This window comes from Schistocerca gregaria, chromosome 2 (assembly GCF_023897955.1).
Source record: "Schistocerca gregaria isolate iqSchGreg1 chromosome 2, iqSchGreg1.2, whole genome shotgun sequence".
Classification (NCBI taxonomy): Eukaryota; Metazoa; Arthropoda; class Insecta; order Orthoptera; family Acrididae; genus Schistocerca; species Schistocerca gregaria.
In genome coordinates this window covers 254,291,475-254,435,653 of record NC_064921.1, presented here as the reverse complement: position 1 = coordinate 254,435,653, position 144,179 = coordinate 254,291,475, and the positions used below count along the sequence as shown (strand labels likewise).

The 144,179-nt window shown below is 43.3% G+C and overlaps 1 protein-coding gene across 1 annotated transcript; it reads left to right on the top strand.

Moving 5' to 3' along the window:
- The first annotated feature begins 54,055 nt into the window (after window positions 1-54,055).
- Window positions 54,056-108,803, top strand: LOC126335734 (glutamate receptor 1-like). Its single transcript, XM_049999190.1, has 5 exons — window positions 54,056-54,234; window positions 65,941-66,164; window positions 78,674-78,900; window positions 99,880-100,133; window positions 108,572-108,803. The coding sequence occupies exons 1-5, from the start codon at window positions 54,056-54,058 to the stop codon at window positions 108,801-108,803; spliced, it is 1,116 nt and encodes a 371-aa protein (XP_049855147.1).
- Window positions 108,804-144,179: the final 35,376 nt, after the last annotated feature.

Here is a 144,179-nt window from a genome sequence, read left to right as displayed (position 1 = left end):
CGCTTGGTGTAAGGAGCGTAAACACTGGATGATTGAACAGTGGAAAAACTTTGTGTGGAGTGACGAATCACGGTACATGAAGTGGCGATCCGATGGCAGGGTATGGGTATGGCGAATGTCCTGTGAACGTCATCTGCCAGCTTGTGTAGTGCCAACAGTAAAATTCAGAGGCGGTGGTGTTATGGTGTGGTCGTGGTTTTAATGGGGTGGGCCTGCACCACTTGCTTTTTTTTTTTGCGTGGCACAGGCCTACACTGATGTTTGAAGCACCTTCTTCCCACTGTTGAAGAGCAATTCAGGGATCGCGATTGCATCTTTCAACACGATCGAGCACCTGTTCATAACGCACGGCCTGTGGCGGAGTGGTTACACGACAATAACATCCTTGTGGTGCACTGGCCTGCACAGAGTCCCGACATAGAACTACTTTGGGATGTTTTGGAACGCCGACTTCGTGCCAGGCCTCACCAACCGACCGACATCGATACCTCTTTTCAGTGCAGCACTCCGTGAAGAATGAGCTGTCATTCCCTAAAAAACCTTCCTGCACCTGATTGAATGTATGCCTGCGAGAGTGGAAGCTGTTATCAAGGCTAAGGGTGGACTAACACCGTATTGAATTCCAGCGTTACCGATGGAGGGCGCCACGAACTTGTGAGTCATTTACATCCAGCTGTCCGGATACTTTTGATCACATAATGTAGGTCGTGAGGAGTTTGTCACTTGTGACGTGTCGGGCTGGGGTTCGCCAACAACCTCAACAGTCTTAACGCTATGAGTGGATCCCAGGGCATTCCTTGGCCCGTTGTTCGCATGGTTCCCTTTGCTGATCTACAGAGCGTTTTATGTCGTCGTGTTGTTCTTTTATGGCGCACACATTGGTCTACACTTCCCGATAATAAATTACGGGACTTAAAAACTCTTGCCTCTGCTTGGACCTCTTTCGCCCGACCTCGTCGTCGAGAGGAGGTAATTTTAACTAGGCTCCGGATAGGGCACTGTCTTTTTAGCTATTGACATCTTTTAAGTGGTGATCCTCCCCCGCGTTGTCCCCACTGCTCTCAACCGTGGACGGTGAGACACATTTTACTTCAGTGCCCCTATTTTAATCCGCTACACGCCCATTTGCAGTTGTCGCCTGATATATCTTTTCTTTTAGCAGATGACACGAGCTCAACCGGTCGCGTCCTTGAGCCTAACAGTGACAGTGAGATAACTTCGGTCATTTGAAGCTCCTTTTTGGGGTACAACCCCCCCCCCCCCCCCCCCCACTTCTACACTCCTGGAAATGGAAAAAAGAACACATTGACACCGGTGTGTCAGACCCGCCATACTTGCTCCGGACACTGCGAGAGGGCTGATCACACGCACGGCACAGCAGACACACCAGGAACCGCGGTGTTGGCCGTCGAATGGCGCTAGCTGCGCAGCATTTGTGCACCGCCGCCGTCAGTGTCAGCCAGTTTGCCGTGGCATACGGAGCTCCATCGCAGTCTTTAACACTAGTAGCATGCCGCGACAGCGTGGACGTGAACCGTATGTGCAGTTGACGGACTTTGAGCGAGGGCGTATATTGGGCATGCGGGAGGCCGGGTGGACGTACCGCCGAATTGCTCAACACGTGGGGTGTGAGGTCTCCACAGTACATCGATGTTGTCGCCAGTGGTCGGCGGAAGGTGCACGTGCCCGTCGACCTGGGACCGGACCGCAGCGACGCACGGATGCACGCCAAGACCGTAGGATCCTACACAGTGCCGTAGGGGACCGCACCGCCACTTCCCAGCAAATTAGGGACACTGTTGCTCCTGGAGTATCGGCTAGGACCATTCGCAACCGTCTCCATGAAGCTGGGCTACGGTCCCGCACACCGTTAGGCCGTCTGCCGCTCACGCCCCAACATCGTGCAGCCCGACTCCAGTGGTGTCGCGACAGGCGTGAATGGAGGGACGAATGGAGACGTGTCGTCTTCAGCGATGAGAGTCGCTTCTGCCTTGGTGCCAATGATGGTCGTATGCGTGTTTGGCGCCGTGCAGGTGAGCGCCACAATCAGGACTGCATACGACCGAGGCACACCCGGCATCATGGTATGGGGAGCGATCTCCTACACTGGCCGTACACCTCTGATGATCGTCGAGGGGACACTGAATAGTGCACGGTACATCCAAACCGTCATCGAACCCATCGTTCTACCATTCCTAGACCGGCAAGGGAACTTGCTGTTCCAACAGGATAATGCACGTCCGCATGTATCCCGTGCCACCCAACGTGCTCTAGAAGGTGTAAGTCAACTACCCTGGCCAGCAAGATCTCCGGATCTGTCCCCCATTGAGCAAGTTTGGGACTGGATGAAGCGTCGTCTCACGCGGTCTGCACGTCCAGCACGAACGCTGGTCCAACTGAGGCGCCAGGTGGAAATGGCATGGCTAGCCGTTCCACAGGACTACATCCAGCATCTCTACGATCGTCTCCATGGGAGAATAGCAGCCTGCATTGCTGCGAAAGGTGGATATACACTGTACTAGTGCCGACATTGTGCATGCTCTGTTGCCTGTGTCTATGTGCCTGTGGTTCTGTCAGTGTGATCATGTGATGCATCTGACCCCAGGAATCTACATCTACATCTACATCCGTACTCCGCAAGCCACCTGACGGTGTGTGGCGGAGGGTACCCTGAGTACCTCTATCGGTTCTCCCTTCTATTCCAGTCTCGTATTGTACGTGGAAAGAAGGATTGTCGGTATGCTTCTGTGTGGGCTCTAATCTCTCTGATTTTATCCTCATGGTCTCTTCGCGAGATATACGTAGGAGGGAGCAATATACTGCTTGACTCTTCGGTGAAGGTATGTTCTCGAAACTTTAACAAAAGCCCGTACCGAGCTACTGAGCGTCTCTCCTGCAGAGTCTTCCACTGGAGTTTATCTATCATCTCCGTAACGCTTTCGCAATTGCTAAATGATCCTGTAACGAAGCGCGCTGCTCTCCGTTGGACCTTCTCTATCTCTTCTATCAACCCTACCTGGTGCGGATCCCACACTGCTGAGCAGTATTCAAGCATTGGGCGAACAAGCGTACTGTAACCTACTTCCTTTGTTGTCGGATTGCATTTCCTTAGGATTCTTCCAATGAATCTCAGTCTGGCATCTGCTTTACCGACGATCAACTTCATATGATCATTCCATTTTAAATCACTCCTAATGCGTACTCCCAGATAATTTATGGAATTAACTGCTTCCAGTTCTTGACCTGCTATTTTGTAGCTAAATGATAAGGGACCTATCTTTCTATGTATTCGCATCACATTACACTTCGCTACATTGAGATTCAATTGCCATTCCGTGCACCATGCGTCAATTCGCTGCAGATCCTCCTGCATTTCAGTACAATTTTCCATTGTTGCAACCTTTCGATACACCACAGCATCATCTGCAAAAAGCCTCAGTGAACTTCCGATGTCATCCACCAGGTCATTTATGTATATTGTGAATAGCAACGGTCCTATGACACTCCCCTGCGGCACACCTGCAATCACTCTTACTTCGGAAGACTTCTCTCCATTGAGAATGACGTGCTGCGTTCTGTTATCTAGGAACTCCTCAATCCAATCACACAATTGATCTGATAGTCCGTATGCTCTTACTTTGTTCATTAAACGACTGTGGGGAACTGTGTCAAACGCCTTGCGGAAGTCAAGAAACACGGCATCTACCTGTGAACCCGTGTCTAAGGCCCTCTGAGTCTCGTGGACGAATAGCGCGAGCTGGGTTTCACACGATCGTCTTTTTCGAAGTGTCAATAAAGTTTCCCCTTCCTGGGACAATGAATTCACGGTGTTCTTATTTCAATTTCCAGGAGTATATAATAGTTTTCTAAGATTTCCTTCCGTTTTTTAGTTTCCCTCCTTCTTGAGTTTCAGTCCCCTTGCTGCTGATTTAACATTCGTTTTTTTTTACCTTTCCCTAAGCCACAGTATGGGCGCTTATGACCGTATGACAAAGAAAAATAATAAATTGGTGCTGCATGTGCGGCGGCATCTCGTTTTGTGGCGGTATCCACTGTTGCTATTGGTTAGGAGGTGGCATTGGTATTATATCGACTTTATTTACAAGATGATTTCTATACCGTAGTGGATTCGACTGCCAGTTTACTGGACCTGTTCTTTGTCGGGGTCATTGATTTCACGCAGTTTTTTAGGTTGGAATTGGGCAGTATAACCATCTTCATTCGGTCTTCTTCTGTTAATGTTGCCATTTCCACTGCGAAACTTATTACTGTTCGATCGGTAGGTGCGATTGTTGTTATAGTTAGGGTGGTTTACATGTCCGTTTGGTTGATTTCTGTTATTCTACATATAGTAATCACTACTTCTCTTTTGACCGTTCTTATGTGGATTGTTGTCATTCTGGTTTTTGTTTTCGGTGTAGTTGTTTTGACCATAGTTGACTGCTTCGCTCTGTTTCGCATCCTCTTGGATAAGAACGAGCGAGTCATCTGTGTCAGTAAACAATTCCAGGTTCGTTTCAGGTCCACGATAGCGATCGATAATCTACCTTTTAAAATTCTTAAGACGTCGCGCGAAAACATGGGTTCATCCCAGTATTAACCCTCTAACGGTAAGGTGAAGTTTCCTGACATAAACGGTAAGGTGGGGTTGGATCAGACACCACCCTCCAAATATCGATTTTTCGGGGTAAAATAAAACATGAGTAATGGGAAAGTTTTATTATCAATTAAAAACATAATATTTGTTATAACAACAAGTTTTTTTATTTTTGTCGTCAATAAGTAAGAATATAAAGTACTTTGGAAAAAATAGGAACTTGACTACAAAAAAAGCCCTTAATGGAAATATTCTCTATAAAATTATTGAAAACATAGTAAAAATCAATAGATTCAGTCATCAACTAGGAGCTTGAGAGCTTTAGAAATTCTAAAGATAGGAACTAAATGAGAAACATCTCTTACTAATTGTAGAAAATAATTATAGTGCCAGCAGTTTCGAAATATAAAGTTCTCAATAATAAATGTCTTTGTACACATAATATAATAGGAACAAATAATAAATGTATAATGTTATCCTGGAAACGATCACTTACAGCCCTGAAAATACATATTTGCCACAATTTATCACATCTTAGTTTCTTTACAGGCAGGGTATATAATAACTATATGCTCCCCACATATAGAACGATTACATTCCCCTTCCTATCTTTTGATCTGTCACAAAAATCACATCTTTCTTTAGTGGCTGTGCTTGGGTAGGCTTATCTAATTCGATTGGTTCTTTTTCTAAAGGTTTTCCAATAGACGAACGGAGCTCACGGGGGAGATGTGTGCTACTCAACCTCTTTTCCATAAGAGGTTTTGTCAAAGAGAGCGTAAGATTTTTCAACAATGATATTCTCGCGTCATTTGAAAAGCTGCCCACTTTGCTATTGCTTTTGTAAATGATATAACTATTTAAAGCAGCGATGTCTAAAATAGCATAAAAGTACCGCATGGGCCATCTTCTCGATTTTCTTTTTGTGGTCCTGCTGTGGCAAAGCTTTAGATTGTAGAACTCCACAATTTCAGCCTTATTTGATATTTTATTTAACTCTCCAGAGAAGTGCATAGACGATATCAGTAAAACTTAATTTTCTTTGGGGTAAATGACACCAAAGTTTTGTCGTCCTGATACATAAATGTTGAAGAGACTACTGGAGCGGAAAGCAGCATTGATGGTGGTATTTGCGGTTTGTTCCTTCTCAATGTACCTACAAATGTGAGTTTCTTTTGGAGGAGGGCGTCAGTCACCTCCAGTGAGGAGAACCAATTGTCCGCTGCAATGTTTCTATTAGAATCCCTGATAGATTCCGTCAGGCGCAAAACATACTGGTCAGGTAAAGGCAAATATCCAGGTCGTCTCTTTATTCTGTTGTCCTTGCCAGTGTGTGGAATGCCACACAAAAAATAGAATGTCCTTGCGTCGCATAGTGACATTTTAAACCCATATTTGTCGGGTTTCGATGGGACATACGTTTTGAATGGGCAGACACCCCGAAAACTCAGTAGAGTCTCATCTACTGTGACACATTCAGATGGACTATTATTTTTTTCACTGTTAGATTCAAACATGTCCCACACTTCTGTGAAAGCCGCAAATGTTTCGTTGATTTTTTCTGGCCTCTCTGGTGGCTTTATCATCGAAGCGGTGATTTTCTAGAAGAAATGTAAACCTTTACTTGCACATAGTGCAACGGAATACCGGAGGTCCATAGGTTGCTGAGAACATACCATCTACACTGAGCATAGAATTTTTTAGGACACCACTCATGAAGAGAAGGCCCATCAACCCTTTTATTTCAACGCTCTCTGTTAGTGAATCAAACTACTGGACCGTATTTACTTTTGCCTAGGTTTCTCGATTTCAAGATTTGTGTACAAAACAATTTTTTCTATAATTTTCGAATCTATAAAGAATAAAAATATTCCCAATCCACTAGTGACCCCACCTTGCTTCCCCACGTGGACCAGGGAGATGAGTAATAATATTCTGAACAGTTTTCTGCATCGATATTGTCGCCATCCTCTGACTCAGCCTCCTGCCGGAGAAACTCTTTGTATATTCCCACGCCCGGGTTCCAGGGTTCGATTCCCGGCGGGGTCAGGGATTTTCTCTGCCTCGTGATGGCTGGGTGTTGTGTGATGTCCTTAGGTTAGTTAGGTTTAAGTAGTTCTAAGTTCTAGGGGACTGATGACCATAGATGTTAAGTCCCATAGTGCTCAGAGCCATTTGTATATCTCTTCAGGAGCTCTAAGGAGTTGATGCGCCATTTTAGTAAGATACTAGAAGAGAAAATAAAACTTAGATGTAATATAAACATAAATATGGGGTTGAATCCTCCCCACAAAAGAAACTAATAAGTGCGACGTAAATAGTAAGGTGGGGTCGGATTCAACCCGAGCGCGGGTAATGTAGGTTTCGGATAGACAGGATAGCTGCAGACTGACGTAGCCTCCTCGGCGCTTCCGGGACGACTGGCTGGTAGGGTAGCTGAAACCACAGTGCTCTCAGAAAAGGGAGTGGGGAGTTAGAAAAAAACAGACTAGCTGGGGTCGGATCCAACCCCAACCTTGCCGTTAGAGGGTTAAGTTTTGCTCGAGTACGTTTCAAGGTACTTGCACAGGTTTCTTGCGTTGGGTTGTACGGATCATTTTCTTAAGCGTTATTATGCACACTTTGAACAGAGGTGGCCCAAGAATGCCTTCTCAAATTCGAGAAATGTTTGTCAGCTATCAGCGATGTCCATCGCCCACTGGGCTGCATTGTCAGTTATAAATTAGATCACGAACAGGATCTGTTGTCTTTCAGTCCATGACATAGGTAGTGCATTCCGGAAACTCTTAATACATATCACGGAACGCACAGTTTTCTTCTCCTGCGATAAGGTTTGGAACTGGCGGTGTTTTATTAATGATTCCTCATGTTTTATGTGCGCCAATGTTGGCACTGCAGCTCCAGTCCTCGTCACGCCAACAAAACGTTTTCGCTAAATGAGCTAACAGCACCATTGTGATTGAAATTCTCGCAACGAGTAGCCTTTGTTGGACTATTTCGATACAGATAACTCGTATGTGGGGTCTCAGTACTTTGTCAGTACCTATTGTCATTGTTCTCACGCTCTGCCCAGGCATAGGTTGCGGTACTTCGTGCCCATCCTATGGCAGTAGTGTACTAAACTACTGGCCATTAAAATTGCTACACCAAGAAGAAATGCAGATGATAATGGTTCAAATGGCTCTGAGCACTATGGGACTTAACTGCTGACGTCATCAGTTCCGTAGAACTTAGAACTACTTAAACCTAACTAACCTAAGGACATCAGACACATCCGTGCCCGAGGAAGGATTCGAACCTGCGAACGCAGCGGTCGCGCGGTTCCAGACAGTAGCGCCTAGAACCACTCGGCCACTCCGGCCGGATTGCAGATGATAAACGGGTATTCATTGGACAAATATCTTATACTAGAACTGACATGTGATTACATTTTCACGCAATTTGGGTGCATAGATCCTGAGAAGTCAATATCCAGAGCAACCACCTCTGGCAGTAATAACGGTCTTTATACGCCTGGACATTGAATCAAACAGAGCTTGGATGGCGTGTTGAGGTACAGCGGCCCATGCAGCTTCAACACGACACCACAGTTAATCAAGGTTAGTGACTGGCGTATTGTGACGAGCCAATTGCTCGGCCACCATTAACCAGACGTTTGGTGAGAGATTTGAAGAATGTGCGGGCCAGGGCAGCAATCGAACATTTTTTGTATCCAGAAAGACCAGTACAGGACCTACAATATGAAGTCGTGCATTTTCCTGCTGAAATGTAGGATTTCGCAGGGATCGAATAGACGGTAGAGCCACGGGTTGTAACACTTCTGAAATGTAACGTCCACTGTTCAAAGTGCCGTCAACGCGAACAAGAGGTGACCGAGACGTGTAACCAATGGCACCCCATACCATCACGCCGGGTGATACGCCAGTATGGCGATGACCAATACACGCTTCCAATGTGCGTTCACCGCCATGTCGCCAAACACGGATGCGACCATCATGATGTTGGAAACAGAGCCTGGATTCATCCGAAAAAATGACGTTCGTGGTTGAGTACAGCATCGTAGGTGCTCCTGTCTGTGATGCAGCGTCAAGGGTAACCGCAGCGATGCTCTCCGAGCTGATAGTCCATGCTGCTGCAAACGCCGTCGAACTGTTCGTTCAGATGGTTGTTGTCTTGCAAACGTCCCTATCGGTTGACTCAGAGATCGAGACGTGGCTTCACGATCCGTTACAGCCGTGCGGATAAGAATCCTGTCATCTCGATTGCTAGTGATACGAGGCCGTTGGGATCCAGCACGGCGTTCCGTGTTACCCCCCTGAACCCACGGAGTCGATATTCTGCTAACAGCCATTGGATCTCGACCAACGCGAACAGCAATGTCGCGATACGATAAACCGCAATAGCGACAGGCTACAATCCGACCTTTATCAATGTCGGAAACGTGATGATACGCATTTCTCCTCCTTACACGAGGCATCACAACAACGTTTCACCTGGCAACGCCGGTCAACTGCTGTTTGTGTATGAGAAAGCGGTTGGAAACTTTCAGTGTGAATGCTCTGAAAAGCTAATGATTTGCATATCGCAGCACCTTCTTCCTGTAGGTTAAATTTCGCATCTGTAGCACGTCTTCTTCGTGGTGTAGCAATTTTAATGGCCAGTAGTGTATATTCATTTTCCTCTCAACTCGCTGCAATATTCATACGCTGCAGAGTCGCGGCTACTTCGGTTTCAGTTTTTTTTTTTTTAATATAAGTTGATAGACAAAGCGCCAACAGCCGTTGTAATCTTTTTAACCTGTTCAAGGGCTTGATGCGCTTTCACTTTGCTAGGCAAATGTTAGTTTTGCGTAACAACTTCTTCGATCTGGGCGCACGTTTTATTTATTCATTTTTAATATGGTCAACGATCCACTTATCTCAGGCATCGAGTTAATTTCTGTGAATTTACGTAGTTAAGATAAAAGATAACCGTTATTCGACAAACACAAGAATTTCATAAAAACTGCTGTTAATCTCTGGTAATAAATTAAAATGATATTGAAGTTAAGTAATATAATTAAAATGCAACTTCAAGTTATTTCCACGTCTCTGTGCCGTTTAATATTGGCAATATTCAAATAAAACGTAGTGGCCGTGAAAACGGCCGACAACGATCATAGCTCGCGCTGACATGGGTGTTATGATACTTTGAAAAAATAAGTTATTAGTTTCCTAATATGTAGGGATGCTAATGATATATAAATAAAGGTTTCAAGAGCAAATAAACACATATATTTAACGAAAACGCAGCATAAGTACACTTCGAATGTCTCTCACGTCTATTCTCATCCAAGATCAAGACGAGAGTAAGTAATTACTTAAAATCATTCGACTGTTTCACAGTTATTAATATATTTAACATAGAACAAAGAATAATCGGCAATGTTTTTAAATGCAGTTACCTTGAATGATAAAAGTTTTTCTGTACATTTTTGCGTGAGCCTTTCAAGAATCATAAAAGTTTTAATTCATTTTACCTTACTCGATTCCATATGAATAAATATTGTTCTCCCCAGCGCAACCTATTCATTTTCGCTTGTAGGTCAAAACTTGCTTAAAGAAGTCTCAACTTGCTTCCTCGAAGTCATGATTAGGCCTTCTGATGTGTTTGCATCTATACTGATGGAATTTCCGAACATATGATATTTCTCGAGTGAAGACGAAAGCACAAGTGAAGTAATGGCAATCACCATATTAACTGACCATCGTCCCACCCCCGCTACAGGGTGTTACAAAAAGGTACGGCCAAACTTTCAGGAAACATTCCTCACACACAAATAAGAAAAGATGTTATGTGGACATGTGTCCGGAAACGCTTGATTTCCATGTTAGAGCTCATTTTAGTTTCGTCAGTATGTACTGTACTTCCTCGATTCACCGCCAGTTGGCCCAATTGAAGGAAGATAATGTTGACTTCGGTACTTGTGTTGACATGCGACTCACTGCTCTACAGTACTAGCATCAAGCACATCAGTACCCAGCATCAACAGGTTAGTGTTCATCACGAACTTGGTTTTGCAGTCAGTGCAATGTTTACAAATGCGGAGTTGTCAGATGCCCATTTGGTGTATGGATTAGCACGGGGCAACAGCCGTGGCGCGGCACGTTTGTATCGAGACAGATTTCCAGAACGAAGGTGTCCCGACAGGAAGACGTTCGAAGCAATTGATTGGCGTCTTGGGGAGTACGGAATATTCCAGCCTATGACTGGGGAAGACCTAGAACGACGAGGACACCTGCAATGGACGAGGCAATGCTTCGTGCAGTTGACGATAACCCTAATGTCAGCGTCAGAGAAGTTGCTGCTGTACAAGGTAACGTTGACCACGTCGCTGTATGGAGAGTATCAGTTGTTTCCGTACCATGTACGCGTGTGCAGGCACTATCAGCAGCTGATTGGCCTCCACGGGCACACTTCTGCGAAGGGTTCATCCAACAATGTGTCAGTCCTCATTTCAGTGCAAATGTTCTCTTTACGGATGAGGCCTCATTCCAACGTGATCAAATTGTAAATTTTCACAATCAGCATGTGTGGGCTGACGAGAATCCGCACGCAATTGTGCAATCACGTCATCAACACAGATTTTCTGTGATCGTTTGGGCAGGCATTGTTGGTGATGTCTCGATTGGGCCTCATGTTCTTCCACCTACGCTCAATGGAGCACGTTATCATGATTTCATACGGGATACTCTACCTGTACTGATAGAACATGTGCCTTTACAAGTACGACACATGTGGTTCATGCACGATGGAGCTCCTGCACATTTCAGTCGAAGGGTTCGTGCGCTTCTCAACAACAGATTCGGTGACCGATGGATTGGTAGGGGCGGACCAATTCCAAGGCCTCCACGCTCTCCTGTCCTCAACCCTCTTGACTTTCATTTATGGGGGCATTTTAAAGCTCTTGTCTACGAAACCCCGGTACCAAATGAGAGACTCTTCGTGCTCGTATTGTGGACGGCTGTGATACAATACGCCATTCTCCATCAGCGCATCAGGGATTCCATGCGACAGAGGGTGGATGCATGTATCCTCGCTAACGGAGACATTTTGAACATTTCCTGTAACAACGTGTTTGAAGTCACGCTGGTACGTTCTGTTGTTGTGTGTTTTCATTCCATGATTAATGTGATTTGAAGAGAAGTAATAAAATGAGCTCTAACATGGAAAGTAAGCGTTTCCGGACACATGTCCACATAACATATTTTCTTTCTTTATGTGTGAGGAATGTTTCCTGAAAGTTTGGCCGCACCTTTTTAACATCCTGTATATGCAGGGAATGGTGTTCAGTTATTCTTTAAAGAATCTGTGTGAATGAAATTCCAATCTATTCTGTTCCTCTCTGTCATTTCCCCACTTTATTGTCTCACTCGATAGGATCAACCATGCATTCGGTGTAATGGTAGTCACCCAATGCACGTATAAATGGTCAGTCAGTGGTGCTACAATACAGTTTTAAGAGCAGCTGCTGAAATTCCCAGACTGTGATACCCTGAGTGGGTGAAACTCCTGTTGGCCGACACACATATACTTTTCACCTCCAGTAGCTGTCACCCTAGCGGATTGCACTTACTACACATACGCACTGTCAGCTTCTAGTGTTAAAATACTGTTTTTTGTTCCAGTAATGGTCATCCACTGTCACGTTATGACACAAAAACTGTCAGGTTATGGCACATACTCTGTCAAGTTACGTCACATACATTGTCAGCTCCTGGTTTTACAATACTGTTTCACTTCTGAACGCCTATTTGATTGATTCAACTATCGCTGCCGGCTTAGCATTATATTTTCCACTATGTGACACCATAGATTAGAATTATCAGCAGAATACGACAAACGTTTTGTATTACAAGAGACAGTTAATACCACAGCATGAGGTTTATCGTAATGTTGAGCATTATCAGCAGAAGCTGACAAACATTTTGTACTGAAAAGTAAAGTCAATGCCCCTGCTATAATGTTTGACTGACTTTGTAAGTGGGTAATTAACAGCTTATGGTTCAAATGGCTCTTAGCACTATGCGACTTAACTTCTGAGGTCATCAGTCGCCTAGAACTTAGAACTAATTAAACCTCACCTAAGGACATCACACACATCCATGCCCGAGGCAGGATTCGAACCTGCGACCGTAGCGGTCGCTCGGTTCCAGCCTGTAGCGCCTAGAACCGCACGGCCACTCCGGCCGGCAATTAACAGCTTACCAACCATTATTTCTTACCTGTATGAATGTGTATTACTACTCTTCAGTTTGATATTCAGGAAAAATGTTTCAAACGCTCTTGTTACTAGTTTGACGTGTCAACAAAAGCACTTGCTGATGGTAGACATTCAGATCATACTGTTATGCTAAATGCATTCCAAGAAAGGGAAGACGTTTATCCAAATAGTGAACTAGTTGAACTGCTTTATGTTAGCATAAGGTCTTATCAGTAGTAGCATAGTGGGAACTACATTTTTTATGTTGGTGATTCTTATCAAGAAGACCACTTTAAGCTCGAAGTTGGATCAGCAGTAACGGCCGAGTATGTTTTGCAATGTTACAGAACCAATGTTTATGTGTTTTGATTAATGAAACATACAAACAGCAAACTATAATTTATGCCCATGGTCACAATCAGTGAGCCACATATATTTTGATAATACAGTAAATTCGCACATGGAAATATTTAATTTTAGGATCGATTGTGCGTGAAAAATATCGTATGAAAAGTTAACTTCGGCCGTCAGTAAGTGCTGCTTAGCCCATAAATTTTATCAGCAATGCCAGTACATAAAACATGTTTACTTTTTAAAAACTCTTATGGAATAATTAAATAATGCAGTAGAGGCATGTGTGTTTTATGTTTGGAGACTTATCCATTTTGAGAAACAGTTTTACTTTCGTGAAAAGTTCGACTTTTCATTTACAATGAGAGGTCTGTGATTATACTTGCATATTATGATAAACAACTTGAGTGCGTGTGTTTATGTCTTTGTACTTGAATTTGTTGCTTATTTTGATAAATAATTTAGTTATGGTGCAGAGACTGTGTTTTTGAGATATCGACCTATTATCCATGCCTTCTCCTATCATTTTATTTGGCTATGTTTCATGTGTTTGGTCAGTTTGTTTGTCTTCATCTATCTGTGTGTTTTCACACGCATTTTCGAGCATTCCAATCAGGTTTTTTTTTTAAAGTATTATTCAGTAACTGATTGCGTGTCTTACATCTCTGATATTAGCTTATGACTGTATGATGTTTTACTGTCCTTTTGCGTATAATGGATTTTGACGAGATAATTCTGTTACTATTCTTTTCTCCATTACGGCCGGCATCTGCAAAAGCAATGGTATTCAGTTTTTCCATAAATAAGCACACACAAGATGTTGCTCGTTTGCGTGATTGCTTATTAGTTTTTACGCTTAAACCGTGGTGATGCGCAGGGTTTACGGAGAGCCTTCATTTCCTATTATGCCCATTTAGATAATTACTGATAATTTACGTAATTTTAGTAATGGATTTGCAGTGAAATTCTCTGGGAAAATACCAGGTCTGTCAGTTCTACTTCCAACTCATGAACTTGAATAGCGAGAGCCTTAACTTACAAATCAGCGGCGGGAATGGCTGCGTCTGTCGCCGTGGTGCGACTGCTGGCGACACTGGCGCTTTTGGAGGGCAGTGGCTGCCTTTCGCTTCGCAGTGACACAGTGGCTGAGACTGTGCTTTCGCTCCACGAGCGGCTCCACTTCAGCTGTGTCTATATTGTACGCTCTCAGCAGGAAACAGGTGACACAATGTCATAATAGAAAAGTAACTGATATGTTTGTAGAAACGTCTGTCCTTTAATTACTATGTCATTGTCTATGCCTGTGTCTCAAAGTACAATTCCAGTTTCAAAACACCGTAGAGAGAGAACCGCTGCTCAGAATGATGTCAAAATTGAACAGCTCATTACTGATGAGGGGGATACGTCACTGGACAAATAAATTTAGCGAAAATTTGACGAAAAGATGGCGCTGTAAGTGTCAGAATATGCACACAAACAGACGAGCGGCGCAGGTCTGTTGCTGAGGTTGCCTCCGAGACGCCCAACACGAAGGGTCGCGCGCTGCTGGTAAAGTTGTTTCACAAGAACGGTGACTGTGCGCCAGTAGCCCTGCAGAAGTTCCGGACAGTCACGGGTATGAAAAAAATCATTGGTCCGATGTCTGCTAAGGGACTGAAGAGAATGAATACAAAATTCGAAAAGATAGGTTCTTTTCAACTGCATCGGGAGGAAAGCAGTTGACCCGACGTCTGTCGAAGATGTGGCCACAGCATTGCAGTGCACGGGGAATTTCCTAGTGTTGGACATGCGTGCGAGCACCCTGAATAAAACCCTACGAAACATCGTGCATTGCTGCCAACACAAAATCACCCATATTCAGGAGTTGTTTCCTGCTGACTTGCCAGCAATACAAACATTCGTTCAAGAATTTCTTTCTCATGTGGAAGTTGACAATGAAAGGCCATGGAACATTCTGTGGACAGGCGAAGCCCATTTCCAACTCCAAGGACGTGTCAGTACACAGACTTGCAGAATATGGGCAATGGAAAATTAGCACGCGCATCAACTGGTACCTCTTAATTCTGTAAAGCTAACTTTGTGGTCCTGTTTGGAGACATAGTTTATCGTACTGTCGTAGTTTTTCAAGGAGCTGAGTCGTGTGCCTCCTGTTACCTGTACCGTCGCTGGTAAACGGTATGAGTCTTTTGCGCACCAACGTCATTCCAATTCTTCAATAGCGTGGACGTATAGGTAAGATTATTTTTATCCAAGATGGCGCTCTTCCGCACATTGCACAGCCAGTGAAGCGCGTGGTGCAGAAGCGTTTCGGAAATGTTAGGGTTATCAGTCGTCATATCCTTACAGCCTGGCCGTCCAGATCACCTGATCCTAATCCGCATGGCTCCTGGCAATGGGATTATCTGCAGATGTGTTAAGTGTTCCAATTACGGATGTAGCTGAATGTAAAGTACGCATTGCGCAACACATTCTGAAAGTTGCCCCGGGACACTCCGATCCTTTGTGGAACATGGTCTATTTCTATTTCACCTTGTGGCGGAAAACCCTGGATAGAATATTGAACACGTCTTGCACCAGTCTCACGGCTGTTAGAGACCGTTGTAGTTTTGCTTTTCAAACGGTTTTTGGCCTCAGGACAACTAAAAACCGATTTTTCATATCCGATGTGGTACGACCTTCCGTGGTGAACAGATTCACCTAACGAACAGTGCCACAACTTTTCACTAGAAAATTTGTGCAGTCGTGCCCACTGAATAGTGCAGATGGTGTAATGTGCAATTCTAACCACAGCCATCGTATTGCAACTCATTTGTAATTTGTAGCCGACGCCATTTACGTTAAGACGCAAAAGGGACCATCCATTGGTAAAATTTTCGTTAAATTGTTTTCTTCCATAACGTCCCCCCCCCCCCCCCCCCCCCCCCCGAGTCAATAATATACTGTTGAAATTTGACGTCATCCTGAATAGCGGTTTTTTCCTAGAGCGTTTTGAAACTGAAACTTTCATTATGGAAGCCCTGTATTTCATCTTTCATTGAAATGTCCGGTTGAAATAGTTTTGTCATCGGAGACGGACTGCTCATTCCTTTCTTGACATTGTTGGCCAGAAGAGACGGAGTCGTGTTATGTCAGAAAGAGAAACTCAAAACGTTTGTCTCTGAGCGAAAGGATATACAGGAAACGTAGTTCGAATTTGGATAAATATTTGACTATGCTATGGATAGATACACTGAAGTACCAAAGAAAATAGTATGGACATGCATATTCCAAAACAGAGATATGTAAATAGGCAGATACGGTGCTGCGGTCGGCAAGCCTGTATAAGACAACAAGTGTCTGGCGCAGTTCTTAGATCGGTTACTACTGCTACAATGGTAGGTTATCAAGCTTTAAGTGAGACTGAACGTGGTGTTATAGTCGGCGCACGAGCGATGGGACACAGCATCTCCGGGTTGGCGACGAAGTGGGTATTCTCCCGTACGACTATTTCACGCGTGTAACGTGAATATCAGGAATCGGGTAAAACATCAAATCTCCAAAATCGCTGCAGCCGGAAAAAGATTCCACAGGAACGAGATCAACGACAACTGAAGAGAATGGTTCAACGTGACAGAAGTACAACGCTTCCGCAAATTGCTGCAGATTTCAGTGCTGGGCCATCAACAAGTGTCAGCGCGCGAATCATTCAGCGAAACATCATCGATATGGGCTTTCGGAGCCGAAGGCCCACTCGTGTGCCCTTGGTGACCGCACGACACAAAGCTTTATGCCTCGTCTGGGTCCGTCTACACCGACACTGTACTGTTGATAACTGGTAACATGTTGCCTGGTTGGACGAGTCTCGTTTCAAATTGTATCGAGCGGATGGACGCGTAGGGGGTATGGAGACAACCTTTTGAATCCATGGACCCTGCATGCCAGCAAGGGACTGTTCAAGCTGGTGGTGCCTCTGTAATGGTGTGGGGCTCGTGATCTTGTAGTGATATGGGACCCTCGACATGTGAAGACACGACTCTGACATATGACACTTATATAAGCATCGTGTCTGGTCACCTGCATTCATTCATGTCCATTGTGCATTCCGACGGACTTGGGCAACTCCAGCAGGACATTGCGACACCCCACTGGTCCAGAATTGGCTCCGGGAACACTATTATGAGTTTAAACACCTCCGCTGCCCACCAAACTCCCCAGGCATGAACATTATTGATCATATCTGAGATGCCTCGCAACGTGGTGTTCAGAAGAGATCTCCAACCTCTGGTACTCTTACGGATTTATGGACAGCCCTGCAGGATTCATCGTGTCAGTTCTCTTCAGCACTACTTCAGACACTGATCGAGTCCATGTTACGTAATGTGTCATGGCTCGCGGGGGCCCTACACGATATTAGGCAGGTGTACCAGTTTGTTTTGCTTTTCAGTGCCTGTACCTAGTAGAACAGTTCTGCATCTACATAACGTACCCTGCCTCCTCTGTGAAGTGCAAGGTAGAGGGTTCTTAGGAAGGTCCCACTTATCAGGGTTTGTTCCTGTTCCAAGCATGTACGGAGAGTGGGAAGAACGATTGCTGAAGTTGCTCTGCAAGTGCTGTAATCATTTTATTCTCTAGAATTTTCACTTACTATTGCCCTCGAAACATTGTAAGTAGGTTTTTGCAGAACGATGTGCCCCTACCTTCAAAAGTCTGGCAGCCTTTGTTTTCAACTTTTCCGCGACGCTATTCCGTGCGTCAGATAAAACTATGACCCTTTGTGTCGCCCTTCTTTGCATAATTTCAGTATCCCCTGTTAGTCATATCCGGTCTGGGTCCCAAATACTTGAGCAAAATGCTAAACTTGGTCGCATAAATGGTTTATAAGACTGATTGGATTTTTGCAGTATCATGCTAGTAGACCGAAGTCTGCTACCTGGCTTAACTGCTGTTGAGCCTATCTCAGCATTCCATTTCATAGCCCTACAAATCGTCATACCCAAATATTTCAATACTAATAATAATTGTGAATTTTTAGCAGTTTTGTCACATGGGTACAACTTTACTTTTCTGTACATTTAGAACAAATTTCTAAACATTGCACCACTTTGATATCTTGTTAAGACCTGACTCGATATTGTGCGTACTTTTTACGCACTATTTTATTTGACATAAACGCCTCATCTGCAAAAAGTCTGAGGTTACTATTAATATTGTTTGCTAGGTCATTGACTGATACTGTCATAAAAAAAGCTAATACCCTGAAGAACTGTGTTCAGTGGCATCAGGTATAATACTCTACTGGCCATTAAAATTGCTACACCAAGAAGAAATACAGATGATAAACGGGTATTCATTGGACAAATATACTGGAACTGACATGTGATTACATTTTCACTCATTTTGGGTGCATAGATCCTGAGAAATCAGCACTCAGAACAACCACCTCTGGCCGCAATAACGGCCTTGATACGCCTGGGCATTGAGTCAAACAGAGCTTGGATGACGTGTACAGGTACAGCTGCCTAGGCAGCTTCAACATGATACCACAGTTCATCAAGAGTAGTGACTGGCGTATTGTGACGAGCCAGTTGCTCGGCCACCGTTGACCAGACGTTTTCAATTGGTGAGAGATCTGGAGAATGTGCTGGCCAGGGCAGCAGTCGAACATTTTCTGTACCCAGAAAGGCCAGTACAGGAAATACAACACGCGCTCGTGCATTATCCTGCTGAAATGTAGGGCATTGCACTATCTTCCACCCTTACACCACTTGACGAGTGAGAACAGCTTGATAAGATTGATTACCTTGATCTGCAGACGATCATTTTTACAATAAACACTTTTACAATTTTAAATCTTTTATCGGAAATGCAATATAAAAATATGCCATTGATGGATAATTTTACTAAGTTCGTGCGTCAACTCTCACTGTACGTCTACTTTAAATAGGTAACGTAGTGTTTAGGAGATATATATAGAGCAAAAACTTTTTCATTCATGTCTCTCGCTGTGAATACTACAGAATATATTAATAATTTGTGGTTATGGATTTTTACATAATTTATACAACAAATTATTACGACGCTCATTGTCGGTTGACGTTGATGTTCGATGCCACTGGAATGATGGGCAGACGATTGGGTACATTGAGTTCGCTTCCGTGAGTTCCGAGATGGTACCCGAAGGCATCATGACAGGAGTGAACTATGTGAAGATTATTGCTGACCACCGGCATCTCTTCACGCTTCAAGCCTCCCCCTGCGGCGATGACATTTTCCAGCAGGATAACTGTTTCTGTTGGAAGGCCAGAGTTGTGCTACAGTGGTTTTAGAGACATTATGGTGAACTCATATTGATGTTTAGGCCAAGAAGTGTGCCTGATCAGTACCGACGGGAACAGGTATCGACCGCCAGATGCATGCCCGTAAACCGTCATCCCTCAATTTTCGGCAGCTACTTGACACCTGTGTGTAGACACCCGGTGTCACATACTTCTGGAATCCTGTCAAGTACTTACAGAAGCCATTTCAACAGAATCTCTGTTGTACTGTGTTTGAAAAGTGGAAAAACACACTACTAAACAGGTGGGCATAATGTTTTGGCCCATCGGCTTATACCGATATAGAAGATTAATTGCGGTGTTAATTGCGGAGTTAATTCAGAAGTAATTATTTCTACGCTCCACACGCCATACAAGGGAGGAATCTCTTATATTCACTTTACAATGGTTTACAGAATGTAGGCGTAGATGTAGATGGTGTCGAGGTACTAAATGTGTCCAATTTCGTATAAAATCAAGAAACACAGGGAAATTTCTTAAGAGTGGTAAAAAGTACCCGAAGATGTGTAATGGTAACATTGGAGAGAATTCGTGAGGAACCAAGAAGGAAGTGTATTTAAGTTTTATAATGAAGCTTGGAAATAGAACGGAATGTCTAAGTTCCCGATTAGAGTAAAAGAAAGTACTCGCGAATACTGGATGGCATTCTTATTCAGCCATTATCATTTCATTCTAATTACTTCTTACACAGTAGACATCATCAAGTAATATTTAGTTGATCGAATGACACAACTCCATCCTAAAATTCACACTTTCAGGGACGATCGGCACTATTAAACATATTAAAACATTCTAGGATACTGTGTGGTTGTCCGACAGATTCTGGAGCCTTCCTGTCTCGATGCGGTAATGAAACTCTCGACCACCTCTACCCATCTCCAGTTATCAAAATATGGCTGCAAACGACTCTCAGCATGATGTAACAAGTACTAAGTAGAAGTCGAAGAAGATATCTATCCGATTTTGCTTTTCGTAAGGAAGCAAGTTTTTGGGGACCGCATAAACTGAAAATCTGTCATATGCGCGGAACATGATGGCGGCATGTACCCCTCATGCTTCGACTCGCAAGTGTTGCAAGAGAGGAGATGATTAATTCGTATTACGCTTATCGATCATAACAGAAGCTATAACGATGGCCATTACAATAGTGGGCGCTATTCAGAGGTTAACTGGCTGTAAACCCCTATGCACATCAAAGTTACTTTAAATATATGTAATCACGTCTCCTTTAGCAAAGCCACAGTCCATTGCTCGCCTAGCATTGAGCCCACCTTGTTCATAGGCACCACACTGCAAATGACGGGCTGCTGCACTCAACCTCAGTAAAAGAAGCTACTAATCAAAATATACGTAGTCAACATGGCGATGATTAATTCTAATGCAGAGAGTGTCGCATGGTGGAAAGCCCTGCGTATCACTAAATTAAGTTTTCTCATGTTTCAAAATAATTTATGATATTCAGATTACTAGCCCAGTGTAGTTATCCGATTTGTTTTCTGAAAATCGCTTTGTGTGAAAGTACTTGAATAGACAATTAAGATTTTTAATGCTCTCCAGAAATGCTACGGAAATCAAGAACTCTATCGAAATTCCTCAGTCGAATGGCAACATATCACCAGACGGGAATCATGCAGAACACATTCCAAGAAGAATTTATCCACAACTGTCCAGGAATGCCGCTACTCATTGTGCCAAACAAAGATTTGCTCTCCAAGGCCTCCAACCTGACGGTAAGTGAAAAATCTCAAAAAAACTCTTGACCGATTTACTTCAAATTTTTAGATACTCTAATCAACATTCTGACGGGTACAGACGATGTACCAAGTGGTTGTAATTGAGCTTTTCCTATTTAGCACGTGATAACACGGAAACAAATTACCGTACGAGGACCAAACTTGGCAGCATTAATGTCAAGGACATGGGGAAGAGAAATAATGTAGAATCAATTCAACTGAAATACTTTTAATTTGCTGCTACGGTACACCTTACCATTACATACCGGTACCATTACTGCTATAAAAGGAGCTCAATATGGCGCCCATCCGTGTCCAGAAGAGCCAGAAAGCGCAGGATTTCGTTCTACACAGCAGAACGAAGTATGTCCGTAGATATACTGACTGCCCCTCTTGATACGCTGCACTTCAGATCAGCACATGTGTGAATGCGCTCCTAGTAAACTCTGTCCTTCAGGTAGCCCCACAATCAGAAACCACAGGTAGTAAGACCAGGTGATCCTGCCTGTCAAGCAATTGGATCGTTTCCAAAAGTGCTTCGGAGAAGCAGGTGAACTTCACGAGCGATGTGTGGTGGGGCCCCACATACCATGAAAACTGTTCAGTTCGAAGCGTCTCTATTCTGTAGGGCGGGTATGACATGACATATCGCAATAATGCTGGCCAGTCACACTGCTCGTCTTTCGTCCTTGAGCGCCAACCAGTTCAAACAAATGGGCCAATGACGAACGTAGCCGTGAAGCCACACAATACAGTGACCCATTCACCATACAGAGGAACCTCATCCCCAGTGACAAGAGGCAATTCTGTGTGTTCACCTCACCTATCAGAGAAAAGTCAGCTTCGTCTGTCCATAGAACGGTCCCGGGTCAGCCCTCGTCAACTTCAATCCTTGCGAGAAATTGGAGAGCGAAGTCAGCATGTCGTTGTACGTCCTGTGGTGCAAGCTGTTGTACGATATGGATCTTGTAAGGATAACATTTAAGAATGATTCGAAACACCTTCCGTTCAGTGGACCACAGGATGGTCAACTATCATGACGCAGCGCGCACACTGCAACCTGTCGTCAGCTTCTTCTCTGAGCGATACCCAGTTGTTCAGCTGATTCGAACTTATTTATTATGCTCCTCACAACAGGCGGAGAAAGAGGACGTTCCGTAATCCTTTCGGCCGGCGATATTCTCGAAGTTCAATTGCAGCGTTACCCGTTGTTTTGATAATAGAGCTTCACCAATAATGCCCTGCTCCAATGTCCAAGCTCATGTTGACTCGTCAAATACTGTGCTACGACTAGTCAAGTGTGTGAGACTATAAATCACGATCACTGATCACGGCACAATGTGGCCATAGTTGGAAGAGGATGGTGGCGGTTTGACGCATGGAAATCATGCACCCCGTACTCTTGATACTAATGTTGCCAAGTTTGGTGCTCGTTGGGTAATTAGTTACCGTGTTAAATACGGAAAGTTTAATTATAACCACCCGGTATCTCCTTGAACAGATTTTATGTTGAAATGGACTGCGAGGAAGGAAATGTTGTGCTGTGTTGTACTGTGAAAATGTGTGATTTCGTTTTCTTTCTCTGCAATAGCAGGGCACTGAAACGACTGGGCAAATTGTTGCTCCCACATGCATTCTTCTTACAATTTTAAATGAAAATTGTTTACACAGCAATGTGTCATTTTTTTCTTCCTCGCTTTCGGTTTCTGCAGAGAGTAAGATAGTTGTATTTATGGCTTACCGGTTTGTGACTACAATGATACTAAGGAATGTGTACTGTCCGAATCTTCGTAAGCCTCTTAATTTTTATATTACATCTGTATGAAATGTTGTCATTGAAGTAACTATCTTAACAGATCCAACAGCTTGAGAGATCCCTGTGTACCAATTTACCCACTCAAGATTTCAATTGGATAAATAAAGAAGGCTCAGGGAAAGAGAAAGGGGGGATGGACAGAGAGAAGATCGAGGAGGAGATGGAGAGAGAGGTGTGTTAGATGGAGGGAGGTAGGGACGAGGAGGTGGCCAGAGTGGGGGGAGGAGTGAGGAGGAGGAGATGGGTAAAGAGAGGGGTGGAAGAGAAGGTGTAAGAGACTAGAGAAGAAGGAGATTAGAGCGTATGTCCAGTTCTGAAATAAAATTAGCAGTTATTGGATTTGCTAGTGTTTTTATATTCACACATCGTTCTCTTGTACAGTTTTGATGAAAAAATGACGAGCAGAATAATATATCCTCAAACTATTAGTGTGAAACATCGTAACAATATCTGTTTCTATAAATATTTACACTGTGATAATGATTTTCCTTCCCTTTCTGTCAGTTATCCTAACTGCGTAAGTTCTATGTAGCTTTACCATCTAATTAGCTTAACTGATATTGCGTATGAGGAGAAATTTAATCTCTGTGCTGTGTAAACATAATCATTGTACAGATAGAACCTGCTTTTGTTGGTCCGTGTCTACATAAAATAATATGGGATTGTAGGTCCGCCGTGATGGAAATGCTTCTCGATTTTTTCACAACCTACTTTCGGCGAAGTACCGCTAACAACAGTGGGTTTACTTATCCCAAATCATGAAAATAATAAAAAACAAAATAGATATTAAATGTAATTATTTGCCACTCACACAAGGACACCACTGAATGGGCAGATAATACGTACAACAGAGCACATTACATCTGGAATAAGCAGCGATTGGTACACACAAACACGTACTAACGAAGTAATATATAGAACTGGAAACACAATGAAGCAACGGATAACAACAGCATACAGTACAAACAAGAACATCTAAAAGAATAATTACAGACAACAGATTTCCAGACAAACTCATTAGATCAGTAGCGTACCAACTTCCATGCACCTTCTGTCAATTCCAATAATAGGATAAATATGCAAGAATATCCGAAAAATGTACGCAGTACTCCTGTTAGCTCTAAAGAGAAGCAGCACGCCCTCCCCTCTGGCAGAACACTTAATAATTGAAAATCATCACGCCACAAATATCGAAACTGACCTTCACATTGTAACCGACCCACTCTTTTCGGGTAATGATATGAGTATCTGAAAATATATCTTCAAAATAATGCTCTTAATATGTACCCCTCTCTGCATAAATTTTTGACCCAAGAGATAATTTATATACAAGTAGCAATCTGACTACAATTCATAAACATATTCAAGAGTAGGATATGCTTATTTTGCGAAACGGGAAGAAATTATGGCATAAAGGAATACCTGAACACAATTCAAGGTTACGTCTAGCATTTTCATGATCTGACTTGGAGAAGGTATAATTACTCTTCCTTGGTGGAAGGTCATGTCCAGCAACCATTGATGGCTCCATCTGATAATCTAACGCCTTTCCACACAAAACATGAAATGTTAAGATATACAAAGCACATCGAACATAATTGTTTCAGACTCTCCACACCACTACTTACATTCTAAGTGTAAGGCATACGAAGAATAGAAAAACGTGTCTGCCGACTATAGCTTAGAAGAGGCTTATATTGACTGCAGTTTTGCTTGACACTGACAAACGTTCCTGCTGAAGACTGAGTTCAGATTGTAAAATGAATGCAAAGGCAGGTCTATAAGCGCAAGCTGAGTTTACTCTCGGAAACTCGACAGATGGTTGCAATTGTAAATGGGAAATGCCTATACCACCTCTCCCACTGTGTCGAGTATCAGATTAGTTTGTGTGTATAGCACTTGCCTTTGGGCATTTAATTTCATAAGTGACACAGGAACAGAAATAAACCCGATAAGCTCCAGTTAAATTTATGGTTATTGCGAGGCAGCCCATTACACGAGGAAACACTGAACAAAGAAAAATTCAATAGATACATCGTAAAATCCTGAGCACATTTAAATATACTACAATGGAAAATCCAAGATGGAATGTAACAATAATGTGAAAAGGAAAGTTGCTACACACCATATAGTGGAGATGCTCAGTCGCAGATAGGCACATCAAAAAGACTGTCACAAACATAGCTTTCTTCAAAATTGGATGACAAATACACACATGCACACTTGCACAAACGCAACTCACACACACATGACTGCAGTCTCAGGCAAGTGAGGCCACACTGTGAGCAGCAGCACCAGTGCATGATGGGAGTGGCGAATGGTTGGGGATAAAGAGGAGGCTGTGGCAGGGAGGGGGAGGGATAGTAGGGTAGGGGTGGCAGACAGTGACGTGCTGTTGGGGAGCATGCAGGGACGAGGTGGAAAGAGGGGAGGGCAGATATGTGCAGTCGGGAGGTTAGATGCTGGGCAGGAGAGAGATGGGGAGGGGGGGATAGCGGAAAAGGGGAGAAGTAAGAAGACTGGGTGTGATGGAGGAATGAGGGCTGTGTAGCACTGGAATGGGAACAGGGAAGAAGGAGATGGATGAGTGAGGACAATGAGTAACGAAGATTGACGCCAGGAGGTTTGCAGGAATGTAGAATATATTACAGGGTAGTTCACAGCTCCGCAATTCAGAAAAGCTGGTGGGAAGGATCCTTATGGCACAGGCTGTGAAGCAGTCATTGAAATACAGAATGTCATGTCTGGCAGCGTGCTTAGCAACAGGGCGGTCGACTTGTTTCCTGGTCACAGTTTGTGAGTGGTCATTCATGTGGACAGAGAGCCTATTGATTGTCATGCCAATATACAATGCAGCATAGTGGTTGCAACTTACCTTGTAGATAACGTGACTGGTTTCACAGGTAGCGCTGTCTCTGATGGGATAGGTGATGTTTGTGACTGGACTAGAGTAGATGATGGTGGGAAGATGAATAGGACAGGTCTTGCATCCATGTCTATTACAGGGGTATGAGCCATAAGGTATGGCGTTGAGAGCAGGGTTTGTGTAGGGATCGACGAGTATATTGCATAGGTCCAGTGGATAGCGGAATACCACTGTGAGAGGGGTGGGAAGGATAGTGGTCATGATATTTCTCATTTCAGGACATGACGAGAGGAAGTCGAAACCCTGGCAGAGAATGTAATTCAGTTGCTCCAGCACTGAGTGGTACTGAGTTATGAGGGGAATGCTCCTCTGTGGCCAGACGGTGAGATTCGTGAGGTGGTGGGAGACCGGAAAGATAAGGCACGGGAGAGTTCTTTTTGTAAAAGGTTCAAATGTCTCTGAGAACTATGGGACTGAACATCTATGGTCATCAGTACCCTAGAACTTAGAACTACTTAAACCTAACTAACCTAAGGACGTCACACAACACCCACTCATCACGAGGCAGAGAAAATCCCTGACCCCGCCGGGAATCGAACCCGGGCATGGGATTTTGTACAAGGTTGGCGGGACAGTTATGCTTTGCAGAGGCAAAAAGTAAGCTTTTGGGGAGCACGCAGGGACGAGGTGGAAAGAGGGGAGGGCAGCGGAGAGGTGCACTCATGCCGCTGCTCACAGTGTGGGCTCACTTGCCTGGTACACATGATGCCGACATCGTAAACATAATACTACTGTCTACACAGTAAGAAAAAAGTTCTGGTGCAGATGTTCCACCGAATATATGTATTTGAGAAAGCATTGAAATTAATATCATTTTTCATAGCGAGTGTTGTTCTGCTAGAAATATAACTAATTTTAAAAATATGACTATTTCCGAACGTAATTTCCTTTGAGTGGCAATTTTATACATTTTTTGTCCCCTCAGGATCTGTTCGAGAAGCGGCAGTCAGAGTTCGTGTGGCTCTTGCTGCTGAATGATAGGAAACCAGATTTGGTGTTGCACGATCTGCACATTGAGTTCAATGCGAATTTCTACGTCGCAGTGCCATCGATTCGGGGCAGACTCAACATACTGGAAGCTTACAGGGTAGGCAAGGGATATCCGCTGGTTATGAAGAAGTACTGCACATGGCGTGCCAGCAAGCAGCTTATCTGTGGAAACGAAACCATCATCATGCGCCGAAAAGACCTGATGGGATACAACATGACGGTGGGGATAATTGCGGTACGTCATCATTCATGTTACTCAAAAGTATATATGTCCGACCTTCAAGAATGAAAAACCGTTGAAGTATGTCACATTTTATTGGTACAGTGTATCAGCTCGAAGGAGGCACTTTTAATAGGGGCTGTTAAAAGCTAAAGGAACCAGCAGTGCAGAATGAACAGCCTTCTTCGAAATCAAAAGTGGCCACTGGAGTTAAGGGACACTTAAATGTTTTACGGTGACATTTACAGCAAATGATACCTACTGTTAGAAATTACACATGTATGAAACGAAATGTAGGATGTAACAACAACTACACACAGTGTTGCGAAAATTAAGTTTTCATATCGTAACACTGGGTGGTGGTGTGTGCGAGTACGTTTCCATTTTAATTTATTCGATTTTTTCCTAATATTGTCCAGACATGAACAAGGCCTTGTGCAGCTAATCTAACATAGGACATAGAGCCAGTGACTTCCACTGGCAGGTCCATGTGGCTTCCTCATCCGTCACAGCCCCGTCGTCCTGGTGGGGCAGCGAGATTCACACCAGTTCCATCTCAAAAATGACCAGTACTTACTGTCGGCAACAGTGCGCTCTTTGTGCACATGCACAATTACCAGTCACGTGTCCTAAAACGCTACCGCCACTGTGAATGTGGAAGAATGCCTTCTTCCTTGCCACGCTAGTCCGCGAATTACTGTTGGTTCACTGTTTTAGAAGAATAACCTGCCTTGCACTATTGCACTGGCCTTGTTGAATGATCACAGTGACAACATCCCACGTCCACCTGCTATCAGTGCTGCTGCAATACACCGCTCAGGCTTTCGCTAATATGCCCATATATGGTGGTTACAAAAATGGTTCAAATGGCTCTGAGCACTATGGGACTTAACTTCTGAGGTCATCAGTCCTCTAGAACTTAGAACTACTTAAACCAAACTAACCTAAGGACATCACACACATCCATGCCCGAGACAGGATTCGAACCTGCGACCATGGCAGTCGCGCGGTTCGGGACTGAGCGCCTAGAACCGCTAGACCACCGCGGCCGGCCAGAAGGTGGGTCTCACCGGAGGCGTGCCAGAGGTACGTCCCTGCAGTCGCACTATCCTCTGTGTCCTCGGTGGCTCAGATGGATTCCGGCACGGTAGCTTAGCGTATTCGGTCAGAGGGCTGCTCTCCATCTGTAATAAAAGAACTAGTAACGGAAGCAACGATCAAATTGAACGTATGTCTTGTGACGTCCGCCCAGACCAAACGCAACTAACAATACCGAAAAAAAGATTGATAGAGCGTCTGCCATGTAAGAAGGTGATCCCGGGTTCGAGTCCTGGTAGGGGCAAACATATTCAACTGTCCCCGTTGACTTATATCAACGTCTGTATGCAGCTATGGGTATTCATTTAATTGTAATTTCAAAAGGCATGTATTTTACAGTTTTAACCCTGTTCTTTCAAGTTTCAGCGGATGTGAAATTTTGGTAAACCATCGATAACACCATCCAACATGAGTTTTGATGTTTGTGTAATTTTCTCTCTTCCTTAAGAACACTTTTGCGCTCCCGCTGAATAAGTTGGAAGGCAGCGTTCTCACTGTGTCCGCGTGAAGATGAAGACACGCTCTTAAGAGCTCATCTGTTATAAGTTCCTTTCCGATTAGGATCCGTCAATTAATTTGTAGTTCTGTGTAGGTGATCATTGCGTTATTTAAATTAGAACATGAAGAGAATAAATGACCATTGTTAAAGTGTGAAGTTATAATTTTTCTAAAATATTTTGCTTTTTTTGGAAGTATGAGTGTAATCTCACTTATAAAATTCTCATCCTAATAATTAATCAGGGCGTTCCTAGTTGAGCAGAACAAATAGCTGGCTGGATACCAAACTTTTCATGTTCTAATTTTTAACATTTTTCTGTGTTTTTGGGAGATTGAACTTAAAATGACACTACTCATAATAGTACCATACCGTTATATGCTACGTAACTTCATCATTATGAGTACCTGCAAGTCAGAGGAAATGTTGGTAGCTGACATTTGTCTGGATTATCAGAATCTTTACCAGCACGGTGTGCTTACTGCCTGGCTCTTCTCTGATACAGTAGTAATGGAAACTGCTTGTGGGTGGGTGTACTAATCATATATATCATATGTAGCCACCCCCAGTCGGTGTTAATGAATGTATGCTACAAATGTTAGAGCTTATTTCATTCCAAAGTGTTTCAACGAATTATCTCCTCTGGGTGAAGGTTCGTTGCTGAAAATGATATTTACTGAGATGCCACCTCACCTTAAGGAATCACATCAGTATGTTTTTTTTCTGATTTTGGTACTTTATGAGCAAGTTAAGGAATCAGGGCTTACAAGCTAATAAATGTTTATTTCATGGACATAATTCGATTTTCATTTTCTCCCCTTGTGTACTCCTCCGTGATAACTGACCGCCTGTATAAAGAAATGATTGATGACTGTTTGATATAATTCATTGCCTGTTCCGTCGTGTTCAAATCTTTTAAGGATTTTACATGAAATTTTTCTCAGTGGAATCAGGGGGTATCGAGACTTTCTACTCTTAACAACTCAGAAATAAGAGCAGGACACCTTTTAACTAGAAGACCACAATTGAGGGTTTAGAGCTGTTCCTCAGTTTTCAAATTCTGTGTAGTTTAAACCAACTGAAGGCCTGTGCAGTGCACTCGATGGTCTTCTTCACTGTGTGAAGTATACACGTTCAGTGCAGGAATCACATTCCTTCTGGACTGTTTTGCCTCTAGTGGCGTCTGCCAATAATAATACACCATACCGTTGGCGTCCATAAGGTAGGAATTCTACCCTAGTTATTCCTAGTAGATGAAACAAGCAGTATATGACGTTTCAGATTGACTAGCTGTTCTGCATATGCGCACATATGTGATCTTTTTTATGCAGTTACAAGTTTTCTGTGACTGATGTGTGACTTCTTACTTTACATGTGGGTGTTCGCGTGATAATACATGTGGGTATTTGAAATTGTATTTGTGTGATTTGTTATTTTACATGTTGGTATTTGAAAATGAGCAGTTGAAGACGCTGTCCAACTGTTATACTTAGGAACCACATACCATACACACATTTAACATCGTGGTCAGAAATAATCTGAGAAAATTGTAATAGAATTTCGATACGTTGCGCGATTTCCGATTTAATTAGGACTGAAGTTAGCCAATCAGGCAGCTGCGTGTGCAAATTCTGGCGGCCCACCAGAGACGGTGTGGCGATATGTGTTCTTCGATTGGTTTCCTAAAACCGGACAACAGAGCGATGCAAAAATTGGACGTGGGGCATTAGTAAGGATCGAAACAGAGCCAACAGCTGAGTAGTCCCGTGCGCTATCACCTACGCTGCGAGAATAGCTAACACTAAATGTATGTGATGGGCACCTTGGATTTGCGCATGCAGGACTTGATTGGCTAACTTGAGTGTCAAGTAACTCGGAAACGGCGGAACGTAACGAATTTTTTTTCTTAAGAAGTATTTCTCAGCACAACCTACCCTGCAACACCCTTATGAGCTTTTCAGACGGTTTCTTACTACCTTGTATATGGAAGATTTGTACGGTGAATGTGGCAGGTCTCGTAATTTGTAATACAGCCTTTGATACACATGACAAGAATCCGATCTATAGCTATTTATAATACTTGTATTATTTCGTGGCGTTTAATATAGTTCTCGGTGGTTTCAGGATTGGCCAGATGTGACTTTCTTCAACAAGACACACTGTGGAGGACATATATGTGACATCTGGCAAGTTATGTCGCATAGACTTAACATCACGTGAGTAGATTTTTGCTCAGATAGCATACAGTGTCGAAGGAAGAGAGAACAATATTTCACAAGGTCATAACGGTGACAGATAATTCCTTACGAAGCAAAAGAAAATGCGATAGCCATATCTCTACACTAAGCACTTCCTAAGATGCATCTGAAATGGCTGGTAGCATGCAGGTGTGAAAGGCAAGGTGCAAAACTCAACAAAACCAGCCAGAAACGATTATTTACAACATTCATACACCTCAGCAATATTCAAACAATATTGACGAATAAGAACAGCTGAATTCCGAAGAAAGGTGATATTTCAAAGTATACAGTTTTATTTTGCCTTCTTCGAATCCCAGGGTTTATAAAAGGCACTAAAAATATGTTAAAGAGTCTTTTAAACATTTAAAGACAATTTCAAAATTTTGGGCATATGAATTTTAAATCCCATAAAAGTGAAAGAATCAATATTTGTAGACTTTACAAGTTTCACAACAATATTCCATGATTAAATACATGAGTTAATAAAATGCCCGATTCATGCATAAACAATGAAAGGATTAACAGTATTAAATCATTATTGAAGGAACTGAAAACAAACATTTCGTCAGTAACCAGGCGTTGACATTAAGTGAGCACTTTAATCTTAGATCAGACGTTGCTTGGTTCCTTCATTCAACTCAGATTAGGTAGCCTAAAACTCACACACACACACACACACACACACACACACACACACACACACACACGTTAAAAATAAAAACCACGTAGTCACAAGGTGATGACAACAGCAATGAGTTACAAGTCGCACACCGAAAGATCTCATAACGCTCTTTCAGACCTGAACTGTGATTACTATTAGTTTTTTCATTTCGTTTCAGTAATCTTGAATTAAAAAAAAACAACAGATGGGCAATTTAACTCATGGGTGTTTGAAAGGGAACAAACATTTAAAAAAGATTAATCTCTGTTGACAGCTGTAACACATGGCCTTTTAAAAAGGAAACACACAACTTAAAAAAAAATCTTTCTTTCTTATACATAGCTATGATTGCACCAAACAGTGAAAGAGTTTCCGTTTGGAGAGCACTCATTTTTCAAGTGGGGTAAGAATAACTCATGACTGTTATGGTAAATCGGAACACTGACCCACGTTGGGGACTAAGACAAATATGAGAGACACTAATGAAAGCTAGACAGCATTAGACGTGGGAACCGAAATTAAATTTCTTAACAAGGCCTCCCTCAGAGAACTGGGATGTTCGCGAATCACAAACAGTACCTTGTTCTCAGGTAACGCTGATGCTGATCACTTTCTTTCTGCGTCGGTCCTTAGCTGAGCGCTAAATACTTACAGCTCGGGATTCATAGACCAAAGCAGCAGAAATGAGAGTGCTCTGACTCTGAAGACGCAAACCCACAACCACAAAGGCACTGAGAAGCACAGAGTCGTCAGATGTCACAGGCAAGCTTTTCAAAACTAAGGATCGCCATCTATAACTTTCCGAACCGGACCTCAGTTTTCACTGAGAAATCATAGTTACCACGTGGAACACCCAGCAACATTCCCCCTCGAGAGAGTATACATGCAGTTAAATCCCTTCGGCGTGATACCGATGAATGCACCACTATGATATGAAGCATAGAGAAATTTAGTGAATGGGTGCTGTTAGTATTAACGCACGTACAGCTCAATTCTCCCTGCCTCTAAAGGAAACTTGGGGGAGGGGGCACATTTAATTAAGGCATAGTACGTGCTTCAGTATCCAAGTTGACAAGCCAAACCTTAAGCTGACTTGCACGTTTCCTATCTTTTTTCTTGGCGCCTCTATCCAGGACAAGAAAGTTGGATGAATGTATAACCTAGAAGACTTCATACGAACCGGCAAAGTAGGGGAGTCTCTTAGCTGAAATCTTCTGACTACCATTAGAGTGTTTCCAAAAACTTCAAGAAGACTGTGTCATTGGCATTTAACGACATAGGGTGTCTACCCGTGTTATGCCTTGCAGCATCCTTCTGGGGCGCGACCGAGCGAGATGGTGCAGTGGTTAGCATCTTAGACTCGCATTCGGGAGGATGGCGGTTCAAATCGGCGACTCGCCATCCAGATTTCGGTTTTCGGGGTGGATTCTTTGATGGGGCACGGTCCATGTCCTTCCCCATCCTTGTAACATTCTGAGCATGTGATATCTTTAATTGTCAAGTGTTCTGCTAGATATCACCGTCATACTTGCACGATATTTCGGTAACGTAGCTCGTTACCTTCATCAGGTCGTCCTTAACATTTACCACCGGTCCCCAAATCTTGCTGGATGGACAGAAAACACACTTGATATCGTGTTTACGGAGGATCCTACTAATTCTGGCAGAAATAGAATCAGCATAGGGCAAATACGCCACCTTCTTTGCTTTATCTTGCTCTGCTGTTGAAACCTGTGGTGTAGTGACTGATCGGAGTTCCATCTCAATTTGTTTCGGTGTATAGCCATTTTTGCAGTACACTGTTTCGAGATGCTCTATTTATGTTGGTAGACTTTCTTGGTCTGACAGGGCATGTGCTCTGTGGACCAATATCTTAAGAACATCGTTCTTCTGTGCAGGGTGGTGACAGCCGCTTCCCTGCAGATATAAATCATTGTGTTTGGGTTTTAAGGACGACCTGGGTTTATGGAAAACAGGGATTTATAGTATACCTTGCCAACGTGCCATGTCCTACATTGGCCAGACGACAAGAAAAGTAGATATCAGGTGCAAGGAACATCAGACGCACACCCAATTAAGAGAGGCAAGAAAATCAGCCATTGCTGAACACTGTCTAGAGCTAGGTCATGTCATGAATTATGAAGAAACCAAGTTTCTAGCACAGACGCCCAGATTTTGGGACAGTGTTATAAGGGAGTCAATAGAGATAAATATGACCGATAATCTCATGAACCGTGCCATGGGGTACCAACTAAGTAGAGCCTGGGATCCTGCTGTAGAATTGTTGAAGAAGCAATGGGGACAGGTGCAGCACTCCACAAATAGAAGAAATGAAGGTGTGGACATGGAGAACGGTCACCATACAGAGTTCTAGGCGCACCAGACCGGAGATGGAACGCCCAGGGTCAGGTCTGACGGGCGCGCGGCCTCTTTCTTCTGGACTGGGTGTGGAATAGCCCAGTCTATCTTGAACATAGGGTTTACCAAATGGGCATTTCCTACCACTGCTGTGGGCTGAAGGTGGCGGTGGACATCGTGTGTGATAGCGTAAGTCTCTGAGAGGAGTCGTTAGTGGTGAATCTTCGATGTTGACCTGACTATTCAATCAGGGCAACTGGCCGCCTATAGTGGTCATGATTTTCATTAGGTCGTCCTAGCTGCTGGACGAATGGGTTGTCTGAAGTGTGGGTGGTATTATAGAACCGGTACGCTGCTTCTTGAAATCGCTCCCTTACTAGGGGTTCTTCTGCTGCCTGGTGTAGGAGACGATGAGGAAAATCGTTCGGTACATGGTAAATGTTTCGCAGTATCTTGTTTTGAAGTTGTTGTAGCTTCTGAATGTAAGAGGGGGCAGCGTTGCCCCAAACTTCACATGCGTAGTCAATGACTAGATGAATGCAGGTGCGGTAGAGACGCAGTCCATTGTCGACTGGGAGTGGGGAGGTTGTGTTGAGTATGGGGTATAATGCCCCGGCCCTCTGAGGCATCTTCTGGTGGACAGCGGTGATGTGAGCCTTCCAGGTTAGTTGGCGATCGAGGACTCCGAGGTATTTGGCAGTCGTTGTCCAGGTGATGGCCTGGTTACAAAGTATCGGTGATTGCATGTCAGGTGGGCGACGGCGGATAAAGATCATCCCCTGCGATTTGGTGGGGTTGAAGCTGATCCTCCAGTCGGCAGCCCAACGCTCGAGGTCTTGCAGTGCAGTTTGTAGACGTCGGAGGACGGCGTCGATATTTCGATGTCGCGAGAAGAGGGCCGTTTCATCTGCGTAGATGGAGCGACCGACTCTCGGGGAAACTGGCAGGTTGGAGGTGTATACGTTGTACAAGATCGGGCCAAGAATGCTCCCTTGTGGCACTCCAGCAACGACTTGGCGAACAGATGAAGTCGTGGTGCCAACCCAGACGACAAAAGTACGCCCCTCGAGGTAGCTGGCAAGTAGGCAGACGAAGCACGAAGGGATGCTGAGGTGGAACAGCTTGAAGAGTAGGCCTTGGTGCCTTACGGTGTCAAAAGCCTTTGATACATGAAGCAGGACAAGGCCGCAAAACTCCCGGTTGTTGAAGGCCAGTGTTGCCTCTTCGACAATGCGGAGCAACTGTTGAGTGGTTGAGTGATGCTGATGGAATCCGAACTGCTCCCGTGGGATGATGTTGTCTTGGTGAAGCAGCTGGCCGAATCTGTAGAGTAGGTTTCTCTCGAAGACTTTGCTCAACGTTGGGAGGAGACATATGGGGTAAAGTCCTGTTTTTGCCTGGCTTCGGGCCCACCACAACGACAGCCTTCTTCCAAGCTTCTGGGTGCTGCAGTTGTTCAAAGATGGCGTTGAAGAGAGCTACTACATACAAGATGGCTAGCCTGGGCAGCATGCGGAGGACGCTCCCATCAATGTTGTCATGCCCTGGGGCCTTCTTCTGGGGCAGTCGTCTAATGTGTTCAGTGACCTCCCGTTCCGTCGCCGGTACAATGGTGACGTCACCGGGGCCTCCATTGAGGAAGGCAGCAAGTCTTGTCTCAACAGTCTGAACGTTCTCCAGGTTGACAGGTTCCACTAGTGGCCGGAAGTTTGCTCAAAAGTCGTCGCCAGGGCCTCTGCTTTGGCGGCAGGCGTGTAGGCAAGTAGGTCTGTGGTCGTGAGTGGCGGCAGTTGTGGGCGATGCCAAGTGAGGGAGCGGACAATCTCCCACGTGTCAGGGCAGGATCAACTGAGGCTAGTTTCTCCTCCCACTGGCGTATGTGGTGGGCAGCAAGTGCAGCCTGAATGGTGCGGCGTAGATGATTGATGCGATTCTTCAGCTGAGGCTGGCGTGTTTTGTGCCAAACTCTGTTGAGACAGTTGCGTTCCTGGATAAGATCCTGCAAGTCTGCAGAGAGAGCTGGAGCTGCCACAGTGGAAGTCCTTGGAGGCGGAGTGGAGTCAACGACAGCTGTGGTGAGAGCTGCAGTCAGGGTGTCGAGAGCAGCATTGACATCAGTGTCCAATGGTGGTGGCTTTTCTGGGAGGTGATCCAGAACAAGCTGCTGGAAACGCAGCCAGTTGGACTTCTGGGTGTCGAGCTTAGCTGCTTTTGGAAGTGGATTGACGTGCAGTCGAAAGAGAACCGGCAGGTGGTCGGAGTTCATGGTGTAGAGAACTTCAGGTGTGACAAACCAGTTTACGCCTTTGACAAGACAAATATCCAAGATGTCTGTAGCGTTGCCGTTTGGAGGATAGTGTGTCGGCTCATCAGGTCCATAGAGAAAAGCTTGTGCCCTCTCAGCAGCATGATAAAGTCGCCTCCCACTGATGTTCTGTGTCTATGAATTCCCGATCTGGTGCTTGGCATTCATATCTCCAGCGAGGAAGAGCTTGTCTCCAGCGAGGAGAAGAGTGTCAGCGTCATGAACGGTGAGGTGGCCTCTTGGCAGTCTGTACACAGAGAGAAAGATTATTGTCCCGATGGACGTCTCCACTGAAATGGCCGTGGCTTTACAGGAGTCCAGCTGCGGCAGGGGCACACGATAGTGCTGAAGTGTCCGCTTAACATACACGGCTGTTCCACTGCCAGCCGTCAGCCTGTCGTTGCGATAACAGACATAATTCGGGGTGTTTGCTCGAAGGCCAGGTTTGAGATGAGTCTCTGTGAGGAGACACACATCCACATTGTTGTCCTGGAGAAACTGCCGAAATTCGAGAAGCGCAGGGAATAATCCATTCGCGTTCCACGTGACAGCCATTAAGTTCTGGAGGCGTCTACAGTTGTGGGCCATGTCCAGTGGTAGTGATCGCCGTGGGGGTGGGACAGCTTCTGAGGGCTGCATGGATTGCAGCAGTGATTGCGTTCGGCAGCTGGGCCAGAGTGGCGGAGACAGCCACAAGGGTGGCCTGTACTTCTTTTAAGACCGTGATGAAGTCATCCGCTGCACCAGGAGGAGAAAATCTGTCTTCAGTGGGTCTCGTAGGCTGGGCAGCAGGGGCAGGAGGAGGGGTTGTCCGGCCCTAGAGGACGTCTGCATAGCCGAAGTCTGCCCTAGCAGCAAGCAGTCGCCGTTGGGCAGGTTATCGCTGAGTAGAAGCAGGGGGAGCAGGTGGTGGCGCAGCTCGGCGCCGTATCTGCTGGCCGTCGGAGCGTGACGTCTGGCGTAAGGGACGTAAACCTCGCTGGCGGCAGTTGGCTGCTTTGTGAACAGCATGACCGCAGTAGCTTGCAAGATGAGCCCGCTTGCACACGGCGCAGGTGGCCGGTTCTTCCTGTTTCCGGGTGCACTGCTAGCTGAGGTGACTTTCACCGCATTTTACACATCGTGGCTTCATGCAACACAGGCGAGAGGTGTGGCCTGGCTCTTGACAATTAAAGCATTGTATGAGGCCCTTTCGTGCACGTAATTTCTCGACTGGGTGACTTGGTAAATTTGCCTGTTGTCAGGTGTATCAGGCAACACTATCTCCATCAAGGGAATGGGTCGCTGCGTACCAGGCATCTTCATCCGTGTGGTAGCAGTAGGTGCAAAACCCATGTTGATGAGTCTGTCCTTAAAGACTTCAGCTGTCATCTTCAGTGGTATGCCTCTCAGGGTAACCTTGAGAACTTTTGGGCTCACTGTAGGGAAGGTGTAGTTGGGTATACCACGTGCACCAACAATGTCAATGACAGCCACGTAATCCTCAGTGGTGGTGACTGTTAACTTCAAACGATCTTCTCCACAGTGTCTGGCTGTAAAGGAATTCTTTAGGTTGTTTTTGAGCCATTCTCGAAGCGACATATAATCTTCTGAATATTCGGTGACAATCGGTGGCAGTTTAGGGCCAGAACGTTGTGTATTGTCGTCTGTGGCAGCTGGTGTAGGCTCATCTGCATCTTCGGAGTCGGCGCCATCTTGTAGTGCGTCGTACTGGTTAGCAGTAGGTACAGGTGCAGCGGTTACGCGCTGTCGTGGAGTCGCCCTCTTCTTTGGCGGCGGTTTCTTAAATCCAGCATCACTCGCAGCAGAAGTTTGGTGTTCGTCACTGGCTGATGTGACAGCCGATCTCTTGCGTTGAAGCACCCTCTGTAGTGCACCGTCAGTGTATTCTTCACTAGGTGGGTCCGTAGTGTATTCCATTTCATCGTCCTGTTCATGCGTGGTCGTCATATGCTCGTTGTCCGCCTGGGATTGCCGGGTCGCCATAGGTGGAGCGTCTAATGGGGGCCGCGGACGGCGCATGGGCCGCCTTATACGACTGCTTGCTTGCTCGTCATCTCTAACTCGAATGCGTGCGTGCGTGCGTCGCGTGCGTGGTCTGACGGGTGAGGACCGCAGGGGGAACATCTAGAACCGCAGGGGGCCGAAAATGGAACGGCAACGCTCCAGCGGGAGAGGACCACGGGGGGAATGCCTGATACCACAGAAGGGATTCCAAACGCACCAGACCGAAGATGGAACACTCATGAGCGTGTCTGGCGGGCGCGGACCACAAAGAGAACACCCAGGATGGAAAAGGGAACGGCCTGCCGTGACTTCTATTAGGCTTCTTGCCTGGTTGATAAGTAGGTTAGGATCCTACACTGCTGTTCCTACAGCTTCCTATGTGCTCTTCTTCCATCTCTTTCTTGATTTGTCGTCTCGTTGTCACTAGCGATGTCTTCTTCTTCTTTTGCTGCTGGTGCGTGGTTACTACACGCGCAGCAGGTCCGGCCAGCGTGTGGTCGGTCGCCAGTGGACTTGATTTCCAAGTCTCCTGTCGAGTTGGTTGTCGGCTTCACTCGTTGCCGCTTAAAAACTTGTCGCTGCTTGCCGAAAGCGCTATTTGAGCGGCGGTATTCCGGTAAGTTCGTGCAATTCCCTCGTTGGGAAATCGCGTGGATGGTGCAGTGCGAGCCTGAAGGCTTTGTTCTGCACGGCCTGGAGCATCTTCACGGAAGTGTCGGCTGTGTTTCCCCAGACAACGGCAACGTACTCCAACACTGGCCTGATTAATGCTAGATAGTGTGTTCTGCCGCAGTCTGGGGGTAGTGTCGACTCTGAGTTCAGCAGCGGGTACAGCAGGAGCATTCTGGACAGCGCCTTTGCCCACACCTCCAGAATATCCGCCTTCCACGTCAGGCGCCAGTCGAGGGTAACGCTGAGGTATCGACTAGTACGTGACCGTGGTATGGGGCCACCCATGATCTGCACCGGCCTGACGTCCGCTGGCACCTTCTTCCACGTGAAAATCACTGCTTGGCTCTTGCCTGCGTTGAATTTGAGCCGCCATTTGGTGGCCCATGCTCCTAGCTCGTCGCAGGCGAGCTGCAGCTAACTTGTACAGGGGCGGCCGAAGTGGCCGAGCGGTTCTAGACGCTACAGTCTGGAGAGAGGTAGGAAGATCGGCCGTTTACAAAAAGTAGAGGGTCGGGCCGAGGACCGAGCCCTGCGCGACGCCGACGGCAAGAGGTCGGACCGTCGAAGTCGTGTCATCAATGTCGATCACAAAGGTGCGCCCTCGCAGATAGCTACCCATCAGGCGAATGAGGGACCGCGGAAGTCCACGCATGTGTAGCTTCCACAGCAGCCCGAAATGTCACACGCTGTCGAAAGCCTTGGTGACATCAAGGAAAATGACGCCACAATACTCCTGATTGTTGAAGGCCTTGGTAATCGGTTCAACAACGCGGACGAGCTGCTGCTTAGCTGAGTGGCCACCACGGAATCCAAACTGGTCTGGAGGCAACAGGCAACGACGGTCCCTAATGATCTTCAGCCGGTGAAGGAGGAGCCGCTCGAAAATCTTGCTCAGCTGCGGAAGCAAGCTGATGGGCCGATAGTTGTTGGGATTCTTCCTGTCCTTACCCAGCTTGGGTATGGCGACGACAACAGCGTGCTTCCAGGCAGTCGGATAGGTGTCAGTCACCAGAATGACAGTGAAGAGGCGGGCCAGATATGCATAAGCTGCAGGAGGCAGTTCCTTGAGCGCCTTCCCATGGACGTCGTCGGCACCAGGAACCTTGTTAGCGTCCATCGACCGGATGCAGGAGGTCACCTCATCGGTGGTGAAGACCGGAAGATGATCGTCGTCATGGCGGTCGTCAGAGAGGTAGGCCTCGAGGCCAGGGTCCACATCACGAACGAACTGGGTGTCCACAGGGTCGTCGAGAGGGACGCGAGTCCAGAGGGGGCAGAGCGTGCTTCCGCTTGGTAAAGAAGCGCACCGCGTCCCACGCGGTGGGATCCGGAGTAAACGACGCCAGCTTCTGAGCCCACTGCTCGTTCTTGTGAGCGCTGATGTCGGCCTTAATGTCACGGCGTAGGAGACTGACGCGCCGCTTCAGAAGGGGGTCGCGAGTAAGGCGCCATTCCTTGCTGAGACGATTCCTCACACGGATAAGATCCAAGATGTCGGCCGGGAGTCCCGGGCGCCGGGGAAGCGTGCTCTGGGGCGGCGGTGTGGATTGCAGCAGCGCTGAGTGGACGGCATCGGAGAAGGCAGTGACGTCAGCATCGACGTCGTGGATGTCGGCGTCAAGACGTGGCCGCACACGGGCTAGGACATCCGCATGGTAGGCAGTCCAATCTGTGCGCCGAAGATTAAGGCGAGGCGAGATGACGGCGGGATCAACAGCAAGATTGAAGATTACCGGCAGACGGTTGGAGTTCGACTCATGAACGACGTCAGCCGTCATGAATTGATGCAGGCCTTTGGTAACGGCGAAGTCAAGGACATCCGGCGTGCCCCGGGACGGGTAGCAGGTCGGTTCTTCATGACCGCAAGCGTAAGCACCAACCCTGTCGATGACTTGATGAAACCGCCGGCCGCTGTGGGTGGTGTGCAGAGAATTCCACGCCGCATGTTTGGCGTTAAAGTCGCCTGCCAAAAAGAGCTTCCCTGGGAGACGTAGCAGTGCAGAGGCATTGTCAAGTCCAGCAGGTATCGAGGAGGACGGTAGACACAGACGAAGGTGACCACCCCCGCTTAGGTCACCACGGCCACAGCTGTCGCCTCCATCTGTCGTAACGGTGGCGTAGGTACGACATAGTCGCGGATGTTCCGCTTGATGTAGATCGTGGTGCCGCCACCGCGGGTGGGGCGGTCGTAGCAATAGCACTTATACACTCCTGGAAATTGAAATAAGATCACCGTGAATTCATTGTCCCAGGAAGGGGAAACTTTATTGACACATTCCTGGGGTCAGATACATCACATGATCACACTGACAGAACCACAGGCACATAGACACAGGCAACAGAGCATGCACAATGTCGGCACTAGTACAGTGTATATCCACCTTTCGCAGCAATGCAGGCTGCTATTCTCCCATGGAGACGATCGTAGAGATGCTGGATGTAGTCCTGTGGAACGGCTTGCCATGCCATTTCCACCTGGCGCCTCAGTTGGACCAGCGTTCGTGCTGGACGTCCAGACCGCGTGAGACGACGCTTCATCCAGTCCCAAACATGCTCAATGGGGGACAGATCCGGAACTCTTGCTGACCAGGGTAGTTGTCTTACACCTTCTAGAGCACGTTGTGTGGCACGGGATACATGCGGACGTGCATTGTCCTGTTGGAACAGCAAGTTCCCTTGCCGATCTAGGAATGGTAGAACGATGGGTTCGATGACGGTTTGGATGTACCGTGCACTATTCAGTGTCCCCTCGACGATCACCAGAGGTGTACGGCCAGTGTAGGAGATCGTTCCCCACACCATGATGCCGGGTGTTGGCCCTGTGTGCCTCGGTCGTATGCAGTCCTGATTGTGGCGCTCACCTGCACTGCGCCAAACACGCATACGACCATCATTGGCACCAAGGCAGAAGCGACTCTCATCGCTGAAGACGACACGTCTCCATTCGTCCCTCCATTCACGCCTGTCGCGACACCACTGGAGGCGGGCTGCACGATGTTGGGGCGTGAGCGGAAGACGGCCTAACGGTGTGCGGGACCGTAGCCCAGCTTCATGGAGACGGTTGCGAATGGTCCTCGCCGATACCCCAGGAGCAACAGTGTTCCTAATTTGCTGGGAAGTGGCGGTGCGGTCCCCTACGGCACTGCGTAGGATCCTACGGTCTTGGCGTGCATCCGTGCGTCGCTGCGGTCCGGTCCCAGGTCGACGGGCACGTGCACCTTCCGCCGACCACTGGCGACAACATCGATGTACTGTGGAGACCTCACGCCCCACGTGTTGAGCAATTCGGCGGTACGTCCACCTGGCCTCCCGCATGCCCACTATACGCCCTCGCTCAAAGTCCGTCAACTGCACATACGGTTCACGTCCACGCTGTCGCGGCATGCTACCAGTGTTAAAGACTCCGATGGAGCTCCGTATGCCACGGCAAACTGGCTGACACTGACGGCGGCGGTGCACAAATGCTGCGCAGCTAGCGCCATTCGACGGCCAACACCGCGGTTCCTGGTGTGTCCGCTGTGCCGTGCGTGTAATCATTGCTTGTACAGCCCTCTCGCCGTGTCCGGAGCAAGTATGGTGGGTCTGACACACCGGTGTCAATGTGTTCTTTTTTACAGTTCCAGGAGTGTAGTTGGTGAAGTTCGCCCATTGACCTGCCTTCAGGTGCGTCTCCGTCACGAGAAAGACGTCGATGTTGTGAGCTTCAAGGAAGTGAATAACTTCCAGGAGATTACGGAAAAGTCCGTTCGCATTGTATGTTGAAATCCGGAGTTCCTCCAAGCGTCGCACCCTATCCATGATGTTGGGGAGCGTCACAGGTGGTGTGAAGAACGCTTCTGATCGTGGATTCCACGGTGGCAGCAAGAGTAGCGGGCAGCGCCTGCATGGCGCGGCTCATTTCGGTGACCGCCGTCATCATGGTTTGGAGTAAGGTGAAGAAGTCGTGGGAGTCGACATTCGGCTGCTGGTCGTCCTGCGGTGTGTGGTCGACGGGACGTCGGCGTTGCAACGGCGGAAAGCCGACGGGGCCTTCTGGAACGTCCGTCGGAGCGGCAGAGGACGCAGAGGCGTCTCTGCGGATGCCATACGGTGCAGCAAGTGGACGTTTCCAGGCGTTAGGAGGACGGGACTGCGAGAGTGAGTCCTGTCCCTGCTGCTGGGCCCCCGCATGGCGGAAGCTGGCAGGAGTGCTGCTGACGACTGCGCTCCTTCGGCGGCGATCCCTGGCGGTGAGCGGGGGAAACCCTCGTTGCCGTCGGCTGGCCTCCTTATGTTTAGGACACGACGTGAAGTTAGCGGTGTGTCGTCCACCACACAGGCCACACTTCGCTGGTTCTTCCCGAGGTACCTGGCATTGCCAGCTCTCATGGGCGCCGCCGCACTTTACACAAACAAAAGGCATCGTACAACCACGAGCAACATGGTTGAAGCCTTGGCACCGGTAACATTGGGTCACCCGACGCTACTTGCGGAGTGTTTCTGCAGACATAACAAGTCCGCAAAGGCGGGTGACGTTGAAAATTTTCCGGTGGTCCGGCGTATCAGGGAGGATGACAGTTCTGAGGTCTGACTGACGGTTAGTGCCTGGGATTTTGTGGTAGTCCAAAATCGTAGCCGCAAAGCCGAGGTCTTCGAGTTCTTCTTTGACCCAGTCATTACGGAGGGACTCAAGGATTCCCCGAAGAATCACCTTCAAGGTCGGCGGCCGAACGACCGGAAAAGTATAATTCGCCTTGCGCACCCAGGAAGTCCATAACGGTGGTGTAATCGTCGAGGGTGGTGATAGAAAGCTTCAGTTTGTCGCCGCCCGTCTGGCGCGCGGTGAAAGGCTGCTTCAGGTGCTGCCTCCTCCTTGTAGGACGAGGTAAGCTGCAACACGATCGGCGGAATGCGCTTCTGCTGTTGCGGTTGCTGCTGTTGCTGCTGCGCCTGGTGCTGGAGACTGGGCTGAGCCGCATCGTCAGCGTCTTCAGGGATGTCATCAAACCGGTTGTCCACCGGAATATCCGCCGCCTGCGGCTGAGCTTGCGCCGCCCGCGCTTGACGCTTCTTTGGTGGTTTGCGGAAGCCATCATCCGGCACATCGGCAGCGCGTGAACCACTATCAGTGCCCCTCTTCTTCCGAGAAGCCGCCGTCGATGGTGTCTGCCTCAGGACGACGTCGTCGTCGATGGAAGTATCTGATAAATCGGCCAAATCGAGGTCCATAGTCGAAGCCGGGTCTGTCATATTCTTGTTCCTCTCTTCCATACCCTGGTCGTCATAGATGGGGGGTCGGAAGAGGCCGCCGACGGGGCTAGCCCCGCCGGACGGCGATACGCCGCACCTATCGCTCCGCGCACCGCCGTCTGCTGCGACATGTCGCACTCGAGTGGTCCGCAAGCTCCAGTCCACTATCATCTAACTTCGTCAAGTGTTGGAATGTAGTATTTACCCGAAGGCATTGACTACACCGGCTGAGGGTCGGAAAAGAAGAACATCAGGAGTTTCTGTATTGGCTTCTAAAGATGTGGTTTTCGGAATATACTATCAGTGGGAACTGATGTGTCTGTTAGTTGCAACTGCCGGCATTATCGCAGCAGCAGTGCAACGGGCCCCTGATAGAGGTCACGTTCATCTATAGGCGCCCAAAGGGTCCTGATTAGGGGATTATCCGATGCAGCAGCTTTGTTGTACATCTTCCGTGCGATGGCCTGAAAGCGAGTGAGCACTTCCTGTTCGTAGGCGGCTTCATGCAGATATCGCGCCGGAAACTGCGGATGGACGTGAAAGATCCGGCGAAACGCCTTATTCTGCTGCGCCTGTAAGTGGTGAAGGTGGCGATGCGCCGCATTACCCCAGGCAGCGCAGGCATAATCCATAACAGGACGCACGAACATCCTATAGATGAGGAGCCCATTGGTGACAGAGAGCGCCGAATGCTCGTTCAGCAGGGGATAAAGCGCCCCCAGCCGCTGCTCAACCTTCCGTCGAACTGCTAGCACCTGCTGCTGCCAGATGAGTTGGCGATCCATGACGACCCCGAGATAGGTGGCCGTCGGCGTCCAGGGGATGACCTCGCCGAATAACTGTAGGTGCTGATCATGTGGCGGCGTCCTCTTGCGCGTGAAGATCACAGCTTGGCTCTTCTGGGCGTTGAACCTTACACGCCAAAGAGTCGCCCACCCTTCGAGGGCGGCGCACGCATCCTGGAGAGGGCGATCCATGGCTTGGGGCCACTGGCTGCGTGTGAAGATCGCCGTGTCATCGGCGTACATCGCGCGTTCCACCCGGGGAGAGGTAGGAATATCAGCGGTTTACAGTGAATACAGTGTCGGACCGAGGACCGAGCCCTGCGGGACGCCGGCGGCAATAGGACGGATCGTCGAGGTAGAGTCGTCAACGCGGACGACAAAGGTGCGCCCCCGCAGATAGCTTGCCATCAGGTGGACGAGGGACCGAGGAAATCCATGCATATGGAGCTTCCACAGCAGCCCAGAGTGCCACACACTGTCGAAGGCCCTGGTGGCATCAAGGAAAATGGCGCCACAGTACTCCTGGTTGTTGAAGGCCGTTGTAATTGCCTCAACAACGCGGACGATTTGCTGCGTAGAGGAGTGGCCACCCCGGAATCCGAACTGCTCCGGAGGCAACAGGCGACGACGGTCCATAAGAATCTTGAGCCGGTGAAGGAGGAGCCGCTCGAAGATCTTGCTGAGCTGCGGAAGCAAGCTGATGGGCTGGTAGTTGTTAGGGTTCTTCCTGTCCTTACCCGGCTTGGGTATGGCGACTACGACAGCGTGCTTCCAGGCAGCCGGATATTTATGCGTCACCAGAATTGCACTGAAAAGGCGGGCAAGGTACGCATGTGCTGCAGGAGGCAATTCCCGGAGCGCCCTCCCAGGGACGTCGTCGGCGCCAGGAGCCTTGTTAGCGGCCATCGCCCGGATGCAGGTGGTCACTTCATCGGTGGTGAAGATGGGAAGATGATCGTCGTCACGGCGGTCGACAGAGAGGTAGGCCTCGAGGCCACGGTCCACATCATGAACGAACTGTTGGTCCACAGGATCGTCGAGTGGGACGAAGTTCGCCTGAAATACATCGGCAAGGGCGTTAGCCTTATCCACGAATGTATAGGCAACACCAGTCGGCGAGTCCAGAGGGGGCAAAGGGTGCTTCCGCTTGGTAAAGAAGCGCACCGCGTCCCACGCGTTGGGATCCGGGGTGAACGATGCCAGCTTCTGAGCCCACTGGTCGTTCTTGTGGGCGTTGATGGCGGCGTTGATGTTACGGCGGAGAAGATTGACGCGCCGCTTCAGAAGGGGCTCGCGGGTAAGGCGCCATTCCTTGCTGAGACGATTCCTGATCCGGATTAGATCCAAGATGTCGGCCGGTAGTCCCGGGCGCCGGGACAGCGAACCTCGGGACAGCGGCGTGGATCGGAGCAGCGCTGAGTGCACGACAGTGGCGAAGGCAGTGACGTCAGCGTCGACGTCGTCGATGTCGGCGTCAAGACGTGGCTGCATACGGGCGGAGATGTCGGCACGATAGGCAATCCAGTCTGTACGCCGAAGATTAAGCCGAGGCGAGCTGACGGCGGGATCAACAGCAAGATTGAAGAGGACCGGCAGATGGTTGGAATTCAACTCATGGACGACATCAGCCGTCATGAATTGATGCAGGCCTTTTGTGATGGCGAAATCAAGGACGTCCGGCGTGCCACGGGACGGGTAGCAGGTCGGCTCGTCAGGCCCGCAAGCGTAGGCACCAACCCTGTCGATGACTTGATGGAACTGGCGGCCGCTGTGGGTGGTATGCAGAGAATTCCACGCCGCATGTTTGGCGTTGAAGTCGCCGGCCAAAAAGAGCTTGCCCGGGAGACGGAGCAGCGCATAGGCGTCGTCGACGTCCAGCAAGTAGCGAGGAGGACGGTAAACGGAGACGAAGGTGACGACCCCCGCTGACGTCACCACTGCCACAGCCGTCGCCTCCATCTGTCGTAAGGGTGGAGTGGGTACGACATAGTGGCGGATATTCCGCTTGACGTAGATCGCGGTGCCGCCGCCGCGGGTGGGGCGATCGTAGCGGTAGCACTTGTAGTTGGAGATGTTGGCCCGTAGACCCGCCTTCAGGTGCATCTCCGTCACGAGAAAGATGTCAATGTTGTGTACTTCAAGGAAGTGCTTAACTTCCAGAAGATCGCGGAAAAGTCCGTCGGCATTGTATGTTGAAATACGGAGTTCCTCGAAACGTCGCACCCTATCCATGACGTTGGGGAGCGTCGTTGGTGGTGGGAAGAACGCTTCGGATCGTCGATTCGACGGTGGCAGCAAGTGTGGCGGGCAACGCCTGGATGGCGCCTCTCATCTCGGTGACTGCCGTCATCATGGTTTGGAGTAAGGTGAAGAGGTCGTGGGAGTCGACACTCGGTTGCTGGCCGGGCAGCGGAGTGTGGTCGACGGGATGGCGGCGGCGCAACGGCGGAAAGGCGGCGGGGCCTTCTGGAACGTCCGTCGGAGCGGCAGAGGACGCAGGGGCGTCTCTGCGGATGACAGAAGGTGCAGCAAGTGGACGCTGCCAGGCGTTAGGAGGACGGGACTGCGAGAGTGAGTCCTGTCCCTGCTGCGGGGCGGAAGCTGGCAGGAGTGCTGCTGACGACGGTGGTCCTTCGGCGGCGATCCCTGGCGGTGAGCGGGGGAAGCCCTCGTTGCCGTCGGCTGGCCTCCTTATGTTTAGGACACGACCTGAAGTTGGCGGGGTGTCGTCCACCACAAAGGCCACACTTCGCTGGTTCTTCCCTCGGTACTGGGCATTGCCGGCTGTCATGGGCGCCGCCGCACTTGACGCAAACAAAGGGCATCGTACAACCACGAGCCACATGGTTGAAGCCCTGGCACCGGTAACATTGCGTCACCCCACGTGACTTGCGGAGTGTTTCTGCAGACATAACAAGTCCGCAAAGGCGGGTGACGTTGAAAATCTTGCTATGGTCCGGCGTGTCAGGAAGGATTACAATTCTGAGGCCTGACCGACGGTTAGTGCCCGGAATTTTGTGGTAGTCCATGATCGTGGCGGCGAAGCCGAGGTCTTCTAGTTCTTCTTTGACCCAGTCGTTAGGGAGTGAATCCAGCATCCCCCGAAGAACCACCTTCAGCGTCGGCGGCCGAACGACCGGAAAAGTATAATTTGGAATCCCTTGCGCACCCAGGAAGTCCATAACGGTGGTGTAATCGTCGAGGGTGGAGACCGAAAGCTTCAGTTTGTCGCCGCCCGTCTGGCGAGCGGTGAAAGGCTGCTTTAAGTGCTGCTTTAATCACTCGTCAAATTCCTTAGACGACGAGGGAAGCTGCAGCACGATAGGTGGAATGCGCTTCTGCTGTTGCGGTTGCTGCTGCTGCGCCTGGTGCTGGAGACTGGGCTGAGCTGCATCGTCGGTGTCTTCAGGGATGTCATCAAACCGGTTGTGTACCGGAATATCCGCCGCCTGCGGCTGTATTTGCGCCGCCCGAGCTTGGCGCTTCTTCGGTGGCTTGCGGAAGCCATCGTCTGGAACGTCGGCCGCGTGTGAACCACCATCAGTGCCCCTCTTCTTCCGAGAAGCCGCCGTCGATGGTATCTGCCCCAGGACGACGTCATCGTCGATGGAAGTATCTGATAAATCGGCCAAATCGAGGTCCATAGTCGAAGCCGGGTCTGTCATATTCTTGTTCCTCTCTTCCATACCCTGGTCGTCATAGATGGGGGGTCGGAAGAGGCCGCCGACGGGGCTAGCCCCGCCGGACGGCGATCCGCCGCACCTATCGCTCCGCGCACCGCCGTCTGCTGCGACATGTCGCACTCGAGTGGTCCGCAACCGATGGCATCTCAGCTCGGAAATTGGCAGGCGCGGACCGCAAAGAGAACACCCAGGACTGCAGCGGACGGAAAAGGGAACGGCAATGCTCCAGAGCCGGCCGCGGTGGTCTCGCGGTTCTAGGCGCGCAGTCCGGAACCGTGCGACTGCTACGGTCGCAGGTTCGAATCCTGCCTCGGGCATCATGTGTGTGATGTCCTTAGGTTAGTTAGGTTTAAGTAGTTCTAAGTTCTAGGGGACTGATGACCACAGCAGTTGAGTCCCATAGTGCTCAGAGCCATTTGAACCATTTTGAACCAATGCTCCAGAAGATCGCAGCCAGCGGGCGCGGACCGCAGAGGGAGCGCCTGATGAAGGGGGAAGGCCACAGGCATAAATGCTGGATCAGTTCCACTCGAGGAATAGTGTCAGGTCGCACCTGATGAAGGTAACGCGCTATGTTACCGAAATATCGTGCAAGTACGACGCTGATATCCGGCAGAACATCAGAAAACGCCGGGAAAGCCTGAAGAATTACGTTATGAGCATGTGCTGTGTCCCTAATGACCATGATGTCGACGGGTCGTTAAACCCTAATCTTCCTTCCTTCTGGAACATGAAGCGAACATTGTTCTTTTCAACTTGCTTATTTTATTTAACGACATTATGATGAACATCTTCAAGCAGAAGGCCATTTATCGATCACAGTTTAGTTATAGGAGAATTAATAGGATACGCAACATAAACATAGAGGGTGTTGTTCTATGACCTTCATGAACTGCTGTATGAAAGGCAAAAATTAAGCCAGTTAATAGAACGCCTCCCCTTTACCTGGTATTCAGCGTGAAAAGTAATTAGGGCCGATCTGGAACTACAGTTGACTTGTTCTACAAAGGATGGCTGCTGGTAATATTATATGGTTGTGGTATGAGAAGCTGTATTATAAAGGCAAAAAGGTGGTCGCGTTGCCGCTTACCAGAGTCACTTCGACAGTCCAAACGCGGAAAATATTTCTGCCAGATCATGGACGGTATCGCCGGTTGTCATTACTTCGTCGGCACTAAATGAGAAGATGGATCAGCCGCAAGAAATATATACATGTTAATGTTTTTTTGTATGCAGAAGAGGCCCTAGATAATGGACAAATAGGTTAACCATGTTCTTCTGTTCTCGGCTGGAATGGAAGGAACCTTGACGGGCATTTGAATTAGGTTTAGCCATCCTTCTGTAACGACCGACTAATTTCCTTATGTCGGAGTTCAAATTCTCCCAATTTAGATGCTTCCTATTTACATGAATGTTTTGTACGTTTTAAGATGGCCGCCACATCAGGATTTGTGAAATTAATGACAGGATCAAACCCTGATGGAGGTAAATCTTAAATTTACCTTCAGTGCCGGTTTGGTAACACAAAAGGCTTTTGTTAATGGACAACTCAAAAATTTGATGATAGTGAACGGAGCACCTTGGATCTGTTTATCCCTCACGCTACCGAATAACGACGGTATTTCTATCAGGACTGTAGAAACACACGACATTTTCTGGCTGACCTGCAGTTATTGGCTTATTTCCATACGACTACGAACAGCAGAGGTTTGGTTGTCAGTAGCCCTTTTATGTGAAGTTTGAAAGCGTAAATCAGAAACCCTGACAACCTAGATGGCCCGTTTTATTGGCTGGCCAATACCCAAGCTCAAAACCAGGTAATTCGTTTCTAGCTGCAATTGCTCCTGCTCAGGATTGAATTTAACTTTCTTTAGAGCAAACAGTACAGCCAGGTTTTTTTCTTAACAAAATACGAAATGCAAATATTTCGATGAAAGTCCGCTCTATTACTTTCTGTGCCCCCTCCCCCGAACCCCCCCCCCCCCCACTTTGAGGACGACTGTCTAATGGCCTCTCCGAGCAAACTAAGTTGAGCTACCGCGATGGCTGATGGCAGCGACCATAGTTACTCCCCCCACCCCCACCCCCTTTCAGGCCCGTTCTATCCTGTGTGACTGCAGATGTCAGTCTTACGCCAATGTGCGTTTAGGGAGCCTCGTACTCTCTACTGCTTACCGTTGTTCAAACATCATAATGTTTAAGACTAAAATCTTGAAATTTTCAATTTTTTTCGTTAATCTTGTAAAGTAGACAGTTTTTTTATTTTTATGTCCACCTTTTACAGAAATAATTATTATCTTAAAATTAATCAAAGCACCTAGAAATCCCTCTGTTAAAGTTGTTCGAAATGTGTAACCTACAAGTCATTATTATTCAAATTTTTCTAAGAAAACGTACCTTTTCTATAAATTTTACATTATTTAAAGTAGGGTTTTTAAATCCGTCCACAGCCCCTTAGTAACAGCAAATAATACCACTTAAATGCGATAAATACGTAAGAAAATAACTTAGCTTTGGCATAGATTAAGAAACTGTAGGTATGGCGATTACTTATTGTAGGATGCCTATTTAGTGTTTTCGTTTGTATAGGAAGAATATGTCGTGATAAAGTGCAGGGGTCCAAACTGTTTAAGGACTATGACTTTAGGAATGTTTCTTCGTATTCTCGTGTAACTTTTTACAATACTTGTTCCTTTTTTCTTTCCCTCTCTGTCCGCATTTTCCAGAATTTTTCGTAGAAGATAAGTGGTGTTCCAGCAGTCAACAGAACTAACTCAGAGAAAGAAACCGGACACAAAAGATTTAAACGCACCGCGTAACGCAATAAAATGAGAATATACGTGATAATATATGGGTTGAGACCGAATTCAACCGACAAAATATCGGAGGTTGTTTAGGAGTATTTTCTGAGTATCTTGGTATCACAGATAAGTGGTCTCCAAGGGCTCATTACAGAGTAGTGACGTAATTACGATTTATTAGCGTTACTAACCCAGTTACTGTGTAACATACAGTCCTCAAAAGGTGCAACACAAAGCACAGCAACCCTGAAAAATACTGTGATGTGGTTACTGTGCCTATGGAAACAGCTCATTTTATGACTAAACGGAACAAGTTGATTTCCAAACAAGATACATGGCACATAACGTCGACATTTGCACTGTTGTGGAGATATTTTAAAAGCAATACAAATAGGTAAATGAGGGTAAAAATTGAAACGATCGAAAATTGCTATGTGACGAGCCACGGAGACAGTGGGTCCCTTATACCAGTATACTCATAAAATATTTGTGAACAACAGCCAAAATTTTGTCATTACAGTTCAGGTTTCTCCCTGTATTTCCCTGGTATTCAATACAATCCTGTCGATATCTGTGATTTATGGATTAGGTAAAATTAAGAACTATGCTAGACAGTTTTTTTATTTTAATTTTTAATCACTCCATTTCATTAAAAAAGATGCTTTAGTGCCCATTAACGCTTTCCTTAAAGTGCGCCAAAAAGTACCTGCTAAAGCGAACGGAAAAAGGCGCGTGAGGTTAGGCACGCCACAAAGCACGCAATGGTGCTGCACATAGAGAGCGAACTATCATGGCGTCGAGTGCTAAAAGGAAATCAACACTTCTTGCTTTCTGAGGGGCTGCTACATTCTATACCCTGGCAGTGAACAACACAAAAAGAAGGAACCTGTAAATATGGGTGAAAAAGCAGATAAGCACATAGGAACATAGGAGAAGTTGGACTTTCCTTTTAAAATAACTTTTATGAAAGGACGAAAAGTCGTTCCCAAATTAACTGAGAAAGAGCAAAGATAATTATCGATTCCTACTGGAGCTTGTGCGACAGGACGCGGATGAGGAATGAAATTAATTCTTCCAGAAAGTTATCAGTTATTCTAAGAATCCATGCCAAGGGTGAATAAAAGTCTATCAAAAAATCTATACAGCTTGGTTATAATTCCCCTTTCATTTTTTTGGACAGTGTGGAAGGAAAACGATTTACTGTACGGCTACCCAACTTTATGGGAATAATATACAGATTTAGCGCTGCAGGGTTTGTGCTGTAGGCAATGCCAATGTCATTAATTGCTGTTAGGTGCTGGTACTGCTGCCGTGACGTAGAGTTGAAACACAAGTGTCAATGTGCATTTCATTTGTAGACATTCAGTATGGGTCTGGAAAACGTGAGCAGGCCTTTACTCTTAAAGCTAAAAGCACTGGTGCTGCTGCTATCGACTCATGAAAGGAATACTGAGGGGTTCTCTTTCTGCACCAGGGCCGAAGAACAGGATTTGGAAGTTCGAATTAATTGGGATCTTGGAACTGCTGCTGGTAGAAGACGACAGCAATTAGCTGCAGAAATGACTGTTGCCATGGCTGAGAATGGTTGACGTAATGCGCGGTCTTCAAGCAGTGAGCGACTTCTGCTACGACAGCTGAACCTTCCATGATACACCATTCGAAAAGTGCTGCAAACAGTTGTGTAAAAGTATCTCTAGCACATTCAAAGCTCTCATGCATGCAGATGGTCGTCACATTGAACAACATTTATAACTTGGAAGGTAAACGTGGTACATAATTAACAAGTGCTGCCCTCTCATGTGGAAATTAAAATGTTCCCTTAAATGGTTTATTCGTTATTTCTCTTCCGCATGCCTTACAAATATTGCGAGAATATTTCGTTGTCCTACAATCACCCGCTTTACGTGGGGACCCTTCGAGTGGCGAAAGTTTATTTACAACCATCCCATACTTTTCGTAAGTAAACATTGTCACTGTGAGCACCACTTCTCTTCGTGGTATCCGTGACAAATGTCTGGAGTTAAAGATCTCTTCTAAATTTTCTCTGCTGCTACCTGCAGCCCACATTCTTTTAACGTACAGCCCGTTTCGTTTCATGCTGTATCACGTTTTTTTGTCGTTGTGATACTCTATACATCTCATGTCAAAAATACATCGCCTTTATTTATATTGTGAGTTAAAACACACACAAACTTGCTCTTTGTACCACATTTCCATACTCTACCTTCTTTCTTGACGAAACCACTTTGTCAGGGAACCGCGGAGCTCTGATGTGCACATCTGCAGACTTCACCGCTTGAAGACACACGTATGAGCAAGAGTGTCGTCTTCTATGGAGAGGATTCGTGGAACGTTGTGTACGCTTTCACAGACGGATATAGAACTGCCTTTGGTTCCGTGGAGGTGGGGGAGTAACGCGATTAGACAGCCTGCGTAACTCGGTGTACTCGTGTTGTGCACTAAAAGGAACGTGTAAAGAGGCACTGAGAGCAAAAGCATCGAGTGTTTACGGTTGAGCGAGTGTGTCTGCTATGGACAGGTACAGTCTGGAGGGCAGCGAGATCTTCGGCGGCCGTCCTGTGAACGGCACTTGGGAAGGCCTCGTGGGGAAACTGGCAAAAGGCCATCTGGATGTCGGTTTGGCGCTCATGATGGTAACTCCGGAGCGCCAGACTGCTGTTGACTTCTCCCTGCCACTCACCTTCTCACGGTAAGTCAACCTGGCTAAACGGAGAGTCATCCGTTTTCAACCAGCAATTACAAGCGAACTTAGAATAAGGTCAGCCTTGACCGTAATTTTGATGGTTTATTGACAGCAAAATCGATTTTCAATCACATCGTGATCATCTTCAGTGCTTTAGTGAACAAATTAAACTCATAGATACTGGTGTCAAGTAATCGTCAGTAACCAAAGCTATGTAACGGTCACAAGTAAGTTATTGTGATCGTTACATAGCTTTAGTTACTGATGATAACTTGACACCAGTGCCTAAGAGTTTAATTTGTACACTACAGCACTGAAGACGATCACTATGTGATTGAAAATCGATTTTTCTGTCAATAAACCATCAAAATCACGGCCAATGCTGACTTTCCTTCTAATTTTACGTATATGGTCGTTGTGCACACAGCACTCTATGGAGTCGCCAATAAATACAAGCAAACGTTCGTGAAAACTCTAACACTTAGAAAAAAAAAAGACCCAAATGAATGCAAACACTGGGGTTGCTTAAAGTAGTCTTCTAGCAATAATTGATTAATGTTGTAGAGTATTGACTTGCTGCTTTGGTTCACTAGGGGGATCAGCATTAATAACGATCTTAGTGAATGAAGAACCGTGAAACTAAAATGAAATGTAAAGCAAAGTACCTGTATGTTTCGTTAATAAATTTAGCTGCAATAAGAAATATTTGTAGAGGTCATGGTGATAAATCTCTAGGAAAAATGTTTATGTGACTTTTAGATCGTGTTTTGCAAGTTTGGATTCATGTCGGCCATGTTTTTTGGTACTACAAGTGTATAAAACAGACTCGAAGCCCGCACCAACCACAGTAGTACAAGTTTATACGTCAACTAGCTCCATCGATTATGAAGAGATTAAAGAAATGTATGATGAGGTACAAGGAGTTATTCGGATAATTAAGGGAGACGAAAATTTAATTGTGATTGGGGACTGGAATTTGATAGTAGCAAAAGGAAGAGAAGGAGAAATCCTAGATGAATGTGGACGAGGGGAAAAGAATGAAAGAGGAAGCCACCTGATAGAACTTTGCACAAAGCATAATTTAATCATTACTAACAGTTGGTATAAGCTTATATGTGGCAGAAACCGGGAGCCACTGGAAGGTTTCAGATAGATTATATAATGGTAAGACAGAGATTTCGGAACTATATCTTAAATTGTAAGACAGTTCCAGGGACAGATGTAGACTTTGAACTGTAGATTAAAAGTGAGGGAATTGCAAAAACACAGGAAATTGAAGAGACCTGGAAAGTTGGTTCTTGAGAGTGTCAGAGGGGGAATTAGACAACGGTTGACTATAAAAGGGGAAATAAATCCAGTAGATGCCGAATGAGTACCTTTCAGAGACGAAATAGTAAATGCAGCAGAATATCAAATACGTAAAAAGACAAAGCATAGTAGAAATCCTTGGACAGCATAAGAGATATTGAATTTAATCGATGAAAGGGGAAAATATAATAATGGAACTAATGAAGGAGCAGTAAAGGAATAAAAAAATTTCTAAAAAAAAGACTGATAAGAAGTGCAAAATGAATAAGCAGTAATAGCTAGAGAAGAAATATAAGGATTTAGAAGCATTCTTCAGTAGCGGAAAGATGGATACTGCCAATATAAAAATTAAAGAGGCTTTTGGAGAAAAGAGGACCACCTGTTTGAATATCAGGCTGTCAGATTAAAAACCAGTCCTAAGCAAAGAAGGGAAAGCTGAAAGGTGGAAGGAGTATATAGTGGCTCTACACAACTAAGCTGAACTTCAAGGCAATATTATGGAAATGTATAAGGATGAAGATGAAGTTGAGATGGGAGATATGATACTGCGAAAACAATTTGACAGAGCACTGAAAGATCTAAGCTGAAACAAGGCCCCAGGAGTTTACAACATTCCATCGGAACTATTAATAGCCTTGGGAAAGCCAGTTTTGACAAAACTCTGCCATAGGGCGTGCAAGATGTATGAGACAGGCGAAATATCCTCAGACTTCAAGGAGAATTTTTTAATTCCAATTTGAAAGAAAGCAGTTATTGACAGGTGCGAAAATCAACAGCTATCAGCTTAATAAGTCATGGTTGCAATATACTAACACGAATTATCTACAGAAGAATAGAAAAGTTGATAAAAGTTGACCTCGGGGAAGAGAGGTTTGGATTTTGGAGAAATTTAGGAACACGTGAGGTTATACTGACTCTACGACTTCTCGTAGAAGATAGGCTAAGGGAAGGGAAATCTATTTTTATAGCATTTGTAGACTTAGAGAAAGCTTTTGACAATACTGACTGGGACAATCTCTATCAAATTCTTAATGTGGCACGGGTAAGGCGATTTACAGTTTGTACAGAAATCAGATGGCAGTAATAAAAGTCAAGGGGCACGAAAGGTAAGCAGTGGTTGAGAAGTGAGAGTGACAGAATTGTAGCCTATCTCCGATCTAACTCAACCTGTATGTTGAGGAAGCAATAAAGGAAATAAAAGAAAAATTTGGAGTAGGAATTAAAATCCATGGAGAAAAAATAAAAACTTTCAGGTTTGCCAATGGTATTGTAATTCTGACAGAGACGGCAAAGGACTTGGAAGAGCAGTTGAACGGAATGGACAATGTCTTGAAAGGAGGACATCAGATGAACATCAACAAAAGCAAAACGAAGGTAAAGGAATGTAGTCGAATTAAATCGGGTGATGTTGATGGAATTAGATTAGGAAATGAGACAATTAAAGTAGTGGATGAGTCTTGCTAATTTGGGAAGCAAAATAACTGATAATGGTCGAAGTAGGGAGCAAATAAAATGTGGACTGGTAATGGCAAAAAATATTTCTGAAGAAGAGAAATTTGTTAGCATCGAATATGAACTACCGTGTTACGAATTATTTTCTGGAGGTATTTGTGTAGCCACATATGGAAGTGAAACATGGACGATAAACACTTTAGACAAGAAGGGAATAGAAGCTTTTGAAATGCTGTGCTACAGGAGAATGCTGTAGATCAGACGGGTAGATCTACATTTACATCTACACTCCTGGAAATTGAAATAAGAACACCGTGAATTCATTGTCCCAGGAAGGGGAAACTTTATTGACACATTCCTGGGGTCAGATACATCACATGATCACACTGACAGAACCACAGGCACATAGACACAGGCAACAGAGCATGCACAATGTCGGCACTAGTACAGTGTATATCCACCTTTCGCACAATGCAGGCTGCTATTCTCCCATGGAGACGATCGTAGAGATGCTGGTTGTAGTCCTGTGGAACGGCTTGCCATGCCATTTCCACCTGGCGCCTCAGTTGGACCAGCGTTCGTGCTGGACGTCCAGACCGCGTGAGACGACGCTTCATCCAGTCCCAAACTTGCTCAATGGGGGACAGATCCGGAGATCTTGCTGGCCAGGGTAGTTGACTTACACCTTCTAGAACACGTTGGGTGGCACGGGGTACATGCGGACGTGCATTGTCCTGTTGGAACAGCAAGTTCCCTTGCCGGTCTAGGAATGGTAGAACGATGGGTTCGATGACGGTTTGGATGTACCGTGCACTATTCAGTGTCCCCTCGACGATCACCAGAGGTGTACGGCCAGTGTAGGAGATCGCTCCCCACACCATGATGCCGGGTGTTGGCCCTGTGTGCATCGGTCGTATGCAGTCCTAATTGTGGCGCTCACCTGCACGGCGCCAACACGCATACGACCATCACTGGCACCAAGGCATAAGCGACTCTCATCACTGAAGACGACACGTCTCCACTCGTCCCTCCCTCCATTCACGCCTGTCACGACAACACTGGAGGCGGGCTGCACGATGTTGGGGCTTGAGCGGAAGATGGCCTAACGGTGTGCGGGACCGTAGCCCAGCTTCATGGAGACTGTTGCGAATGGTCCTCGCCGATACCCCAGGAAGAACAGTGTCCCTAATTTGCTGGGAAGTGGCGGTGCGGTCCCCTACGGCACTGCGTAGGATCCTACGGTCTTGGCGTGCATCCGTGCGTCGCTGCGGTCCGGTCCCAGGTCGACGGGCACGTGCACCTTCCGCCGACCACTGGCGACAACATCGATGTACTGTGGAGACCTCACGCCCCACGTGTTGAGCAATTCGGCGGTACGTCCACCTGGCCTCCCGCATGCCCACTATACGCCCTCGCTCAAAGTCCGTCAACTGCACATACGGTTCACGTCCACGCTGTCGCGGCATGCTACCAGTGTTAAAGACTCCGATGGAGCTCCGTATGCCACGGCAAACTGGCTGACACTGACGGCGGCGGTGCACAAATGCTGCGCAGCTAGCGCCATTCGACGGCCAACACCGCGGTTCCTGGTGTGTCCGCTGTGCCGTGCGTGTGATCATTGCTTGTACAGCCCTCTCGCAGTGTCCGGAGCAAGTATGGTGGGTCTGACACATCGGTGTCAATGTGTTCTTTTTTCCATTTCCAGGAGTGTACATCTAGACAGATACGAGGGCTATCCACAAAGTACATTACGTTTCGGAATTAAAAATAAATAAAGTATTGGAATTTTTTTAAAATTATATACAGATGAAAGACACACTTAAATACTACTTTTCTACATAGTTGCCATTTAGATTAAGGCACTTATCGTAGCGATGGACGAGCTTGGAAATTCCTTCGTCGTAAAATTCGGCCGCCTGCGCGTTCAACCTCGTGGTTACCTCTTCTTGAAGCTGTGCATCGTCATCATAACGCTGCATAGCCAACCACTTCTTCTTTTCTGGGAATAAGTGGAAGTCGCTCGGTGCCAGGTCCGGACTGTACGGCGGATGAGGAAACAACTCCCACTTAAAGGATTTGAGAACTTCACGAGTGGCATTTGCCGTGTGGGCCCGGGCGTTGTCTTGAATCAGCAAGATCTTTGAGTCCAACTTTCCCCTGCGCTTGTTTTGTATTGCTCTTCTGAGGTTGTACAGAGTTTGGCAATACGTTTGAGAGTTTATTGTAGTGCCTCTTTCCAGGAAATCCACAAAAATCATATCTTTTCTGTCCCAAAAGACAGTCGCCGTCACCTTCCTTGCCGACATTGTCTGCATGCATTTCTTGGGTTTTTGGGGGGAATTTGTGTGCCCCCACTGCATTGACTGCAATTTTGTCTCGCAGTTCACATGCTTAACCCATGTTTCGTCACCAGTAACGATGCGATCGAGTAATGAGTCGCTGTCTTTCTCGTAAGCGTCCAAAAATGTGAACGCTGCAGCCGTTTGCTGATTTTTGTGAATCTTTGTCAAGATTTTTGGTATCCATCTTGCACAAAACTTGTGGTTACCAAGCTTTTCTGTAATGATTTTGTGCAATAAACTTCGTGAAATTTGTGGAAAACTCATAGAGAGTTCCGTTATTGTGAAATTACGGTTTTCACGGACCGCGGCATCGACTTTTTCAACAAGTTCGGTAGTCACTATGCTAGGTCTTCCACTTCGCACTTCGTCGTTAACGTTAGTTCGGCCATTTTTAAATTTTATGACCCATTGACGCACTCCACCTGCAGCGATTATGTTGTCCCCATACACCTCACAAAGCTGCCGATAGATTTCTATCGGTGTACAGTTTTTTGCAGTCAGAAACCTTATTACTGGCCGCACTTCACACTTCGCGGCTTTTTCAATTAACGCTGACATTTCTAACTGTCACAGTAACTCAGCGTTGTCCAGCACGAACCTCTCACTAGCACGGCAGGATGCCGACTGAGCGGCGGAACGCCATGACACCAAGATGGCTGCGCTAGCCCCGCCCGTAACGGACACAAACGAAAACGTAATGTACTTTGTGGATAGCTCTCGTACTTCGAAAGCCACCGTACGGTGCGTGGCGAGGGTACCCTGTACCACTGCTAGTCATTTCCTTCCTTGCTTCACTCGCAAACAGAATGAGGGAAAAACTATTATCTATATGCCACTGTATGAGACCTAATTCCTCGGATCTTATCTTCGTGGTCCTTACTCACAATGTACTTTACGATGGCGCCGGTAGAATCGTTTGGCGTGTTTCAAATGCCTGTTCTCTAAATCTTCTCAATAGTGTTTCTCGAAAAGGACTTCGCCTTCCCTCCAGGGTTTCCGATTTGAGCTCCCGAAGCATCTCCGTAACAATTACGTGTTGTTCAAATCTACTGGTAACAAATCTAGTAGCCCACCTCAGAGCTGCTTCGATGTTGTCCTTCAATCCGACCTGGTACGGATTCCAAACACTCCAGCAATTCTCACGCACAATAAGTCGCAGCAGCGTCTTATATGCGGTCTCCTTTACAGGTGAACCACTCTTTCCTAAAATTCTCCCAATAAACCGAAGTCGATTGTTCACCTTCCCTACCACACTTCTCACATGATTGTTCCAAGTCACATCGCTTTACAACATTACGCCCATATACAGTGAACCGCCAAAGAAAATGGTATAGGCATGCTTATTCAAATACAGAGATATATAAACAGGCAGAATACGGCGCTGCCATCGGCAACGCCTATTTAAGACAAGTGGCTGACTCTGAGCACTATGGCACTTAACATATATGGTCATCAGTCCCCTAGAACTTAGAACTACTTAAACCTAACTAACCTAAGGCCATCGCACAACACCCAGTCATCACGAGGCAGAGAAAATTGCTGACCCCGCCGGGAATCGAAGCCGGGAACCCTGGCGTGGGAAGCGAGAACGCTACCGCACGACCACGAGCTGCGGACTATGACAAGTGTCTGGCGCAATTAGTAGATCGGTTACTGCTGATAAAATGGCAGGTTATCAAGATTTAAATGAGTTTGAATGTGCTGTTATAGTCGGTGCATTAGCGATGGGACACAGCATCTCCGAGATAGCGATGAAGTGTGGATTTTCCCGTACGACCATTTCACGAGTGTACCGTGAATATCAGGAATCCTGTAAACATCAAATAGCCGACATCGCTGCGGCCTGAAAAAGATCCTGAAAGGGTGGGACCAATGACGACCGAAGAGAATTGTTCACCGTGACAGACGTGCAACCCTTCCGCAGACTGCGGCAGATTCAATGGTGGGCCATCAACAAGAGTCAGCGTGCGATCCATTGAACGAATCATCATTGATATGTGCTTTCGGAGCAAAAGGCCCACTCGTGTACCCTTGATGACTGCACCACACAAAGCTTTACGCCTCGCCTGGGCCTGTCAACACCGACATTTGAGAGATGATGGCTGGAAACATATTGCTTGGTTTCAAATTGTATCGAACGGATGGACGTGTGCGGGTATGGAGACAGCCTCTTGAGCCCATGGATCCAGCATGTTAGCAGGGGACTGTTCGAGCTCGTGGAGGCTCTGTAACGTTGTGGGGCGTGTGCAATTGGAGTTATATGGGACCCCTGATACGTCTAGATACGACTGTGACAGGTGACACGTAAATAAGCATGTCTGATCACCTGAATCCATTAGAGTCCCTGTGCATTCTGACGGACTTGGACAATTATAGCAGGACAATGCGACATCCCACACCTCCAGAATTGATACAGAGTGGCTCCAGAAACACTCTTCCGAGATTAAATACTTCCTATGGCCATCAAACGCCCCAGACACGAACATTATTGAGCATATCTGGGACGCCTTGTAACGTGCTGTTCGGAAGAGATTTGCACCCCATCGTACTCTTGCGGATTTATGGACAGCCGTGCAGGTGTCAGCTCTCCGGCACTAATTCAGACATTAGTGGAGTCCATGCCACATCGTTTTGCGGCACTTCTGCGTGATCGCGGGAGTCCTACACGATGTTAGGCAGGTGTACTAGTTTCTTCAGTGTATTTAAACGGCTTGACTGTGTCAAGCAGGTCACTTGTAGTATGGTATGCGACATTACAGGTTTAATCTTCCCACTAATCCGTATTAACTTACATTTTTCCATTTTCATGGCAAGTTGCCATTCATCGCAACAAGTGGAAATTTTGTCTAAGTCGTCTTGTATCCTCCTGCAGCCACTCAACTTCGACAAATTAACGCGCACCACAGCATCATGAGCAAAGACCCGCAGAGTGCTGCCCGTCGTGTCCGTCAAATCATTTATGTGTATAGAGCGGACCTATCACACTTCCTTGGAGCACTACTGAAGATACCCTTGTCTCTGATGAATACTCGCCGTCGAGGGCAACATACTGGCCTCTATTACTTAAGAACTCTTCGAGTCACTCACATATTTTTGAACTTACGCCTTATGCTCGGACCTTCTGTCAACAGCCTGCAACGGGGCACCATGTCAAATGCTTGCTAGAAATCTAGAAATATGGTATCTGCCTGTTGCCCTTCATCCGGTTTGCAGCATATGTGAAACGCCCCCTTAGAAAAATTGTACAAGACTGTGCTTAAGCTGACACATCAATATTTTTTTAGCGCAACGCAATCTGACTTTCAATAATCCCTACAAAAGAACGGCCCTGACTAACATTAACCTATACCTTTCAAAAATCACTTACCTCACAAAAATCTTGGTTACTCGAACTACTGCAATACAGCGAGCGCCACTACTGCCAGCTAAATAAAAGATTCAAACTACTGATAGGCACAGTTAGCAAATGAAAGATTTTAATAGAGAACAAACAATGTATTTACCTCAATAGTGTTCAAAAGTCATAATGTATATAGAAGTTTATGACATCCAGTCTTAAATTTCAAAACTCCGCCATCTATCTCCACACATCTAGCACTGCTGGCGGCTCACCTCCAATGCGCAACGCTACGCGCTGTTCACATCCATCTGCCCAACGCTACAATGGCTAGTATTACAACAATGCCAACCAGCCACAGATCGCACACAGCACAGCCAGTGATCCTCATACAGAGCGCTACGTGGCGTTACCAACATAAAAACTTAAACAGCCTACTTACACATATTGTGTGATAAAGGAGAAGCTGAGTTTCCTACGAGCGATGCTTTCTAAAGCCATGCTTATTCGTTGACATAAGCTTCTCAGTCTTAAGAGAGTTTATTATATTCGAACTGAGAACATGTTCAAGGATTCTACAGCAAACAGAAGTTAGGGGTATTGGTCTGTAATTTTGCGGGTCCTTTCTTTTACCCTTCCTGTTTACTGGAGTCACATGCGGTTTTTTCCAGTCGCTTCGGACTTTGTTCTGGGCGAGAGATTCACGATAAATGCAAGCGATGTTAGAGGCCAATGCCTCTAAATAGTCTTTGAAAAATCGAAGTCGGATCCCATTTCGACCTGGTGATTTATTTGCTTTTAGATCTTTTAGTTGCTGTTGTACGCCAGGGATTCTTGTTACTATATCGGCCATACGGGAGTCTGTCCGATGGTCAAATAACGGTGTGTTTGTACGATTCACATGTGTGAACGATTTTTTCAAAGTGAAATTTGAAACTTCGGGTTTCATTATGCTATCTTTAACTACCACGCCAGACTGGTCAACAAAGGACTGAATGGAAGCCTTAACCCCGCTTAGCGACTTTACTTAAGACCGGAATTTTCTCAGGTTCGCTACCAGATCTTTTGCTAAGGTGTGACGGTGGTACTTGTCGTATGCTTCAAGCATAGATCTCTTCACAGACGCGTGAATCTCTACCAACCTTCGTTTGTCATTTGTGCGTTCCCTTTTGAACCGAGAGTACAAACCTCAGCATCCTCCGAATTTCGTTGTTAAAGCAAGGTGGGGCTTATCCATCCTTTATCCACTTATTAGCCCTATTACCCTCAGACAACGATTTATAATCTGCACAGACTTTACCCATCATTCCTCTGCGTCCATCTTACTGGATCTAAGAGATGGCAAGTCACCGTCTCTGTGAGAATCTAATAACTGCTTATCTGCTCCGGCTACTAGAAACACTTCCCTAGTCTTCATGACTGATTTGTTAACTTCTGCAATCATAGTTACTATAATGACATGGTGTTCCCTAGACCAAGTTTCTATACTGGCATTTTCGATAAGGTACAGCCTATTTGTAGCTACGAGGTCTAAGATATTTCCATTGCTTCTGGGCTGCAGAGCTAGCTGATCGAGACAGTCTTCAGAAAAGGTGCTCAAAAGTATTAGGCATGGCTGTCTGTCTGTACCCCAGCAATGAATTCAGAGACATCCCAGTCTATACTCACAAGGGGAGGCCACGACGTTTGGAACGTGGATTTACTGCCATCTTTGTGCACTCGTAGTACTCCATGAGGACAATAAAATGTGTAAGCAGTAGTGCGCTCTTCTCAAGAGTTATTGAGAAAATCGCAAGATAATTTCGGTCGTCAAATACGCGTGACCATTTTTACCATGAAGCGGATTCAGCCGAGTGGTGCCGGCACGATAGCTCAGCGGGTTCGGTCAGCGTGTTAGCTACCTATTCTAATAAAAAAACTGAGCTAACGGATCAACGAACAAACTGAACGGGTGTCATCGGACATCCGCCCTGAACAAATTCAACCAACAATAGAGAACAACTTTTTTTTTTTAAAAAAAAAGAGTGGTTTGCGTTCAAGCCGTTAGATCCCGAGTTCAGTTCGTCAGTTTTTTTTATTTTCAACACAGTCATTTTCTTTACTATTTATATTACAATTGATATAATGGGAAAATACGAGTAATCGGATGAACTGTTATTAAATTTACAATGTTATTTGCCAGTCTACTAATTTTTATTATCACAAATAATGTAATATTCATAACTATCGACTAGTAAACGACCAAACGCATAAAGTGCTACTAAAAATGTGTGCATGTCCGTGATCTGAGAAATCCCTTGTATCTGGAAGGAGCCCGAAACGACTTGTTACCTCTAAGTTTTGACCGGCACAGACAGCTTTCAAAAGATGTACAATTAATCGACGCTTTTTACATTACGAGTACAAGTTGCAGGATGGAATTTTTCGTAAAAACATGGAAAACATAAAGTTACACGTCACCAGCTGCACTGAATACATGCTATGTTTCCGCATACGCAAGGTCTTTTGACGTTTTCGGTGGAGAAATAAACCTCGTTAGCATTTTCAAAAACCTCTCTTTCAGACGATAATTTGGAAGAAAACCATGCATAACGCAGTATTTCCTTAAAAATCGCCGCTGATAATTGTTTATACAGTATCGAGTGTATTTTAATAGCGTCTTCCGAGAAGCAATTTATGATTCTCTTGTATGAACAGTTTTGAAGACACGGACAAGCATACATTTTCAGTATCACTTTATGCGTTTGGTCGTTTACTAGTCGATGGTTATGAATATTATATTATTTGTGATAATAAAAATTAGTAGACTTCTAAATAACATTGCAAATTTAGTAAAAGTTCATCCGATTACACGTATTTTCCCATTGCATCAGTAAAGAAAATGACTGTGTTGAAAATAAAAAATAAAAGAAAACTGACGAACGGAACTCGATCCAGCGATCCAGCGGCTTGAACGCTAACCACTTTTTTTTTTTAATTTGTTCTGTATTGTTCGTTGAATTTGTTCAGAGTGGACGTCCGATGACACCTGTTCAGTTTGTTCGTTGATCCGTTCGCTTAGTTTCTTTATTCGAAAGGGTAGCTAACCCTCTGAACGAACACGCTGAGCTACCGTGCCGGCACCACTCGGCTGCAGCAGCTTCACGGTAAAAATGGACTTATTTTATCAGTAGATAAACTGAAACCAAATGAATCTGTTGTGTTACTCAGAAATAATTAGTCATCCTGTAGTTTAGAAGAACTGATAGTATTATTTTTATGTTTTGGTTTTAGGTTGGTCCTATTTCTTCAGAAGCCGAAGGAGGAGGAATCAACGTGGAATAATTTTTTACGGCCCTTTGACAGATGTCTCTGGCTGTGCGCCATCACTGTCATAGCCGTCGTTTGGACTGTCCTCAGAGTTCAAAGGAGATACAGCAGAGGTTTGGGGTTTCATGACGGCCACAACCAGACATATAGTGACACCTTACACGTTGCAGGAATATTCCTCATGCAAGGTACAGGTCATGTCCTAAGTATTTTTTGAAAATTATGGCTAGAGTTGGTTTGTACCAATTCTATTAGATTATATATGCACAAATAGACATTAACATTTGAATGAAACAAATAAAATATTAGGTAAGCAAACAGGCGAATTCACATCTGTTCTAGATGGTACATAGATTGTTACCCGTAGAGAGTGAAATGAGACGCCAGGACGACAGTAGATTTGTTCAGTTAACTTGTATATTTCGGCCCTTGGTTATAGCACATGAGGAACACCTTGGTGGTGGCGTCCAGATGGCTCTCTTGTGAAACCATGCACGTCCGGCATTGCTGCCAGCGCAGGGAGCAGGGCCAAGTGTGGCGTCACTCGAATGCTGCTGTCAGTATGGGGTCTCCAGCTGCGACCACGATAATACAGCGGCACCGCAGTTGACAATTCCGTGGGAGCGGCTATGACCTCCCTCCACAGAGCGGGCGGCTCTCTGCTCCGGCGGTGGCGTTTTCGTGATTCAGGCGGAGCCTGCCCTGTCCTGTGGTTGAACAGTAGTCCCTGACCTGCATTCCAAAATGTTCTTTCTGGGAGTCATAGATTCCTGGTGTAGGTTGTACTCCGGTATCTGAGTATTTGTACGCTCCACACTATGTTTGCTTATACACTACTGGCCATTAAAATTGCTACACCACCAAGATGACATGCTACAGACGCGAAATTTAACGGTCAGGAAGAAGATACTGTGATATGCAAATGATTAGCTTTTCAGAGCATTCACACAAAGTTGGCGCCGGTGGCGACACCTACGACGTGCTGACATGAGGAAAGTTTCCAACCGATTTCTCATACACTAATAGCTGTTGACCGGCGTTGCCTGGTGAAACGTTGTTGTGATGCCTCGTGTAAGGTGGAGAATTGCGTAGCATCACGTTTCTGACTTTCATAAAGCTCGGACTGTAGCCTATCACGATTGCGGTTTATCGTATAGCGACATTGCTGCTCGCGTTGGTCCAGATCCAATGACTGTTAGCAGAATATGGAATCGGTGGGTTCAGGAGGGTAAAACAGAACGCCTTGCTGGATCGCAACGGCCTCGTATCACTAGTAGTCGAGATGACAGGCATCTTATCCGCATGCCTGTAACGGATCGTGCAGCCACGTCTCGATCCCTGACTCAACAGATAGGGACGTTTGCAAGACAACAACCATCTGCACCAACAGTTCGACGACGTGTGCAGCAGCATGGACTATCAGCTCGGAGACCATGGTTGCGGCTACCTTTGACGTTGCATCACAGACAGGAGCGCCTGCGATGGTGTACTCAACCTCGGTGCAGGAATGGCAAAACGTAATTTTTTCGGATGAATCCAGGTTCTGTTTACAGCATCAGTGAACAGTGACGTTACATTTCAGATGTGTTATGACCCGTGGCTCTAGCTTTCATTCGATCCCTGCGAAATCCTACATTTCAGCAAGATAATGCACGAGCGCATGTTGCAGGTCCCGTATACGGGCCTTCCTGGATACAGAAAATGTCCGACTGCTGCCCTAGCCAGCACATTCTCCAGATCTCTCACCAATTGAAAACGTCTGGTCAATGGTGACCGAGAAACTGGCTCGTCACAATACACCAGTCACTACTCTTGATGAACTGTGGTATCGTGTTGAAGCTGCATGGGCAGCTGTACCTGTACTCGCCATCCAAGCTCTGTTTGACTCAATGCCCAGCGTATCAAGGCCGTTATTACGGCCAGAGGTGGTTGTTCTGGGTACTGATTTCTCAGGATCTATACACCCGAACTGCGTGAAAATATAATCACATGTCAGTTCTAGTATAATATATTTGTCCAATGAATACCCGTTTATCATCTACATTTCTTCTTGGTGTAGCAATTTTAATGGCCAGTAGTGTACATTACGGCATCTACTCTAAACACTTCTGTACTGGAAAGTGAGGAAAAGCTTCTGTTCTTCCAGTTGTGAGCTGCAGCGTCGGCTGTTGCTATATCGCGCCCAGCTGACCCTGCTTTGCAGCACCTGTTAGTTGTGTTTTGTTTCATCTTCTACAAACCAAAACGATGACGACGCTCTGCAGAACAAGAGCTGCTGCAGTGTTGGTATGACAACAGTCAATGTTGTCTCCTTTCGGTACTGTTTTTCCTAATATAAATTTAAATGCCGCGATAAGGTTTCCAGGAGGCTCGTCGCTCTTGCTGGTTCAAAGACGTGTTTATGGACTGCGTTAATTCTCCAGCGTTTGATTTAAGCTGACTGGATTTGTGGCAGACAGCACTTCCATGGGCTCCTCTGTCCAATATTAATTCTAGCCTCTATGCTGACGTAAGCTCCCCCTGCTCGAAACAACTAGCCACTGCTACCATCTTGTCAAAGGTAGGATACAACCAAAGATCTTGACCTGCTGAAAGTACAGCCCTTGTTCGATCACTTCTGTATTGCATTCTCTTACCTCCTTTTGTCTCATTAGCAATTTCACTACCCAGGAATCGAGCCCCTCACTTATTACCATACTGGAACATACTGTGATTTCCCCTCAGTAGCATTTATGTAACTTGCACCTTTCATTTCTACATATCTTGCAATTAATAAGAGTCGCCGTGTTTTTACTCCTACAAATTTCTTCAGTATCTCCCACTTGACATGTTATGCGTGGACTACGTAGCATTCGTAACATGCTTGTTTCCTGGCTACTGATGTAGAAATGGAAATGTAAAGTTTTGCTCCATCAGCTCTCACTGATACTGTGGCCACCCTTAAATGGAAAGGTACGTTTTGTGCTCGGGTTCTAAAACCAACTCCGACTCCGGCGTTAGTTCCTTTTGTAATTTCCTTAGAACGTCTAAATAATGCTCTGGTGACAACAATTTTACCCCTAACTGACCTCTTACAGTCTGCTGCATAGCCGCCTGTAGTTTAATTCAAATGGTTCAAATGGCTCTGAGCACTATGGGACTTAACATCGATGGTCATCAGTCCCCTAGAACTTAGAACTACTTAAACCTAACTAACCTAAGGACATCACACAACATCCAGCCATCACGAGGCAGAGAAAATCCCTGACCCCGCTGGGAATCGAACCCGGGATACCGGCCGTGGGAAGTGAGAACGCTACCGCGCGACGACGAGATGCGGGCTGTCGTTTAATTACTTTCTCTTGTGGTTCCCAAATACTATCTTCTACAGACTGCACCCATTTTGTCAATACTACTTAAGAGCTCTACTTCGGTTTGTAGTTCCCTGATATTCTGATTAACTGCTTCCTCTGCAGCTCTGGCATACCACATTACTTCCCCAGTCAGCCGTCGTAGTAGCTGTGTGTCCTTCTCTTAGCTTGCAATCCGCTTTGTGTGCCAGTCACTCATGGTTTTTTCGCGTTTGCCCATTGCTTAACCTCTTCTGTGACGTCGTTCGCAGTTTGAATGTCTTCCACATCAGCAGTGCCAAATACTACTTCCACAAGCTGACCTCCACCATCCATCCAGCCCCCATTCCTTCACGTACGTAGAATACCCTCAGCACCTGGGTCATCTCACTCCTTAATTTCTCGTACGCCTTTTATTCTTTCAGATACCAAAGCACTTCCTTTGAGTACCCTCTGTCTTTCGGCTCCCTGACGGAATTTGTCGAATGCTTCTTCGAATCTTCTCACCTCATTATGCAGCTGTCATACATTAAATACCATCTGTATCACCCAGCAAAGACTCGTGATCACCACATCTTTGGGCTTGGCGAACAGCACTCCCCCTTCCAGATGCTGGTTCCATCAGACTTCCATACCGACGAAGATCGGTAGTTCTGCTATGAACTACATCATCTCGCCTAGTCTGCACCTCACATAGGGGCAGGAATATCGAGTACTTTCCTTCCTCTTAAATTAATTGCGCTCCGCAGCTGCTTATACTAATTAAATTATATCTACACCTAAACTAAAAAATAACTAAATGACTATCTCCTAGGCCTTAATCCATACGAATTCTTCCTAATAGTTTAATTCACAACATCTTGCTTATCTTCCATTTCATTCACAACCTCTTGTTCATCTTCTGACATCTTTCTCCTGACTCTCCCTTTTCAGTCTGCATATCCTATCCCTGGAATAACTTCCGAACTCCCTTGAAAAGTTTTCTGCCGCCCTACATGCACAACTTTCGTTCTCGTCGGTAATTGAATCTTGTCATTTAGTGGAGACGAAGTCTCTACCGCTTGGTATGATCCCTAACACTAAGAAAAAACTTCTTTCCCTTTCCCTTTGGCATATACGAAGTTGATAGCATCACTCACTGACCAAGCTTATGCTGTGGCGTTCTTGCCGTAAGGACCAATGCTTCTCCCTGTTTCTCCAGTGTTCGTCTATTTTCCCTCCACAGTCTATTCCAAATTTCTCTAATTACTCTGGCAAATTACTTAACAGACTCTCCAGTCTTCCCTTGCTTTGTTTTCAATATCCCGAACGGTGATGGCATTTCACGACCATATACTACTTTATATGGCGATAATCCTGTGTTCGGATTCTCTTTTGAGTTGTAGGCGAAGACGACATACTTCTAATAGGCGTCCCGGTTTCTGTGATGTGAGTGAGTGTAATATCCAAACGTCTTCCCGATTGTCCTATGCACTCTTTAAGTTCTTCCATTGGCTTGTGAATGGAGAGGACTCGTCCTTGACTTATTCACATTCAATAACTTACACAAATTCTCGAATATATCCGATATGAAGTTCGTTCCCTGGTCTATTACTATTGTTTCAGGCACTATTTCTACATATCTTGAAAAATGACTGCTTAAAATGCTGCTTACATTAGTCATCTGTTCTCTGTGTAGTTTCCCATTCCTTATGCTCGTTACCCGCATTATTTAATACTGCTATTTACCTACTTAAGCCACCCGCATTTCCGTGCTTCCTCCCATATTTATGCGTGACTTCGAAATCAAATTCACTTAGTCTTACTGCCCATTGCATCAACCTACTAGAAGGATCCTTTAACTCCAATAACCATTTTAACACCGCATAGTCTGTTATTACTCTAAACTTTTTAATGTACAGATAACATTTGAAATACGTGATTCCATAAATAAGGCTTAAAATCTCTTTCTCTGTTTTGGAATAATTTCTTTCTGGAAAATTTTGTTGTCGTGATCCGTAAGCTATCAAATGTTCTACGCTATATACCTCTTGTGACAACCCACAGCCAAATGCGTTTTTTGATGCATCAGATGATGAAACAAATTCTCTATTAACATTTCGAAATAGCACTATTGGAATCGATTTTAAAGCTTATTTCAGCTCCTCAAAAGCATGCTGGCCCTCTTGTGACCACACAAATTTAGTAACTTTTTTTAACAACTATGTGAACGCTCAGGCAGTATTTGCAAATCCTTGTACGATACGGCGGTAATAGCTCGCGATTCCTCAGAACGATTGCAACTCCTTTACAGATTTTGGGACAGGAATTTCTCATACAGCTTTAATTAATCTTGAGTCCGTCTTAACCCCATCTTATGGTATGGCTTAGGTAGGCCACTTCTTCTATGTCTAAATTACACTTTTCTCTACTCAGTGTTAACTTCGCTGCTTGTAACCATAGGAGAACTTCCTTCAATCACCGCATATGCTGTTCCATATCACTCCCATAGACGACTGTGTCATCGAAGTGCACTATGCACTGCCGTGATTTTAATCCTTTGAGTTCTCCATCCAACAATCTCTGAAACGTTGCAGGTGCATTTTAAAATCCGATTGGTCCCGAAAACGTTGTTTTATGTCGATACTGTGATGCAACCTCTATCTGATGATGATCATTCTTGAAATCTATTGCTGAAAAATATTTTGATTCCCTAAATGATCCAAGGTTTCTGTGATATTTAGCAAATGATAGCTGTCCATTATTGTCTTCGCATTTAGATGTCTGTAATCACGAAAAGACCTAAATTTTCATGTTCCATCTGTTGATTTCTTTTGGCATAATGACTATTCTTGCTCACTCTTCAACGCAGTATTATGTTCTTCAATTATTCCATCTTTCAGCTGTTGATAAATTCTTCCAAAACTGGCCCTAAGTACCTTGGTATTCCGTATGGTTTGAAGTGGACTGGTGATTCGTTTCCTGTTGGTACGCAGTGCTATGCAATATGCGTTGCTGGTAACGGTCCTTTGGAAAAAATAAATCCTTAAATTCCAAAAGTAATGTGACCATCAGTTCCCTATTGCTCCTCCCTAGGTGCTTCACTTTTCCTCGTAATGCAGTTTCAATGGCGTTCGTTTGTTGTCTGTGGCTGACATTCCCTGTGTCACATTCTTCTTCTTCTAGGAGACCCATACTAATGATTAACAGCCCCTTTGTTTATTAGTGTTCGTGTCTGTGTGAAATCTTATGGCACTTAACTGCTAAGGTCATCAGTCCCTAAGCTTACACACTACTTAACCTAAATTATCCAAAGGACAAACACACACACACACCCATGCCCGAGGGAGGACTCGAACCTCCGCCGGGACCAGCCGCACAGTCCATGACTGTAGCGCCTTAGACCACGCGGCTATTAGTGATTGATAAGTCCTTTGTTAATCCTGTTTTGACTGGCAACCAACCCGATCTAATGCTTCATTCTCTTCTAACTGTTCCACCACACACAAAATTCCTCCTGGAAAGCTAGACTCAAGAGTGATCCAATGTGATTTCCCAATACCCTTAGATACGCAAACGCGCGAATAAAGTCTCAGTGTCACCATTTGCAGTTTAAACTATTAGTCTTTCGCGACAGACTCCCCTCGTGACATCGCTACACTGGCAATGGCTTCACCTAATATTTTTTCAACAGGTTCCACCCTGTGTTGCCGAAGATCGATTATGGGCACAATGCTGAAATAATAAATCTGATCCTGGAATCATGCCGTGTCCCTCACTCACATGTGACACTATCTATACAAATTGTTTAAACTGAACCGTATTCAGTCAAAAGTCTATGTCCACCTATCCTAAAGGTGTGAAATCTCAATCACTCGCTCCATACACTATGTACCGTTAGGGGCCCATTGCTTACATTTCACCAATTCATTACTGGCGACAAATACTTTTGCCTCTGTGTGCAATAACATTCGGCATCACCTTTTTACTACTATTCCTCTTATAGCACAATCCACCTCTGCATACGTTTTTGTAGCATCCAGTCTTACTGGGAATGACCATAAATGGATATGGGGTTCCAATTGGCGTTTAATACCTTATTCTTCCCAGTCCTCTACTTCTAAAGCTGTTACTTCCTCATATTTCATTCACAACAACCTAAAGCTGGAGACGCTACCTCCTTACACGTTCCGTTCACCCACATCTGCAAAATTTTATGTTACCTGCGGACACTATATACCTTGCTTTCCAGTCAACAAATCTATCTTCTCACACTCCATAGTTAACCGCAAGCCCTTTGGACGCCCTGTCCGTACACGTCTTGAATTTTTCGCATGCAACCCTCTTAAAAAAGCATCGAGTCCCCTATACTCAGCTTTTTACAAAATAATTTCACTCCCTGCAGCATCCTGTCATAATTCATAAGTACTTCCATTAATTTTCCTTATTCTATCTGCAAACTGTTCTAGTTTCCATATTTCTCTTAGTTATTACCCCTAATTGATCTTTATAGAGTCTGGCACTAATCTCTTAATTAATCCTTCTTTAAATACTTCCAATTTTGTAGCTCCCTTAAAAGCTTCTGAATACCCTACATAAGTTTTAGCTTCCCCTGTTAGTCTCAATCTTGTAACAGTCAATAATTCCTAAGTAGACCAACCTTCCATCTCAGCGTCAGATTTACAAGATCTCCCACAAAGACCTGCCCATCCTCATTACCTTATCAGAAAAAGGATCAATTAAACTTGCGACTGATAAATCTACACCCCATAGTGGTGACTGTGATTCTACCAACCTACGCAGTTGTGTATAATCTGGTATTAATTGTGCTACCTTTCTAATAGTATGCTTAGTGCTTCCAGCTCTTTGACGCCTTGTGTCTCTGGTTCTGTCGAAGCTTTGCCCTTGACAACACTCATTTTGTGAATTATCATTCACAAGACAAGAAAACAAAATATATTAATTTAATTCTAACTTTTAAATCTGGGCTATCTCAACTTTTGGCTCTGCCCAGCCATATGTCCCTAACTATTACATGTACAATATTTTTCTGGTACTGATTCTATATGTCGCACGGAGTGACCCTCAAGGTTACACTGTGTCCAACTAGCAGGCACAAATCACTCGTGACTTCCATTACCTAGGCAAATCCACTGGTTCCCTACTAGCAGTAAAATATACTTTGCATATTTCAAGACCATCAAACCTTTTCTCTATGTGCAATATATATATATATATATATATATATATATATATATATATATATATATATTGTAGTCTTCAGTCCTGAGACTGGTTTGATGCAGCTCTCCATGAACTCTATACTGCGCAACCCTCTTCATCTCCCAGTGCCTACCGCAACCTAAATCCTTCTGAATCTGCTAACTGTACTTCTGAACCTGCTTAGTGTATTCATCTCTTGGTCACCCTCTACGATTTTTACACTCCACGCTGCCTTCCAATACTAAAGTGGTGATCCCTTGATGCCTCAGAACATGTCCTACCAACCGATCCCTTCTTCTAGTCAAGTTCTGCCACAAACTACTCTTCTCCCCAATCCTATTCAATACTTCCTCATTAGTTATATGATCTACCCATCTAATCTTCAGCATTCTTCTGTAGCACCAAATTCAAAAGCTTCTACTCACTTCTTGTCCAAACTATTTATCGTCCATGTTTCACTTCCATACATGGCTACACTCCATACAAATACTTTCAGAAATGGCTTCCTGACACTTAAATCTATACTCGATGTTAACAAATTTCTCTTCTTCAGAAACGCTTTCCTTACCATTGCCAGTCTATATTTTATATACTCTCTACTTCGACCATCATCAGTAATTTTGCTCCTCAAATAGCAAAACTCCTTTACTACTTTAAGTGTCTCATTTCCTAATCTAATTCCCTCAGCATCACCCGATTTAATTTGACTACATTCCATTATCCTCGTTTTGCTTTTGTTGATGTTCATCTTATATCCTCCTTTCAAGACACCATCCATTCCGTTCAACTGCTCTTCCAAGTCCTTTGCTGTCTCTGACAGAATTACAATGCCATCGGTGAACCTCAAATTTTTATTTCTTCTTCATGGATTTTAATACCTACTCCAAATTTTTCTTTTGTTTCCTTCACTGCTAGCTCAGTATAGAAACATTTACTAATGCTTATGTGCATGAACATCACTTACACTGTCACAATGAAACATCAGACACTATATGCAGGAGATGAATGTCACCCAAATAGTAAAGAATGTAATGCAGCAAAACTATACTGTAATAATAATGAGCGTATGGCATTGGTGGCCGGGAGATGCCTCGCAGGGCGGTTCGGCCGCCGCCCCACAAGTTCTTTAACGCTACTACGGCGACCTGCGAGTGAATGAGGACGAAATGATGATGAAAGACTCACAGCATCCAGTCATCTCGAGGCAGAGAAAATGCCTGACTCCGCCGGGAATCGCACCCTGGACCCCGTGCGCGGGAAGCGAGAACGCTACCGCAAGACTTCGAGACGCGGACACTATACTGTGAGAATACCAGTGGCAAGGAGACTATAACAGATGTGCAGGTAACAAATCAGTCTCAAAGATAACAAGATGACATGATTACTCAACCTTGAAATCAAATAAAAATTGCAAAATATTTTCACTCCTGTCTCCAAATACATCTTTCAACAGAGTACACAAACTGAAATAAACAGATAGAGGAACTAATTCAGCAATAAAGAGTATCAGAACTGATGATAAACTCTGGCCACATATAGTTGACGAAAGGGTCTACACTTGTCTCTAAACACTTGGCTGTAAAACCATAATACCAAATTAAAACATGAAAAAGTGGAAAATAAATAAAAAGTATGAAGAAATGAATCATTAAATTCAACTGCTGGAACAACCGAATGTTGTACAGAAAAAAAATTTACATAGGAAAGTTTGGTTGGCAGATGGAAAAGAGGTGCTGCAGCATGTTTGGAGAAAAAGAAAAAGCCTGGTGTTTGTAAAAATGTGGGACCCATATCGTTTAATTTAACTGTAACTGCGGGAAGAAAGGACAAGGGCTGCAGATCCAAAAGGTAAATATGACGCTTAAAAAGCTTGCTAAGCGGCATGGAAAAATATGAGGAAAGAGCTTAAAATTAGAATCATCACATCTTATCAAAACCTGCCCTGTGTTATGTTAGTGAGGCATTATCCTGAGTTACACTAGCCAGTTACCAGCGTTAATCTGTTAAGACAATCAGTGCAGCAGTTGTCAGTTGATTGGTGTTTGCCTCGTTAACAGAGATATTCTAATTTGCAATACACTTCTTTCATTTATGAGATGTATTCAAATAATAACACCTCCGATTTTATTTCTCACAAAATAATAAAACCAAAACTGCGAAACTTGTGTCAGTTCTCGAGGTAACTTCGCTGCAGCCGTAAACATTTTTCACAACGTCATCGCCAAGATTACATGTCCTCAGTGGACGCCTCTTCGGAGTCTGGTTTTTCCACTGGAAAATCCCTGATGCTTTAACATCATGGCTAATAAATGTGCGACCACGGGGAGCCTCTTTCGTTGTTGGAAACAGCCAAAAGTCGCAAGCAGTCAGGTCAGTCGAAGTATGTAGGGAGTGTGAGAAGTAATTCCAAAGTAGTTGTTACGAAGAGACTGCACCGTCGCGTTCGCCCGATGCGCTGGTGCCTTGCCTTGCAGAAAGAGAACATGTGTCTGCTTTTACGGCCATTTTCTTGCAATGCTGGAAGGCTCCTATTCTTCAAAACGTCCTTGTAGGATGCACGTCACCGTAGTGCCCTTTGGAATGCGCTGAGTAAGGATTACCTCATCGTGGGCCGAGAACGCTACCACCATAATTTTTTCAGTACTGTTGCTTACCCGAATTTTTTTCTTGTCGGTGAATGTCAGCACTTCCATTGAGCTGATTGGCGTTTCGTTTCGGGATTGCAAAACGGCATCCATACCTCAGTAAATGAAAAGAAAATCCCATTCACACCGTCATCAGGCGTCAATATTGTCTGGAAACAGGCCACGCACACAGTCTCGTGGTCATCCATCACCATTCATAGCAACCACCAGGAGGACACTTCGCATGTTCTTCATGGTTGTTTGCACAGATCCACGTAAATACCAACTTGTGAAGTGATATGTTCCATACTCACTCGATGGTCCTTCAAAGAAATTTTTTGCATTCTCTCAATCACGTTACCAGACTAGTTGCTTATCACATTCTCCAAACTGCCCCACCCACCAACACACACTAAAGACTATAGTGGCTAGCGTTTCTGTCTCTGGATCACGAGGTCCCAGGTTCGATTCCTAGCCAGATTGGGGATTCTCTCTGCCTGGGGATTGGGTGTTTGTGATGTCTTTATCATTTCATCATCATCATCATCATAGTTGTTGCAAAATTGGATTGAGTGAAAAATTGGACTGTGTAAAAATTGGGACTTCATACAGGCTCTGATGACCATGCAGTTGAGCGTCTCCCAAACTAACCGTCATCATCATCATCACATTAAAGACAGCTAGGATAACATAATCCATGTGTCATTCAAATGACGGTGAATTTGATTCGGTGTCACTCCATGCAAATGGAAAAACCGAAAGAATTCATGCTGTACTCGTAATGAAAACGTTCCCATTTTAAGTGTCAAAACAATTATCACTCTCACCACTGCCACTAGAGTTCCGTGTGTCGTACAGTACTGCCGTCTCTGGCACGAATCGACAATAAAGCCTACTTTTTTGTCTGTTTCCAGTCCTGAGAAAAAATCAGAGGTATTATAACTTGAATGCATATTGTGGTTGGATGCTTTCGTCTGGTGCTGCCACAGGTTGAATAGCTTGTGCACATTATTTATGTTCTAGCATTCAGTAAGGATTCCAACGACTTGAAGGGACACCTAATGGTTATTACCTCAGCATAGAGATTCTATAACGAAGAATCCACGAGTGTTGGCTGCTTTTCAAGAATGCAGTTCTGCTCAGTTTAAGAAAGTCTAGTTATTATTTACATGTATTGCGACAAAAAGTTTCTCCACAGTGAATCCCACATTAGCAAACTACATAAATGCCTGCCACCGTCTCACTGACAATGGAATTGCTCGAGGACTGCTTCGACCTCTCACTTCATCTTTAGTGTAAAGAATGAATCAAAAGGCAGATATATTTGTGATAGAATCGTATGAAACACCAATTATTTCACATGCATGAAATTATCATACCCATTTGATCTTAGCTATCATAGTTTTGTTCTAAATTAACACAGAAATATGATTACTCAATAAACTGTAACACTGAACAGTAAGCTTCACATCCTAGCATGTCTTCTTAAAACATTTTCTGCATGCAAATTACACTGCTTATGGTTATCAATGGGATCGGCAGGTTGTGGTGAGGGTGGGGACACGAAGAGGCGTGACAGCGTGCGGTTGACTCTGCTGGTGGCGTCGATGTCTGCGATGGTGGTGTACACTGCCTACTGCGGCACTCTCACCGCCTCCCTGGCCACCCACCGCCTGAAGATGCCCTTCACAGACCTGCAGGGCCTACTGAGGGATGGATCCTACAAACTGCTGCTGTTGTACGCCTCTGGAGAGATGGAAATTTTCGCTGTCAGTATGGTCGTAATATATCTGCTTGTCATTCACCTTTGTATGGCCTATGCTACATCATTTTCTGTCAAAACTAAAGCACCACTAAGGAAACATCTGGCTGAAAAAAACTTCACAGCACAGATCATATACATGGCAATACACAAGTTATTATCACTACATAAATGAAAATGTCTGGAATACTCTCTCAGAAATTCTGAAGGTAGCAGGTGTAATACAGCTACCAATGAGATTCCTAAAACTTATGCAGAATTTAGACTGCAGTTATAAGAGTCTAATGACATGAAAAAGGAATAGGAGAAGGTGCAAAGGAGAAGGGCGTGAGACAAGGTTGTTGCCAGTCCGCCACATTAGTCAACCTGTACACTAAACAAACAATAAACTAAACCAGCAGAGACATAGAAAGGGCATTAGTGTTCAGAGATAAGAAATAAAAACTTTCATGTTGACTGATGATATAGAAGAAATAAAAACTTTCATGTTGACTGATGATATAGCAAATTTGTCAGAGATGCAAAGGTCTTGGAAGATCAGTTGAGAAGAGATGGTATCCTAAAAAGAGATTATAAGATGAACATAAATGAAAGTAAAGCTAGGGTAATGGAATATAGTCAAAGGAAATCAGTTTAGGATAACGAATGAGATCAGTAAATATGTCTGAAAGTAGTATATAAGTTTGGTTATTTTGGCAACAAAGCAACTGACAATAGCCAATGTACAGAGGTCACGAACTACAGACTGTTAATAAGAAGAAAAGTGTTCCTGAAAAAGATAAATATTTTATCACAGAATATAAATTTTAGGTGCTAGGAACAATTTTTTGAAAATATTTGTGTGGAATGCGAATTTGGATTACAAGAGTATTAGTTTATGATAGTTTATGTTGTGGTGGGTTTCCAGTATATTTCAAGATGAAATATAAAACATGAAAATTTAGATAAAGGTAACAATATCACAATTATATATCACAATTCCAACAACAGATTTAAGGCTAAATTTAGACAAACAATAAAAAAAAATGTAATGCAATCTTTACAGACTGAGCAAAGAAATGATGCATTGTTATGAATCCCAAAATACCTTCTCTACACAAGCATCCCAAACTTCACAAAGGACTGATTCCAATCTATCCAATAATTTATTGCAATTGTAGCCCTACCTGTTTTCTCAGTAAAGAACTGAATATACTAATAACCAATATATAAACACATAACAGCAATCTCTATTACATTAGTTCACACTACGAAAGACATAAAAATTGCCCAGGATGGAAAGTTTGTATTGTTCAATATAACCAACCTGTACACAAATATAACAATAACAGAAACAATTGAAATTATAAAGAAAAACTTGATACACATGTGAAGGTTTCTAACATTGAATCACACAAAATAATAAACCTAGTAGAAATCATTGTATCACAAAATTATTTTGGATTCTGAAATAAAATTTACAAATAATCTAATGTGGTAGCAATGGGCAATTCCATTGCCAGCATGATTGCACATATATTTATTAATACACTAGAAGAGAAAGTACTCAGGTCTGATTTGCTCACTTTATACACAATTATTTACTACATAGATATGTAGATGGCATCTTACCACACTGGTAGAAGGTGACAACAATGACACACAAAACAATCATGAACTATTACACAGCCTGCATCCTTAAATTAAATTTAGAATGGAAGCAGAATAAAATAAGGCAATAAAGTTGCCAGATATAAAGATAAGTAGCAGTAACAACTACTACAGCCGTGAAATATGTAAAAAAAATGCAGCACAACAGACACTGTCATAAGTGAACACTCCTGTCATCCAAATTCTCAAAAATATGCATCCTCCAGATCAAAGATTAACAGAATCACAAATTCACCACTTAACGCTGATGCAATACGAAGAAGAATAAAAACACTGCAATACATAGAACAGCAGATTCATTTCAACCCTACAATTCCACACAGACTATACGAACAGCACAGAGCCAAAATCGCCCGACATAAATACAGAAATAACGGTAAAAAAAGAATAAAAAGTAAATCAACCTATGTCACAACACCATACATTGGACAAATTTTAAGAGAACTGAACAATCTGTGTAACAAGATGGAGGTAAAACTATCATTCCGTACCTGTAATAATTTGGAACACAAAACTACAATCAGCAAAAGCAAAAAACTCTAATATCCCAAATACAGGAGTTCAAATAATCTCTTGCAAGGATTGAAACAAATTCTACATTGGACAAACAGTTAGCAGTATTCGGTTAAAGACCAAGGAAAACATCAAGAACTGTGAAAGTAGTCACTCTACAATTTACGGACACCTACATAATCCAAAACACAAAGCAAGAAAAAATACTCCTGAGGATTCTGGTACAGACGTCGAGATACTGGGACAGCGTTGTTAGAGAGGCCATCGAAATTCGCACCAATGGCGAGCTCATAAACCGTGACTGTGGCTATAATCTTAGCAAGGCTTGAGAACCAGCGATTGGGTTAATCAAGAGTAAATCGAGCAAACATATAGTTGTGACGACCACGACGGACAGAGCCATCACTCCGACGTCATCTCAGACGCCGTCGCAATTTGCTCCACCGCGCGACCGTGGCGCGGGGCGCGGACAGCGGAGGGTGCGCGCCGCGGGCGGAGGGTATTTAAATCGGCTGCCACCGCGACCGAACCTATAGCCATAGCGTACGGATCTCCGTGCCGGCACGTTCACAGGAGCTCAGTCCGTCAGTTCACCTAATGATGGCGACATGTGTGATTGCCGAAGTATTGTGCCCGTTGGACACTGTAGACCAGCAGTATACCCGTGGATATTTTGATTATCAAATACGCCGGGAGAAACTCAAGAATCACAAGGAAAAAAGTAGTTAAAGCTCTAGATGAGGTACCCAAAGGGCCTACAATGAATATCCTTGAAGAACTGGAACATTCACACAGATGCAGACCGAAACGAAATTCAAAATGAACAAAAGAACTGAAGCATAACTTTATTTAGAAAACTTAATTGACATCCTAAAAGAAAAAGGATAAATTTTCAACATTTCACGGTGTGTAAAAGACAATAGTATACTCAACACAAAAATCTTTGTACGAGAAACAAAGGTTATAGTTATAGTATCTTTGTAATATATTGTTTATATTGCGCGAGTAATTCACTGTAAGCATATAAGCATCGCTGGAGAAAATTGTCATACAAGTAAAGTGCTATATAAATGCTATTATAAACGTGACCAGTAGTACGAAGGGGTGATCAAAAAATGCTCTACCCTGAAGTATGTGATATACAGTACTCCATAACATCTGAGACGTAAAAGAAGTAACTACGAATATACGGGGTGTTACAAAAAGGTACGGCCAAACTTTCAGGAAACATTCCTCACACATAAAGAAAGAAAATATGTTATGTGGACATGTGTCCGGAAACGCTTACTTTCCATGTTAGAGCTCATTTTATTACTTCTCATCAAATCACATTAATCATGGAATGGAAACACACAGCAACAGAACATACCACTATGACTTCAAACACTTTGTTATAGGAAATGTTCAAAATGTCCTCCGTTTTCGAGGATACATGCATCCACCCTCCGTCGCATGGAATCCCTGATGCGCTGATGCAGCCCTGGAGAACGGCGTATTGTATCACAGCCGTCCACAATATGAGCACGAAGAGTCTCTACATTTGGTACCGCGGTTGCGTAGACAAGAGCTTTCAAATGCCCCCATAAATGAAAGTCAAAAGGGTTGAGGTCAGGAGAGCGTGGAGGTCATGGAATTGGTCCACCTTTACCAATCCATCGGTCACTGAATCTGTTGTTGAGAAGCGTACGAACACTTCGACTGAAATGTGCAAGAGCTCCATCGTGCATGAACCACATGTTGTGTCGTACTTGTAAAGGCACATGTTCTAGCAGCACAGGTACAGTATTCCGTATGAAATCATAATAATGTGATCCATTGAGCGTAGGTGGAAGAACATGGGGCCCAATCAAGACATCACCAACAATGCCTGCCCAAACGCTCACAGAAAATCTATGTTGATGACGTGATTGCACAATTGCGTGCGGGATTCTCGTCATTCCACACATGTTGATTGTGAAAATTTACAGTTTGATCACGTTGGACTGAAGCCTCATCCGTAAAGATAACATTTGCACTGAAATGAGGATGGACACATTGTTGGATGAACCAATCGCAGAAGTGTACCCGTGGAGGCCAATCAGCTGCTGATAGTGCCTACACACGCTGTACATGGAACGGAAACAACTGGTTCTCCCGTAGCACTCTCCATACAGTGACGTGGTCAACTTTACCTTGTACAGCAGCAACGCCTCTGACACTGACATTAGGGTTATCGTCAACTGCACGAAGAATTGCCTCGTCCATTGCAGGTGTCCTTGTCGTTCTAGGTCATCCCCAGTCGCGGGTCATAGGCTGGAATGTTCCGTGCTCCCTAAGACGCCGATCAATTGCTTAGAACGTCTTCCTGTCGGGACACCTTCGTTCTGGAAATCTGTCTCGATACAAACGTACCGCGCCACGGCTATTGCTCCGTCCTAATACATACATCAAATGGGCATCTGCCAACTCCGCATTTGTAAACATTGCACTGACTGCAAAACCACGTTCGTGATGAACACTAACCTATTGATGCTACGTACTGATGTGCTTGATGCTAGTACTGTAGAGCAATGAGTCGCATGTCAACACAAGCACCGAAGTCAACATTACCTTCCTTCAATTGGGCCAACTGGTGGTGAATCGAGGAAGTACAGTGCATACTGACGAAACTAAAATGAGCTCTAACATGGAAATTAAGCGTTTCCGGACACATGTCCACATAACACCTTTTCTTTATTAGTGTGTGAGGAATGTTTCCTGAAAGTTTGACCGTACCTTTTTGTAACACCCTGTATATGTAAACCATAAATACTATATTTTAATATAGATGTAAGCAACATAATTTTATCGTACATTTTAACAAAAAGTATCTTCGTTGCAGGATCTCTTGAAAATGGCAAAACGAGCTCCTCGTGATAGACATATAATAAATTAGTAAATTGTCAATAAAAGAAGCAGACCAGAATTTGAAGAATTTATGTAATACATCTTTTTTCGACAGTCAAATGCGATATAAAATCTAAAAAATGCTGTTTCTAAATATGTTGGCAGCAAAAATTTCGTTCTACGCGTGCGAATGAGCACTCCATAGACATTCCTTCCATATGTTTACTTTACAGCGTGCAGCATGGCAGCATTTGTCTCTCTGGAATACTGAAAATGCTGTGTTCTATGATCTTTGGAATAAGGATCAGTACAGCAAGCTTAGACCAGAAAAGTTTTTATGTTCGAAGCACGACCCTCAGTGTGCACCATTGCTTGAATAGTCTTCAAAATGTACTTTGCATTCCAGCTACTTCATGACGTTGATTAATTTATTAATCTCAGATATAAAGCTGCTTGAGGGGATTCTTTTCAGGAGAACTGCAAATCTTGCTATTTCAGGAACCAGGGACACAACTGCCTTTCGGGCATCGCATCAGTTCAGTTAAAGACATAAAATGATACAACGATTAATATGCTGGTCTGTTCTTTCAAAACGTCTACAGTATAAATACCACAACTTCTTGCTTTCTTTGCAGCCCGTAATTCTAATACAGAACTTTACACAAGTTTCATTTATATTTGTAATTACTTAAGTCAGTTTCAATACTTGATTTTACTTCTGAACAATGTCAAAATTATAAGAGACTTTTTGTTAATAACTACCACGTCAATTATTGTTAAAAGGATATGTGCAACATGGGGCGCAAAAAATGGATTCTTTTATTCTGTGATCTTTCTGATTCTAAAGGTGTATACTTTAGGTATAGCACCTAATTAGCCACGCTCTAGCTCTCGGCTGATGTACACGCACAACCCCAAAGCGGCAAGTTAAGTGTTTATCTTTTTCTGCGTTTTGTTCGTAGAGATTTATTAAGTTTCCTGCGTATTTTTTCTGCTTAAGAGTTTTAATTTCGCGTTTTTGTAAGTGATAATTCATTCAGTCTGCAGTGCAGAAGTTTCTCACTGAACAGCCAGCTACTTAGCTCATTAACGCATCAGCATCCACTGGTGACAATTCAGCCCGGCAGCAAGTTGCGTTCTACAATACTGTCCGCATTTATAGTTTACTTCTTCAGTTAGTCTTGCTAGGATAGCTAGGATGTGTGCATGCTACATCTACATGGATACTCTGCAAATCACATTTAAGTGCCTGGCAGAGGGTTCATCGAACCACCTTCACAATCCTCTATTATTCCAATCTCGTATAGCACACGGAAAGCACGGACAGTTATATCTTTCCGTGCGAGCTCTGATTTCCCTCATTTTATCATGGTGATCGTTTCTCCCTATGTAGGTCGGTGTTAACAAAATATTTTCGCATTCGGAGGAGAAAGTGATGATTGGAATTTCGTGAGAAAATTCCGTCGCAACGAAAAACACCTTTCTTTTAATGATGTCCAGCCCAAATCCTCTATCATTTCTGTGACATTCTCTCCCACATTTCGCGATAGTAAAAAACGTGCTGCTCTTCTTTGAGCTTTTTCGATGTAATCCGTTAGTCCTATATGGTAAGGATCCCACACCACGCAGAAATATTCTGAAAGAGGACGGACAAGCGTAGTGTAGGCAGTCTCCTTAGTAGGTGTGTTATATTTTCTAAGTGTCCTGCCAATAAAACGCAGTCTTTTGTTTGCCTTCCCCACAACATTTTCTATGTGGTCCTTCCAATTTAAGTTGTTCGTAATTACAATGCCTAGGTATTTAGTTGAATTTACGGCTTTTAGATTTGACTGATTTATCGTATAACCGAATTTTAACGAATTTATTTTAGCACTCATGTGGATGACTTCATACTTTTCGTTATTTAGGGTCAACTGCCAGTTTTCGCATCATTCAGATATCTTTTCTAAATCGTTTTGTAGTTTGTGTCGATCTTCTGATGACTTTATTAGTCGATAAACGACAGCGTCATCTGCAAACAACCTAAGACGGATGCTCAGATAATCTCCTAAATAGTTTATATAGATAAGAAATAGCAAAGGGTCTATAACGCTACCTTGGGGAACGCCAGAAATCTCTTCTTTTTACTCGATGACTTTCCGTCAGTTACTACGAACTGTGGCCTCTCTGACAGGAAATCACAAATCCAGTCACATAACTGAGACGATATTCCATAAGCACACATTTGCACTACAAGCACCTTGTGCGGTACAGTGTCAAAAGCCTTCTGGAAATCCAGAAATACAGAATCGATCTGAAATCTCTTGTCAATAGCACTCAACTCATCATGTGAATAAACAGCTAGTTGTGTTTCACAGGAATGATGTTTTCTAAACCCGTGTTGACTGTGAGTCAATAGACAGTTTTCTTCGAGGTAATACATAATGATTGAACAGAACATACGTTCCAAAATCCTGCTGCATATCGACGTTAATGATATGGGCCAGTAATTTAGTGCATTACTCCTGCTACCTTTCTTGAATATTGGTGTGACCTGTGCAACATTCCAATCTTTGAGTACGGATCTTTCGTCGAGCGAACGGTTGTATATGGTTGTTAAGTATGGAGCTAATGCACCAGAATACTCGAAAAAGGAACGTATTTTGTATACAGTCAGGACCAGAAGACTTGCTTTTAGTAAGTGATTTAAGTTCCTTCACTACTCCGAGGATATTTCCTTCTACGTTACTCATGTTGGCATCTGTTTTCGATTCAAATTCTGGAATATTTACTTCGTCTTATTTCGTGAAGGCGTTTCGAAAGGCTGTGTTTAGTAACTCTGCTTTGGCAGCACTGTATTCTATAGTATCTCCATTTTTATCGCGCAGAGAAGGCCTTGATAGTTTCTTGCCGCTAACGTACTGCACGTACGACCAGAATCTCTTTGGATTTTCTGCCAGATTTAGAGACAAAGATTCGTTCTTCAAACTGTTATAAGCATCTCGGATTGAAGTCCGCGCTGCCGGCCGGGGTGGCCGAGCGGTTCTAGGCGCTACAGTTTAAACCACGCGACCGCTACGGTTGCAGGTTCGAATCCTGCCTCGAGCTTGGATGTGTGTGATGTCCTGAGGGTAGTTAGGTTTAAGTAGTTCTAAGTTCTAGGGGACTGATGACCTCAGAAATTAAGTCCCATAGTGCTCAAAGCCATTTTGAAGTCCGCGCTAAATTTCGAGCTTCTGTAAAAGATCGCCAATCTTGGGGATTTTGCGCCCAGTTTAAATTTGGCATGTTTGATTCGTTGTTTCTGCAACAGTTTCCTAACCGGTTTTGTGTACCAAGGAGGATCAGCTCCGTCGTTTGTTAATTTATTTCGTATAAATCTCTCAATTGCTGCAGATACTGTTTCTTTGTATTAAAGCCACATCTGGTCTACACTTACATTATTAATTTGGTAGGAGTGGAGATAGCCTCTGAGGAAGGTGTCAAGTGAATTTTTATCTGCTTCTTTGAATGAGTATACTTTTCGTTTATTTTTGGAGGATTTGGGGATTCGAATATTCAATCTCGCTGCGACAACCCTGTGTTCACTAACTGCTGTATCGGTTTTGATGCTTGTTATTAACTCAGGATTATTTATTGCTGAGAGGTCAAGTGTGTTTTCACAACCGTTTACTATTCGCGTGGGCTCATGAACTAACTGCTCGAAATAATTTTCAGAGAATGCGTTTAGCACAATTTCGGATGATATTTTATGCGTACGTCCGGAATTAAACATGTATTTTCGCCAACATATCGAGGGTAAATTAAAGTCACCACCAACTATAATCTTATGAGTCGGGTACGTATTTGACATCAAACTCATGTTTTCTTTGAACCTTTCAGCAACTCTATCATCTGAATTGGGAGGTAGGTAAAGGAATCCAAATATTATTTTATTCTAGTTGCCAATAATGACCTCTGCTCATAATAACTCACAGGAAGTTTCTACTTCAATTTCGCGACAAGTTAAACTACTTCTAACAGCAACAAACACGCCACTGCCAACCGTGTTTAGCCTATCCTTTCGGAACACCGTTAGGTTCTTCCCAAAAATTTCGGCTGAGCTTATATCGGGCTTTAGCCTGCTTTCAGTGCCTTTACGATGCGAGCATCGGTGCTTTCTATTAGTGCTTGGAGCTCTGGTACTTTCCCAACACAGCTACGGCAATTTACTACTGTTATACTAATGGTTCCTTTATCTACCTTCTTCCTGTGTTCGGCCTGCTCCCTTTGTGATTGAAGCCCTTCTAGTGTTTTCCCGAGACCCTCTAACCTAAAAAACCGCCCAGTCCACGCCACACTGCCCCTGCTACAAGTGTAGCCACCTCCAGCGTATAGTGGACACCTGATTTATTCAGTGGAACCCGAAACCCAACCACCCTTTGGCGCAAGTCAAGGAATCTACAGCCTACATGGTCGCAGAACCGTTTGAGCCTCTGATTCAGACCCTTCACTCGGCTCTGTACCAGAGACCTCAATCGGTCTGCTGACTATGCTGGAAAAGGTCAGCTCTGTTTTCATCTTGTATGCAAGACTGGCAGCCTTTATCACTTTTGTTAGCCGCTCAAAACCAGAGAGAATCTCTTCTGATCCGAAGTGACACACATCATTGGTACCAACGTGAGCAACTACCTGCAGTTGGTTATACCCTATTCTCTTCATGGTATCCTGGAGGACCTTTTCCAGATGTGGAACGACTTCACCCAGTATGTACACGGAGACATTAGCATTCTTTTCTTTCTTGGCAGGCAACTCCCTAAGGGTCCCCATAATGGACCTAACGTCGGAGCTCCCAACTATCAATAATGACACTCTCTGCGACTGCCCAGATCTTGCAGGCTGAGTGGTTTCCTCTGAAACAGGACAGGCGACAGGATCTGGCTCAGTATCAGGGTCAGCCACAGACAGCATCTGTAACCTGTTTTATCAGACATTCCAGGGAGGCCCTATATTCGGCCGCCTGGGAAGTCTTTCACCGGTTGCTTCGCCCTGGGGCGGCCTCCCTCTCGACCACAGGTGAGGGGCCAACCTCAGTGCGACCAATAACTGGGATGTGCACTGGCGATAACCTATCGGACGACTCGGACATGCTGTACGTCCGTTGGATGCCCACGGCCGACCCACACCAGTGGTGCCCATCCACTGCAGCCCCAAGCTGTGTAATAGAAGCCATCACAGCCTGAAGCTGCGAGCGAAGCGTCACCATATCGGCTCGGAACTGCACATTACAATCACAGTCCCTGTCCATACTAAAGACCGTGGGAAACTAAACTATGCAGATTAACGGACTATCGGCACACGTTGCGCAACTCTACTGTAGACCGTGATGAAAACGCAGGAACTGTGTCTAATAATAAGCAGATATTCAAAAACCTAACTACCGAAAGCATTCAAGTGAAATTCGGCCGTGATTGCGAACTTGTAATATGTCACAAAATCGGTTTACTTTACGACTAAAACGAAAAGGCGAAAACTGTGACTATTAGATAATATATTTAAACGCAGAAACTGAACTATAAAAGCACACAGATGATACAATAAAATTAGCTCCTGGTTAGGAACTCGTAATAGTCACATAAACGGTTACTCCTCTGTTGCTGCTTGTGTCTCGGCCAGCTACTGTGTGTGGGTGGAGGAGGAGCTGGCTGCAGTTTGTGGACAGCTGAATGCGCTGTTGGCTATGGACAGTCATCTTTAGGTTGCTGCCTGCAAGCTGTTAACGAAGGTCCCAGCATATGGAGTAAGTTCAAAAATACACTCCTGGAAATGGAAAAAAGAACACATTGACACCGGTGTGTCAGACCCACCATACTTGCTCCAGACACTGCGAGAGGGCTGTACAAACAATGATCACACGCACGGCACAGCGGACACACCAGGAACCGCGGTGTTGGCCGTCGAATGGCGCTAGCTGCGCAGCATTTGTGCACCGCCGCCGTCAGTGTCAGCCAGTTTGCCGTGGCATACGGAGCTCCATCGCAGTCTTTAACACTGGTAGCATGCCGCGACATCGTGTACGTGAACCGTATGTGCAGTTGACAGACTTTGAGCGAGGGCGTATAGTGGGCATGCGGGAGGCCGGGTGGACGTACCGCCGAATTGCTCAACACGTGGGGCGTGAGGTCTCCACAGTACATCGATGTTGTCGCCAGTGGTCGGCGGAAGGTGCACGTGCCCGTCGACCTGGGACCGGACCGCAGCGACGCACGGATGCACGCCAAGACCGTAGGATCCTACACAGTGCCGTAGGGGACCGCACCGCCACTTCCCAGCAAATTAGGGACACTGTTGCTCCTGGGGTATCGGCGAGGACCATTCGCAACCGTCTCCATGAAGCTGGGCTACGGTCCCGCACACCGTTAGGCCGTCTTCCGCTCACGGCCCAACATCGTGTAGCCCGCCTCCAGTGGTGTCGCGGCAGGCGTGAATGGAGGGACGATGAGAGTCGCTTCTGCCTTGGTGCCAATGATGGTCGTATGCGTGTTTGGCGCCGTGCAGGTGAGCGCCACAATCAGGACTGCATACGACCGAGGCACACAGGGCCAACACCCGGCATCATGGTGTGGGGAGCGATCTCCTACATTGGCCGTACACCTCTGGTGATCGTCGAGGGGACACTGAATAGTGCACGGTACATCCAAACCGTCATCGAACCCATCGTTCTACCATTCCTAGACCGGCAAGGGAACTTGCTGTTCCAACAGGACAATGCACGTCCGCATGTATCCCGTGCCACCCAACGTGCTCTAGAAGGTGTAAGTCAACTACCCTGGCCAGCAAGATCTCCGGATCTGTCCCCCATTGAGCATGTTTGGGACTGGATGAAGCGTCGTCTCACGCGGTCTGCACGTCCAGCACGAACGCTGGTCCAACTGAGGCGCCAGATGAAAATGGCATGGCAAGCCGTTCCACAGGATACATCCAGCATCTCTACTATCGTCTCCATGGGAGAATAGCAGCCTGCATTGCTGCGAAAGGTGGATATAGACTGTACTAGTGCCGACATTGTGCATGCTCTGTTGCCTGTGTCTATGTGCCTGTGGTTCTGTCAGTGTGATCATGTGATGTATCTGACCCCAGGAATGAGTCAATAAAGTTTCCCCTTCCTGGGACAATGAATTCACGGTGTTCTTATTTCAATTTCCAGGAGTGTATATGAGTGACTCGAAGAGTTCTTAAGTAATAGAGGCCACTATGTTGCCCTCGGCGGCGAGTATTCATCGGAGACAAGGGTATCGTCATGAGTGCCCCAGGGATGTGTGACAAGACTGCTGTTATTCACTATATACATAAATCATTTGGCTGACAGGACGAGCAGCAATGCGAGGTTGATTGCTGATGATGATCCGTTGTATGGTAAGGTTGAGAGGTTCCATGCCTTTTTTTCATGTCGCCTATCATTTTCATCACTTTTATTAATATTTTATATCATTCCACCGTGAGAACGGGGCGAATATGGTGTATTTGTACTGAGAGCTCAAATTACTTTTCACTTGATTGCTGTGCATATTAGGAGCTGAATGTAGTCTTGCTTTTAGTTTCCTTTGTTACTTCCCTATGGGACTTATTGTGAGGGAAGCGCCTGGCGGGGCGATTGGCGTCAGTCGAGTTTTGCATATTGTATGGAGGGCGAAACGTCCTGGGATCCATCTCAGTGTCACCGCAATTTATGTGTTTACCGTTCCGGTGCATTGTCTTCATGATTTTGAGAATTATTGTGTATGGTGCCCTGCTGGGTGCAACTCTCTGGCGCCAGACGGCCCGTGGTCTTGGCATGCTGTTTTCGTAGCTGGTCAAACAGCAAGTTCAGTGGCCCCAGCTTAATAGCAGAGGCATGACTGGTCAACTTAAACTGAGGCCAATTGGCGTCATAAAGCTCTGTACAAAATTGGAGGGAACTATCGCTATTGGAGGGAATGATGTTCTGAGATAGTGTGGGGGAAATTTGGAATCAGCATTGAATGCTGATTAAAGGCTTTTATAGGGTAGTGGGGAGTGGAATAGCGTTGGCTTCGGTCTTGGGTTGAGTGGGCGCATAGCTTTTTTAATTCAGGATCTGATCTTCGTCGGAATCGGATGGTCTTGATACTTAGTTGCACTTTTTCGGAATCGTTGTGGAGCATGATTTCGGTCATACTCCAGTTTCATTCTGCGACTTAAGACCCAGATTCATGCTCTGCGTTTTCGCACCTGTAGCGACAGGCCGAGTTTAGGAGGTTTTCCTGTGTCTTTTTCTGGAGGTACATCCTTGTCGCATCCAGGAGTTTCTCTGCATCGGCCACTTGAGGAGAACTTAGAATTCTCGGACAGCATTCGAGGCCATAGGTTGAAACAGAGTTGTTGCACAGTAGGAGTCGGATCATACATCATTAGAACACTGCCTACAGACGACGTGCTGCAGGTTTCAGGACTGGTAAAGTATTTTGCGGCTCTGGCAATGCAGGACCAATATTTTTATTCTGAAGTCCTCAGCAATGCATGCGCTCGCTTTGCTACAAGTCCACATAGCTTGTTTCTTCATGTGTTCCCATTTGAGCTCTCACTACTAATCGCGATAGTGCATTATAGTCGGGGGGTGTAATATTTGATTCATTAGGGCCTCCAGTCATTTTCGTCACTCTATTGCAGCACAGAGTGTGGAAGCCCCTTGTGCTCGAGCCAGCTCTTAATCTCATAATTCTCATACCCTATCCTTTAGCCTACTGTTCGTGTCAACTATCATGTACCTTTATATTTTGATTTATAATAAATCTCATTGCAATATTTAATCCGCGTCTCCTTATGTAGATAGACACAGAATCCCATTTCCTGACATTTATTTTGATAAAATTCCCTTTTTTTTCTCTGAGTAGATTATGATTTTTGTTAAATTATTGTGTGTGTGCACTCCTCATATTACCAACTAGCAGGGTCCACCATCAATTCCTTTCGTTACCGTCGTGCACATAATTAATTATGTGGTAGATAAGGGGTGCGTCAGGTGCATATCTACACTCCTGGAAATGGAAAAAAGAACAAATTGACACCGGTGTGTCAGACCCACCATACTTGCTCCGGACACTGCGAGAGGGCTGTACAAGCAATGATCACACGCACGGCACAGCGGACACACCAGGAACAGCGCTGTTGGCCGTCGAATGGCGCTAGCTGCGCAGCATTTGTGCACCGCCGCCGTCAGTGTCAGTCAGTTTGCCGTGGCATACGGAGCTCCATCGCAGTCTTTAACACTGGTAGCATGCCGCGACAGCGTGGACGTGAACCGTATGTGCAGTTGACGGACTTTGAGCGAGGGCGTATAGTGGGCATGCGGGAGGCCGGGTGGACGTACCGCCGAATTGCTCAACGCGTGGGGCGTGAGGTCTCCACAGTACATCGATGTTGTCGCCAGTGGTCGGCGGAAGGTTCACGTGCCCGTCGACCTAAGACCGGACCGCAGCGACGCACGGATGCACGCCAAGACCGTAGGATCCTACACAGTGCCGTAGGGGACCGCACCGCCACTTCCCAGCAAATTAGGGACACTGTTGCTCCTGGGGTATCGGCGAGGACCATTCGCAACCGTCTCCATGAAGCTGGGCTACGGTCCCGCACACCATTAGGCCGTCTTCCGCTCACGCCCCAACAGCATGCAGCCCGCCTCCAGTGGTGTCGCGACAGGCGTGAATGGAGGGACGAATGGAGACGTGTCGTCTTCAGCGATGAGAGTCGCTTCTGCCTTGGTGCCAATGATGGTCGTATACGACACTGAATAGTGCACGGTACATCCAAACCGTCATTGAACCCATCATTCTACCATTCCTAGACCGGCAAGGGAACTTGCTGTTCCAACAGGACAATGCACGTCCGCATGTATCCCGTGCCACCCAACGTGCTCTAGAAGGTGTAAGTCAACTACCCTGGCCAGCAAGATCTCCGGATCTGTCCCCCATTGAGCATGTTTGGGACTGGATGAAGCGTCGTCTCACGCGGTCTGCACGTCCAGCACGAACGCTGGTCCAACTGAGGCGCCAGGTGGAAATGGCATGGCAAGCCGTTCCACAAGACTACATCCAGCATCTCTACGATCGTCTCCATGGGAGAATAGCAGCCTGCATTGCTGCGAAAGGTGGATATACACTGTACTAGTGCCGACATTGTGCATCCTCTGCTGCCTGTGTCTATGTGCCTGTGGTTCTGTCAGTGTGATAATGTGATGTATCTGACCCCAGGAATGTGTCAATAAAGTTTCCCCTTCCTGGGACAATGAATTCACGGTGTTCTTATTTCAACTTCCAGGAGTGTAGTTCTCATGCAAAATTCGCCAGAATTAAAGAGGTACAAACTCTTCTCCACTCCGGCGCCTCGCAGGGCGTCGAAGTTGAGTACTGTAGGAAGATACGACTTACACAAAATTTCCAGTTGGTGTGATAAATGACAGCTAGCCATAAATTTGGAACAATGTAAGTTAATGCAGATAAGTAGGAATAAAAAAATCTGTAATCTTCGGTTACAGTAATACTAGTCTCCTGCGTGACAGACTCAAGTCCTGTAAGTACGAGTACATGGGCGTAACGTTGCAAAGCGATATGAGATGGAACGACGATGTGATATCTGTGGTAGGAAAGGGGAATGGCCAACTTCGGTTTACTGGGAAAATTTTAGAAAAGCGTGGTTCACCTGTAAATTAGATCGCATGTAGGACACTGCTGTAGCTTGTTCATGAGTACTGCTCGAGTATTTGGGACCAGTATCAGGTCGGACTGAAGGAGGACATCGAAACCCGAAACAGTTCAGAGGGGGGCTGCTATATTTGTTACCCGCAGGTTTGAACAACACGCGGGTGTTATCGAGATGCTTCGGGAACTCAAAAGGGAATCCCTGGGGGGAAGGAGACATTCTTTTCGAGAAACACTGTTGAGAAAATTAAGAGAACCGGCATTTGTAGCTGACTGCCAAACGATTCTACTGCCGCCGACATACATAGCCCGTAAGGATCACGAAGCTGAGATAAAAAATTAGGGTTCATACGGAGGCACATAGCAGTCATTTTTTCCTCATTCTATTCATGCGTGGAATAGAAAAGGAGATGACTTAGTAGTGGTACACGGTACCCTCCACCACGCCCCACACGGTCCGTTTCGGAGTATCTGTATGGATGTAGATATTTGTGTTTAAATGTCTTTCTATATCAGATGCGACGCTTGAATTCCCAGCTGTCACACTACTGTCAGACACAAAACCTTGCCTACAATGTCTTTTTAGTTAAGTTTGGCGCCACTGTTTCCACACCATATCGTCTGTGTAATATCCTTGAAGAACCTATCGACTGTTGCAATCGATCTTTCAGTCAATAGAAGTAGGTTATTTGAATGTACTTAGTTTATCTAGTGTGGTCACGTTGTAAATTTGTTATGACTACATGTCTCAAACATTTGTCACAGTAAAATTCCAAAAACGGAGAAGTCTACTTGCAGTCGTAAATGTTTCGGTAATCAACACCAATAATACTATTGGAAATGGTAAAATGAAGATTTTGTTACGCCGCAGTGAAGTCAGAGCTAACGGTTCGCCAGACAGTGTTTCAAAAGCCAAGTTGAAACATCTTAAAATATATGGAATAGATGGCGTTGTAGACAGTGAAACTAACGGCTACTTTTTACTAAATAATAGTAGGCTTTCAGAATTTATTTCGTCTCTTGCTAAAAGTAAATACCGCAACAGTGAAAAATTCTTTATATTTAGTGAAGACATGAGTAAAAGAAGAGGCCTATCCAGTAAAATTGTAGTGGAATGTCAAGTGTGTGAAGCAGCGAAATGTAGAATGACATCTTCTGTAACATGCACAAAATGTTTCGAACTAAATATTCACCTTGCTTATGCCATGAAGTGTATTGGGAACAGAAGAAAAGCAGCCCAGATATTCTGTGCTATGAAGAATCTTCCACTGCCACCTCCATAATTTGAGAGGTATTATAAACGTTTGAATAATGCCCTAACGGAAGTCAGTGAAGCATTTGTGCTGAGGGTTGTGAAAGAAACTGTAGATATGTGTCATTCTGCTGATATTGTTGCTGCATTAGTCGGTTCCTGGTGGAAGAGAGGCCGTACATAACTGAAAGGTGTTGTCACAGTTACCTCTGTAAATACAGGCAAGGTGCTGGGCAATGAATGTCTGACAAAACATGGCCCATGGCCAAGTTGTGCCAATTAGGTAAATGAACACAAATGTGACAAAACTTTGAAGGTTTCTGTGATGGTAAGGAAAGCAAGGTTGCAGTCTCTATTTTTAGTAGTTCAGTTGCTTTAATAGCGTTGTGGCTGCTAAACTAGATGGTGAAATTGAAATTAAGGAAATGGAATGTGTAGGACATGTACAGAAGAGACTGAGGTGGACACTTAGGAAACTACACAAGGACATGACAGGGGAAAACTCTCTGATGGCAAAGCAAGTGATGGTCAAGGTAGACTCACCAAATCAGAAATAGAACACGTCACAGAAGCAGTGAAAATGTCAGTCAGATAGAAAAGCAATTTGGGGTATGGCTTCTGAGCATTTGAAACACTTCACTGGCAAGTGCAATAGGTGTGGAGCGAACGGACAAAAACATACACATGCTCATCCCATCTCAGAAACTGTTATGGTGGAAGTAAAGCCAATATGTAGAGATCATTCAGATTCTAAACTCCTGGAAAATGTTTACATAGGAAAACACAAAATCTGAAGGAAGACTGCAATAGGTGCACTATCAAAGACTTGTCAAAAACTACTCTTGGTCAGATATTAGCTTTTCAGATTGGTGTGATTGACACCATAATATCTTTTAATGATGGAGTAGCAAACAAATGATAAACAATGAGCAGACTAGGCATCAGAACTAGGGACAACATCAAAAGTGGGTTGCTATGAGTAGACAAGAAATGTGTTGTCGAAGCTTTAAAAGCTGCTGAAAGCATAACAAGGAAGATCAAAATAACAAATAAAAGACAGAAAACTAAAGAAGATGAAAACTATACTCAGAATCAAGCAGATTATGAAACTGGAATGTGTTGACATGTTATCATTGAGGAGAAAATGACGTGCAAATCTTTAGTTTCAATTTACTGTAATCAATTTTTTTGCATACTTATGTACCATTATATTATCAAATGTTAAAGCTACAAAAACAAAATGTTGCATGAATAGTAATCTAATGTTTGCCTACACAGCGAATTATGTTACTGAAAAATGTATTAACTATTTTAAGCTGCAGTATTTCATTTCATGTGTTCTTCAATTATTCGGTGAAAAACATTTATTTAGAAATACAAAAAACAACAAATTGGTTAACCATTCATGGTTTACTGTCTCAACAAGTTAATAATTAACTTATCCAGTATTAAAGCTACAAAAATAAAATGTTGCATGAATAATAATATTGTGCTTGGCTCACAGCGAATCATGTTACTGAACAATGTATTAACTACTTTAAGCTGGAGCATGTCATATGTTCTTCAATTATTAGGAGAAAAACATTTCTTTAAAAATACATAGAACAACAAATTGGCAAAGCATTCATGGTTTACTGTTTCAACGAGAAACTAATTACAAGAATAAAATTTGTTTTGACCTTTTACTTGGAATAGTGTGGAAGTGCAGGTTAGCTAAAACACTCCGCAGTGTACGTTTATCTTCTACAGTAAGGCCTAAATTGTTTTTCTCTTCCATCACACGATATCTTTGTACTCCACATTATTTTATGTGTCATACACTCATTCAATGTTAATAAAAGATATACTGACCATTACTACTTACATTACAGTAATGCTTAATACTAAATACCAAATCTGAATAATGCATTAAATATGGATAATATAAGGAGAAAGGCAAATATGATTAGTGTTTTTACAAAATCAGTTAGTGTGTTTCAGCTATTCGATCAGCTGTCAGATGCGAAATATATTGGCACTTGTTCGATCAGTCCTCTTCTTCTCCTGGGAACGAGTTGCCATATGTTAATATCACTCCCAATGCTTACACCCCACAGTAGGCAACCCTTATACCTGTCCCCTCTCCAGTAGACTCAATATTGTGTATCACTTCTTCATTTTCTGCTTTAAAAGTCCAATTCATTTTTTATAATCTCTCCGATTTTCCCCTCGTTATGGGAGTGAAGGGGAAACATAAACTAAATGTATACAGAACGTGTTATCTAAGTTACTTTCTGTAGAGGACATACAGATAGGAAGTGATTAGTTTAAGAAGGGAAGATGTGGTGTAAGGTATTAAACAAGTCAAAAGACTTAAACTGGAATTAGGTTCCCCTCTTCACTAATCTGTATTTTCCTTGTTATAGTTTGTGATATACGTACAAATAAGTTTGTTACTTATCGCAGAATATAAGATGTACCGAAAAGAAAATGAGATTACAGTTATATTTAAAGAAATTTTAATAACAGTATTGCAATTCCAGTGCACGTGAAACAATTCAGCTATATATAATTGTCATTCACATTGATACACAGATCCCAGAGCGTAGGAAGAGAGTCGATGGCTTCAGTGTGGAAACACCTGGATTGCTAACAGATCCAGTTTTCGGCCGACCGCAGAGGCGGCTCTAGGCGCTGCAGTCTGGAACCGAGCGACCGCTATGGTCACAGGTTCGAATCCTGCCTCGGGCATGGTTGTGTGTGAAATCCTTAGGTTAGTTGGGTTTAATTAGTTCTAAGTTCTAGGCGACTGATGACCTAGAAGTTAAGTCGCATAGTGCTCAGAGCCATTTGAACCAGTTTTCCATGGTGTCGGGTACTTTCCGGTCACAGCTAAACCTCTGATCGTACAGAGATTGTTTAATGTGCCGAAAATTTGTAGTCGCCCAGAAAGATATCGAGGCTGTAAGGAAAATGTTACAAGAACTCACATTGAAATTTGTGTAATAGCTCGACGTTATTCTTGGTCAAAAGTGCCCTAACGTTTTCATGGAGGAGAATCACTAACGCATTCGAGAGTTTGCCTCTGCACTTGTTTGTGATGGTCTGTTTCGATGATGGCCTACCTGAGCCTAAGCAATGTGTTTCAGTGCTCAGCATTCCTTCTCCCCCCCGGGAAGCCAGTCGATGAGTAGAGGTCCTTCTTCGTAGAAAAAGAAACTGAGTTTTGTTTTCCAGCCTTTGTGGCACAGTGGGCGTTTCTTGGACGAGAAGACAGGGTTGACGTGGCGACACCATATTCATCACATGCTGCAATCTAAGCAATGAAATTCACTTCTGGCTCCGCATATCTCAGAACATGGGTCAGGTAAACACCCCTTCTCGCCGTCTTCTGATTCTCCGAAAGATGCTTGGATACCTACTGTGCACTAAATTTTCCATAGCGAAACTTCTCGTGGATTAAATGATACAGAGTTCCTTTGCTTATTGACAGTTAACAGCTACATATTGTGTGATAATCCAGCCATTCGTCCATATGAACTTCTCCACAGCTGAAATCATGATAATGATGGTGACAACGTCTGCCTGCCCCGGGCGGGATGTCCTTGATGTGTACACGTCGCGCCTCATTCCCCGTATACATCTTTAATTTTTTCAAAAATTTGAGGAGAATGCTTGCCTTCTGCGAAAAGAAATTGGATAATCGCCCTTTGCGCTGATGGGGAGGAATCCATCATGCAAGAAATTGCCTAAACAACTCTCCAGAAATGAGGAAATTGCTTTGATGCTGTTAACTCCGCTTGAGCAGCTGTAATGTCATTACGCCATCTCTCGGCAAGCACATTCATTCACTGGGATTACATACAACGACACCACAGTAAAGATCTCCTTTTGAATTGGGCATATCTTATATTATTGCTGTCTTTGTTAGACCTAAGAAAGACAGATTTGGTAGTATAGGGATCAGTATTGACGCTCAAATCTTCTGACATTATGAGTTAAATTATTGAAATCTACTTCCGTTGATAATATTCTTTAATTTATTTCAAAATAGAATACTAGCGATGCAGTTATTTCATCTGTCTACGAGAGGCACGTCGAAAAAGAAGAGATTCCAGTACGTAACAAGGACCTATTTGAAGGAATATGCAACTCACATAAAAATGCAGCAATGCTAACTGAAGCTGTCTACAAAGCATACAAGGGGCGTACAAAATGTCCTACAGTAAGCACTCAGGGGCAGATAAATATTCAGACAGCTATAGCCTTCAGGAAAAGAAGCCCTTATCGGGAACTGATTAACTACCAGTAAGTATTTTTTTAATACTTTGCAGCCTATTAGTCACTTCAATTTCACAGCCTATTCAAATATTAATTTATTGTGTTTATTTTATACTGTTTAACATCTGATTTTAAACCAGAAAAGCACATCTTATAGTGACAAAAGCAAAGAACATACCCCCGGTAAAAGTTCCGAGCCTGTAAATAAAAGAAATTTACTTTTTGAAGAAATTACAACTTCAAACCCAGCGATCCACGGCACCTCTCCCTCCCCCTTCCTTGCCCTCCACGGTTCTAAAAAGAAAAAGTCCCTTTGTAAACCAGTGCATTATTCCGAGAATAATGCCATTTTTTAATCTAGGCCTCTTCAGGGCCAGTGGCTGATCTGATATTTTTCCTTTCTGAACTGAAGTAGTGGATCCATTCTCACTGACAATAACAAATCTTCCACGTAAATTAATATGGAGGGTAACCATAGGTTATTGTGTTTTCATTTAGTACTTACCTTCCTGATTTCTGGATGTGATAATTTTCTTTTGCTGTTAATTTTTGCTTCAAACTGTTGCTAACCTTATTAATATTTCAATCAGTTTGTATGTTCTTTGCGTCTCACTATCAGGTGATCAGCAAATGATGAGTGGGAGCTATTACTTTTTAATGTTCTAAGATATTTTGCAAACTTGTTTCTAAAATTCCTACATGTTTGTCCCACATATACAAATTGATAGGTGTAACAAATTACGATACTGCACGCATGCCGTTCGGTCACACTTCTTACAAACAAATGTACTCTAATATAGCATTTATCCGCCAATAGCAGGCTAGCGACTTTCGATTAAATGCCTGCCCTGTAAGAGAATGACAGTAAATGTAGGAGTGTATGTTAATGATACATGTGCGATGACGTATGGGTGTTTGAGTCTGGCTGTGCAGAGTATTTCTGCGTGCAGAGTTTTCAGCATCCAATGAAGAAGAGGGTGGATTTAAGTGCACTGATGTGCAGGGCCGAAACTGTTTCTGACGGGGACCGTCTTAATTCTGATGTGACTTCTGAAATTCTGAAATTCTGTCCGAAAGACAGACTAGTTTAAGCTTGCTTTAGACTACAACGAAGCATAACAGTTTTAACTATTGTGGAAAACAAACTCCGGTTTAAGAGAGGATAACCACGATGTCCATCGTAGCAGAAAGCTTAGGCAAGTGTTTTCCAACTTTGGAAAGAATAAAATCATTTTCACGCAACAGTACGAGTCAGGAAAGATTGTCGCCCTTGGGAATGCCTTCCGCTGAAAGAGATCCCTTGATAGAGATCGCAGACTTCAGCCAACTGGTGACTGCCAAGTTTGCATCAATAAAGATAGAGGAAGGGAAATTTTCAGTACAATAAGGGAATGTCTAGAGTGTAGCTGTCACATACCACCTGGGCGGTTGAATAGTGGGCCAATGCTTTTCTCACAGATTTGGTCTGCAGAGTGATTCTCGACGGATTCGCATTGGAGGGCACACGGAACACGATTTCAGGACACAAATATTGTGGAAAGAGACTGATGTCGAGGACGATCCCTAATGATATGGGCTGGGATTAACTTTAAATGCGAACATTTTTAGGTTAGGCTTTACCGTGACTGTTATTGACATTAAATGAAACAATAAGTTTACTGTTACCAGTCGCTGTTTATTTGTTTCCACGACGCGTTTCGAAGGTTTAAACCTCCATCATCAGGTGGATATACATCAGTTATGTTGATAATTGAACACCTCTTCATGAAATGGTAAAGTTAAATTGGCAAGGTTTAACTGCTGTCAGGTATCGTGTCGAGATCTTGGGATGTTATGCGTAGTTTTTGTAAGGTGCTGTGGGCCCCGACGTCATATTGATGAACGATAATGCTCGACGTCATAAGAGCACGGGTGGTTGATGTTTTTTTGGAAGCAGAAGATATTGCTCGCATGGCGCGGCCTACTTGCTCTCCCGACCTTAATTCCATAAAGCACGTCTAGGATACACTAGGGAGACGGGTTGCATCCCGTCAGCATCCAACAACCACAGTCCGAGATTTGTGAACATCTCTGCAGGAAGAGGGGTCGTTATTGTCTCAACAAGAGGATCATGACGTCATTCACGGCATTTCCCGCCGATGTCAGGGCTATATTGTTGCCAGAGGTGATCACGCCCTATACTGAATACATTAACCAGTTGTCAGAATGTGTGTACAAGTCCGTTAAGTTGTAAAAAAACGAAGAACATTTTTGTCTGCCGTTATGCATGTTGCAATTGTTTATGTTCTGTATTTCTAGTTTACTGTGACCTGTTTATAATGTTTTGTGGCACAATAAACGCAACATTGCAAAATTTACGTTTGTTGCTCTAATTTGGAACATGAGTCTAATTTTTCTCTTATTTCAAGTGTTTTAAATGACGGTTGTATTTCAGTTCAACTATGAATGTGGCTCATTATGTAAAGATAGTAGTCTTCCTGATTAGTCCGTAATTCGTGGCATGCTCTTTGTCACAGATACTTCCTGTCATTGACGTCTCTCTTAAGTTTTCGCAGGATCGTGAACAGGATTTAAAAATTGAATTTTGTGACATTCATACACCATAAATTTTAGGGGTGTTTGCAATGTAACGAATGTCCAGTCGCTAGACACCGAAATAAAGAATTTTATCCTATGTACGAATTTCATGTAGAAATGCAACATTGAAGCCTCGGTGCAACACTCAGCTTCAGATATCACCAGTCGCCAGTTATGACAACAGTATGAGTGTCGCACGACGTAACTGCCGAGCAGGCAAAAGCCGTCCGTGGACTGTACAAGGCCGCCACAGCAGCGGGCGAGGCAGTCAGTTCTTCTTGACAATGAGGATGGTGGTTATCGTCGAAAGCTCGAAGATTTAGCCTGAATGACTTGGCAGCAAATCCGAGTATATTTTGTGCAAGAAATTCGTCGCGAAAAACCTTCGTTCTTATTCGATGTATAAGAGAGTGGACGATAAATAATTTGCACAAGATGAGAATAGATGTTTTCGAAATGTGGTGCTACAGAAGAATGCTGAAGATTAGATGGGTAGATCACATAACTAATGAGGAGGTATTGAACAGAATTGGGGAGACAAGAAATTTGTGGCACAACTTGACTAGAAGAAGGGATCGGTGGTAGGACATGTTCTGAGGCATCAATGAATCACCAGTTTAGTATTGGAAGGCAGCGTGGAGGGTAAAAATCGTAGAGGGAGACCAAGAGATGAATACACTGAGCAGATTTAGAAGGATGTAGGATGCAGTACGTACTGGGGGATGCTTGCACGGGATAGAGTGGCATGGAGAGCTACATCAAACCAGTCTCAGGACTGAAGACCACAAAAACAACAACAAGAGACGCTGGGCCTTGTTCTTCAATAATTATTTCACTAAGCAGACTTGCTGCTGATTCTCACCAAATGTCTTCGTTAGTTCGGCCCGGAATTTGTATCAGCTGTCGAGCTTCTCTTCGTTGTACTTGTACCAACGCTGGGCTGTGCCATTCATATCATTTCACGTTTTGTATGTAGCGAGTCGTTCGAATTCTTTCGTCAGGGTCCTGACGACTGTCTCGAGAACACACTGACGGACGTCTGATGTGCAACTAACTTACTGCTATTTTCGAGTCCATTGGTCCCCTGAATATACGGAGCGTGGTAACAGTAGACTTATTGTCCTCTGGTTCCTGTCTTCGTAGGCGACGGCATTTACACTGCGTATTTGGAGCCAAGTTGGTGTAGATGGTTTTAAGTACCCAGTGTCTCCTACAAGCAATGCCACGTTGTAACGACTATTAACTTCAAATACGAGAACTGGGCAATCAGTGATGTATACCACTTGTCACTGAAACACTTTTATTAGGAACACCAACATACAGACAGAAAGCAACTGCCTTTTGGACACAGAGTGCTGCTGGTTGCACAGACATTCATTCATTCATTGCGTTCAATTATATCCAAACATTACAAACATGGGAAATTTCGAGAACGTTCTATTAACGGTAAATTCTGTAGTGTTCGTGAGTGAGGTTAACAACACACCACAGATGAAGTGCCCAGGCGGCGAGGAACAACTGTAATTTATTAAGTCTATGAACAGGGTTCAATAACACAGCTTCTTGGTTCAGGTTTAAAATGAATCACAAATAAGGTTTACAACTTCACTTTCGCCATTTTGCAATAAATGGCAGTATTGTCGAGTGGTTATGTGGTAAGTCCTAAGTGCCATATGCTAAGCTTAGGCATTTGTAAACATAACGCCATCAAAATATTAAATAAAGTTATTTTCGATTGAAAATGTGAAATTACGAGCCCATTTCTTGTCATTTGCGGGAATATTTAATTTCCTGCCTTAACATGAAGAAATTTGCTGGTCATAAAGTGCCTACTCTATTGGTGTGCCAAAGACCTGCACGGTTGCAACTATGGTTTCCGGCGTTTTGTGCGTATTAATCCTTGACGTTTGGGGGCGTTGAATCATATTTGCTACCGAGCCTCCCATGCATCAAAGATTTTGTAAGTTTATTGCAAACTATGATGCACCGCCTGCGACCATCTGCTCCTGGTATAAAGTATCGTCGTCGGCATATACAAGGTGGTCGGAAATTCCCGTTACAGACTTCTAGGACTTGTAGAAGGGAGTGAGTACATCGAAATTTGAATAGGAACCCATGTCAGGAAACGTCATCTAACGAGACTATAGAGCGTCAAAGTTATAGGTGCGGGCGTCTGTAAATGTACGTACACACGGGGTGATTCCGTGATTATGTTTCAGGCTTCCTAGGATGTTGGAGAACGATAAATGTATTAATTTGACGTAAGGACCCCTGTACTCGAAACGAACGAGTCGAAAGTTAGAAACGAAAACCTTTCTGATATCTCTGACAGTTGAATAATCTGCTCATTAAGAGGTAACCTTATGGTGAAGGATTAACATAATAAGACAAATATTAGAGTCAGAATTTGAGCATATGTCTTGTCGCAACGTAAAGCACGGTGAACAAATTACACATACTTTATTCATATCGTATTTGACAATGAGTGCACTTAGGGATTTACAACGACATTACATATAACTTCATACCTTTTAGAAACTTTTCCTCGCTGAGTCCTCCACAAAATAATGAAAGGAACAATGGTTACCGCTTACTATATTTTTACTGTTCATGCAATAAGACTTAGGCATGAAGTTTTGATTTATTACATCTTTACCATTAACTTCATAAGCAACACGTTTGTTAGACCGTATCTACATATACATTATAGCATTTATTTCATTTAACTGGCCAGATCAAATGTCAGTTTCGGATTGCCGGTTGCTTTACATGAATGGTATTTGTGTAATGGGCGTTCAAAAAGAAACAAGCCGGAGATGTAAATACAGAAACCAATACCTGTTTGTTAGAAGTATTGACCCTGGCTGTTGAGACACTTGTCCCACTGTGACACAAGGCGGTGATTGGCTGTCTCATAAAATTCCCGGGGCTACGATGTTAACCAGTTCCGCACATACAGCTGGACGTCGTCGTCCGAGGTGAACCGTCTGCTTCTCAGAGCTTTTTCAAGGGGACCAAAAAGGCGTAATCACAGGGAAAGGGTTCCCGACTGTATGGAGGGTGGCCGAGAACCTCCCATTTGAATTTCTGCACGAGTGCCGAGACTGTGTTTGCCGTCAGCATTGTCGTGGAACAGAATGACCCCGCGGGAGAGATTGCCTGATCGTTTTGATTGGATCGCTTGGCGAAGGGTGGTCAAGATTTGCGAGTAACGCTGGGCATTTACTGTTGTCCCGTACTACAGGAAGTGAATCAGAAGGGGGCCATCTTGGTCCCCTTAAAAAGGCTCTGAGGGGCAAACGATTCGCGTCGGAAGACAACATCCAGCTGTACGTGCGGAACTGGTTAACATCAAGCCCCGGGAATTTTATGAGACATCCATTCACTGCCCTGTGTCACAGTGGGGCAAGAGTCTCAACAGCCAGTGTCAATATTTCTAACATATGGGTACTGGCTTCTGTGATTATGCCTTCGGCTCGTTTCTTTTTGGACGCCCCTTATAATTCAGCTGTTTCGACTCCATGAGCACAATGAAGTGGTTTGTAAGTAGTGGTACATTCATGACGTCTGCCTTCTATCTATACATACATAAATTAAAATGCTCAGCTGGGCTAATCTGAGGAACTTTTGATATGGTTTTCACTAATATGTAAACTGATTTACGAGGAAGGTTTTTGTTTTTGTTTTGTGAATGTATTGTGCTAATTTGGTGAACTACGGTAATTAAAGTCCTCTACGTTGCGAAAACGATGTCATTGCCGTCTAACAGTGAGAGGCAGAACTCCTTGGAATGACAGCAGCTCGAACAATCCGGCGATGCTGCTGAGCAGGTACCAATGTTACGTGGAAAAAAAGAGTGCCTTGTACCAATGTTACATGCAAATGATGATACAGTGTACAGATGTTGGTTGTCACAAGGTGCTTCATAGCGATGTAGTGTGGCAGAAATTGCTTCATACCCATGTTGCTTGACGGAGGGTGCTTCATACCAGCCTTATGTAGAGGGTGTTCTGTACAGATGTTTCCTGGTAGAGGATGCTTTCAACCAACGTCGCAGAGGAGGGTATTACACTGAAATTGCGTAGCAGGGGGTGCTTCGTATCAGTGTTGAACGACACTGACGTTGTATGGCAAAGGGTGGTTTGTATCAATGTTACGTTGCAGTGGGTGTTTTCTAACCTTCGCTGCAAGCCACAAGGTGCATCTTACAAAAGTTACATGGCTGAGGGTACTTCATGCCAATGTGACTTGCTAAAGGGTGCTTTGTACCGATCCTGCATGATGTAGGGCGTTTCGTATCAAAGTTGCGTGGCAGAGGGTGTATCCTACCAATGTTGTGTGGTAGAAGTTGTTTCTTAGCGACCTTAGGTTGGGAAATGCTATAAACAGTTACACAGAAAATGTAGCTCGCTCCGTAACGGCGCTGGACTCGGGGAGTCGGTATGTGGCCATAGTTTACTCACAACTCTGCTCAGTGGCCTATAAATAAAATTAGTGCCAAGCTAGATAAGTCATCTGGCTGTAGATACTTAGTTTTATCCTTTAAAGCTGGGGCAGATCGCTAGTTTTTAATAAAGAGAGAGTATAGTTTCATTACAGATATCAATGAGGTCATAAGAAGGAAACTGTTGAAGATTTTTTTAAAAAACTATCTGTGCCACTTTAAATGTGCGACAATCTTTTATTGCACCAATGCAGATGGTGAATCCGTCATTGTTGGAGCCTCAGACTGTCTAGAAATCTTCTAAGTTATTGTGCTCCACTATTATTGCAGACTCAAAATGCTCAGAAAACTTCCAATCGAGAGAGATGAAACACTATTTCCCTACCTAGACTCAGCGAAAGTTTAGCACCAGCCTTTGGGTATACACAAGAGACTTTGTCTTTACAGCTGGTTTCTGCAGCTAACAAATTTGATAACTGTGTAGAATACAGGGTCGCTGCCAGTAGCTTCCATTTTGGAAATAAAGTAAGTATATCATCATTCATGTACTTTTTCCATCTAATAATGATGTGAATAATTGAAAATTATAGTGCTTCTTTTTTTCATTCACTTCACACGGTATCACTTTGTCCTCATGAAACAGATATGAAGTGAACACTGCTGGAACGTACTTCATCGTCGTTGGAGACTGAAAGTTTAGAAAACTTCCAAATTATTATACTCCACTGTTATCAGATACTCAGAATGCCCAGAAAACTTTCAAATGAGAGAAATAAATAACTATTCCCGAAACTAGAAATAGCGAAAGCTTATCAGCAGCCATTCGGTATGCACAGAAATCTTTATGTTTACAGTTGGTTTCTGCAGTTAACAAATATCATATTGTGTGGAAATATATTGTTGCTGCCAGTGACTTCCATTTTGGAAATTAAGCATATGCATCATCGTTATGTACCTATTTCTATCTACTAAAGGTATTATTATCTTCAAATAAGTAAAGGATAGGAATAAGTTCGAGTTCATTACAGTATTTCTCTTTTTCCGTCACTCCACACAAAATCACTCATGAAACATCATTTTGAAAAACAAGTACTTTATCGCTGGCAACATCAGGATTCAGATGTGTTACGATGAGTATCAACCACGTCAGTTGAATTCTGATGGTCAGACCGCATTTCTAATGTCGATCTCTGGAAAGCTTACATTACCAATCGGTATTGGTGACGTAAGATCATTTTACGGTAAACCGAATTTGGGATCCCATGGAAACGTACTGACTGTCAGGCCCCATAATTATTCTCTAAGTTACACGAAATACATTGAAAATATGATCAGTTTTTGTGTACAGGTTGTGTCGTTTTGTTTTAAGATATCGAATTGTGTCTTTCAGAGGTGATTGTTGTGCTGTTTGTCTTGTGAAGTAATGCTGTGTGATGGTTCACAGCCTGCTGCAGATGCGGAGTGAAGGTCTGACTCACCGCATTTACTGGAAGCACTGGCTGTGGGACGATGGTCAGGAGATGCGGGAGTCTCTCAAGCCGGTGACCATTCAGAGTGTGGTTCCTGCACTCGCCGTCTTGGTAGCCACGGCGCTGCTGTCAGTGTGCTTGCTGCTGCTCGAGAGGAAATTCTGCAATAGGCCCGTTCTGAAGGATACCGCAATAAGCAGTGACTAAAACAGAGCGTATGAACTGTTGCCCTGTGCAGCTTTTGTTGTACTCTAACGTATGCAGTAATGACGCTCATTGCTGTGATATTTCTTATCCTCTGACACTACTGCTCCATGCAGCGAAAACGTCAGATGCCTCTTAAACCTTCTGTGGCTGAGAGAACACACGTATCCCACTTAGGTAAGACACAGTTGTGATCATTGAGATGTATGTTGTATATCCCATAAGTGTCTTTTGTCACTATGTAGCGAGATGCTTTCAGAACTTGGAGATAAATAATGTAGATCATGGGATAGATGTATAGAAGGCCATGAGTGACCAGATGAAGTGTTGTGTGTTTATAGTTGGGAGAGTACATCTGTTTCACAAAAATCTGATAAAATCAGTGTCTCCTCTGTCCAAGAATGTCTGAAGTAACTAACTGTATTGCCCTATAAAATAGAGACATAGTTTTGGAGCATTATTAACTGCACTCTCCAGTAATTCAACTGGCATGTGCGTAATTTCCGTTTAGTTAGACTTACATGCTCTAGAAACCTTCATAAAACATAGAAAAGTTTTGTATGTTATGCATTAAAGTTGTATGTCAACAATTTATGTGCGACATATCATTTTTTCACCGTCAAAATTTTCATACTCATTTGTTATACTTTTTTCCATATTTTTCGTCCTGTTAAAATCACTGTACAACCAAAAATTTAGCTGTAGAAATAACTCCACACGAAGACATGGATCTAATTAAGATCATGAAACACATGGGTTGCACCTCACCGATTTTCAAACTAGATTAATTTAAATATTTCTGATACTCAAAACGTATTGTTAGCCTTATATTGTTGGCCTTATATTTGTCAAATAATGTGAAGCAGTTTATAATTATGCACTGTGTGATATATGTGTTTTTAATTATAATGTATAATAAAGCTATACATTACCTGAAAACAAATGAAGCATTGTAGTGTCCCACAAAGTTGAATTAAATAAAATATTTTATATCACGTTGTTGTTGTGGTCTTCGGTCCTGTGACTGGTTCATTGCAGCTGTCCATGCTACTCTGTCCTGTGCAAGCTGCTTCTGCTCCCAGTACGTACTGGAGCCGCTTAGTGCATTCATCTCTTGGTCTCCCTCTACGATTTTTACCCTCCAAGCTGCCCTCCAATACTAAACTGGTGATCCCTTGATGCCTCAGAACATTTTCTACCATCCGCTCCCTTCTTCTAGTCAAGGTGTGCCACAAATTTCTCTTCTCCCTAAGTCTACTCAATACTTCCTCATTAGTTATGTGATCTAATCCTTAGCATTCTTCTGTAGCACCACATTTCGAAAGCTTATATTCTCTTCTTGACCAAACTATTTATAGTCCATGTTTCACTTCCGTACAAATACTTTCAGAAATGACTTCCTGACAATTAAATCTATACTCGATATAAACACACTTCTCTTCTTCAGAAACTCTTTCCTTGACATTGCCTTTCTACATTTTATATCCTCTCTACTTCGACCATCATCAGTTATTTTGCTCCTCAAATAGCACAACTAATTTACTACTTTAACTGTCTCATTTCCTAATCTAATTCCCTCAGCATCACCCAAGTTAACTCGACTATATTCCATTATCGTCGTTTTTGTTTTGTAGATGTTCACCCTTCCAAGACACTGTTCATTCCGTTCAACTGTTCTTTCAAGTGCTTTGCTGTCTCTGACAGAATTACAATGTCATTGGGAACCTCGAAGTTTTAATTTTTCCTCCATGGATTTTAATACCTACACCGAATTTTTCTTTTCTTTTGTTTGCTGCTTGCTCAATATACAGATTGAATAACATCGGGGAGAGGCTACAACCCTGTCTCACTCCCTTCCCAACCACTGCTTCCCTTTCATGTCCCTTGACTCTTATAACTGCCATCTGGTTTCTGTACAAATTGTAAATAGCCTTCCGCTCCCTGTATTGTACCCCTGCCACCATCAGAATTTGAAAGAGAGTATTCCAGTCAACATTATCATAAGCTTTCTCTAAGTCTATAAACGCTAGAAACGTAGGTTTGCCTGTTCTTAATGTAGCTTCTAAGATAAGGTATAGGGTCAGAATTGCCTTACATGTTCCAACATTTCTACGAAATCCAAACAGATCTTCCCCGAGGTCGGCTTCTACCAGTTTTTCCATTCGTCTATAAAGATATCGCATTAGTATTTTGATTTTATATCATATTCTCCCCCCTCCCCCCATGAACCATGGACCATGCCGTTGGTGGGGAGGTTTGCGTGCCTCAACGATACAAATAGCCGTACCGGAGATGCAACCACAATGGAGGGGTATGTGTTGAGAGGCCAGACAAACGTGTGGTTCCTGAAGAGCGGCAGCAGCCTTTTCAGTAGTTTCAGGGCAACAGTCTGGCTGATTGACTGATCTGGCCCTGTAACACTAACCAAAACGGTCTTGCTGTTTTGGTACTGCGAAAGGCTGAAAGCAAGGGGAAACTACAGCCGTAATTTTTCCCGAGGGCCTGCAGCTTTACTGTATGGTTAAATGATGATGGCGTCCTGTTGTTAAAATATTCCGGAGGTAAAATAGTCCCCCTTTCGGATCTCCGGTCGGGGCTACTCAAGAGGACATCATTATCAGGAGAGAGAAAACTGGCATTCTACGGATCGGAGCGTGGAATGTCAGATCACTTAATCGGGCATGTAGGTTAGAAAATTTAAAAAGGGAAATGGATAGGTTAAAGTTAGATATAGCGGGAATTAGTGAAGTTCGGTGGCAGGAGGAAGAAGACTTTTGGTCAGGTGAATAGAGGGTTATAAATAGAAAATCAAATAGGGGTAATGCAGGAGTAGGCTTAATAGTGAATAAAAAAATCGGAGTGCGGGTAAGCTACTACAAACAGCATAGTGAACACATTATTGAGTCCAAGATAGACACGAAGCCCATGCCTACTAGCTGTGCAGATGATGATGAAATAGATTAAATGTATGATGCGATAAAGGAAATTATTCAGGTAGTGAAGGGAGACGAAAATTTAATCGTCATGGGTGACTGGAATTCGACAGTAGGAAAAGGAAGAGAAGGAAACGTGGTAGGTGAATATGGATTGGGGCTAAGAAATGAAAGATGATGTTGCCTGGTAGAATTTTGCACAGAGCATAACTTAATCATAGCTAACATTTGGTTCAAGAATCATGAAAAAAGGTTGTGTACATGGAAGAACCCTGGAGATACTAAAGGGTTTCAGATAGATTATATAATGGTAAGACAGAGATTTTGGGAACCAGATTTTAATTTGTAAGACATTTCCAGGGGCTGGCGTGGACTCTGACCACAATTTATTGGTTATAAACTGTAGATTAAAACTGAAGAAACTGCAAAAAGGTGGGAATTTAAGGAGATGGGAACTGGATAAACTGAAAGAACCAGAGGTTGTACAGAGTTTCATGGAGAGCGTAAGGGAACAATTGACAGGAATGGGGGAAAGAAATACAGTAGAAAAATAATGGGTAGCTTTGAGGAATGAAATAGTGAAGGCAGCAGATGGTCAAGTAGGTAAAAAGACGAGGGCTAGTAGAAAGCCTTGGGTAACAGAAGAGATACTGAATTTAATTGATGAAAGGAGAAAATACAAAAATGCAGCAAGTGAAGCTGGCAAAAAGAAATACAAAGGTCTCAAAAAAAAGATCGACAGGAACTGCAAAATGGCTAAGCAGGGATGGCTATAGGACAAATTTAAGGATGTAGAGGCTTATCTCATGAGGGGTAAAATAGATACTACCTACAGGAAAATTAGAGACCTTTGGAGAAAAGAGAACCACTTGCATGAATATCAAGAGCATAGGTGGAAACCCAGTTCTAAGCTAAGAGAGGAAAGCAGAAAGGTGGAAGGACTATATAGAGGGTCTATACAGGGGCGATGATGTTGAGGAAAATATTATGGAAATGGAAGAGGCGGTAGATGAAGATGAAATGAGAGATACGATACTGCGTGAAGAGTTTGACAGAGCACTGAAAGACCTAAGTCGAAACGAAGTCTCGGGAGTAGACAACATTCCATTAAAACTACTGACGGCATTGGGAGAGCCAGTCCTGACAGAACTCTACCATCTGGTGAGCAAGAGTATGAGACAGGCGAAATTCCCTCAGACTTCAAGAAGAATATAATAATTGGTTCAAATGGCTCTGAGCGCTATGGGAATTAACAGCTATGGTCATCAGTCCCCTAGAACTTAGAACTACTTAAACCTAACTAACCTAAGGACATCACACAACACCCAGTCATCACGAGGCAGAGAAAAACCCTGACCCAGCGGTGAATCGAACCAGGGACCCGGGCGCGGGAAGCGAGAACGCTACCACACGACCACGAGCTGCGGACAATATAATAATCCCAATCCCAAAGAAAGCAGGTGTTGACAGATGTGAAAATTACAGAACTATCAGTTTAATAAGTCAAAGCTGCAAAATACTAACATGAATTCTTTACAGACGTATGGAAAAACTGGTAGAAGCCGACCTCGTGGAAGATCAGTTTGGATTCCGTAGGAATGTTGGAACACGTGGGGCAATACTGCCCCTACGACTTACCTTAGAAGAAAGATAAAGGAAAGGGAAACCTACGTTTCTAGCATTTGTAGACTTAGAGAAAGCTTTTGACAATGTTGACTGGAATACTCTCTTTAAAATTCTGAAGGTGGCAGGGGTAAAATACAGGGAGCGAAAGGCTATTTACAATTTGTACAGAAACCAGATGGCAGTTATAAGAGTCAAGGGACATGAAAGGGAAGCAGTGGTTGGGAAGGGAGTGAGACAGGGTTGTAGCCTCTCCCCGATGTTATTCAATCTGTGTATTGAGCAAGCAGTAAAGGAAACGGAAGAATAGTTTGGATTAGCTATTAAAATCCACGGAGAAGAAATAAAAAGTTTGAGGTTCGCCGATGACTATGTAATTCTGTCAGAGACACAGCAAAGGACTTGGAAGAGCAGTTGAATGGAATGGACAGTGTCTTGAAAGGAGGGTATAAAATGAACATCAACAAAAGCAAAACGAGGATAATGGAATGTAGTCGAATTAAGTCGGGTGATGCTGCGGGAATTAGATTAGGAAATATGACACTTAAAGTAGTGAAGGAGTTTTGCTATTTGGGGATCAAAATAACTGATGATGGTCGAAGTAGAGAGGATGTAAAGTGTAGGCTGGCAGTGGCAAGGAAAGCGTTTCTGAGGAAGAGAAATTTGTTAAGATCGAGTATAGATTTAAGTGTCAGGAAGTGTTTTTGAAAGTATTTGTATGGAGTGTAGCCATGTATGGAAGTGAAACATGGACGATAAATAGTTTAGACAATAAGAGAATAGAAGCTTTCGAAATGTGGTGCTACATAACAATGCTGAAGATTAGATGGGTAGATCACATAACTAATGAGGATGTATTGAATAGAATGATGGAGAAGAGAAGTTCGTGGCACAACTTGTCTAGCAGAAGGAATCGGTTGGTAGGTCATGTTCTGAGGCATCAAGGGATCACCAATTTGGTATCAGAGGGTAGCGTGGAGGGTAAAAATAGTAGAGGGAGACAAAGAGATGCATACTCTAAGCAGATTCAGAAGGATGTATGTTGCAGTAGGTACTGGGAGATGAAGAGGCTTGCACAGGATAGAGTAGCATGGAGAGCTGCATCAAACCAGTCTCCGGACTGAAGACCACAACAACAACAACATCATAATACTAAAGAATTCTAATATAAATAATATTAAGTAGGATAAAACAGATAAACGCAATTCTTAAATCAAATTAAGAAACATTTGTACTTGAAGCATGTTATTGGTATTTAATTACGGCACTCCCACTATATTCCAAAGTCAAGAATCCTCTTGCCTTGTTTAACTGCTCTCTCGCATTGGCTTGGGCCATAATAAACAAGGATAGCTCTTTAACTCTATTTGTCACATGAAAAGTACTTATTCACCAAAACTGAATGATTAACACTGAATGATCTATGGTTTACTAAAAATAAGTAACAAGAAAAGACTTAGTTGCCTTGTATAATTTGTCGTCTGATATAACATCACAGCCGGCCACTGTTGCCGAGCGGTTCTAGGCGCTTCAGTCTGGAACCGCGCACCTGACACGGTCGCACGTTCGAATCCTGCCTCGGTCATGGATATGTGATATGTTCTTAGGTTAGTTTGGCTTAAGTAGTTTCTAAGTCTAGGTGACTGTTGACCTCAGATGCCAAGTTCCATAGTATTTAGAGCCATCTGAACCAGTTTTATAACATCACAATATATGAAAGACATGATCCACAACTCAGTAGTGAAGCACAGTTTACATATATTAATGCTTTAATGTGCGCAGTTACAGAAAGTCACATTTTGAATCCTGCTCGTTTGAACATCCGGATCAGAAAAATGACTACAGGAAGAGAGGAAAATTCGCATCACCTCCGGGCGAAGACTAGGTGACAGAATCGCATCAGTGACTTAATATTATTTTTACAATGATAATAAAACTTTATTCTTTCAGCGATTAATTATTTAAGTAATAATTATACAAATTTATATCGAAAATCGGATAGATATTACTCTGTCCCTAATAATGACAGGACCCATCTGAATGATTATAAATAGAGTCATTATGTACCTTGCCACTATTTAAGTCACAAAGTAAGTCCACCAGTTCCTATGTGTTTACATCATTATTAATGATAAGAAAAAAATGGCTCTGAGCACTAAGGGACTTAACATCTATGGTCATCAGTCACCTAGAACTTAGAACTACTGAAACTTAACTAACCTAAGGACATCACACAACACCATATTGATAAGAAGTGTAGACGAATGTCTATGAGGTTTTACTGTCTTGCATACCTGATTATTTTAGAGAAAGAGAGCAAATACAATAAACTAAATATTCATCAAATTCTCTCCTAATAACCGTCTTCATATTACATCAAGTGTCGTAGAGGGTAGTCAGTGGCTTTACATAAATAAATGTGCCAAGTCTTTATAGTTACAATGTACCTTGCGGAATAGATAATGGAAAGGCTAATCATATTCATCCTTATAATCACTCCACATTTGTAATGTACATATACGTACAACATCAACTTTGCCGCAATATGGCTCTTTGGTATAATGAGCTTATTTAATTATGCTGCATGTGTGCTGCACTACCATTGTATCATTCAAGGATCTGAGTCTAAAATTTAGTATTCTGTTTTTGCTTCTATAATTTATATTGACATTCAAGATTTTTCATGTTACTGTCGTTGGATTGTTAGCCTTGTATTCATGCTGGGTTGGCACACGTCCTGACATTTGACCATGTACCACAGGAAACCAGCAAAAACTGTGAACAGGACCCTCCAATCTAGTACCTCATTTGTTTCTTCTTTGTTCTTGTATATATTTGAATTGAGAGGAAGGCAAGCCAACAGTAAGTGAAATGAGAGCATCAGTTTTACTGGCAGGTTAAAACTATGTGTGAGACTGAGACTCTAACACTGACTTTTGCCTTTCATGAGGAAGTTCTGTATCATTCTTGATGTTCTCTGTCTGTAAGCATTAAGCGTCGTTAGTTGAGAGATGGGTAATAAGATTTTTGTGGCCCAAATTCTAGGTGTGTTTTAGTAATACACCTTATACGAAACAAACAAAACTGTTCAAATGTTCAAATGTGTGTGAAATCCTAAGGGACCAAACTGTTGAGGCCATCGGTCCCTAGACTAACACACTACTTAAACTAACGCCCGAGGGAGGACTCGAACCTCCGGTGGGAGGGGCCGCACAATCCGTGACATGGCGCCTCAAACCGCGCGGCCACTCCATGCGGTTAAACAAAACTGTGCAACCTGGATTAAGTATATGAGAAATACTGTTCCTTCTGCAAAGGATATTTAGTGTTAACACATAATAGCCATAGAATCATGAGTAAAGAGGTGTGAGGAATGAAAATAACAATGTATATGAACTGAAATGTAGTCTCATGATTCTTGACAGAGCATAGGGAAATGAGGGCTGCACCGCCGTGCTAGGCAAGGTCCTAATGACGATGGTTTGCCGTTGCCTTCCTCCGACCGGAACGAGGATGAATGATGATGATGAAGACGACAGAACAAAACCCAGTCATCTCAGGGCAGGTGAAAATACCTGACCCTGCCAGGAATCGAACCAGGGACCCCGAGCTCCGGAAGCGAGAACGCTACCGTGAGACCACGAGCGGCGGAGAGCAATATATATATTCCCTGGAAGTGTCATTGTTCAATTAATGTTTGGTTTCCACCTGTCACTCGAGATATAGGAAAACTGCACATATCTGTTCCAATTAAAATTGATTCTTCTCCAGATGAAGCTTATCCATTGAGAAGTTGGATCGCTACTTTGCGTTGTCCGAGAAGAAAACTTTTCATCACCTCTGGTTGTCGAGTCTCCCTCGCACGTTAGGTACACACGTTACATGTAACAAAAAAATATAAATACCTATGAGTCTAAGAACTAAGCTTAAGTCTAATTTTAGGACTTGGGATTCATAGGGATCTGACTTGGTCACTATTCGCATGAGGTTTGGCTGTTCGCATTTCATTCACGGGATTACTTTTTTTATGTTCTGAACCCATATAAGAGTCTTTTATTTTGGGAGCGGCTTTCAAGGAACGTCCGTTTCGTTGAACTACAGCAGGAGTGCTGTGCTGGTACATCACTTCAAATTTAACGCGTTTGTTGCGTCGATGGGCGTTGGCACAGGCTCATTGTTGGTCCTGAATCGCAACTCCAGGCGCTCACTAGCGACCAAGCGGTGTTTCAGCTTTCACGTGCACGGTTCAGTGAACACGTTGCGTCGATGGTGTTATGGTATCTTGTGTTTTGCTGATCCGCTGCGGAGGGACGATGATTACCAAGGACAGAGACTCAATTTTCCATCCCTGCCTCCACATTTTCCAGCCGATTTTGAAGATTTTGAGGTAGGCTAGCGCTTTAAGCTTTCTATGTACACAAATTTTTTTTTACAGTTAATGATCAAATAGTTTATCTCACTTTGAAGCTTACTAATTGAGAGCTTCGATTATAATGTCCATTTCAACTTCTGCTGCTTTGTTGGTAACCACCTTAACATTTAGCTTTACATTATTCATTATCTTTCTCTAAGACTAGTCACAATACATAAGTTTCTCGGGTTTGTTAGCAATTATTTTTTTAGATTCATTTGAGTCGCTCTTTCTATTCATTAGAGTCATTTACCACTGTCATTTCTACAATAATTTCCTCTTTACTAGATACGCGGATCAATCAATCACACTTGATCGCCCTCTCACATGAGAACAATACACCATTCAAGAAAATATTCAAATTCCTTATCGCGATCGCAGTTCGCGTCTCGGATTGTCTTTAAAGTAAAGAAATTTCAAAACTAGCTTTTCCCGGTTCCGTATACGTGTTTCCTTTTGAAAATCGTTTGCCAAACCAGCCTTCCACGCCAACCACATTTCTCAATTTGTGACGTCAAGTCTACGGAACGGGTTTAGGCGTATTAGGATATTTACACAAATTCTGATGAAAGACATAGATATAATAGTACATAGAAGAAGAAATATAACAAACAACTCCTTGTTCCTTATGACTTAGAAATTAATTTTTCTTTCCGTCGTACGTCTGCGTACGCGCTGTAATTAAGAACTACCTGCTTTGTTTTACTGGCGGTTTCATTCTCATTTTATTCTCGCTTTGACGCCTGCTTGCGTTCCGCAGCATTGAATTCTGTATGTCACCTTAAGTCACCATCGCTTTCTCTTTGTCACTTATGCTCGTATGCTTCGTATTTTATTTCACTTATGGCTTTAAATGTATCTGATATGCGTATTGCAATTACAATTAGTGCTACTCTTTTTATCTAGCTGAAGGATGGCGCTTTAGTTGATACAAGTAACTCACATGCTTCGTAAGCATTACGTTATTTTAATGCAGAGATGAAATTGTTCCAGATTTCTATGTATATTAGAACTTCATCTAGACATCGCTGACTTAGAAACCAGTTACATATTTTCCTTTTTAGTGGCATCATGAGCGATTAATTGTCAAGTGACCCTTGTCCTTGACGAAAACAAATTTCGTTTTTCGATCATTGCTCCTTGAACTTAAAAAAAATATTGCATACTACGTTTTACTTTCTTTCTTTATCACTTCATATCGCAGAAGCTGGCTTGTTAGGCACATCCTTCCGTTTATTTTTCATTTTTCTCTCATAAATATTATATGCTTAAAACTAAATGTTAAAACTAGAGTTCTCGGAGTCGATCACTTTCTTTGTTAAACAAGAATATTTCATCAACTTGTCTGTACATAAATTATGGCTCAATAAAACATATTTTAAATTCTCTGCTGTATAGCAAGACCAGCTCACTGTCGTGTAGTCTATCCTAAGCATTTTTTAACAAAGTCAGATCAGTTTTCACTTGGTTACTAGTGGCTAACTTTCTCTTGCCATTATAAATCTTTCTCTTGACTTATTTTATAGTATGTTACTTTTAAGATCAGAGTGGTGGTATAATCCTTTTATTTTTCCATTTGTGGGATCAGAAATCAGAAACCTGTGTGCAGTATATGAATAATGTCGTAAGGTCCCTCAAAAAGACTTTGCCATTTTCGATATTTGCATGACAGCAACGATGGTTTAAAGTGCGTTTTCATCAAGACCTTTTCGTCTACTTTATAGCACCTTATTAATATGTTTGTCATATGCCTTCTTGCATTAATTAGCTTGGGTTATCAATGATGTTAGAGCTTGTCTTATTCTGCAGTTTGAACTAGCGCTCGTAATGTTACACTTACACTACTGGCCATTAAAATTGCTACACCAATAAGAAATGCAGATGATGAACAGGTATTCATTGTACAAATATATTTTACTAGAACTGACATGTGATTACATTTTCATGCAATTTGGGTGCGTAGATCCTGAGAAATCAATACCCATAACAATCACCACTGGCCGTAATAACGGCCTTGATACGCCTGGGCATTAAGTCAAACAGAGCTTGGATGCCGAGTACAGGTACAGCTCCTTATGCAGCTTCAACATGATACCACAGTTCATCAAGAGTAATTACTGGCCTATTGTGACGAGCCAGTTGCTCGGCCACCATTGAGCAGACATTTTCACTTGTTGAGAAATCTAGAGAATGTGCTAGCCAGGACAGCAGTCGAACATTTTCTGTATCCAGAAATGCTTGTACAGTACCTGCAACATGCGGCCATGCATTATCCTGCTGAAATGTAGGGGTTCACAGGGATTGAATGAAGGGTAGAGCCACAGGTCGCAACCCATCTGAAATGTAACATCCACTGTTCAAAGTGCCGTCAATGAGAACAAGAGGTGACCGAGACGTGTAACCAAATTGCACCCCGTACTATCTCACCGGTTAATACGTAAGTATGACGATGACAAATACACGCTTCCTATGTGTGTTCACCACGATGTTGCCAAACACGGATGCGACCATCATGACGCTGTAAACATAACCTGGATTCATCCGAAAAAATGACGTTTTGCCATTCGTTCTACAAGGTTCTTCGTTGAGTACACCGTCGCAGGCGCTCCTGTTTGTGATGCAGCGTCAAGGGTAACCGCAGCCATGGTCTCCGAGCTGATAGTGCATGCTGCTGCAAACATCGTCGAACTGTTCGTGCAGATGGTTGTTGTCTTGCAAATGTCACCATCTGCTGACTCAGGGATCGAGACGTGGCTGCACGATCCGTTACAGCCATGCGGATAAGATGTCTGTCATCTCGACTGCTAGTGATACGAGGTCGTTGGGATCCAGCACGGCGTTTTGTATTACCCTCCTGAACCCACCGATTCCATATTATGCTAACAGTCATTGGACCTCGACCGACACGAGCAGCAATGTCGTAATACGATAAACCGCAATCGCGATAGGCTACAATCCGAACTCTATAAAAGTCGTAATCGGGATGGTACGCATTTCTCCTCCTTACACGAGGCATCACAACAACGTTTCGCCAGACAACGCCGGTCAACTGCTGTTTTTGTATGAGAAGTCGGTTGGAAACTTTCCTCATGGCAGCACATTGTAGGTGTCGCCACCAGCACCAAGCTTGTGTGAATGCTTTGAAAAGCTAATCATTTGCATATCAGAGTATCTTCTTCCTGTCGGTTAAATGTCGCGTCTGTAACACGTCATCTTCGTGGTGTAGCAATGGCCAGTAGTGTAGGAATTGAATTGACCCATTCATTTTTCTCTTGGTCAGAAGACATCAACTCACTCGGAGTGAAACCAGTAGACAGGTGTCGTAGATTATTCATAATTTCCTTGAAAGGTGACACAAAGTCAACCCAGCGAGTCTGCTGATTTGGTACATATGTACGAATGAAACGATGAAACTCCTTCAGGACTTGTGTAGTTGGGTTCAACTGGGGCCTGAATTTTGAGATAAGGATTTGCCTAATTTGATGATGAGTGAGGAAATGTCTCCATCTTTTGCAAACAAAATTAGACCCATTATCCCTGAGAAGTGATTCAGGTCTTCCGAATCTAGGAAAGTAGTCATGTTCTAAACGATTGATGATTGATTGAGTGTTTGCAGATTTCATAACGTACAATCTCAAATGTTTGGTAAATAGATCGATGACAGCTACAAGGTACCTTAGTCCTCCATGACCTCGTGGGAGTGGACCTGCCGAATCTATGCCTAGGATTTATCTAGGTTTATCTGTGATGATAGGATTCAAAGGGATTAAAAGGATTAAAAGGGTTTGCCTTTTGACAAATGAAACAGTATTTCAACAGCTTTTGAATTCCGTATATTTGAAAGATTAAAAGGGTTTGTCTTTTGACAAATGTAACAGTGTTTCAACAGGTTGTGAATTCTGCTATGAAAGTTAGGGATGTAGCAGTACTTTGCAATTTTACGCTTACACATTTCTGGACCAGAGTGTCCCCGCGAAATATGTATATACCAGAGTCAGTGTTCTACATTTACCTGCGGAATGCATACGTGCTAATTTTGGATGACAATGATGTTCGGTGGAGAAGAACTTGATTATGCAATTTGTAATATTTGCACATGCGATGGGTAGGATTAGTTTCGAGGATCTGTTTCACACCTCTCCAGTAGACTGATGACCTCAGATGTTTAAGCCCCATAGTTCTGTGAGCCATTTGAACCATCACACCTCTCCATTTTGGGTCAGTTTCCTGTAATTGAACAATCTGGTTACACACATGAAGAAAATATTTGCGATGTATTTGATCCTTCATCAAAAGAGTTCTGTAATTTGACATTTGTTCCAAAAGTTCAGTACTGTCAGAAGACCCTTCAGGCATGTGAGATAGATCATCTCCAATAATGTTATCTTTGCCTTTTATATAGATTATTTCGAAATCATATTTCTGCAAGAAAAGACACCACCTCGTTAAACGAGAGTGTAGGAGTTTGCACGTCAGAAGAAAACTAAGAGCCTAATGATCAGAATAAACTTTGATTTTCTTGCCATTGATGCAGTAGTTGAATCTCTTCAAAGCCCAAATTTCTGCAAGAGCTTCCAATCCGGTAATATCTCGCTTCCCACGCCCGGGTTCCCGGCTTCGACTCCCGGAGGGATCAGGGATTTTCTCTGCTTCGTGAGGGCTGGGTGTTGTGTGATGTCCTTAGGTTAGTTAGGTTTAAGGAATTCTAAGTTCTAGGGGACTGATGACCATAGATGTTAAGTCCCATAGTGCTCAGAGCCATTTGAACCATTTGAACCAATCCGGTAATAGAGTAAGATCTTTCAGTTTATGAAGAACCCTACTACCAAAACTAATTACTCTGATTTCTGGTTTCCCTTGGCTTCATAGATCGGGAAGAGACATGCACCTAATCCCTGAAATCTGGCGTCAGGTGACACACAGAATTCCTTTTCCATATGTGGATGATGAATAATGTTGCTACTTAACAAAGCTTCTTTGATATCGAGGAGTGACTTCATCAAGAAGATCTGGACAAAGAACATGATCTAGGGCAGAGATGAATACTCCAGAACGAACATTCAATCCAAAAGGCATGACTCGAAATTGATAAGATCTGCCGGCGGAGATATTTGCCGTATACTTTCGTGAGTTAGGATTTAGTCTCACTTGCCAATATGACATCTTCACATCAATGCTACTCAAATATTTAATTCCATAAAATCTCTACAGTTGTTCTTCAACGCTTCAGGTCTCGTTTGTATTGGTACAATAATTTTATTTATATTTCGCACGCCAAGTACGAGTCGTACTGTGTTATACTGTTTCAAAATCGTCAAAAAGGGGCTACTATATGGCGAATTAGACTACTGTATGACCTTTCAGCTTAGCATCTTCTTAATTTCATTGTGAACTGCTTCCCTTCTTGCATACGGTATGGGGTATGTCGTCTGACAGGAAGTTTGGTGCGGCACCACTTCCATAGTATATTCATAGTCATTTATAATACCAGGTTGTTTGGAAAACACTTCGATATATTGTGACAACAAATTGAATAATACCTGTCGCTGAGGTTCGGATAACTCTGTTGATTCTGAGGTCTTTTTGCGGAGAGGGTAGGTTACTGACTGTTACTGTATCATTAAATGTATCACAGTTACCATAGAACAAATTGAAATGATTACTACAAGGAAGTCTTTGTAATCTAATGCTATTACAAGTGCCAAAGTTTTTTACTCTTTCTTTCTTTAACTTCAGTGCTACTTCTGTATTCTGTACTAACAGTGTGCAAATGCCAGTATAAAGGTCTATTCGGGCTCAATATCGTCTTAGAAAATCCTTCCCAAGTGACCTGGCACTGCCAACGACAACGAGGGAAGTATATTTGATGGGTATTGATTGAATCTCCAGTGGTATCGAAGGTTGTATACTGACCTTTTGTGTCTGGGTGCCGACGGCTCCTGTTATTGAACATCCTTGGATGGGTAATGGTGGAATTTTAATTAATGTACTAATTTGCTTATAGGAACATAAGGACATAGCATTAATATTTGCACTCCTATCTAGATTACAGTCGTCAAAATTCATGCTATAGTAAGTTTTATCACAGCCTGCACATGGTCATGTATCGGTTCGTCATATTCAGTCATCTCTTTCTCTTGTAATAATTCTCCTCTCAAGTCTCTTTCCCGAAGTGGTCGTCCCCATTCTGTCTCACAGCATCCCTTAGGGAGCTTTCAGATGCCGAAATTACTTTTCCTGTTTTCGTGGTTTTGATTGGCCTTCATCATTAGGAAGTTCGACCAATCTGACATTAAGAGACACTAAGGAACACAATTAGTACAAACCTCGTGTCAAACTGTCGTTGCGTTTGTTCTGGTGTCCATTATGTGTCTCTGTCTTCCTCGTTCGCGAAAAATACAGGGGGATTGTACTGTCTTCGCGGGATCTGATGATTTTTATTACCATTATGACTTCCGGAATTGTTACGGTTAAATCCACCTTCACACTGTGGCTTGCCGTTAAACTGCGTGTTTCTATACATTCCCTGCGCTTGATTTTTACTAGGCGCTGAGTTGTGTTGGTATGAGTGGACGTTATGAGCTGCTCGTTGCTGACCGTAATCTGAATGTTGGCCGTGCGAGAACGGTGCATTTCATTGCGATCCGCTCTGCTGTTGCCAAACCCTTTGACTGAAACCATTTCCAAACTTCTGCTTGTACAGTTGATTGTCATACAGGTTACCAGTCGTGTTATACATGGGAATGAATCGGTTGTGTTGATTATGTCTATTCCTTTTGTACGGATACCCATTTACTTTATTTCCGTTTTGCCAATCGTTACTATTCATGTAAGCGTTCCCTGGTTTTTCATAGCCGTTACTCTCGTAAGGTTGTGGTCAAGAATTGCGTGGAGTGTTCCGCGGTTTGTTAGCTCTCATGTCCTCGTAGATCAGGTCTAGGGAACCTTAATATCGACAGAAAGGTATCTGGATCATCATCTGTTATGGCTATCAGATTTTCTCGAATTGATATGGGTAATTTAGACTTGAGGATCATAATTACATCTTTACTATTAATAGGGGTATTCCAATACCAACTATTGCCAAAACAGCTTTCGATGTACTTTCTCAGGTTACTATTTATGGGATCAAATTGTCCTGCGTTATAAACTTCTTTACAAAGGAGCTTTTGAACACCTTCGCTCCAGTGCTCAAACTCCTCATATGTTCGACACTTTTCAACAATTTCGGTTCCCCATATTGCCGATTCACCACCTACATATCCGGTAACATTGAATACGCTGTCTATCGGCCCACGAATTTGGAAAAATGCCGGAGAATCCACAAAGAAAAATAATTGGGTGTATATTTCGTATTTCCAGGTTAAAGGTTTGAGAAACACGATGTTTTATCATGCTTTCTTCCTTCATCATTTGAACTACTGAGTCAGATTCTTAGTTTCGGTGGCTAACTGAAATATCTGGTGGTGAAGTGACCTCATTAGATACAACAGGTATTGGGAACTGCCGAAATAATTCATCTTCTTCCTCTGGGGATAAAGAGGTAGGATAATCCGGTCTCTGTATTCGGGAACTACTACTCACTTGTGCCTTCAAGTTATTTAGTTGTTCCGTTACCTCTTGCTTCCAATTTGGTATTTCTTCCTGAAGGGTACGCCTAATGCTACTGAGTTCAGACATTACAGTATCTCCGGAGCTTCCAGGAGCTGCCAAGATACCAGTGGTTGCTTACATAATCTCTATTAGGTCTTTGTTAATTTTATTTTCGAGAAATTTGTCCTTTTCAGCAATACAGTTCTCGTACTTTTCACTAAATTCCCTCTCAGGACTATCTAGCCTTTCTTTTACTTTTGGTGCAGTTTCCAGAGTTAACATTGACATTCCCGCGGTTAGTTTTTCTACCTGCGTAGTTAATCTGTCTAATCTATGATTAACTGTGATTACAGAGGAGTCAAGATTCTTGGTTGTGTCTCGGATGTCAGATGTCTCCCTTTGCGTGCTAGCTAAAGCGTCATTCAATTCGGAAATTATTCCACTTCGCATTTGAGAAACAATATCCTTAATTTGATTTGCTACTTCGTTGGCTACGTCTTCTCTAACAATTTTTGTTTCTTCACTTACTGTGGAAAGTTTATCTTCAAGCGAGCCTAACATTTGTCTATTTTCCTCCATCAAATATTCTTTCATTTGACGATTTTCGTCTTACATTTGACGATTTTCGTCTTTCAAACCCTTTGGAATGGAATTCACCGTTTGACGATTTTCCTCTTTCATCTGGCGATTTCCGTCCTGCATCAGTTGACTTATTTGATTCAGTAGATGTTTGAATACATCGTCTGTCACTACCCCTGGATTACTTTCACCTGCCTCCCTTGTAACCGATATATCGCTACGAGTATTAGTGGCAGAAACTGTGCTGGCATTGTCTAGTTCAGTAACATTATGGTGTGAGGCACCAAAGTCCATAACATTTCCTACTTCACTTTCTACAGTTGTTTCGATTGGTGTCTCAGCCCTACTAATTATCCTGCGGGACCGTAAGCGACACTTCACTCGTTTCATTCTGTTCATTTGAATCTAGAGATGACATTGTATCTTCTGCCATAGCTCACTTACTTACAAACAGTAAGTCAACGAAGTTCATTTGCGTACGCCCGTCAGCTGTCGACAGAGATGTAATTTGTTGGTAGCGAGTCGGTTGTCACTACTACGTCACAAGATCGGGATGTCGGGAGTTTCACGTCACGAGAACAAGTGACTATTCTGGACCGTAAAGAAAGTTTGGCTCCACACGGATCAAAATAAATGAAAACTAATACTGGTCAGCTCCGTGAACCGGTAGCGGAGATTTAAAACCACTGATATACAATACACAACAATGGAATTTAAGCAATCGTTAAAGAAATGTCCAATCTACTAAATGCAAACACCTGGATTTGAAGCAAATTTCCTACTGCAACTACTAAAGATTGCCACAAATTGATTAATGACGGCTGAAACTAAGGAAGCTTGGCTACGGCTGACAAAATTTTGACTTACGTTTCTGATGACTGCCTTCGGCGCTGCAACAAGATTTTCACACAAATTCCGTTCCAAAAAATCTCTTTTCCGCAAATTTCTCTAATTGCCTTATCTCGTTTGTTCGCTGGATGGAAATTTTATTGGATGGTGTTTGATGTATGTAACAAATCAAAAGCACAAGATTAGGTACAATTATTTATGAAATTTTCCACAATGCTTATCTCACTAATAAATTTTTTATTCCTTTGCGCAGTACACTAGTTTTTTAATTAGTGTCCCTGTTCACAGGCGCCAATTCTAACAATATGTTTACTTTTGTCCGTTAACATACAGCTATAATCGGCGGTGGAAATATTTTTGCTGAGAAAAGTACATAATGATATACAGGGTTTTCGAGCTATCTTGTCCACCCAAAATATCTCTGGAATAATAACAGCTATTGGAAAACGACTTTCACCGGTATCAATGTATCGCTGGGGCCCATGAATGTACATATTTGGAAACATTCTAAAACGAAAGCATATGTGTTTTTTAACACAAACTTACGTTTTTTAAATGGACCTCCTATATGTTTTCTTCAGCAATCCATAGCATGACAAAGCACATACACAATGGCGTTGATTGCATTGCAATATTCCCATTACATCCCGAGATATTAAGACGCGAAGTTGACGCTTGAAACACCCGACATGCGCTGCTAGCGCACGTCCTGAGGCTCAGGTGTGAACCCCATGCTGTCCGTAATCGCGATGTGATTGACGTGCGTAATCACACTTCCATACTTATCAAGAGATCCGAAACGAATAATACGGTCTGCTGCCATCCTGCATTAACGTCGTATATTCTAGCAGGTATTTATGCCATAGGCTAGAGGTGATACGGTTCTGTAACATGACAGGCACGATGGATCATATAACGCATTAGATAAAACTTATTTTGGATGTGCAGGATAAATAAGACAACCTGACGGGTGTACAACGATCGTTACTGTTTCATATTGTGTACGTAGATACCTAAAATGTGAAAGAGGGAAACCATTATGTGCTTATGACAGTTGATGGCAGCAGACCGTATTATTCGTTTCGGACCTCTTGATAACTATGGAGGTGTGATTACGCATATCAATCACATCGCGATTACGGGCAGCATGGGGTTCACGCCTGAGCCTCAGGACGTGCGCTAGCAGCGCATGTCGGGTGTTTCAAGCGTCAACTTCGCGTCCTCAATATCTCGGGATATAATGGGAATATTGCGATGCAATTAACGCCATTGTGTATGTGCTTTGTCATGCTATGGATTTCTGAAGAAAAAATATAGGAGGTCCATTTAAAAAAAACATACGTTTGTGTTACAAAACACATATGCTTTCGTTTTAGAATGTTTCCAAATATGTACATTCATGGGCCCCAGCCCTACATGGATACCGGTGAAAGTCTTTTTCCAACAGCTGCTACTGTTCCAGAGATATTTTGGGTGGACAAGATAGCTGGGACACCCTGTATATTGTATTTTAGGCCAATAAACACAACTAGTTATTGTATTGGTTTTGAATACCATTAGTGGTCAGGCCTAAATGACTATTGAAAATGTAGTTGTCTTTGGATAGCTCAACATGAATTTCCTAAGGGACCTAAGTTTATCATACATTTACCAGTAGAATAAGCTGCGGAGAAAAAATTTTGCGGTATGCAACTTCCGTCCGATTTTGACGATACAATTCGTGACTGTGAACCATCAAACTTTGCAAAAACATAAAAGAAAATCAAAAGTATGTAGTCATGAAGTAGAGAGACGTAGGTTCTATACTATGTAATTAGTCCATACACAAGTTCCATTTAACTTTGGATTTATGGTAGTCAATAGATAACGAACTAACATCCTCTAACATTTCCAGATAAACGTCGCACAATACAGCTTCTCACATAAATCTACTGCTATGCAGTATGGCACTTTCACATTACACTAAAATAATATTTTTTAGACAATAATAATACATGCGTGTCGACACGAATCACGGGAGGCAGAAGAACGAGTAACTGTTCATCGAGAATATCTCGTACATCAAAAGAATGTGTAAAAATGTTCTTCTTTTGTCCGCTTTTCGGCTTTCAAAGTCAATAGTTGACCGTATCTCTGGCGGCGCTTCCACAATAAATACATCACGTCACAGGACGTTATTTACTAACTGAAGCTGTTGCCGAGCGACTGCTCCGTTAGTGAATGATTTAAAATGGTAGGGCAATCACATAATGTTACAAGGAACTAGCTTATTGTCAAAATACTGCTTATATTGCATTGCTTTATCAGTAAGCATAGTTACAGCTTACCTGAACTTTTCCTCCATTGCTGATTCTTAATGTGGAAGCTTAAGAATAGGTCAACATCAATCATTATCTTCAGGTTGATCCAGTAATTTGTGCAAGTAAGAGGTGCATCATTCACTATTTCTTCAAATTGACCACATACTGTACTTGACGTGACAGTAAGTTCTAATAAACCTGTTTAGCTCTCAAAATACATTCGCAGCAGGTTGGCTAAGGGATAGTAGTTAGTCATTAATATTTGCCTAATACATCATTCTTGCAGGAGATCCTTCCATTTGTCACTAGTGAAAGTGCTGCTATCTTCAGAAAGAATACTTGAGGTTGACCAGACATACGCGTATAATCATTTTGCATTTTTCCATTGAGGGGCCTGCTGGTAGCAGTACGAGTCGGATATAACCTACACACTTCGAAAACATATCATACAAAATGTACCACAAACTTCACTCCAGTTCTGCCTCTAGGCAGTGTCCACAGGCATCAGTAGCCACTATCTGTAACGGTTTTGTAGGTAAGATGGGATGCAGTTCACCCTTCCGACATGTATTAGATCTTGCCTTTCAGGGTTGAAGTCGACAGATTTCTTGCTCATTAGCACATGCTCGTAAATATGGCTGTATATTACACATCTCACAAACTTTCTGCATACTTCTTTTGATCTGCCACTATGTGCAATTAATATTCCACCAGGTATATGTAATGCAAATTATCCTGTTGAGGCTCGTAATTGATATTTATTGCAGAATTAATCTACAATTCAGCTGTTCTAATATTTTTCTCACTACACAGCACACTTTAGCCATGTCCTTTCTGAGGCACACAACCCACTGCACTCATGTGAATACTATTACAGACGAAATTTTTAGCAAAAATGACTGTCACAGAGCACAGCTCAGTCTTCCACTGTAGGCTTACGACTCACGCATTACAAAGGGAATTGGGTACTCATAATTGTTCACTTCTAACTCAATACAAAGACCATGACAGACTACATTCTCAAATCACGACAGGCAGACTGGTACTCACTGAACGTTCTGGCAGAGGCACTAAGTAGCTGCGCTCCCTTCATTCATCGGTATTTCACTGTTTCATAGATATATAAATCTCTATCCTGATCAGGATGCAAATATACATAACGTTTTACAACAGTAAGATCTTTGAAATATATCTACACAGTTCTACTGCTAAAAATTTAAGAAAAAGAAAACACAATAAAAATATAACTCTGCAATCGTTATAGGACTTGAAAATTACGTTAAACATTTTTAGCAAACTATTTCATGAAAATACTTAAGACAAAATAAATAGTATAAGTTGTTGTGTTAGTGTGTGTTTAGTATGGATACCTTCCACACAGTCTGCATTCCTTTTAGATATCCTGCAAAGAACAGCTTCAAAGAAATGTTCTTACATGCAATATATTGTGGTGAAATAGGAATTAACAAATTCTTTGTGTAACTGCTACATTTTATAATCCATGTGTAACATTATGTTGAGTTCAGAACCATAAGACATGTTAATAAAACTCATAATTTTGATAAATATCAAATTTCACAATATTTAGCTTGCTATTTAGTGAATGTAATTAGCACACAGACTTTAAGAATTATATGTTGTAAATATTTATTATGAATATGTACACTGTTTAAATCCTATGACAAGGAAAACAGGTAACGGTTTGATGATTGAAAACCTCCAGGCGGCACTCCCCATGTTGATCTAGCAAATCGACGTATGACAGTGTGTGTTGAACATATTTTTCCTTTATGCTCAGTGGAGTGTTTTATTTCAAATGACAGTGCTTGGTCTGGGCATACTCCTAAGTGTCTGGGGGTGGTGCAGTGGTCTAATCTAATCTCTGCCCATTCTGTTTCCAACTGTCTTGTTGCTTCTCTGTTATGCATGCTGCGCTTACTTGAGTTTTTCGTACATTAGGTCACAGGTGCTTTATTCATAGTAATTCCCCAAGGTTCCCAAAACCGCTGTCAATTTTCTTTCAGCCTCTTCAAACGTCCTTCGTTCAGCAATATTGGCAGTGCCATGTCCACATACGAATCTTTTTATTTCCGAATGGCGTGGCTGGTCGTTTCTGTACACATCATACAGAATAGCATTAGAATTTTTGGATGTGAGGTCCGCCAGTTATGCAAAACACCGTTTTTCTCAGTACCCAAACATATTTCGCACCACTGTGCCATCATCAGTGGGTTTTAATTTTTGTTTATTCTGAAAAGTGAACATTTTTGTTAAATGATTATAAAATTATGTGCATTTTTAGCTCAAACAAAACATGATTTCTTTTTGTAAATACCTTTGCATTTGATGTGTATGAATCTTCTGAATCACTTTTGTGTTAATTACTACAGGTAACTTGTCATCTGCAACCAAAGCGATACTAGAACTGACATGTGATTAAATTTTCACGCAGTTTGATTCCATAGATCATGAGAAATCAGTACCCAGAACAGCCACCTCTGGCCGTAATAACGGCCTTGATACGCCTGCGCATTGAGTCAAACAGAGCTTGGATGCCGAGTACAGGTACAGCTCCCTATGCAGCTTCAACATGATACCACTGTTCATCAAGAGTAGTTACTGGCCTATTGTGACGAGCCAGTTGCTCGGCCACCATTGACCACACGTTTTCACTTGGTGAGAAATCTGGAGAATGTGCTAGCCAGGACAGCAGTCGAACATTTTCTGTATCCAGAAATGCTCGTACAGGACCTGCAACACTCGGTCTTGCATTATCCTGCTGAAATGTAGAGTTTCACAGGGATCGAATTTAGGGTAGAGCCACGGGTTGTAACACATCTGAAATGTAACGTCCACTGTTCAAAGTGCCGTCAGTGCGAACAAGAGGTGACCGAGACGTGTAACCAATGGCATCCCATACCATCACGCCGGGTGATACGCCAGTATGGCGATAACGAATACATGCTTTCAATGTGCGTTGACCGCGATGTCGCCAAACACGGATGCGACCATCATGATACAGTAAATAGGACATGGATTCATCCGAAAAATGACGTTTTACCATTCGTGCAGCCAGGTTCGTCGTTGAGTACACCATCGCAGGAGCGATCCTGTCAGTGATGCAGCGTCAAGTGTAACCGCAGCTGATAGTCCATGCTGCTGCAAACGTCGTCGAACTGTTCGTGCAGATGGTTGTTGTCTTGCAAACGTCCCCATCTGTTAACTCAGGGATCGAGACGTGGCTGCACGATCCGTTACAGCCATGCGGATAAGATGCCTGTCATCTCGACTGCTAGTGATACGAGGCCGTAGGGATCCAGCACGGCGTTTCGTATTACCCTCCTGAACCGACCGATTCCATATTATGCTAACATTCATTGGACGTCGACCGACACGAGCAGCAATGTCGAGATACGATAAACCGCAATCGCGATAGACTGCAATCCGACCTTTATCAAAGTTGGAAACGTGATGGTACGCATTTCTTCCCCTTACATGAGGCATCACAATACGTTTCACCAGGCAACACCGGTCAACTGCTGTTTGTGTATGAGAAACCGGTTGGAAACTTTCCTCATGTCAGCACGTTGTAGGTGTCGCCACCGGCGCCAATCTTGTGTGAATGCTCTGAGAAGCTAATCATTTGCATATCACAGCATCTTCTTCCTGTCTGTTAAATTTCTCGTCTGTAGCACGTCATCTTCGTGGTGTACCAATTTTAATAGCCAGTAGTGTAGATATATCATAAGCAATGGCAGCCAAAAGCTTTCGACATAAGAAGTCACCCTCATTCAGCCAACTTCCTTGTCGAAGAGGGCGGATTGAGCAGACAGAGGTTCAGGACACTCTCTTGCCTTTCGAGTGGGAAACTAGCCCCTAAAGGTGGAAGAACCAGAAATGATGCAGCACGAGGCTGCAAAAGGCAATGAAACCACTGCATTAAAGACACATAATGTGTATCCACAGGATATGTAGCCTGTAATTGAAAAAGTGTGATGATGACGTCTGTATTGGAAAAAAGATTGCGGACTAGTCCTCCATTCAGATATCTGGGAGGCTACTGTTAAGGGGGAGGTGACCACGAGAAAAATTTTGAATACTGACGAAACGATAACGTTCTACGAGTCGGTGTGTGGAATTTGGGAATTTTGAATGTGACAGATAAGTTATAAAATCTGAAAAGGGAAGTGCTAATGCTCAATCTAGATGTAGTAGGAGTCAGTGTAGCGAAATCAAGATAAGGATAACTGCTCAGATGAGTATAGACTAAAATCAGCAGCAGCAGAAAATGGTTTAATGGTAGTAGGATTCGTTATGAATTGGAAGTCAGGGCAGAGAATGAGTTACGGTGAACAGTTCAGTGGCACGAATGTTTCTATCAGAATCGGTAACAAACCAGCACCAATCAATACCGACAAGGACAGCTGTATATTTGCCAACACTACAGGCCGAAGATGAAGAGAGAGAGAGAAATTATGAGTGCTGGAACTTTAATAGTGCAACTATTTATTCACAACCGATACAAAAGAGTTACATGTTTACAACTGTTACTGTCCTTGCACATCGCTGGCAACGGGCTCTATTCAACATTGGTGACTAGTTTGAAGGACAGTTACAGGTGCAAACATGTAACTCTTTTGTATCGGTTGTGAATAAATAGTTGCCACTATTTAAGCCCCAACCCTCGTATATGAATAAATGATAACTCAGTACTTAAAGGGAGATGAAAACCTAATAGTTGTGAGGACTAGGATGCAGTTGTAGGGTAAGGTGTAGAGGTAAGGGTTACAGGAGAATATGGGCTTGGTGCTAGAAATGACAGAAGAGGAAAACTAACTGAGTTCTGCAAAAATTTGAGCTACTAATAACGAATAATCTGTTCAAGAATCAAGAGAGGAGGAGATTTACTTGCAAATCATGGTCAGGAGGGGATTCCGAAATCAGATACTGGATCGTATGGCGTACCCAAGGGCAGATGTAGTCTCAGGTCATAATTTAATGGAAATGAAGAGTAGGCTGAAATTTATGAGACTAGTCAGTAGAATCTATGCACAAAGAAGAGGATAGAGAAGTACTAAGTAGGAAGCGATATACTTGACATTCTTTGAGGCTATAGATACTGCGATAATAAACAGCTCTGTAAGCGGTTCAGTTGAAGAGATTTGGAAAACTGTAAAAAGGGCAATCACAGAAGATGTAAAGGAAAACATAGGTACAAAGAAGATAACAGAGAAGAAACCGTGGGTAAAATGAGAAATACTGCAGTTGATCGATGGAAGAAGGAAGTAGAAAAACGTTCAGGTAATATTCAGGTATACAGAAGTACAAGTCACTTAGGAATGAAATAAACAGGAAGTGCAGGGAAGCTATGACGAAATAGCTGAATGAAAAATATGAAAAAATAGAAAAAGAATGATTGCCAGAAGGACTGACACAGCACACAGAAAAGTCAAGACAATATTCTGTGAAATTAAATTCAAGGGTGGTAACATTAAAAGTGCGTTGGGATTTCCACTGTAAATACAGAGGAGAAGTGGATGGATGGAAAGAGTGCACTAAAAGCCTCTGTGAGGGTGAAGGCTGGCCTGATGAGGTAATAGAAGAAGAAACAGAAGTCGATATAGAAGAGTTAGTGGATCCAGTATTAGAATCAATTTTGTAAAAGCTTTCGAAGGTTTAAAATCAAATGAGGCAGAAAGGATGGATAACATTCTATCAGAATTTCTAAAATCATTAGGGGAAGTGGCAAAAAAACTGCAGAAATGAGAACAGTGAGAAACTTAACATGAGGATCGGTGATCTCGACATAGACAAAGTTAATGAATTCAACCCCCTAGGCAGCAAAGTAACTCAAGTCAGATTCACAAGGAGGACATAAAAAGCAAGTCCAAGAAGGCTACGAATATACAACATATTAGAAAGAAGAAAGTGCTGCTGCTAGATAGTAGCCATGGGCGAGGTGCAGGCCCTCAGTTACGGGAATGTTTAGGGGCAAAATACCAAGCCACCAGTATCTTCAAGCCAATTGCAGGGAAAGTTATGTGATATAGGACTTAGGGTCTTTATGTGAGGGCTTGTCAAAGGAGGACCATGTTTTGATGGTGGGGCGGGAAATAGTTTGGACAGGGATGGGGCACATGACATAGGTGGTGGTGACCTGGACCAGATAGCTTCCCTGACTCATGGCATCAACGTATATTTTGTTGGGCTTTTCCGGCGTCGTGATCGACCACACCTTATGGACCTGTGAGGCGAATAAACGTGGAGATAGGGATGGCTCTGAGGGCAGCCAACTTTGCTCATGTTTCTCTGGCGCTGGTCGGGACTATCAACAGATGGGGTTTCACTAGGCATGGCCTACACCTAAACAGGACTGGGCAGGGAAGATTGGTACAGATGATTCATGAAAATATAGGGTGTGGTCTTGGGCCACACACAATCAATACCTGTTGCCATGGGTAGATGGGTAGGAGAAGTAGGTGCTTTTTAGGATAAAACAAGACAACAGGTTCCCATGCCTAAAGAGTATCTCCAGCAATTTAAAAAATATTGAAACAACGACTCACAAGACAGATTTTAACACATCAAATGTCACACATACCAGATGTCACAAAGAAAAGTAAACCATTGGAAAGAGTAACAAGGGACACTTCACAGACTTAACAATCCTCCATCAAAACATGCAATCAATAAAATATAAAAAAACAACTATTAGAGGTTGAGCTCCAATCTTTGAACTGCACAGTAGTTTGTGTTACTGAGCACTGGTGTAGAGGCACAGAAATCCAACATGAAGTATTATCATAGTATGAAATGGCTAACTCTTACTGCAGAACTGCTTCAAGGGGTGGAGGATCATGCATTTATATCAGAAAAGGAACACAGTTCAAATCAAGACATGAACTCAGTAAAGTAAGTGAAGACATACACTTTGAAATGTCAGCTATTGAATTAACAGGGCTTGATATCACCTAGAAATTAATCATTCTGTGTGTGTATAAATCTCCCAGTGGTAGTGTGGACACTTTATTCAATAAATTAACAGAAGTTGTCGATAAAATCTCAAGTACAAAGATCAGCATAATTCTGTGTAGGGACATTGACATCAACACTAATATCGCAAATGAATCCAGCAGCACTCTCATAAATATCCTTCAAAGTTTTTAGCATGTCCCTATTGTTCAATAGTGCAACAAGGGTTACTACAATAACTTCATCAGTAATTGACCATGTGGCCACAAATATGGACAGGGGAAAATGTGATGCAGCTCTAAAAGATCTCGGACTATCAGACCATGTCTGTCAAATAACAACAGTAAAATCAGGCATCGAATCATTCCCTAAACTACAAGCCTACAAGCGACATCCGTCAGACATCAAAATAAAAGATTTTTAAAAGAACTAGCAAAACAAAGCTGGGATGAAGAGTATAAGGAAACCAATGTGAATAAGAAATTCTTTACATCTCCACATTAATTAAATTGAACTTTGAAAAGGCATTTCCAAAAGTATGCATATCTGTATCAACATCACACAAACACAGATGGGTAACAGTAGGTATTAAGAAGTCCTCCCAAACACTTTAATACCTCAGTTCCATGAAAAAGAATTGCAGTGACACAGAATTCTTGAATTTCTATCTTACATTCAAAAAGATCTATAGGAAGGTGCTGATTGCTGCAAAAGACATTTAATGACAAAATAATATATAATGCAGAGAATAAAAGCAAAGCAGTCTGGGACGTTATAAAAGAGAATATAGGGAGGGGCAAACAAATGCAGAATGCCATACTGCTAAGGGAAGGGGATAAGGTAATAAATGATCCACAACACTTAGCAAACTATGTAATTGAGCATTTTGTATTGTATAGTATTGTATAGAAGTTACAGCAAAAATTCCACAAAAAATATAACACCTGTAAATAATGTTGCAATAAATACAATGATGTTACTTCCAACCACAGAGAATGAAGTCAACAAAACTGTTCAAAAACTAAAAAATAAAATGTCAGTAAGCTTAAATGAAATACCAATGTGTCTACTGAAACAATTCCAGAGCAGTTAAAACAGGCAAGAATTGTAGGTTTGCTTAAGCAAGCTAATGCAGAAGACATAGAAAATTACTGGTCCATTTCTCTGCTGTTTCCATTCTCAAACATAATAGAATCAGTTATGAAAATCAGATTAATGAATTACCTGAATAAATCCAATCTTTTAAGTGAATCACAGTTTGGTTACTGAAATGGCAAAGATGTGAAGTCAGCCATCATAGCATTCCTCAGCGTTGTATTTGATGCTCTTGATTAAGATGAGTGTGCCACAGGAATATTTTTTGATCTTCCTAAGGCCTTTGATTCAGTCGATCAGAATGAAAATACATTAATATAGGCGTTCTGCAAGGTAGCATATTGGGACCAATAATAGTCCTGATATATATCAATGACTTTCCCAGTAGTGTTACTCAAGGTGAAAAAATTCTTTACGCTGATAACAGCAATATTATAGTCACTGAGAATACAAGAGAACTCCTCGCAGAGAAAGCAAATGAAAATCTCAAAGAAGTTATGTTTGATCAATAAGCAATAAAGTAACATTGAACATAAGGAAAACTAATGCCATGAATTTCAGTTTGAAGACGGAAAAAAACAATGTTAAATTAAATGTAGATGGCACCACTATAGACCGTGACACACATGCAAAATTTCTGGGAATGAATATTGATTCTCAGTTGAAGTGGTGTGAACAAACAAAGGTACTTGCAAACAGAATGTCATCATCATGTTATGCCCTTAGAATCCTATCATCAGTGTGTAACATGCGATGTCTTTTAGTTATATATTATTCATATGTACACTCAGTTCTTAGCTATGGCATTCTGTTTTGGGGAACAAGTGCATAAAATATGAACACAATTTTCAAACTTCAGAAAAGAGACATAAGGATAATAACCAAAAACAGTAGTCAAGCTCATTGTAAAGATCTGTTCAAAGCACTGGGGATTTTAACTGCACCATGTGAATACATTTATCACTCAGTTATACATATAAAAAATAACATTTGTAATTACTGCACAAACAGCTCTGTCCATGAGCATGGAATATGAGCTACACTCAACTTACATTTACCAAGAAAAAATAAACATAAAATTGAAAACAGAATTTTCAACCAAGGAATAAAACTGTACAATAAATTACCAAAACAGATTAAAGAAATTGCAAAAATACACTTATTTAAAAAGGCAGGTAAAATTGTACCTGTTATGCTATACATTTTACACATTGTAGGATTACTTAGATAAAACAGAGCAGGGGTTAGGTAAAAAAATGTTATACAAATAAATAATAATAATGATTATTACTCATCCATCACACCACATAATACCTTCACACTATGTTTTCTTCCTACTTTTTTCCTTTTCTACAAATACTTACCACCTAGCTAAGCACAGAACAATACTAACACCTCTTCCTCTTTCTGAGCTCACTATCACAATCATTATAGGGGGATGTTGACACGGTTTTCAAGATAGCAAATCAGATGTTGTGGTACAGAAAATGGCCCAGAGATCACCGGTGTGTGTGTGTGTGTGTGTGTGTGTATGTGAGTTTTTGTTTGTGTGTACAGTGAGTGAAGTGGTACGAAACAATGTGTGTATAGTGTGTGCAGTAACTGATAGTGTGATATGAGTGAACAGTGTGTCATTACATTATTTAATAATTTATTTGTAAAAAAGTATTGTATACCATGAAAAAATCCAATAATTCTCTCTAACTAGAAGTCTGTAAATGTATGTTGTGGTGTCACCGCCAGACACCACATTTGCTGGGTGGTAGCCTTTAAATCGGCCGCGGTCCGGTAGTATAGGTCGGACCTGCATGTCACCACTATCAGTGATTGCAGACCGAGCGCCGCCACACGGCAGGTCTAGAGAGAGTTCCTAGCACTCGCCCAGTTGTACAGCCGACTTTGCTAGCGATGGTTCACTGACTTCTACGCTCTCATTTGCCGAGACGATAGTTAGCATAGCCTTCAGCTACGTCATTTGCTACGACCTAGCAAGGCGCCATTATCAGTACTATTGCTATTGTAAACCATGTATCGTCAAGAGCGACGTTCGTCATTAATGGATTAAAGTTAAGTATTCCACCAGCTACGTCCGTTTATCTCAATTCTAATTCCCTTGTCATGTTCCAGACCTCACGCCAGCCTGCGTGAGCTGAGACACGTGCGTTTCGGCCTCCTTTAGAAATAACACGGTTGGCTCTCCTGCCAGCCACAACATATGTGTATAAGATTTACCTTATTTTAAATTGGTCTTAACTTGTAAATGCTTTGACGTGTCCTATATCCTTGTAAAAAGAGATCTACGGATGAATAAAACTATTACAACTACAAACAGAGAAGGTTAGCCAACCTAATCCACACGCTCAAAATAATTTCAACTGCGTGGCCCAGAAAACATGCAGCCAATCTGAACGTGTGCAGTAATCACAATAGCACGCATTCAAATGGAGGCAATCCAAACGAAAATCCGGCAACAACAACGACAAATATTGACGTTGAAATAATCAGAATTTCAGTCAACGTAACATACAAAACTCACCGTATCAAAACATACTGCAACCACAGTATTAGGTAAAAAAATAAGAAAATTGTGGTTTTTCATACTTCAGTAACCATTAAAGTCATTGGCAACCACCGCCAACTGTTACTCAGCAAAATTATAATTTAATGAATCATGGTGAACCAAGCAACAATAATATGACAAATCAAACCTTGATGCCATACACACCAAGGCAACAAAACGATGATTGGAACAGACAATATCCGACTGTAAATATTGTGGATGTGGCGAGTGAAGTCACTCTAACAACCATACATTCGACAAACGAAATAAAGTCACAACTCTCCCCCAGATGGTGACTGCAACTACAGCGAATTTTTGCCGTATATTAATAATGAATTGGAATCATCATATAGCTCACAGTATAAGTATAGTCTCACAAAATTAGATAATCTTGTACTTATTGGTGGTCCTGACGTACCGAATGAAAAACGGTACACAAACGAAAGTATAACTAGCGACGTAAGCAAACTACATATACTTTTACTAAGATACAATCACGATGTAAGTTTAAGCTGCTTAAGAATTGTATTCAATGTCTGTCACCAGTAAAAGAGATCTTTCTAGTAGCGACTAAAAAGTATTGTAGGTGGTATACTGCCGAGTATTATGACTGATACGGGAACGGCGATTAGCGCCGTATCTCACAGTTTTTATAAACGAGTATCTCAGTTAGGATTTATATCTGAATTACCTGTTCAAAAACGCCGAATGTTGACTATGGTTGGATGCAAATCAAATAGGGTAAGTAAGCAATTTTTTGTGAAAATGTAATTAGGAAGTGGTACAGTGGAAATATCGTTCCTAGTTGTAGAAAACCTGGTCATAAATTGACTGACTGGAGTAGATTCATTAAGAGAGAAGGATATTATAATTGATTTCTTACATGGTAAGTAAACGTTTTATGAAGCAAAACAGCACTCAGATCGACATTAGTCTGGATAAGCAGACACCGAACCACAATAAACATTGTTCAGGGTAAAATATCCAGTTAATATCTGAACATGATGACGCTACCACCAATGAACCTGTATTTGATCATGAGATGGAAAACCGACAATCACTAATTAATGACAAAGTAAATGAAACTGCAGCTATTAATAAGCAACAACAAGAACACTACACAAACTATTGCTAAACTCCATCTCCCTGTTTACAAATAAGCCATGTGAAATCAATACATATGTATATAACATTGAAGTTATACCTCACGAAATCTTTCCATATAACGCATATTAGATTCCTCTGTCCAAGCATCGTGCGGTGGGAGAAGAAATCGAGCATATGCTTAAGTGGAATATAATAGAACCATCAATATCCTTATTGCAGTCCATTATCAAGTGTAGTCAAACGAAACGGAATGATACATCTAGCTCAGGATGAGCGTGCGACCAATAAAACCAGAAAATTTCGAAGAAGAATTACAGAAATTTGTAGGGGTAATGACCTAGGAGAACTAATCGTTCAAAATAGTATACATCAAAAATAAAAGCAACATGAACACAGACCCGTTGTCGCGTCTACCTCAAGGAGTATCTCATGACATAAATGATCTGGAACATAGGAACGATTATAGCTTTATGTTGATGCAGGACAGACACTACCGTCAATATTATCTCGACTTGTGTAGACTTACGTCAACACTGCAGAAGGATAGCAGTAAGTGTAACAAAGAAAGAGCGACAATAGCAAACAGCCTGACCATCCTATTGGAAAGCATTATAAACTCTATCAGGACGTCTTATTCTATCGTAGACGTCCAGACAGTAATCAATAGTGCGTCTGCATTCCACAAGAATCAGAAGCAAATCTAATCTGGCACACACATTTTACTTGAGGACACTACAGTACTAAGAAAGTTATGCAGGAACTAAACACGTATGTTATTTCACAAACATGCGAAGGAAAATTCACCAACTTATCAAAACATGTACTATTTGTGAAAAAGTAAAGACTGAGAATCTAGGTATTGAAGTAGAATTGCAGCCCATTATTCCCAGTAAATATAAGGAAATTGTAGCGACATATATAAGTGGCCTGGATCCTAGACGTAGAGGCGGTGTCAAGTATGTACTAGCTCTGCATGACCATTTCTCATAATATGTGAACAATATTAAATTAAATGCGCGACGGCCAACACAATCATTAAACGCGTAAATAGAGGTTATATACTTACCGCTGTCAAATCTGTCGCCATCTTTTCGGACGAGGCATCATATTACACAGATTGTAAGTGGAGAAAGTTTTTGACAGATAATGACATCAAAATTATCCTTATCTCAAGATTTAGCCCTCAATCTAGTCCGTGTGAAAGGGTATTCAAGGAAATATACCGTCTTAAGCGAACACAGGTTTTCTGCGTACACAACAGGGAGTCAATCCAAGTGTGTGAACTATTTGTTCCTTTTCGGGAACTTTACAATAATTTGTCAATATATGACTGATTTTAAACCTGCAGAAATTATGCTAGATGTAAAGGAAAGTACCGAATGGTGTGATCCACTTCTGAAGATTCCTAGACATACTGAATCCTACCACAGTACGCTACGAGATGTACTAATTACCCTAGCAAATAACCCGAAAATCAGGAAACACGAATCTGACAAAACTATAAAACAAACTCAAAAATTTTGAATAGGCATGCAAGTACTTTTGCGTACTTAACCATAAATCTTGTGGATTGAAGCGACATAAAGCTAAGTGCTCGGTCGTATTTGTTACAAAATCCTACAACAAACAAAATAGTTGGATTATAACATCACAGAGATTTACATAAGTTCCTTATAAAAGGATAAATAAAGTCATTAAGAGACAAGCAGGTAAGTCAATCACAAACCACGAATGTAAAGCACAACATCCTTTCTACAGCTTACAAATACACAAATTCGTCTAAGATATTTTATTTCAGGTCAGCAGCTAAGAAGAAAGAAGAGACAAGAAAACTTAATTGTGGTGTGACTGATCTCCCTACAATAAACGATTTATTTAATTTATTATGCTACATAATGAAGGTCATGCCAATCACTCAGGAATTTTCTATGTAACAGTAATGACAGAAGACTGAACACGTGTGAACCTGACACAAACAGAAATCATCCCTAGAATCGAAGCACGTTTCAAAACACAGAATGAAACCACATACTTTCAGAATATGACGGAAAATGTAAAAGGAAGCAGACAAAAACGTAGATGAACGAAATCATTAGACAACATTGGAAAACAGATTAGTGTCTACAAGCACATCAAATGCTGTATATTGTAGGCCGATTTGCAGCAATTTTAATTCTTAGTTTAACGGTAGTCTTTGATTCATAGATATGCGCTTAAGCACATGTGTTGTTGCGTGGCTTCTGCTAATCATTTCTTTCAGGTTTAAGTAGTAATTAAACAAATCTTATGGTGAAGTAAAAGAAACATAGAATTGCTCCATAAATAAATATATAGTAGAACGTTTAGAATAACAGAAGTATTTAAACTGAAAACTTTTAAAAGAACGAAATCTTTTAAATGATGACACGAATGTTGTAAAGCACAAAGAACTGTGGTAAATTCAAACATTGAAGTTCAGCGTAGTGTGCAATGAAACATGTGTAAGGCTGGGTGTGAGAAGTGGTGTGGAATTTGCAGAGCGAAGTGTTCTTGGAAACGCGACGACAACCCAGCTGCCAAGTACAACGTCCAAAAAAGGGGTCGACGCAGAAAATCTAACACTCTTCCGCATGGCTCCGAAAAGAGAGAGTGTGTTATGGCACTTGTTCCCAAATGAATTGCCATCACGAAGACCGCAAGACGATATCGTTGGGTGCGCGTGTTAATCTGCAAAACAAGAGAGTCGTAAAAAAAAGAAAAAAAAACTTTGTCTGTAAAGCATGGAATGAACACGAATTATGAGAAAAGTCTCTGTCAACAGTGACGTCAAATGAACAGTTAATTTTAGAAACACTAATATTAGAACGATTTTAAGTTTGCCTGGGCACTTAGCAAACACTGCGTATCACGGAAAATACGTAAAGACATTAAAAATCATTAAATTTTGTGAAAGCTTTCGTGATATCTTAGGCTGCCATTTTCTTTATTTCGTGTACGATTGTATAATTTCGGCCTTAGGTTATTTTCAAAACGGAAACATTATACGTTGGATACATTTGTGACACTTGTTTTTTTTTCATATTGGTACAAGTCATATCTGTAGAATTACTAGACGCATTATAATCTAATTTATGGATGATTTTTTTCAGCAGCAATTTATACAATGTATGTCGTTGCTCCTATGACTCCATGTTATGCTCATAAAATAATTCGAGATTTTTAAACTATTTTAGAAGCACATTACTTAAGTGCAGTTGTTAACTATTTTACAGAAATTTGTTATTTAACCTGCATATACTTTTATGTCAATTATGTTTAATTATCGTTCATCATTGGCGTAAATATAACTGAACGTAATTTCTTTAAAATGACATGTTA

Excerpts from the sequence above, each read along its gene's own strand:
- LOC126335734 (XM_049999190.1), top strand. The coding sequence starts at position 54,056 with ATGGACAGGTACAGTCTGGAGGGCAGCGAGATCTTCGGCGGCCGTCCT. Across the intron at positions 66,165-78,673 it reads AGGAATATTCCTCATGCAAG|GTTGTGGTGAGGGTGGGGAC; the intron begins GTACAGGTCATG and ends TGGGATCGGCAG. Across the intron at positions 100,134-108,571 it reads CGGGAACTGATTAACTACCA|CCTGCTGCAGATGCGGAGTG; the intron begins GTAAGTATTTTT and ends GATGGTTCACAG.